We start from the raw sequence: 144,179 nt of genomic DNA, 5'->3' as shown, positions 1-144,179 counted from the left end.
TACAATAGGGTGTGGAGCTTCCGGTACTATCTGTCTCTTATACATTTCCCATTGAGAGCAAATTTTCCTGAGCAGGGGACATCCTGTGTAACAGCGGTTTTGTTTTCCTCCCACCAAGCCACGACCAGGTCAGGGTACAGTGCCACAGGGGAACCTCCAGGAAAATACACTGTGACGTTGGCTTCATGTTCACAGGGAAAATCCTGAAGGGCTCTGTGGTGATTCCATCAGTAGCATAGTTGGCAAGAACACATGAACATGCCAGGTCCACCACAAACGCAAAATCATGCACCGGAAAAGCTTTTCACACTCTCTCCCCCCAACACACACTAATACCCACAACATACATAATCCACACAAAATCATGCATCAGAAAAGCTTTCACACTCTCTCCCCCCACAACACACACTAATACCCACAACATACATAATCCACACAAAATCATGCATCAGAAAAGCTTTCACACTCTCTCCCCCCACAACACACACACTAATACCCACAACATACATAATCCACACAAAATCATGCATCAGAAAAGCTTTCACACTCACTCCCCCCACAACACACATTAATACCCACAATATACATAATCCACACAAAATCATGCATCAGAAAAGCTTTTCATGCTCTCTTCCCCGCCACAACACACACACTAATACCCACAACATACATCAAACATGTTCAATCACAACACACATAATATACATGTATTCACAACTCACATACACAATAAAAGAGACCTACAGCAGAAATACACAATCAAAATATACATACAGTGTAACCAAGTCATGCTGGGTAAAATACGTACACAGTGTTCTCAATACGCGGAGGTAATAAACCCAACACACACACACACACACACACACACACACACACACACATCCCTGTTCTAAGGATGATGTTGGTCTTGGTTAGGAAAAGCATATTGTACCACATGGACCTTCTAAACCTTGGAGTTCTGTCTCATTTATTTCTACCCCCTGGACCTACCAGTGAGCTTCAATATATGTTTGCTAAACTGCATTAAACTTAAGTTTAACTGCTTAAAGTGTTAAATTGCAGGATTGACTGTTGTTAACAATTCATCTTGTAACACAAAATCCGGGGGGTTCTTCCTTCCCTGACCCGACCCCATCCACACACCTGTAACACTCCAGGAGCTCGGCATCTCTAAAGCCATAGCTGTCCAGCTCTGAAGCTTGATCTATTACAAACACTGAGGACAAGTGTGATTTCTTTTCTGTTGTTCATGCTTTTCTTTTTACTTCTCCCTGTTCCCCACCCCACCCCAAGGCAGCTACTCAGTTTTCTTAACACACTTATTATTGGGATTATTGATATATTTTATTTACGTTCAGCATACTTAAGTCAAGCAGGCATTTTTCAAGTGCCTACTACGTGCAAATTTTTTGGTTAGAGGGGTAGACATCTTTGGTTAGAGGGGTAGACATTTTTCATTAGAGGGGTAGACATCTCAGTGAAGTTACAAAAAATATTCAAATTATAAAATATTAGCTGTTTCAATAATGTTTATTTTTTTCCCAAATGATTTTCTTACTACATCCAGTAAATTTTTCATAACTGTTCTTCTCCACATAAATTACTTATGTGAAGATTGTAAAAATTACCACCAATATTCAATACAGGATTTTGTGCAATGGTGAAAAATTTAAAACATGCTAAATGTCTATTAACAGAGGAACTGATAAATGAATACAAATGTACATTCTTATGATGAAATATTACAAAGCATATAAAGAGAAATTAGTTATATATATATAATTAGTATGTATATATATTAAAACCTATCATCTCTCTTTTTCTTTTTTCTACCTATCTATTTACTTGGATAGAGTCCAAACATAAAGTAAAAAAAAAGCAAAAAAAATTGCAAAATATAGTGTGAAACTATTTACACAATCTTTTAAAAACATATACAAAAGAATAATAATGCTTCTAACAACATATACATGCATGTAAAACTATAAATAATGGAAGATATGCACACTAGATTTTTAACAGTGCCTGTCTCCAGGGAGAGACTGAGAAAGGAAATAATAACTAAAATTTGTTGAATTCTTATTATGCGCCAAGCATTGTTTTGAGTATGTAATAAGTATCACCTTTTTAACTTCTCATAATAGTGCATGGAAGTAAGAACTCTCCTTATGCCTATTTTACAGGAGTGAGGCACAGAGATTTTAAGCTGGTTGTTCAAAGAGTCCTTAACTATTTGTAAAGTTTAATTATTTTATATCTGAAATTGATTGATCAAGTGAAATAAGCTCATTTTATTTTTTTAACAGTTCTTTCTTCTGTTCCATCTGACTGACTTCCCACCCAGTACTAACAAAGAAAACATTAATGTTAAAGACAATAAAACAGGATGATCATTTCATTCCATTTCTTATTAGATTAACCTCAAATCAGATGGCAAGGCAGTTTGCCAAACTTTGTATTAACACAATGGTTTGTTTTAAAATGTGACCCACTAAAAAGGAAATAAATAAACAAAAATGTTTAAAAAAAAACTTATCACCAACAATAACTAAAAACAATTGATTTTTTTTGCAAGACAGATCCTATCATGATTTCTGGTATAGACAACATTCTCCCTCTCAGATAGGATCCCTTGAATTTCATGATCACCTTTCTTATCCTATTATTTGGAGTACTCATTTAAGCGTCACCTACAGTTAAATACTTATAAATACAAGACATCTTTTAGACATCTTGACCATAAACCTGTGAGGGCAGCTTTTCATTTGCTAAAATAAACAACAGGGCAGTGTCGTTGCATGCGTTCCATATTTTTTGATGGCCAGGAAGAGTCCTGGAGCCTACAAGAGATTTATGAGGAACAGATGAGCACTGTCTGACTTAAGGACATATCCTCAAAGATGCTGTGGAGTGGGTGAGCACGATTCTTACTGAGACACCCCAGATGGACTGTGTTGGGGGTTTTCATGATTTTTTTCTACTGTTGTTTAGTGAAACAGGAATGGATTTACGAAAATGCCATCATGGATAGCATAAGAGGTTTTAAAAGTCCTTTATTCTTTTTCTTTTTCTTCATAGGCTCAAGTTTTAAAGATGGTGTTTGGGGATTTAAATAAGTAGGGATGATCTTTTTTTTTTCTATGACACAATTGACTTACTTCAACCTGGGGAAACACTAAATTTCAGTTCATGGCCTTGGCCTCCATGTGTCTATACTAGATTGTGGAAGTTCATTTATGTGAGTCTGTGCTGTTAAGCATTAAATATTATGAGAAGCAACAAAGCATAGTGTCTGAGAGCTTGGACTCTGATAGGCGGGCCTGGGCTTCGGTATCCTATCTAAAAGCTTGTCGTCATCTTAGTCAAGCTTCTTGAAATTTCCAAAACTTATGTTTCCATTTATATTCAATTGGCCAATAATCATAGCCAGCTTACGGGATGTCTCAGGGAGAGATTGCATATAAACAACGTGAATGTAGCCAGTGCTTGGTAAATGTTAGATACAAGCTTAGTCCTTCTGCCTTATTTGTTATATAGGTCAAGAAATGGTAACCATTAAGGCTATGACAGTTAGTGTCATGTTCATCATTAGCACCATCATCATTTTTATCACATTCACCCATGGATCACCGGTACTACATAGAAAGGGCTTGGAAGTCTGATTCAGGAAAGGAAATCAGGAAAGAAAAAAGGAAATCAAGGAAGAATAAAAAAGAAGAGAAATCATTGAAAAAGTATGAAAAAAATATGAAACAGATAACAAGAAAGTAGAGGAGATTCCAAAAAATACAACCCAGGTTTTCTGCCCTCATTCTATAGAGTCTTGAGAATTGTAGGGTGTAAGAAATAAAGAATCAAGTCTGAGAGATCCTTTTTGCTTCTTTCTTGTCTCACTGATCTGGAACCCAGGTTGCCAGCTGGCTCCCAAGCAGACAAAGCCCTCTTAAATTATTTTCTGGATTGCTTGTCTTTCTCCTTCTTAATTGAAGACTTTTCTGGGCTCTGTTTCATTTGAGACCAGGTAGACAAATGCATAAATGCACGCATTTCCTCGCTGTAATACAATAGAGAGCCTTCTTGTATTTTTTTCTGTTCACTAAAAGCCACAAGTGAAAATGGACCCCTCAAACAACTTTGAAACAACTTTTAAAATATAAGTGCTTTGGCATTTTGCAGGTAGGGGAGAGAGAGAGAGAGGTGAGAGAAGAGAGAGAGAGAGGTGAGAGAAGAGAGAGAGAGGAAAGAGAGAGAGAGAGGAGAGGAGAGAGAGAGAGAGGAGAGGAGAGAGAGAGAGGAGAGGAGACAGAGAGAGAGGGAAAGAGAGAGAGAGGAGAAAGAGTAGAAAAAAGGGAACTTATATAAATTTTATGTACTTTTTCCTGTTATCCTGTAATTCAAATGGATTAATGGATATCTAATGTACAGATTCCTAGATTCATGGGCCTCATTCCCCTTCTACGGAATCAGAATCTCTAGGCTGTAGGTCTGGAATCTGCAAATTTGCATTTTAGCAACTTCTCCAAGTGATGAGTATACCAAATAAAGGTTGAGAACCACTCATCTATTCTGGATGCAAAACCAGGAAATCATTCCCATTCCCTCCATATTTGCAAAATTTTGGGGGTGAGTAAAGACTTTCCTGAGTTTCCCGCTGATATTCTGGGAGAGGAGATTCCTTCAGATTTCCAAAGTTTTTGGAAGTTTTAATGAAAGCCTTTATCTTCTGGGGGTTTCTTGACAGCCCTTACTCACAGCTTCTTCCTGCACCTTGCCCTGCCCTGGCATTGCAGTGTCCTCACATCATTCTACGCCCTCTTCACAGCTTGTGCAACATCTTCCCCTACATACACACACACACAAAACACACACACACCACACACACACAATTGATTTTTTAATATTTCTTTAAAACCATTCCTTCTTTTTTCTTGCTGTAATTTTATTTTAAAACAAAAATTTATGTCATAGTCAATGAAAAACCCATATCATTTGCCATACATTGATGGTAATCAGACAACAAAAGTCTAAGATTATTATTATTTTTTTTTTGAGACGGAGTTTCACTCTGTTGCCCAGGCTGGAGTGCGGTGGCGAGATCTCGGCTCACTGCAATCTCTGCCTCCTGGGTTCAAGTGAGTCTCCTGGCTCAGCTTCTGGAGTAGCTGGGATTACAGGAATGCTCCACCACGCCTGGCTAATTTTTGTATTTTTAGTAGAGACGGGGTTTCATCATCTTGGCCAGGCTGGTCTCAAACCCCTGACCTCAGGTGATCTGCCACCTCTGCTTCCCAGAGTGCTAGGATTACAGGCGTGAGCCACCATGCCCTGCCCTAAGATTATTATTTCATTTCTTTCTTTCTTTCTTTTTTTTTTTTTTTTTGATGGATTCTTGCTCCATTGCCCAGGCTGGAGTGCAGTGGCATAATCTCGGCTCTCACTGCAACCTCCACCTCCCGGGTTCAAGCGATTCTCCTGCTTCAGCCTCCTGAGTAGCTGGGATTACAGGTGTGTGCCACCACCACGCCCAGCTAATTTTTTTTTTTTTTTGTATTTTTAGTAGAGACGGGGGTTTCACCGTGTTGTACAGGCTGGTCTTGAACTCCTGACCTCGTGATCCGCCTGCCTAGGACTCCCAAAATGCTGGGATTACAGGCGTGAGCCACCGTGCCCGGCCATTATTTCATTTCTTTACTGGATACCTTTGCTTGCTAAAGTCTCTGAATCTGAGGTCTGCTCTTTCTGACAAACAAGGGTGAGAGAGGTGTTAAAAACAGGCTATTATCAAAGACTTTCTTTTGACTTACCAGAGGCATTGAAATGGCATTAAAGAAGGAACATTACTTTCACTACATGACTCAGTGCTACTTAATCTACCACTCATGGTAGGAAAATGCTTATTGGGATAACTCTGGCTTAAGTAATGTTCAAGGATGGGCTTGCTTCCTCATTAAAACTGCATAATTGGAGATGATGCTTTGAGTCAGTGCTCTCTAACCTTTCCCCCTAGAGACATGCTTTTGGCTCCTTGGGTTTTCTCATTTTAACTCGTAAGAACCATGTCACCATCATTCACTCCTTCAAATAATATTTATTGAGCATCATCTATGTGCCAGGTCTTGTGGACATGAAAGCAATGAGACACAACATCTACCCTTCAAAGTCCATAAGGTCAGAATCGTGGTGATGATTTTAAGAATTTAACATTTGTTGAGCACTCACTGTATGCAAAGCACCATTTCAAGTGCTTCACTGGTATTAATACTTGACTTCTCCCAACTACCCAGAAGGGGATTTTATTATCCCCATTCTACCAATAAGGAAATCAAGGCATGGAGAGGATTATTAACTTGTTAATAGAATAACTAAAATGTATCGACCACTTACCATGTATGCACCATTCACCATTTTCTTCATTGCAAGCACCACGGTGTTAAGCGTATTATCTGGTTTATCTCAATTAATCCTCATAAAAAACCCTATGAAATGAGTCCTTTTATTAGGTCTGTTTTGCTAATGAGAAAACAAAGTCTGGGAAAGCAAAGATGCCTGAGGTCACACCGAGATGAAATAATCGTTGGAGAGAAATCGAACCCATGCCTGTCTGTCAGAATCCAAGATCCATCCTCTTGCCCAGGGACTGAGTTGTCTAATGGGGGTGGAGAAATATGTGAAGAAGCCATTCGAGGACTCCAGGAAATGTGCGTGGAAAAGTGTGGCCTCTTTCCCTGTACGGTCAGTTCTAGAATGTAGGCAGCTCCCAACACTTTTGTTGGTTTCCACTTTGGCTCAGAGAACGATAGACTGACAATTTGCAGTAAGACCCTTACATATAACTGGAGGAGAAAAATAGAAGACAGAATTAGAGAAAATATTCATGGCTAACCTAGTCTGATTTCTCCTGGACAGCTTTCAGTAGACGCCTTTTTTTTCACTAGCACCCTGCGTGCAAACTTGTGGTCTCTCGCCGGACCGCTGCCATGGCTCCTCCGCCATCGATCTGGTCCAAGTCAGCGTAGCCTTTGACTGCATTAACGTAGACGCCTCTTGAGTGGTTGGCCTGCTCGCAACCTGGGTCCCTGATAAATCGCAGGGCAGCCAGAGGACCCTATCAAACCTAAGTCAGATCCTGACTCTGCTCCTGCACCCTCCGAGGCACCCCACCTCGGTGACAGCCCCAGCCCCTTGCTTGTTTATCCTTACCCTCCCTGCTCACCCTCCCCGTCTGCTCCGGCCACCCAGCTTCCCAGCTGCTCCTCCTGTTCCTCCCAGTAGCTCTAGCCCCGGATTTTCAGCTGTGCCTGGCACTGTCTTCCTCCAGAGAGGTGCAGTTTTCTTCCAACCGCTTCACTCCAGACCCACTGTCAGTATCACTTCCGCAGACGGGGACCTTTCCTGATCGTCTTATCCAAAACAGCCACTTCCTGTCATGCTCTACCCCTGCAAACACCCTCTGCAAACACCAGATCCTGACACATGGGACTGTCTGCTGGCTAGTCCCTGGTCTGTCCTCCGCACTCAATGTAAGCTCCAGGAAGGCAGGCACTTTGTCATTCGGATGCAAGGCTCCAGTTCCAGCGCCTCCTACAGCACCTGGTACACAGCCACAGCGGCCCTCCCATCATCACGCTTGTTCATAAAGGTCCTAAGGCAGGCAGCAGAATCTCCCCGGTGCTCTCCAGGATCCCAAATCTCTTTGTCCTAAGATACATCTTAACAGGCAGCCAGCCAGCTTCCCTTCTTCCTGCTCTCAGGCACTTATCTGGAGGTGACAATTAAAAAGTGAAGAAGGCGTTACCAGGAAACAGCCCGTAGCCTATTCCCATTAGCTTAACAACCCCTAAGCTTCGCCGCCTGGGGCCTGAGGGGATGAGCGCAGGTTCCCCGTGGGGGAGGGGCAGAGTTGCCAGGTCCTGGGGGGCTGGGAGCACCTGGAGAGCGCGCAGGGAGAGGCTGAACCTCAGGGTCAGAAATGAGGACCCTCCACCCCTTCCCCTCCATCCATGTTCTCAGCAAGCACTGTCTAGAAGATGAATGAACAATATTTACCGCACAAAGGGATATCACTGCTCTTCAATCGAAGGCACGTGATGTCACGATGCGCAAAATACAAGATTCAGACGAAAATCATCGTCTTTTGGTCATTAATATTTTCTCATTTGAAACATATTCTAAGAACAGCTAGGATTTGCAATTGGTCCAGAGGTCTGCTAAAAGTTTTAGACCTATGAAAGAGATCCTTATACTTGAAAGTAATTAATTAGTATACAAAGCAATATATGAATGAAAGTATTCATTTCTTTACAGTTTCATTTATTCATTCATCAGGAAATATTTGGTTAGTGCCTAATAGATGCCAAGGACTAACTCAGGTGCCTAGATTTCTCTCAGAATTCCTGCAGAAAAGAAAACACAATTAAGTGCAAGAATAAAAAACATTCATTTGTGAGGAAGATCCCATGTAAATACTGGGCCCGCACCAAGAGTTTTATATGCGTCACATAATCTAATTATCACAAGTAAAATGTGAGGTGAGCAAAATCCTTATCCCCATCTGACAGATGAAAACGCTGAGGTGCAATGAGGTGAGGAAACTTGCTTCTGAGTGCACAGCTGGCTGCAGTTGGACCCCAGGTCGGCTTGGCTCTTAACGATGCCTTTCCACAGCCTTGCCATGTCATCCATCACAGCACCAATCTCTCTATGAAGGCTGGGAATGTGTGTTTATCTCCAGCTGCCACCTCTATCATCCTAAACATCCTACTCACCATCACTAGGGGCTGGGTAAGTAGACGGAGAGAGCAAACATGCCCAAGTCCATCATCACTTTTGAAATACAAACAGGACCTATGTTCAACTAATAACCGAATCAGATCACATCACCTCCTTAGGCCTTTGGCATTTCCTCCTTCCTCTGCCTGGACTGCTTCTCCCAGCCCTGTGCTTGGCTAGTCTCTCACTTTTTTTCAGGTCTGATCAAATCACCACTGGAGAAATAGCTCCCCTGACCACTCTATATAACATGGCAACCCTCCATCATTCTCTTCCCCATGAAGCCAGATTTATTCTTATGAAATGCAATTAGGACTATTCAATATTGTGTTATATATTTATTTGTTTGTTAGCTTTTTAGGCTAGCCCACAAGAATATTAGCTGTGTGAGGGCAGGGGCATCTCTATTCTTCTCTACTGTTATTTTTGCAGCACCTAGAACAATACCTGGCACATAATAGATGCACAGCCAATATTTGTTGAACAAATGAATGCACGTACGGACGTATGAAAGAACATCCCATAAAGAGACAACTTCAGATGACAGGAGTTGGCCTGAAGATTCTATCTGGAGATGCCGCTAAAGGCAGCATCCTCCGTCTAGGCTCTCAATTTACCCCCATAGCTTTAGACATCACAATAGACGCAGGGGGAGAATAATAAGACTGAGGGTTCTTCCTTGGGTCCTTCCTGGCAATTCGCTATGACTATTCTAGATAAACGATCACAATAAATTAAATGCATGGGCCTTGGAAGCAGGAAGAGCTGAGTTTAAAACTCAGCTTGGCCACTGCACGACCTTGAATGAGTTATCCTGCAACTTACTCAGATTCTCATCAGTAAAACAGGGATTGTACTAGAAAGTTATAAGGAACAAGACTCAGCCCAGATGTCTCCTCCTCTGAGAGGTCTCCCCTGACCATCCACATCTCTGTTGTCCCAACTCCTGCTCGCATAATTTTGCTTTTATAAAGCTATTGTCATCATGAAGCTTTTTTTCTATACTGAAATTATCTTTTCCTTTATAAATTTATTTGCATATTCTCTACCTTCCCCCAGTTGGAGGGCAAGATCCCCAGGGATCATCCCCATCCTATTCACCTCCAGGTCCAGATAGTAGAACAGCATCTGACACATAGTAGGAACTCAAGAAATAACTGCCGTGTAAACGAATAAATGTAAACATATAAAGCACGTGGTATGTAAAAAGCACTTGTTTAGTGGCAGATATCATTGTTACCATTGTTATCGTTGTTGGTGGTGCTATAAATTCTACATCTTGGGAAAGAAACTTTTTTTTGAGCTGGTGCTGGACTCCAAACAGCCCAGAATGAGTCTGCCTCAGGAGAAGAGGCTAAAACACTGCTTAGCCATTGTGTTTCCAGGCTTACAAATCAAAATGTATCCATATCTGGTTTCTTTCAAGCCATGGACCCCTTGTTCTATGACAATTGGTAAGTTGCTTGTTTCCCAGTTAATATAAATTTTCCATAGTCTGGTTATTCAGGGTAAAGACACACTATTCCCTTGTATCCCTGTGGTGCCTAACAGTTTCAGCACACTTTCTCAGCCCTCCTCTGATACAATCCTTTCCACACACCTGGAACATATGATTGCCCCCATTTTATAGATTAGAAAGTGGAAGGCAGAGATTTGAGCAGCCTGCCCAAGTTTACGCAGCTGAACAAGAATTAGACCTAGAGACTTGAACTTCAATCAGTCTGACTCCAAAAACTCACATTCTTATCCAGAGAGTAAGGTTTATCTCTAGAGCTTGCCTGGGGCTAAATAACCAGCATGGGGCAAGGCTGCAACCAGAACCCAACTCACTTGCCCTTATTCCGCTGTTCCATCCACAGTCTCAAATCTAATCCCAAGGGGGAAAACAAGAAGAAGCACTCAGCAGTGTACCCAACTTTCTAATAAAGGAAAATAGCCAAAGGCAATTGATATAAAACGCATTTATGGCTTTTCATTTTGGCATTTCTTCTGTACCAAATGGTACCATATGCATAGAATAGATTTGACTCTTCTCTATAGCATCATCTTGGCCCAGAAGCTATTCATATCTCTCTGGGGTATAAAAGAGAGGCTCCTAAGTACATAAAAAAATTCCAAGGATCTGATAAATTGAAGTGATTTAAAGTAAGCCCTATGCAGTTTATATAGAGATATTTATATGCCCCTGTTTCACTTACACAAGCCATTTTTCCCCTATAGAAGACCTTGACCCTCTGTCTCATTTTTGTATCTCCCACGTCACCAGGTTTCATGGATTTTTCATGATCCAGTAAAGCATTACGGAAGTTTCTTTCAAATTCATTACAAATAGAATGGCTGCTGCCAACTCTGTTTTTATCTCATTCTGCCCTTCGTAACTATTTTCATTAAAAACAATAACTGTATTCTACCCACCTTAATATCTAAACTATATAATTTCCATAGAAATGGCTTACATGTGGCTTTAAGAAGAAAGCTCAGGGGTGATTTTAGAGTATTCCTTCAGTTCTGAAAGCACTCAAGTAATTAAGACCAGTGATCTTAATTTTTGTAATAACAGAAACTGCAGAATGCTGGCCTTTTTTTTTTTTTTAAACCCACCTTAGTGTCTAGCAGTGTTGCAGAAACATGAGGCCTTTCCTTAATCATAAATGGACACTACAGCTTTTCAATTAAATTAGTCTTTGGAGAGAGATGCAAAAGAGCTAAAAAGCTCCTTAAAAAAATCTTCCCTGCTTCACCGCTTCTCATTTGCCAAGAAGAGATGTTTAGCTAAAATGCAATGCTGTTGTCTTCTTATCCTGCCGCAACAAAGTTCCCTCGATCTTGAACCCTGAGCTAGCTATCTTACAAAGATCCTTGAGGTTTTTCTTTTGGTTTGCATGCCCACATTTGGTTCTCTGAAACAATTTTTTAAAAAGGGTTGTGTAATAAAGTGTCTTACATCTGTGTGTCCAGAGAGAGTTTCATTAGTCCCTGCTTCAGGCTGGGGTAGCAGGTAGGAGGATATTGAAATTGTTTTTTAAATGACACAGGTAGAAAGAGAGTTCTCATTTAGATGAGCAGAATTCAAGACAAATGCTTTCAAATATGATCCAGGTATTTCGTCCCCCCATGTAATTTCTCTAAGCTCATTATCTCTAAAACTTTTGCATTGTGTGTTTTCCTGTTGTTATGCGTAGCTAAATAATACTGATATATTAATAATAGGATTATCTTGCTGTGCCTCCTAAATTTTAATTTCTAAAATTTTAAATAATTTTAGGCATGACTTCAGCATCCCAGAATATTTGAGGGTGCCCAGAGGATGTCTTTTTCTACAGGGGAAACATAAAAAATTGAGGGAGGCAACAACTGAAAATTCCAAATGGCCATTTTAATGACTTTCAAATGCCTCCAAATTATTGAATCATTTCATTCATAGAGTTTGCTTTGGAAACAAATATATCAGCAATTCCCACTCGCATCTCAGATTTCTCTTCTGTGTGTCTGTGTATGTACATAATGTCTTTGAACGGACCTCAGTCTGATACCCTCGGACAAAATAATTTCTCGGACAAAATGAGCAGTATGAATACGGCCACACTGCTGGAGATGCTCCCCATTCATGTGCAAGTTAAAGTTGAAACTGTGTGTTTGCAGAGGTGCTTTCTCATTAGTTGCAGACCTAGACTAGCAGTGAACCGTTGGGCTCTGAAGTCTGTAATTCTTATTACAATGTCTTAAAAATCTGATGTATCTTGAAATCCACTTTAAATGCTATCTCTAAACGTTCTTCTCAGAAAAAGTTCCCAAAACAAGTGAATGAAAGGTCAGTAGGAGGAAAAAAAAAAGAAATTATAAATCCAGTGAAATAGTGTTACATGTTAGAGGCATGTAAATAGATGGTGTTTTTTTCTTACTGTAATATTCAGGTAAGCAAGCAAGCACCCTCCACTTTCTTATGTAGTTAGAATGACTAAATTCCTCCTATAATCGAAGAGCTGCTTGCCAAAGATCACCCTAAGGAATGTGAGAATTTCTAACTTTAAATAGAACTTGTAAAACTTAAAAAAAATTTTAAAAATACCAATTGTTACAAATTACTGAAAAATGAATGTAAAAACCTATTCTGGGGTAAGCAGACTCTATAAAGATAGAAGGATAAGCTCTCCCTGACTACAGACTACAGTAAAAGATAGTCTGTATTTATCACAACATTAGAAAATTAAAATAAATTTCTCCCAAAGAAATAAAAATATAAAAGCATTCTCAACTTGTGAAGCAATAAAATTATTTGTGTGCCAGGCTTCTTTTAATACCACTGTGATTTTTTTAATAAAAGTCGTTCAGTTTGATTGTAATTAAATATGTAATGAAAAACCACTGCTTCAGGGAAGCAGTGAAGACACTCTCTAACTGTTAGTTTAATGTATTTCCAACTGACTTTGCATCAAACGAAAATGATACTCTGTGTATGCCTGGTCTTGATATAGAATTTGTTCGGCAATTTCTGTGTTTTTTAAAGGGGACCTGGGTAGAAGCAGGCATTGCCTTGAAATAGTGGCTGAGTCTTCCCAGACCATGACATTCCCAAATAAAATTGATAGTATAAATACAGTGATGGAAGGGAAGGTCGACTTTGGACATTTACCTCGTGTCAGCTAATTAGAGGCACAGCACAAACGTGACCAGGGCCTAGGTTTTCTTCTTGGTTGACTTGATAAGCTCAGCTGCAGTGATGAACAGTGAGGCATCATTTCAATGGCTTTAAAAAATGCCAGGCTCAGTCTGTGCCCCCACCCCCACGACCAAAACCCGTTCAATGGACAGCACAATTCCCAAGGCCCTGGGAAGAGAAACAGATCAACTCAGGTATTATCTTTTGGAGAAATTCTGTCAAATGCATGAGAAATCAGCTGGGATGAAATGAAAGCATAAACCTCCGTTGGAGACTATGACAAAGGTCAAGCTGCTTCAGGGACAGACCTCCTAAAAATACTTGGGAGGTATTTCTTGGGTGTTAAGCATTCCCAAAGTGTAGCAATAGAATGGGCAACTGGGAGATAAAGAAATGTAAAGTGGAAGAAAAAAATGTAGACTGTTTCTGAGGAATGTTTCTCCCCTCTCCAAAAGTAACCTTCAACATCCAAACTCTTAAGCCTCAGAGAAGATTTTCGTTGTCAAAAAGTTTCCTGGAGCCCCTGCTCCCTTACATAGTTTCCACTAGAACTCTCTGTCACTTGTAATCTGCTGATTAGGGTTAACATATTGTGTCCTGATATGGCAGATTAAAAATGAAATCAATAAATGCCTAAAACAAATGGGCCTTTGAGATGTTCTATTCAGTCTGAGTCTTTAAGGGTGAGGTGAGAGGTGGAAGAAGGAAATCAGGACGGGGGTGGGAAAAGGACCACTTAAGCAATCAATTTCTGTCCAAAATGTTGTGTGGACCAAGCGATTTCAAGGTATCTATCCTTCCTTTTTCAGAGATCTGCCTTAAGTAACAAGAATGGCCAAAAGAGTTTGTGCTGCTGAGACCCTTTGGGCTTTATTGTGTCCATGCATGTGTGTGTGTGTGTGTGTGTGTGTGTATTTTTCCATTCATTTGTTAAAATCATGCTTTTGGGCAAGTGAAGGAATCCATCGTGTGAGATATTTAAATATTCAAGATGTGAACTTGTCTTTCTGAAGGATGTTTAAACAAAGTGAGGGAGGCAGGGTACCAAATCTACTCTATTCCTAGTCTCTTGAAATCTGTCCCACTTGACAGTAAATTAAAGGTAAACTTTGCCCTGAGCTGCCTGCCCCCTCCCTCCATCCTATTGGTTGAGATTTCTGGGACCTCACCAGTTAATTCAGAATCATCACTATCAAGAGGTGGAAAAGAGATCTCTGAGGTCATTTCTGCTCTGTTGCAGTGTTCAGAGTTGTCCCTGTTGACTATGTTTCCCATGTAAATAACCTGTGTTATTAAGGTGCAAATTGCAACTTTTAAGTAATGATTGCTAATAGTCTGATGTTTACTGCCACACAAGGACATTCATGAAAACAAAATCTGCATTATTCATCTCCATATTAAATAAACAAAATAAATTGAGGGAGCTGTTCTTTCTTGCAAGACTCTCTTCAGATCTGGGTGATCAGAAAGCCTCTAAGAGTCAGCAAGAGGGAAACATCTAATTGCTTTGGGTAGGCAGGGGCAGAATCCTATAACTTACATATATATTAGATATATTCACAAGATGTGCTCACAAAAGATTTTGTGTTCTATTGCAATTAGCTGTCATTAATATAAAAACAGTTCAGGATGGTGAAATAAAATACGTATTATTTATGTGTGCGCACAGAGGCTGAGATAGGCTGTAGAAAATCAAGAGTTAGATTAGAAGTCTACAATTTTAAATTTTTAACCACTCTGCATCCTGCAAAATGCAAACAAATCAAAACACCGTTCTGTTTTACTTTCCTGCCATTTTATCTATCTCCCTTGAAATGCATAGAAGGGAAAAATGCTGGTACTGAATCCTGCAATATTTTCAGGTAATAGTGGATGCATTTTAATGGTGAGTGAAATATACATCCAAGGAAGGAAGCATGCACACACAACACAGACCCCTGGGGTACTGTAGGCTGCTTTCTCAACTTTTTTTTTTCTCACCCTAAGTAATAGTATGGTGGAATAGCATAGCTTAAGAAAGCCGGGAAGAATGACATCTCAGAGGGAAATACTCTGATTTAGCTGTTTCTTTAAAGAGAATTGTCCCCTCACATCCCTTCTCCCTGAAGAGGGAGGAACATAACAAATAAAGACTAAAATTCCTCATCACTTACAATATCATCCTGTTTATTCTGTTTAGATACCTGCTTTAGTAGAAAGTTCTGTAATTGATTCCTTGAAACATGGAACTTAAAACTAATAATACAAACGAATCAAATTGCTTGGAACAGTTCTTGGGGAAAAAGAGCGCTCCGGGAGAGCCTCAGCTCTGATCCACTCACAGGCTTTTTCTATCTCCCATTATTCATTAATCAAGCTAGAAATCAAGCTTTCAACATCAGTCCTTGGGTGTAATTACTTACAGTTGTGCATTGTGTTTAATTTTAAGCAGTGATAAAAGTTAGTATGGCCATAATCTTAGAACTCACCTTCTCCCCTTCCCTGGATGTTAACTGACTACAGAACCCCAAAGTGGCTAACTTTACTTGTGAATAACCACTTCATCTGAAATAGAGTAGGGCATTGATGACCTCAGATGAACAGAAGAAACACTGCATGAAAAACTGTCTCCTCTATTAATATGTGAGCAAATAAATAAGGTAAGAGGGCCCTCACTGTGTATGAAATGAATTATCCTTTTTCAGCTTAAAAAGGGTTTCCACTTCTGGTGAAAATAATAAGAATCATACAAAACAAACATACAAAGACAGTAGGAATATAATAGGCCAGAAAACTGAAACTATAGTTACAAGTTTCTAACACACACACACACACCAATAAACTAGCCAGCACCAACAGATACAGCTTAATGAAAAGGACCTAATTTAAATAATGTGATACAGTGTTATGTTATGTACACCTGGATCCTTATCGATCGGAGGATAATTATAATCAAAGTCGAGCAATTCTGAGCAATGCACTTTTTGTAATGAGCTTACTAAAGGAGACATATCCAGTCATTCTGGTAATTTAAATTACTGCCTAGTTGTTGATAGTCTTTACCGGAACAACAAGAAAAAAAAAAAGTAATTTTCAGGGCAGTATCACTTCTTGCTGGACCGTAGCCCAGTGTTCTCTTTCGGGACAACAATAAGGACGTTATCTCTAATAATGTAGCTACACTTAAACTTATGTTGCCAGAACTAGATGCAGCAGGCTCACTATTCCTGGGTCTCAAAGGCCATTGAACACATCCACACGCTGCCAGATTGCAAAGCAGCCTAAGTTTTAGGAAATCAGTGAGTTAAATGCAGAAAGAGACAACAGTAGGAAAGAGACATTGTTTTCCAAAGAAGTAACTAGAGTTGAAAAAAGAAAACTTCACTAATGAGGCAAGTTCCAAATACATATCTCACCAAAAATATTTTAATTATTTTGCTTTTAGGGAAACGATCAGAAAATATATGAATCCACGCTTTATCAATATTTCTGCATGCCACTCGAACCAACTTACAAATAGGGAAGCAATTTTGTGCTCAGAAGGAATGATAATTGTGGATACTTTGAAACACTCAGGCGAGGAAGGAGGATGAGCTTGGTGGTTCAACACATTCAGACAAGGGATGCCCACTCTCCTCAGATTCCTAAATAACTTTGGATTTGTTCTAAGGGTGACTTTGCAAAGTTTATGAAAGTGTTCCACCAAACTTCTCCTTATGTTTTGCTGGAGTTGGAACAGAATGAAATGTGGAGGTGGGTCTGCAGAAGACCAGTCTTACCTAATGTTGCCTAAATCAAGAGGGCAAAGACAGAGAGAGGAAAAAACAACTAAACTTAAGCTTTTTGCGAAAGCCCTGATTCAACTAAAGGACACAAAGAAATAAAAACGCCCACATTAAAAGCCAAACAAGATAATAATTGTGCATGTCTGGCTCTGAATATAGAGGGCAAGGTTTGCGTCACTGGCACTCTGAGTTACCATGGTGAGTGATTTATTGATATATATCAAGAATGAATAGATCAAAGGCAGCGAGATGACAGGTGATCAATCAAATGTCAAATCAAAACTAGCAATCAAGTGGAAAGCTGATTTTTCAGTGGGTGGGTCTGGCAGAAGAAAAATGAACTTTCATATTACATTTCCGAGAAACAAAACCCCAGCATACTATTAAAAAAGCAATTAAGCAACCCAAAAGAAAAAAAAAAAAAACTTTAGAATGTCTATTGTACTGATCCATTAACCTGTTCTTATGTTTTTTAGGGGGCAGTAAGTAAGGATTCAGATGGGATAGTTCTTACAGTACGAATCATTTCACAAAGTTTGCAACTCTCTAGGCAAAGAAAATACAGAGCTGTTTAAATTTCTATGGGGAATTTCCCCCCTACCACCCTTTTTGTTTTTTTAAGAGTAGGGAAATTGTTAATTAGATTTCCAAATATGGATCCTTTTAGAAAATATATGCAAAGAGTCATCCATTTCCTGGGGGCATTTTGTCCACCTTGGTGATCAACGCTAAACTCCTATTGCTGGCCCCAAAGCCTGCCTGCAGCCCAAGTGTTAGGTATGCCTCACACTTCAGCGCCCCAAGCCCCAGTGAGAGGAGACGCTATCCCTGGAGGCCAGAAGCCACTGGCACTGACCACGCAGAGGGATGCAGGGGTGGAGAGACTGTCTCCCTACTCCGCACCCCAAATCCTCAATCCGACTTTGGCCCGAGAGGCAAGAAACAGACTGGGAGAAAGTTAGGGGTGGGGTAGAGGGTGGAGGAAAGAAAGTTTAAGGAGGAAAGGCTTGGTGGGATAGCTCCCCCCAACCCAACCGGAGCTTGGAAGGCGAGGATTTGGGAGACCAGAGAAGGCGAGAGACGACGGGGTTATTAGAGGGGCACCCGGCGCAAACTCCCCCGAAAGCTTAAGTGGGTGGTGCCCCCGGGCACCCAGGGGCAAGGAGGGCGGGCGAGGAGCTCGGCGCACAGGGCAGCCCCGAAGCGGAGCCGTTTCTCTTACCTGCCGCCCGCTTGGGTGCCTGCTGTTTTCTCCTCGGCATCCTCTACTTCGCTCCAGTCCCACTTCTGGCGCCCCAGCCCCGAGCCGCGCGCCGGGGCCCGCTGTCTCTCTGGCCTCTCTGGGTCTCCTCCGCCTCTTGCCCGGTGGCTCCTAGGACGTCACTCGGCCTCTGTCCCCCTGACGATCCCCCCTGCAACTCCTCCACCACGGGCCAGAGACCCCCCTCTCTGGGTGGCAGACACGGGTGGCTTGTGCCGGCTGCTTTGAAGTAGAGGTTGGTTCTGCCTTGTTTGTTTGTTTGTTTATTTTGGATTTTTTTTTCCTCTCTCTTTTTTGTTTTTGCTTTTGGAATTTTTTTGTTTTTGTTTTTGCGTTTTTTTTTTGGTGACTGTTGAGACACTTGATTTCTTTATTAAACATCCAAGACCGGGTTCGGATGGAAGGGACGAGGGGCGCACACGCGCCACACGCACACTCGCGCGTAAAGATAAGGAAAAAAAAGGCAATCCTGGGAAGGTAGTGGGTTTCTTCTTCTTTTTCTTCTTCCTTCTCCTCTTTCCCTCCTCCTCCTCCTCCTCCACCTCCTCCTCCACCTCCTCCTTCTTCTCTTCCTCCTCCTCCTCCTCGCCGATCTCTATGGCGGATTCGTGCCGGGGGGAGAGCGATCACTCACTGTAGGTTTGTGGCTGCTGTCAGATCCCCGTCTGTGAGTGATATGCGAGAGGACAGGAGCGGGTTTTGGAAAGACAGAAAATCTGGAATTCACTCACTCACACACACACACAGACACACACACAGACACACTCACGCACTCACACGCGCACGCACCCCCGCTTCCTCGCACACACACACTCACACCCCCCACATATGCACACACACACACAAACACACACACACACCCTCGCACACACACACAAGACAGGGCGAGGCGATGCCAGCAAACATCGATCCCGCTGAACAAACTGAACATTAACAAACTCCTCCTTCTCCTCCTCTCCCCTCGACCTGATGACAGGGAGAAATTTACTCCCCAGCCGCAGAGCGCCAGGCAGCGGGAGCCTATTAAAGGGACAGCGTCCCGCAGGGTAGAGGGGCTGGGGGCGGGGGCCCCGGCGCTCCGGCCCAGGCCCCTCCGTGCGCCCTCTCCGCCGGGGCGAGGGCGTGCCCACTGGGCGCGGGGACACCCCTCCGGGAGGAGGAAGGGGCGGGGGCGGGAGGAAAGGAGGTGAGGAGGGAAGGGGTGCGGGAGAAAAGGAGGCAGGGTGATGATGGCTGAACTCTGAAGCTGGGAGGCTGTGGAGGGAGATTCAGGGGCCAGGTTGGCTGACCAGCAGGGACCTTGCACAATATTAGCAGAGGGAGAACTTAGGTTTGCTCGGGGCTGGGAAGGGGGAGGAAACCTTATCCAGTGAGGATCTCCATCCTGTAAGTCTTAACCTGCCCCCCCAAAATGTCCTCCCCACGCCCCCTTCAATTTAGTGCCCCTGTCCCTCCCACCTTCTCACTAATCAATGGGTGGTCACAAAAACAAAAATCTCCCTTCTGTCTACTTTAAGGTCTAATCACATACTCCTCTTTTTGTTTCCTTTGAAGAATGTTTATTGAGCATCTACTATGTGCCTATTCTGGAAACACAGAGGCCACAGACAAAGGGAAGGTGGTGGCCATGTTGGTATTTATATTCTAATGGGGGAGTGCAGACAAGTGCCTCCCAGCTATCCAATCTTTGCTTAAATGTCCCCTTTTTCCAAAGGTCTACCTCACTTAAAATAACACACACACACACACACACACACACACACACACTCCCTGCCCCATTTCTCCATTTTATTATTCCCCGGTGAGCTGATCAGTGTCACACAGGTTATAGACAGTTTTCTATTCTGTTGATTGTACAAGTTCCCCTCTTGAATGTAAGCTCCAGTGGGAGGAAGGATTTTTGCCTCTTTGTTCTCTTATATCCCCAAGTGCTGGCAAAGCACAAGACATATAATAAGTGCCCAATAAAATATTTGTTGAATGAATGAAAAGTAAGCAAGCAAATAAACAGGATACTTTGAGTGATTCCCTCCATGAAGATGTTAAGCTGAGTGCTGTAACAGTGTCTAAAAGGGGGTGGATGGCTCTAGATTTAATGTAGGAGACGGCATTTGAGCACAGAGAAATTGAAACGAACATGTGATTATTGAGTTCTGCTATCAGCCAGGCACCTTTTGAGGTGTTGGGGATGGGTCTGTGAACAGGGTGAAACTAGACCATGCCCTCAAGGAGTGCTCCTTCCAGTGAGAGGGAAAAGCAACTGAGGGCATTTGATGCAGGCTGGGACTTGAGGTGTTCTTTTTTGCTTTATTTTTTTATTTCAATAGCTTTAGGGGTAAAAGTGGTTTTTGGTTACATGGATGAATTGCATAGTGGTGAAGTCTGGGATTTCAGTGCACCCGTCACCCGAGTAGTGTACATTGTACCCAATAGGTAGTTTTTCAGTCCTCACCCCTTTCCCATACTCCTCGCTTCTGAGTTGCCAATGTCCATGATATCTTTCTGTATGCCTTTGCATACCCACGCGTTAGCTCCCACTTATAACCAAGAACGTGTGGTATTTGGTTTTTGATCTTGAGTTACTTCACCTAGAATAATGGCCTCCAGCTCTATCCAAATAATGTCTGCAAAAGACATTATTTTGTTATTTCCTATGGCTGAGTAGTATTCCAGGGTGTATATATATGTGTGTTGTGTGTATATACCTACACATACATACACATATATGTGTATATACCTACACATACATACACATATGTGTATATACCTACACATACATACACATATGTGTATATACCTACACATATATACACACATATGTGTGTATATACCTACACATATATACACACATATGTGTGTATATACCTACACATATATACACACATATGTGTGTATATACCTACACATATATACACACATATGTGTGTATATACCTACACATATATACACACATATGTGTGTATATACCTACACATATATACACACATATGTGTATATACACACATACACACGTGTATATACACACATACATACACACATGTGTATATACATACATATATACACATGTGTATGTACATACACATATATACACATGTGTATGTACATACACATATATACACACATATGTGTATGTACATACACATATATACGTATATATGTGTATGTACATACACATGTATATACGTATATGTGTATGTACATACACATATATACGTATATACATGTGTATGTACGTATATACGTATATACATGTGTATGTACGTATATACGTATATACATATATACGTATATACGTACATACACATATATGTATATACATGTGTATGTACATACACATGTATATACACACAAAACACACACATATATATATACATATATACCACATTTTCTTTATACACTAATCAGCTGATGGGCACTTATGTTGATTTCATATCTTTGCAATTGTGCTGCAATGAATATACGCGTGCAGGTGTCTTTTTGACATAATGACTTCTTTTCCTTTGGGTAGATACCCAGTAGTGGGATTGCTGGATCAAATGGTAGATCTACTTTTAGTTCCTTGAGAAATCTCCATACTGTTTTCCATAAAGATTGTACTAATTTACATTCACACCAGCAGTGGGTATAAGAGTTCCCTTTTCCCCACATCCACACCAATATCTGTTGTTTTGTGACTTTTTAATAATGGCCATTCTGGCTAGGGTAAGGCGGTATCTCACTGCAGTTTTAATTTGCATTTACCCTATGATTATTGATGTTGAGCATTTTTTCATTATGTTTGTTGGCCATTTGTCTGTCTTCTTTTGAGAAATGTCTATCCACTTCATTTGTCTACTTTTTAATGAGATTATTTGTTTTTTTTTTCTTGCTGATTTGTTTGAGTTCCTTGTAGATTCTGGATATTAGTCCTTTGTCAGATGCACAGTTTGCAAATATTTTCACCCATTCTGTTGGTTGTCTGTTTACTCTGATGATTGTTTCTTTTACTGGGTAGAAGTTTTTTAGTTTAATTAGGCTCCATTTATTTATTTATTTTTGTTGCATTTGCTTTTGAGGGCTTAGTCAGGAATTCTTTGCCTAAGCCAATGTCCAGAAGAGTTTTTCCTAGGTTTTTCTAGAATATTTATGGTGTCAGGTCTTATTTTTAAAGTCTTTAATCCATCTTGAGTTAATTTTTTCATATGGTCAGAGACAGGGATAGTTTCATTTTCTACATGTGGCTATCCAATTTTCCCAGCACAATTTATTGAATAGGGCAGGGGTCCCGAACCCCTGAACCATGGACTAGTACCTGTCCATGGCCTGTTAGGTGAGCAGGTGGGGGGAAGCAAGCATTACCACTTGAGCTCTGTCACTTCACCAGGGGCATTAGACTCTCGTGGGAGCTGGAACTCTACTGTAAACTGTGAATGCAAGGGATCTAGGTTGCACACTCCTTATGAGAATCTAATGCCTAATGATCTGAGGTCAAACAGTTTTATCCCAAAACTATCCACCCTGCCCTGGTCCATGGAAAAATTGTCTTCCATGAAACCAGTCCCTGGTGACAAAAACGCTGGAGACCACTGGAATAGACCTTTCCCCAACTTATGTTTTTGTATGCTTTGTCAAAGATCAGTTGGTTATAAGTATGTGGTGAAGGTGTTCTTAGGAGGAGCGATTACCCTGAAATTGGCGAAAGGAAGGATGATTACCAGGTGAGGCTTCAAGGGAAGAGGTAAGTCAAAGCTGAATCCTAAACATAACAAAGGGGTAGGCAAAAAGGGAACTCTGATACTGAAGCCCTTGTATCAAAAAGACACTGTGTAAGGCTTCGGCTTCCGCATTAAAATCTCCTGAGGCCTTTGTTAAGATACACATACCTGGTCCTTGCCCTAGAGCAAGATTTTCTAACCCAGGCCCTATTGACATTGAGGGTCTGATAATTCTTTGTTAGGAGGGGCTGTCCTGTTCAATGTAGGATGTTTAGGAACATCCCAGGCTTCAGCTGTGACAATGCAAACTGTCTCCAGATACTGCCCAATGTCCCTTGGTGGGCAAAATTGCCCTTGGCTTAGCATCACTACCCTAGATCTTCTGAATCAGAAAATTCTGGATGAAGGCTTAGAGATCTGCATTTTGAACATGTAACCCATCCATCCCTACAAGTGAAACTTCTGCTCACACCAGTTAGAGAACATCTGCCCTCAGAATGTTTGTTCTTTTGGAATCAGACATACTCAATGTTGTTAACTATAAAGCCAAGTCAGGCTTAGATATTGATGTAACTTAAGGGTTCAAAGGGTGACGTTGTAATGGTGGCCGTCGTGATGGGGTTTCACCTGTGCCCACTCCCCAATACTTCTCCTTCCGCCATGATCACCCCCACCCCACCACACCAGCAAGGCCTGCCCAGTCTGATCTGGGACACTTCCCACTACAACCCACCCACCTGCTTATGGGGAACTACCAGGTCTGACTAGTTCCATAAATATTTTTCTTAACAGTTCTTTGGGCTGTATGACACTCAACTTTCCCTATCCTACTTGTCAGCCACAAAGTGTTGTTGTGATTGTTTGCAAAGTGCTGTTTAATCATTTTTAACATCCCCCACGCACTTCTCCATCTCACACGTGTGGTACAAGTTGTTAACTCACTTGCCCTAAATCACCCGAGAGGCCTCCACCCATGACCAACTCCACCCAGTCCCAGCCTAGTCCTTAGGCAACTGAGGCAGAAAAAACCTGATTTCATAGTTGGAAACGTCAACAAAAAAGGTATTAATTCTAATTACCCAATACATTTTTACAGAGCACTGTGCGGGACCATAACCTGTTGAATAAAACCTCACAGCCTTGCAGCCAAGGAACCACTGTTGTGGGATTAGAGGGTACTGGTTTATAAGATCAGGAGGCCTGAACAGAAGAGGAGTGAAGCTGCAGCAACCTCACCATGAAGCCGCCATGCTCTGTGCAAGCTCCATGCCTGCTGGTGTGGTGTTTGCGTTACATTCAGCCAGTTATTTCACAGACATCTACTGCGCCTGTTAGGTCTACCAGGCCTTGCCCCAAGCACAGCAGATTTTGGAATGCATAAGGTAGGATCCTCACCTTCAAAAAGCTTTTGGATGTTATAATAACATCCCAAAGACTGGGAACTAAAAAAGAGGGAATTTGGAAGCTGGGTCCAGCCTTGGAAACAATCAGGAAGGAAATGGGCAGGAGAAGATTACTTTGGATGACAGAATTTCCCTGAGGTTCCATCCAATATTCTTCTCAGAACTTTACATCTGCTCTCTCCTGGTTCTCAATAGCTGGTTATATAACATGGGGGACTTGTAACAATTCTGCAGTACCTACTTTCTGGCTGGCTATTAACACATTGTTGGATCCACATTTCTGAAATGTTCTTTTATTAATTTGTATTTTTTCATACTGTTACTAATAGTTAGCTTAGTTATCCACAAAAATGGTTTTGGCTTACACCAGTGGGATGTATAACACAATGGTACCCAGTGCTGTAGACAAGATGTTAAATAATATTGAATCACATAGTGAGAAAGTTATTCCCTTTCAATTCTCTTTCAATCTGATAAAATATCCATTTTGTGCTCATGTCTCTTTTATACCTAGTACTTGCTAACTTCTATTTTTCAACAAAGATACCACAGATCTTAGGCTCAGAAGCTTGGGAGGGACAAGAGTATCTAGCCAGACTTTTAAAAATGTTTTGTTTTCAAGCATATGAAAAAAAGCTCATCATCACTGATCATGAGAGAAATGCAAATCAAAACCACAATGAGATACCATCTCGTGCCAGAATAGTGATTATTAAAAAGTCAAGAAACAATAGATGCTGGCAAGGCTGTGGAGAAATAGGTACACTTTTATGCTGTTGGTGGAAGTGTAAATTAGTTCAACCATTGTGGAAGACAGTGTGGTGATTCCTCGAGGATCTAGAATCAGAAATACCATTTGACTCAGCAATCCCATTACTGGGTATATTCCCAAAGGATTATAAATCATTCTACAATAAAGACACATGCACATGTATGTTTATTGCAGCAACATTTATAATAGCAAAGACTTGGAATTAACCCAAAAGACCATCAATGATAGACTGGATAAAGAAAATGTGGCACGTATACACCAAGGAATACTATGCAGCCATAAAAAAGAATGAGATCATGTCCTTTTCCAGGACACGGATTAAGCTGGGAGCCATAATTCTCAGCAAACTAACACAGGAACAGAAAAACCAAACACTGCGTGTTCTCACTTATAAGACTCATAAGTGGGAGTTGAACAATGAGAACACATGGACACAAGGAGAGGAACAACACACACCATGGCCTGTTGGGGTGGGGAGCAAGGGGAGGGAGAGCATTAGGACAAATACCTAATGCATGAGGGGCTTAAAAACCTAGACGACGGGTTGATAGGTGCAGCAAACCAACATGGCACATGTATACTTTGTAACAAACCTGCACATTCTGCACGTGTATCCCGGAACTTAAAGTAAAAGAAAAAAAAAAAGAATTAAAAAATGTTTCGTTTTTAATGCTTTCGATTTAGAGTTACCTTCTATTTTAGTAAAAGATCCTGCTCTCCTTGCATAAGAACAATCTAATGTTTAAACCCATTTAGTGGAATTTTAAAAATAAGTATATTTAATGAACAATAGAGAGTAAAACGTGATTCAGGTGGGATGTGGAAATGGCAAAATGTGAAAAAGATGGTGTGGGCATTGCTAGAATTGGAAAATACTGTGCTAAACCATAGACTCTGGCACTTGGGGAAACTTCTTATAAGAGCTGGTGTCTTGGGATGAGGCTATGTTTAAGACTCCAGGGAACCTCGCTTCCTAGGATCTAGCACTCGAACTTTGGGATGTGTAAGGGCATGAACTGATTGGAATGACTCAACCCTGTCTTCCAGAACAGTTGTTCACATGCTGGCTGAACATCAGAATCACCTGGGGATTTTTTATTTTTCAAGATAAAGAACCCCAGGCCACACCCTAGACTTACTAAATTAGATTCCAGGGTGGTGTCAGAAAAATCTGAAAATCTTAAAGCTCCCAGGTGATTCTGGTAAGGCGCTAGGCATAGGAAACTTTTCCGTACAAAAGTTGAATTTTATAACAAGTGAATAGAGTTTGCAGAGTTTCTTGCATGCAAGGAACAGAAAAGGCATTTGTTCTTGGATTCACTCAAGTCTTCTAATCACACTGTAGAATCCTATCAATCCTCCCCCTCAAGGCACACAACATATCGAATTTGTTGTTAGTTCACCTGTTTTACCACTGATGCAATTAAACAAATATTTGCCAAGCACCTACTTTGTGCAGGACAGTGCTCTAATTACTGGGCTTTGGGGTAGCCTTGAGATACTTGAGCACAGAGAGAATGTCTCAGTCACCATAGTGCCTCCTGTATAGGTTTCAGGACCTTTACTCTTATTCTTTCCTTCTACAAAGTTCCTCCTCCAGATCTATCTTTCCTCTTCAATCTAAACTCAAATGTGCCTTTGTTACCTACCCTATCTGTCCCACTCTTTCTCTGTATTTTCTTCATGTATTTGTGTGTTTTTCCTGTCTTCCCAAATTCACGTTTATATCCTCAGGTCGAGCACCGTATTGGTGCTTATTAAAAATCTGTGGAAGGATTGAACATGAAGCTAAGGATACATGAAAGGAAGTTCTTTTAAAAATACCTTTGGTGCAATAGGGTTTTCTTTTATTTTCTTTTGTGTTTAGAGACAAGATCTTGTTTGCTCTGTCACCCAGGCTGGAGTGCAGTGGCTCGATCATAGCTCGCTGCAGCCTCAAGCTTCTGGGCTCAATCAGTCCTCCCTCCTCAGCATCCCAAGTAGCATGGATATCAGGTTCGAGCCACCACACTCTACTAATTTTATTTTTGTAGAGACAGGGTCTCTCTGTGTTACCCAGGCTAGTCTCAAACTCCTTGGCTCAAGCAATCCTCCCGCTCGGCTTCCCAAGGTGCTGGGATTACTGTGTGAGTCACTGCGCCCAACTCCAATAGGGTTTTCATTAGATATGGAGATAACAACATTTTAGCCTATGTGTCTCTTTCTCAGTTGATGCTGTCTTCCTCTCACCAACTTCCCTCCCTTTTCCCCCTTTCCTCTTGTCTATTGCCTCCTTCAGATCCTCTCTTAAATATCACCTCTTCCAAGAAGCCTTCCTGGGTGGATCTTTTGAAATTCACACTTCTCTAGTCCGTATCTTTTCAAAACAAAGAGTCTCAAGGTAGACTATGATCCCAAATGTATTAGTACACAAGCAGAGAGAACTAATTTATGCTTGCCTATCACAATGATGGTTACTTTGGAGAGTGGGTCTAAGGAGGCTTCTGAGAGGCTGGGATTGCTCTTAACCAGGGTGCCAGTTACTCCAGTGTGTTCAATAAGAGAACATTAATTCACCTGCACACTTAGAATTTGTGCTCTTCTGTATATGCGCATAATGCTTCAAGTATAAAAAGAAGTGCTCTCAAACATATTTCAGCCAGCTGGGGTGATTTAAAAAATCCCAGTGTCCAGGCCTTACCCCAGACCCATTACATCAGTCTGTGGGGGTGATATCCAGTTGACAGTATTTTTTAAAGCTCCCAGGAGATTCCAATGTGCGGCCAAGTTTGAGAGCCAGTGTACCGTACGATGTTGCCCTTGAGGATGTAAGTCATGCCTTCCTTTTATGTCATTTATCTCATTCAATTTAACCCTCTTCCCAGCAAGTATTTTGTGAAAACTTATAGGTAGCAATCTCTCGGTATTTTCTACTTTCCCAGGAAACCCCCACCATCATGTTGGGGAGAGCAAAACAAGAGGAAGTCCCAGATCATGGAGAATGACAGGAAGAAAATAAAGCAGGGTGTTGAGAGTGTTGAGATAGACAGCACGGGGGTGGGGCAGAGCCCACGTTAGGGTTGGGGTCAGGGAAAGGCTCTGGGAGGAGGTGACTTTTAAACTGAGATCTGGAAGCACCCAATCAGGATCCCAGCCCTGAAATTGGAAGAGACGCCTGAGCTTCAGGAATAGAAAGATGCAACTGTTAGAACTGAGATCGAGAGAACCAGCCAGAGAGAGGGAAGCAGAAATGAGGCAGGAGAGATGGACTGGGAATAGACCACTGAGGAGGTCAGTCATCATACCAAGTTTGGATTTTATTCTTCCAGCTATTGATCAATGCAATTCATTTACTTACAACCAACCCAGGAGAAACTACGTCTGATTCAACTGGGTGCAAATTTGCTTTCTAAAAACAGGTGAGGTTGATGACAATAAAGTTCGGGAATGCCCAAGCATTGGCAAGCTTGCTTCTAAGAGTAAATCCTTCAAAAGTTACTAGGCACTCGTTTTTAAAATTATTTTGATTTGGTTAGGTGTAGAATTTTGCAACAGCAATTAAGCATTATGTATATTTTAAACGGAATGATTGCTGACTGGGCAGATTGGGGCCATGGGAGCTGTTGGATTTAACATATATCACATTTCTCCCTTGGAGTTGGATACTTACAGTCAGTGACAGTGTTTGCTGCTGCTGAAAAATCCAAACCAAGTCGCTGGCCCAGTAATCCATTGCTCAACTTCATTAACTACAGGAAGACATTAAGTGAATGTAAGGACGGGAGCAGCCTGGAAACCATGTGATGAGCAGCCTTTAAGTTCTGGTATATTTTATGCCATCTCAACTGTGCATCAAGCTCTATTTCCTGGACTCATTAGAACTGTGTGCCCAAAGGTGCCCCTCAACTTTCAGAAGCAAATAGAGAATGATATAATTCGCTCTGAGAACACCTTTCTGTCTTATCCAGAGCATGTCTTATCTATTATGTTTGGGCATTAAGCATCCTATTGTCCTTAAAATTTCATGAGATTCTACCCCTGCTTGCTAGGATTATGTCAAAGCATGTTGTCTTGAAGGCAACAATACAGCTTGTCCTTTTTCCTTAACCATTACTGGGCACTCCCAGGAGGCTAAGGAACCCATGGGCTTAACATGGTTGAATAGTCTAGGGCTGTTGCAAACTCTCTTTCTAGAAAGATTGTGTCTTGCTTTTGCTTCCCCAAGAAGCAGACTCTGAGATAAAGATTTGTGTGCAAGTAGTTTGTTTGGGAGTTGATTCTAGAAAACTCCAGGAGGGGAGTAGCAAAGTGAGTAAAGAAAGGGAAGGTGGCTGGTACAGGTGTGTTAACAAGCAAGTTATCACTGTGGGCTGCTGGAGCTTAATCTTGCTAAGAATGCTGGGAGGTAGTGTAGATTCTGCACTTTCGAGATATCTCTCCTAAAGGGTGAGAGAGCTGGGGTATTCATCCACCTACTCCTGCCAGCCATTGGGTGAGGGCCACTTCTGGCCTTCCCTGGAGGCAAAAGAGATGGGTGCTGGCAGTTCCTAGTTGAGCTGGTGTGTGAAGAAATGGGCAAGCAGGCAACGTCTGTTGGAGTAGAATACCCTACACTGTGAGCTTTCTGAGGGTAAAAGGAACAAGACGGTCCTGATCCTGCAGCACCTCTACTTTTTGGCATAATGCCAGGCACACAGTAGACCTTCAATAAATATCTACCAAGTGCACCAGTGAATTCAAAATCTTAGCTCCATGCCTCTTTTAGTTGCTCTCTCCTGTCCAGTCCTATTGTTTATAATCTGTAATTTGCACTTGCTTACAAGTCTTTTGTATTCCCTGATTTGGTCAATCTTCACTTTCCCCACAAGTGAGCTCCTTCAGGAGCAGGGGCCTCTTTCCTCTTCCCGGTTGTATCTCTAGTAGGGCCGCAGAGCTCTCATTATCATCACAGTTTGAGCTTTTAAACAAAATAAAAGACATGCGGTCTGACATTTATGAGTGTGTTAAGCATAAAATGGGGGCAGAAGGTTAGAAATTAGGATTGTCCCAGAAGTCTTAGGACATATGGTCACTGTGTACAGATCAGGTAGACTTCATGACAAAAGGTAAGTTTGGGTTTGGAATCAGAGAAAGCAGCACTTAAAAAAAAAATTCACCGTTTACTAAGACCTCAGGCAAATTGTTTAGCCGCTCTGGGCTTCCGTTTTTCCATCTGTGAAACGGGAATAATTATATCACTGACTATTACCAGCAGAGAGAGACTCACATGAGCAAATATAAAATACTGAGCATTATACTTGATACATAGAAAGTACTCCCCAATTTTTAGTTTTTTCATTATTTTATAAACATTTGTTGATTGTTGTTTACAGAGTGTTTTCAGATATATCAGAGGTCCAATCTAATCTGAACCGAGGAATAACATTCACTTTGGCTCAATCCCCTACATTTGCAAGGGCGCCAATTTACAAAACTGATCAGGGAAGCTGGTGTCCTCATGCAGGAAGTACAGACAACAGAGTACAAGTTCAAGCCACTGGGGCAGAGAGTTCCTGCTGCAGAGAGTTCCTGCTAGCATCCTCTTCCCTCCACAGGCCGACCCACTGTCTCCACTCATATTCATTAAGCACCTGCTCCGTGCCAGGTGCATGACTGGGTATTGGGGACGTGGCAGAAAAGAAAGCACCTGCGTGGCTCTTAGGGAACTTACACATTGAGGGAAAGACAGGCAAATGATGGTCCTGATCACAATAGCAACTGGCATTTACAAAGCACTTGGTACCAAGCGCTGTTCTAAGCACTTTACAATATGAACTCCTTAATCCTTAAAACACTTTTGTTGTTGTTGTTTGTTTGTTTTTTGAGATAGGGCTTCACTCCATCGCTCAGGCTGGAGTGCAGTGGCGTAATCCTGGCTCACTGCAACCGCCAGCTCCCGGGTTCAAGCAATTCTCCTGCTTCAGCCTCCCAAGTAGCTGGGACCACAGGTGTGTGCCACCACACCTGGCTAATTTTTTTTGTATTTTTTTGTAGAGACAGGGTTTCCCCATATTGGTCAAGCTGGTCTTGAACTCCTGACCTCAAGTGAGCCATCCGCCTTGGCCTCTGAAAGGGCTGGGATTACAGGTGTGAGCCACCGCACCCAGTCATTAAACCAGTTTTTGATAAAGTGCTTTTGGTGTCCCCATTTTACATATGAGGAAACTGAGGCACAGGAAGGTTAGGTAACTTACCCAAGGTTATGGCGATAGCAAATCAGGAAGCCTGGATTCAAACCTGGCATGCCTCCAGTTGTTTTATTCTTAACAACCATGTATTACTCCCTCTTGACAGTGTTGCAGCTGCAGTGAGTTTTATATCCCCCAAATCCAGTTATTTCTTGCATTGCTTTTCCCTTCTCACATTCAGCAACTGAGAATTTAAGAAGCCTCAGTTCTTAAACATTAGCACCCATATTATCTCCCAGGGCATTAAGACAGATTCATGCATCTCACCTCTAGAGCTCCTGGTTTAGCAAGTCTGGGGTGGGATCTTAGAAGGTGTATTTCCAACAGGCTCCTAGATGACACAGCAGCTGTGAGTACACAGACCACACTTTTGAGTTGCCACAAGGGTGACTTTGCTCTCCCGGGTACACTTGACAAGTCTGGAGACATTTTTGGTTGTCACGACTCAGGGGTTGCTACTGGCATCTAGTGGGTGGAGACCAGGGACGTTGCCAAACTTCCCACAGTGCCCAAGAAAGAGGCCTGCAAAGAAACAATGATCTGGCCCTAAATGCTAACAGTGTCAAGGTGAGAACCTCAATGTAGAGCACAACCTCACAAACCTTCATGTGTATAGGAATCACCTGAGGATGTTGTGGAAAATGTGGGTTCTGATAAAGTAGGACTTGAGTGGCGCCTCAGATGCTGCATTTTTTTTTTTTTTTTTTTGAGACGGAGTCTCACTCTGTTGCCCAGGCTGGAGTGCAGTGGCATGATCTCAGCTCATTGCAACCTTTGCCTCTCAGGTTCAAGTGATTCTCTTGCCTCAGCCTCCCAAGTAGCTGGGATTACAGGTGCCCGCCACCACACCTGGCTAATTTTTGTATTTTCAATACAGACGGGGTTTCACCGTGTTAGCCAGGATGGTCTCGATCTCCTGACCTCGTGATCTGCCCACCTCAGCCTCCCTAAGTGCTGGGATTACAGGCGTGAGCCACCGCGCCCAGCCGGATGCTGCATTTCTGACAGGCTCTAACAGGGGATGCGAATCCAGGGACCCCACTTTGAGTAGCAAAAGCTAGAAAATATCTGTCATAGGTGGAGGTCTTGAATCAATGCTTAGGGCACTGTGGACTTCTAAGAAATAAAACCCAAACATCATCTTTCATTAGTTCAGAACAAAAGTAACTCTGAATTTAAATAATCCTCTTTCGACTCTCCCTGTCATAAGTTTTGCCCTTTGAGAAGTCCTGGAGCAGAGGGGCTTGGACGGACAGAATCCTCCACCCCTCTCCTCCAAGCCGTCAGGGGCCTATTTAAAATGAGGAAGGACAGAGCTTAGTCACAACTGCCTTGCTTCAGTCCTGAAACATCAAGTCGAGTCTATTGTTGCCTGGAATCATGGCTTCTTTCCAAGAGCTGCACATTGACAGTGGGGTTTGCATCTGCCTGACTTTTAGGTCTGCAAATGCGAGATGAAAAAGTGGCTGTTTTTAAAATGGTTGCTCTCTTGGGAAAGGGGTATGGGAGAAAATGGACTCTCTGCGTCCAGCCCTCCAGAGATGGCACCCCAGCCCCTGTGATAAATGGCAGCATTAACAAGGTTTGGTTGAGAGAGAACCTACAGATTTATGACTTCCTGTGTCCGCCAGCAGATGTCATTATGGCTGACAGAACAGAAGGCCTTTCAAGAGTGAGCTGGGTGGAGCTAAGAAGAGGGGGAAAAATAAAATAAAAGGCAGTAGCCAAAACGAGTGTTTGCTTAGTGGTGCTATTGTTGATACTGCCATTTTAGGGACACAGCGAAGTTTTATGCTAAACTGAACATATTGTGATATCGCAGAGGTCTTGCTTCTAAGATTTAGGCAGAAACTCTCAAATGAAAGGCAAAGTTACTGGCTTCACTCAAATAAGAAAGCCTACAGGTTTTTTGTTGCTGGCCTTTTTGTACCCTTAAAACTTCTCTAGGATAAAATGGACACTTTGCACTGAATAAACATATACTTACCCTGAAATACCATTTTTGATGAGTTTTAAAATATATTCATTTTATAAATTCAGCAGCTTGTTCTGAAATTCCTTTGATGTACATATAATCTCACCCATGTTAATAAATTGCTTTATAGGATGTCACTGGTATTTTAGGTGCCAGAAAATTTTGTGGTATTGAAAAATAGTATAAATTTGGCATTCATCATGGGCCCCAAACCCATATTAACAAATACAACTGCTAACACATACTTAGCAGTAATTACAGGTCACATGTTTACGTTTCCTCCTTTTAATCTTTACCTGAAGATTTACCTTCAGTATGTAAAGAAAGCATCTTTTTTTTTCCAGTTGACTCTCATCTAATGGACACTGGAATGTGTCCCTTGGTCTCAGTGATCAGTGCCCCAAACTGCAACCAGAAGGAACAGCTCTGGTTACAGATGTGGGGCTGTCTTTAGATCTGTCATCAACAAATCATCCCCCTCGTGACTGCACAGCCAACGTGACTTGGCAGGAATTGAGTCATGGAGAACTCCTTGGAGGACTTGCAGAGGACGGCAGTAACAGACTCTTTTCTGCCCCTGGTTTCTCAAAAAAATAAATAAATACAATAAAATACACCAACAAAAACTCATTTTAAGCAAAAACTTGATTGAGAGCCTTCTATCATTAATCAATAGCCCTACAGTTAATATATGTGTTGTGGTGAATATCTGATTTCATAGAGACTTTCAAAATAACATGGTGGGTAAAAAAATGGCTACCTCTGTCATGCCTTTTGCAAACCTCTTCGGAGTGGTGGTGTGATTTACTGACGAACCGGGCTCCAGAGTCTTACGCTGAATTCTTTTCCTGGTTCTTCCACTCACGACTTGTATGATTCTGGCCAAGTTACATAAGCTCTTCAAATCTATTTTCTCACCTGTAAAAGATGGACAATAATGGCACCATTCACTTAGTGCTTTTTCTAATGAGGGTTGAACACTTGTTTGTGAGGTAGTGAACCGAGTGCCTGGCACAGAGAGGAGCTCAATATATTAGCTATTGTTATAATGATTAATGTTAAAATATATTCCCTCTTTATTATTTCACAGGTAGACACGCAAAGTTATAGACTGATTCATTGGCCACACAGAAAAGAAATCCAATAATAATAGTAATAACATTAATTGTAGCTGTCATATATTGAACACATACTAAGTGCCGGACACTGTCCTGAATACTTGACATATAAAATCTATTGAATTTAATCCTTACAGCAACTTTATGAGATTAAGTATTATTACTTCCATTTTACATAAGAGGAAACACACTTTGGATGGTTTAAACCAGTGGTTTTCAAAACTGAACAAGCATCAGAATCAACTGCAGAGGTTGTTAAAACACGGATTGCTGGCTCCCCTCCCCAGAGCCTCTGAATTTGTAAATCTGGTCTGGGGTCCCAAGGTGTTCATGTGAACAAGTTCCCAGGTGCTGCTGCTGCTGCTGCTGCTGCTGATCCAGGAACCCCATCTGAGAACCACTGACGTAAGTAACTTGTTCAATGCTACACAATGAGTAAGTGACAGAATGAGTTTTCAAATTAAAAAATTTGAATACGTTAAAAATTTTTTATTTATTTTTCTTATTTATTTATTTATTTATTTTGAGATGGAGTTTGATCTTGGCTCACTGTAACCTCTGCCTCCTGGGTTCAACAGATTCTCCTGCCTTAGCCTTCCAAGTGGCTGCGATTACAGGTGCGCACCAACACGGCCGGCTACTTCTTGTATTTTTAGTAGAGACGGCGTTTCACCATATTGCCCAGGCTGGTCTCAAACTCCTGACCTCAAGTGATCCACCCACCTCGGCCTCCCAAAGTGCTGGGATTACAAGCGTGAGCCACCGTGCCTGACCTGAATACATTTTTTAAAATGTAATTTTAACAAATACCTACATTTCTTCAAATTTCCTAACATTCAACCTTTGAATTAATAGTTGATTGTTGAACTCACAAAGTGCAATGGTTTGGGTAGCTGCTCGTTTGCATGAAATTCCCTGTTCCATAATGTTCTTCATGGCCCAAAACAGTTTGGGATTTCCTAGAAGGGGAGAATTTTGGGATTTCAGAGCAGCATCAAATCCTTAAATCAACCCTACTTGACCACTCTTGAGGTCAGAAGTCCCACTGGGTTGTAAGAGAACGCCAGGGCTATGACCCACCCAAGCTGGAAAATTCATTAGGAGTTCCAAGGTGGAGCCCAGTTGAGCCGGCCACACCTGGGCACCATCTGTGCCTGAGAGGCATGGCGTTTCCTTGGTCCCCAGCCAGGAAGGAGTCTCAAAACATAGCCCATCTGGACATCAGAGGTCTCTGGAGATGCCTCCATTGACTGTCTAAGATCCAGATGCCTCCACTACCCAGGTGAGCCACTTGCAACCAGTCAGCCCAGGGGACTATTGGTACAAAGTGCTGTCTGGAGTCAGACTGAGATGTGCTTTGACTCATATCAGAGAGTTTGGGAATGTAGGAGAGAGACCTCCAGAAGCCCTTGAAGAGAGACGTGAATGGAGACAAAAGATGCAGGCATAGAGCCCGGGTAAAGCCCTTAGTGGATAAAGTAATCCAGCAAAAGGTCATTGGTGTCTTCCTTTTCAGTTGTAAATGAAAATAATCAGAATTCAAATATACAGGCAGGAAGAAGTGTGAACACAGAAGGACTCGATGAAAACAGATAAACTGAAGAAAACAGGTGATGCCTTGGACAGAGCAGATGCTGGCTGGTGGAAGACTGGGAATTCCTATTGCTGTGATGGAAGATGGAGGAATGGGGAACACACTGGGTTTACTATCAGGAGCCTGGGTTTCCAGTGCAGTCTCTGTAGAGTGGGTCAGATGATTTTTGAGGCCTCTTCCTCTTCTGACATACATAGATGTTACTTATTTATACACTCATTCATTCATTCATTCATTCATTCAGCAAATATTAACTGAGCACATTGTTTGGGGCAGGTATTTTTATAGACACCGGGATAAAAGCACAGAGCCCAATCTCTTCTCTCATAGAGCTTACTCTCCAGTGAGAAGAGGAAGAGAATATATAAAATAAATTATCTAGTATATTAGGATGTGAAAAGTGCCATGGAGAAAATGAAGGGAAGTAGACTTGGGTTGCAATGGCCTATATGGTGGTGTGCTTGAGAAATGGCTGACTTCCATTCCCAGTGACAGCATTTATCACCATCAATAACTACCCTTTAGTTACAAAGGAGAGAAAGTTAAGTCAAATTGGCCTAAGGACAAAAGGAAAAATTTGGCTGCCTATAACCCAGAAGTCCAGCAGTTGATAGTTTTAGTGGACACTGCTGTTTTTCCTCCCAGCATTCCGGCCATCAATCCTTTCTGACATAACTCAGATTTTCCTGTGGGTATCTAATGCTTTCCCATTTGACTTACGTACTTCCAGGGAAGGAGACCCCACCCCCAGCTCCAGGGCTAAAGCCAATCAGTGCATTCCCTTCCGTCACTGATCCCAGTGATTGGTTCATGAGTAAGAAAGGGCCCAGTGGAGCAGAATCTCAGAAATGTGGCTTGGGAGCTTTTATTTACTGATCTAGGAGGGAAAAAATTGTTACTGGCAGCTATCTCATAACTATGAAGAGGCCTGGAAATAAAAACCTAGGATCTTGATGGCACCATTGATCCGCTGAATAAACACACTCGAGTACATCTATCTTATGAATAGACGTATAAATGAGCCAAAAAACGTAGAACTCTTCGAGTTGGGCTTTCTGTTATTTATAATAGATAAAATATCAAGTTCAGGCACAGCTACATCTAGGTGCTCATCAATGACGTCATAGAGCTCCAGTTTTCTTCTGTGAGGGCTTCACTCTCAGCCTGGCTGCCCCCACAGTGATCACCAGCAGCCTCATTCCCGGCAGCACCCGCCAAAGCTCTGCACTCCTCCTCCCTGGGTTACCTTGGTTAATCTGCCCATCTCTGAATGCAGCCCTGAGGTCAGGGGGATAGAATGGTGATGATTCAGGGACAGATGCTCTCTCCCGGGGCCAGGTCTGCCACCTGCTTCATTTGAATTACATCGTTGGAGAAAGTGAGTTGTTCAGATTTTTTTTTTTTTGTTAGATGCCCAGAAACTTTTATTGGGAGCTTGGGCCAGATACAGATATTTTGAGCTGTATGCAGCCTACAGATTCTGAGTGAGCTGTGGGCTGGTAGGTTGTTGGAAAAGGATTATATTATACAGTACACAGAAATCTTAGTGGCTTGCTAAAAGCTGTCAGTGACCCACTGGTGTCAGAAGTTCAGGTCCTCATCCCCTAAAGTAGTGCCTTATGATTGGTGTTGGACGTGTATCTTATCTACTGTGTTTGCACAAATATCCCAGTTCCTTCTACCTTACTAGGGAGGGTAATGAACTGGCTCTTTTTTTTTCTTTTATTATTATTATTATTATTATTATTATTATTATACTTTAGGTTTTATGGTACAGATTAAAGAGATGCTACCAGAAAGGTGGTTCATGGATGCTGGAAAATCAGAAATCATAAAAATTCACTATAATACCTCACTTCCAACTTTGGGGTCTTACCTTCCTTATGTGTAAAATAAAAACGTTGAGATAAAGTGATGTTCCCCAATAATTTTGCTATCAAGGATCTCCTCTCTTGCCTTCCTTCGTTGCTCATTGTGGAAACCTAATTAAACTAAACTTGAAAGATTTTTGTCTACAATTCATCCATTCTTCCATGTACCATTCAACACACTGTTATGGATTGTCCACTACCTTCCAGTTTAGTGCTAGCTCTGTGATTACAGCAGTGAAAAAGGTTGGAAGTAATGTGATCCTTTCTGTTAAATGAAATATAATGGGAAGTCTGCTGGTGGTTTTCTTCCTAGGTTAAAATATCAGAGCTTTAGAAGAAAAAAGCTTCCTGTTCATGCCCCTTCTTCTCTGCTTGGTATGTTGGTATGAGGATGTGATGCCTGGAGCCGGAACAAAAAATTTGCAACCATGAGGTGGACGTGCATGAAGACAAAGAATTAGCATGAGCACTGAGGAGCAGGAGGGACAATCAAAGCCTGGGGCCATGATGGTTTGCACAATCCTTGGCCTTCTGTGTTGAACCTAGACTTATTCATCCAGGCTTTTTATAAGGTGAGATATGGCAAGTCTTCATTGTTTAAGGCTCAGTTAAAAGTATGTTGTTACTTGCTGTCAAAAGCATTCTTGATTGATACAGTTAGATTCAGTAGAAGTCCCCAAGCAACTTATAATCTGAAGATGTCCAGTGAATAGAGAATTACAAATGTCGCGAGTGTCCTGAAGAGGAAGTACAGGAGCTTATATCATGGGCATCTAAACATTCAAATAAATTATATTTAAAAAGTAATAAATTTTTCTACTACTTTAGAGAACTAGATCAGAGATAGAATTTTTCTTTAAGGACCACATAGTAAATATTTTGCCATTGCAGGCCATACTGGCCTCTGTTGCAACTACTGAACTCTGCTGGTGTAGTATGAAAGAAGCCATAAGCAATATGTAAATTAATCAACATGACTGTGTTCCATTAAAACTTTATTAACAAAATAGGCATCTGGCTGGATTGGGCCATAAACCATAGTTTGCTGACTCCTGAATTAAATACATGCAACTGAGTATGCAATAAAAACAGACAATCAAGTTTAGCTTGTAATACTTAATAAAATATGGAAATACTTTTAAAATTTTGCTTTGCAAATCTCTGAGTGCCAGGTCTTTAAGCTCACACATTCTGTGAGTCAGTGATTCCTCTTTCATGCCTTCGCCTTCTCCCACAGATGTGGATTGAGAAGTGGGTCGGCTGGGCAGCTACCCAGGGTACCAGTCTCTAATGAACTTAGGAACACTAATGGAAGGAGTTGAGAAATCTATGTTGGTTCTTCTGTAATGAAAACATATACCACTGTAATATGAACCAGGCAAAGATACAAAAACATCACATTTATTAGCCCTGAAATGCTTCTGCTAAGATTTTGTAACTAACATACACTGCATTTACAATCGGCTCAAAGATGGCAGTTGTGGTCAGCGGAAATACCAGAACCACATAATGAGTGGTGTGCTGTAACCTACAAAGGATGTGATTTATATTGTGAATATTAAACCTTTTAATATACCTCCCAAGAAGCTGCTTGGTTCAGAAAAACTTACAAAAGAATTCCAAAGAGAAACCCAAACTGCAGAAATGTTGGAAATATTTTAATTTACTTTTTTTAAAAAGAATATTGACTCCTTTTCAACCAATGGAAGTAAAATTGTAATTCTGATTCTGAAAAAAAAATTTAAAGAAAATCATATTCCACCCTCAGTAGCTGATATGGTTTGGCTGTGTCCCCACCCAAATCTCATCTTGAATTATAGTTCCCATAATCCCCAAGTGTCATGGGAGGGACCGGGTGGGAAGTAACTAAATTATGGGGGCACTTACCCCCAGCTGCTGTTCTCATGATAGTGAGTGAGTTTTCACAGATCTGATAGTTTTATAAAGGGCTTTTCCCCTTTTTGCTCAGCACTTTTTGCTGCCGCCATGTGAAGAATTAGCTGCCCCTTCTGCCATGATTGTGTTTCCTGAGGCCTCCACAGCCATGCTGAACTATGAATCAATTAAGTCTCTTTCCTTTATAAATTACCCAGTCTCAGGTATGTCTTTATTAGCAGTGTGAGAACAGACTAAAACACTAATGGTATGTGGGACAAATGCTTGAAGGGTATTGGATTGAAGAGTCACCAGACTATTAGTCTAGGTGGCTCTGGTTAGATAAAAGCCCAGGCACTCGAGTCCATGTTGAGACTAAGAAGGTAACACAAATGGAATGCATTGGATCCGAGGCAACAGGGAAGGGTGGAGACTGAGGCCGACTTGAGATCGTATGCCCTGCCCTATCTATTTTTCTCTCTCTCCCTCTCTGTCTCTCTGTCTTTCTCTCTCTTTCACACACACACACACACCCACGCACGCACACACATACATGCATGCACACATCAGCTCTCTCTTCTACACAAGAAACACACATTCCTTCCACTAATGTAGTCGAGATGTGCTGGACAATGCTGAAATCTAACTGTGCATCTTAATGGTTCAGGTTGCTTAATTCTTCCTTTCACTGACAAGATGAATTGTTGTAGAAGATGACACCCCTATCAGCATCTCACGCTCTGGATCTATTAGTATCTCTATCTATGGAGAAGAGAGAAGAGAGTGATAATTTATACATACATTTGTTTTGTAAAAATTATACTCCTATCCTCTGATTGGTTAGAGTCCCCCAGAATATCACTCCTCTGTGATAGAGAATGTAGCTAGAAGGGGAAATGTTGAATCGTTCAAGAATTTCCAATTTTTATATTGCCACTTGTAGAAAACTGCGTCATCCACTAAGCCGTGCAGTTTTTCCTATGCCCAAAATGTCACAAAAAGAAAAGCAGATCACAGCAGTTTACATATGCCAAATGCATTTGTCAAATAAACAACACAGAAAGAATTGCAATTGAAATACCATCCCTGTAAAGAAACACAGTATGTAATCTGACTTTAATTGAAATGGTGCATGTTGATACCATCATTTATGCAAGATATGAAGCTGATAGAAAGGAAAATAATGACAATAATTCCACTTGAGACATTATGAAAGTTGGGACTTCTGAAGCACTTTGATAGGAAAAAAAAATGAAACATATACTCATGCCTGTGAAGAAACATTGTTGCATTTGGTTTATAAAATGCTTCCATGTGGTAATGAATAAGGTAAAATTTCCAATTTAGTAGAGTGCTAAATTGAGCTGTTATACGCTTCAGGAAGATATGTTTAGTCACTCAATAATTAAGCAAAAAATCCAGAATTGTTTGGTGTAGTGGACTCAAGTGTCCTTTGCTGCCTAACTTCTATTCATCTTCCCCTGTAAGAGAATAGCACGTGGAGTTTGCTTTGGGGCGGTTCATTCTTTCCCATGCTCAGCCATTCTTGTGGTATTGACCCTTTCCCCAGCTCTCAGGACTGGCTAAAGTCAATAATCTCATCTCATCTCACCCTTCTGGCAACCATAATTTGATCCATGATGGGCAGAAACTTAGAAGCAATGAAATCTGTAGAAAAGTTTGTTAAAGCTTCTTGGGGAAATAGAGGGAGGTTGCTCCTCCTTGACAGCCATAGGAGGAGAGCCATTCCTTCTGTGATCTGTGTGGTGTGAACCTATGAAGACTTGAATAGCTTCATTGCTACCAAATGGAAGACTTTGGAATTGGCAATGGGAACCTATCTGAGACCTGAAGAATACGCTGACTCTGTGGAAAATAGAGAGAAAAAAATGGAAGGGAACAAAGCTAGTCCTGATGTCACCAGATCAAGATGTACCTGAAGCTGGTCCTGCCCTTCACCTTTATAGTGATAGAAGTCCATATGTCCTCTTATTCTTCAAGCTTTCTTGAGTTGGATTTCCTATCCCTTTCAAAGGAAAGATTTGTAACTCATCATTTGGCTTTGGCAAATGGGTATATTATTAATAATACTTTTTTTGATGAGTTATGCCAGGAAAATGGGGCCATTCTGTGGGTTTGTGCTTTGTTGTTTTGTGTACTACATTGTTTTCAATTGGAATGAATACCTCCTTAAGTCATTTTATTACTAGTCTCCTGTTTCATACTTTATAACACAGTTTAAGTACCACCTTCCCTATGAATTCATTATTAGATAAGATTATAAAGACTCTAGTTTTAGATGTGCTGAGCCTGCCCCATGTGGTTAAGAACATGTGTGTTAGGTTAGAAACATAAGATTTTGAAGCCTGGGCTCCCTATTTGCTAAGTGACTTTGAACAGTTTACCTAAATTCTCTAAGATACTTCTCCCAACCTAGAAAAATACTGTAATAACAGCATCTTATCTCAGATGACTTTTGTGAAGACAAAATGTTATAATGCATGTACAACACTCATCACAGCACTGGACACAGAGTAACTGCTCAATAAATGTTGATGCTGTTTATCTTATTGTTATCATACATATCAAAGAACTCATCATATACAAAGAGTCCAATAAATTCAAGCTGCAGTAATTAGCTCAATAAATAGTTTCTATATGAATAATTTTAAAAATGATGAGCAGACGGTTGAATTAATATATGAGTAAATTAAAACATGACTCATTGAAAAAATGAATGAATGAATGGGAGCTAGAAACTGAGAGTGATACCATAAATTGAGGGGCAAGGCTAAGGGATGAGAAGGAGGAGAAAATGATGGAAAGGCACCCTGTGCTTTATGGGAATGCCCTTCTTGTGATCTGCGTCTCCATCAGGTGGAATGTTCTGCAATGCTGCTCTCTTCATACTCTCATTACTGCAGGTCATCTGTCTGGAGCTTGTTGACGGGCAGCTTCATAGAGAGCTATAAAGCAGCACTTATGGCCAAAGTCATCATAGTTTGTTGAATTCTGTGCTTACGGTGCCCACATCATTTTCTCTCCTTTCTCTAGGTCATAGTCATTCAGTACACACATGGAGTTTAGCATAGATGGCTTAATTCCTCATACTGCCTCCCCATAGCCCCTGAAATAAAATTCAAGAGACCTCAAGACCCAAAAGATAAGTAAGAATAAGTAGGATAATGTGGACGTTTATTGAGTACTTATTTTAGTCCAGACCCAAAGAGTTAGCCAGGCCAAGATAGCTCACAATCTTGAATGAACCATCTCATCCAACCTTCACAACCATATGTGTCAGGTACACTCATTAGCTCAACTTTGCTGATGAGGATATAGATACACAAGGTTATATTACTTGTTCAATGTCACAGGGCTAGGGAGTGGCACTGACAGGATTTGAACCTAGGCTTCTGCCCCTGGAGATTCTTCTCCAGGGGGCTTTAGCCTTCATCGCTCTCTACCTTGCCTTAACCTCTAATGCACTTGAAGTTACAAACACAGCTGTCCCTCCACTTCCTTTAGACTCTTCAAAATGAACTCAACAGAGTGAGTTTTCCAAAATAAAATTCCTTAAATGTACACACATTAGAGACACTTTGAGATTATTTTAAAAATTCATATTTATAGATCTATTTGATTTTTTTTTTACCTATTTCCTACTCATATTCCATTGATCCATATTAGCCAGTAGACAGACACTTGGAATTATAGCCCAGGTACAGTGTTGTAGTCCAGGTACTTCAAATACCATTTCAAGGTACCATAGACCATTCTTAGTGTAGGTATCTGGACCGCCAACCTTGCTCTCACAGCCAAGCTTGGACAGGATGGCATCAGCTAAAATGCTGTTTTAGACAACCTTTTATGCCTACCTATCCAAGAGCTGTGCAATTTGTAGCATCCCAGCCTCCAGATTCACAGAACAGAGTATAGAAGAGGGATTGAGAGCTGAGAAGTCATTGCTTAATAACTATCACACTGGCAACTTACATAACTCTAGGAGTTATATGTTCTCTTAACTCTGAGAATGGGCTGCAATCCACAGGGATGGATCCTTGGTAGCCATGTTTGTATCATGTGACCTTGCTCACTTCCTCAAACTGGATTGGGCAAGAACACTTGCATAAATCACATTCTGTCTCCTGAGGACTGGGACTGACAGGTAGTTAGTTTCTGTCACTGAACCTGACTCATGTAAATCTGGGATCACCATATTTCACCAAACAGACTAAGCATGGAGGAAATCTGTCTATAGTGATCAAAGTCTAGAGTAAAGAAAGTGGAGTAGAAGTGAAAAGGGAGGTGAGGGAGGGAGAGAAAGTGCCTCAGTGGTTTTCTAGTTTTTGAGTCCAGTTTCTTCCTAAAGGCTGGCTGTATCCCAGTCTTGTGTGTTCTTTGAGACATTCCTACCTTTATAAAACGTGACAACATTTTATATCAGTCAAGTAAGTTGGTTTCTGTTGCTTACATCCAAAAAGCACAGATTAATAAGACAACCCACTTTTTATTTTTTTCTTGTTCAGAGCAGACTCAAATACTTTGTGAGACAAGGTAGCTTACAAATAACACATAAACATTTTATTGGCCAGAAAGACGGTTGGTCAACTTCATTTAAAAAAGACAAGAAATGGGCAGAGCTATTTATTCAATATTTTTAGCAACAAGTGACAATAAAATTTCCAAGTTGTTCCTCAGCTTCTAATTTCTCTGTAAGATTTTATAAATGTCTAAGATTTAAATAATTTAAAAATAATTAAAAATTTCTAAATAATTCTTTTAAATTACTTTTTAAAATGGGTGGCTTGAAAGGAAAGTATTAATTGTTAGCTTTCAGAAAAATAGCAGTGGAGGTCAATAAGGTTAGAGAAGGATGAAGAAAGTTTGGAATCACCAGAAAAACTGTTTGTAATTCAAGAAGATAAATGACCATTTTGATGGCAGTCAGACACATTTCCAGAAAATAGCTTACCTTGTATTGGATAAAATAATGCTGCCTCCAATTAGAATATAACCCAGTAACTAAAGTGAGGAGAAAAAGTGTGAAGTAGAAGGAGCTCTCTGGTTGCCAGGGAGCAACCAAACTCAGTAACTCAAGTGAGTTTAGTAAAACAGTGTTTTTTGTGTGTGTGTGTGTGTGCGTGTGCGTGTGCGTGCGTGTGTGTGCTGCTTGAATCTGAGAGGAGCATGATTAGAGTAAGCTCTGGGCATAGCTGGATCCAGGTGTGCAAAGGACAACACCAGGAATCTGTCTCTTGCCACCTCTTGTCTCCAGTTTTCCCTGTATGGGCTTCATGCCTAAGCAGGTTTATTGCACATACAGTTGCCAGATTTAGCTAATAAAAATACAGGATGCCTAGATACATTTGAATTTAGATAAACAATGACTTTTTTTAAGTTTCAGTATATCCAATGCAATATTTGGGACACATAATAAAATTATTCATTCTTTATTTGAAATTCATTTTAATGGGCCATCCTGTATTTGATCTGGCAACCCTATTCACATGAGGTGGCAAAGATGGCTGCCACCACCTCTAGACTTATATTCTATTAATGTGACAGCCTCTGTAAAAAAGGGGCTTATTTGCTAAAACTTTAACATATATAAGATTCAACTTGAACACCTGTCTTTTGACTCCTCACTGTCCAGGTCTCTCTGTGCATCCCGTGGCCACCATCGCTCCGATATCCATGGGAGAAATCAATTAACACTTATGAGGGCTTCCCCTCTCTCTCTTCTCTGTATACAAAATGAACAGGTAAAAAGGAAATGCTTGTCAAAACAAATCTCTATTTAGTTTTCTCCATCTATGGGACAATCTCTGTAATGTGTCAATCACTTTGTTGCAAAATAGCCCCTCCAAGACACAATCCACATTTTCAGATGACACCCGCCTGTCAGTCACTCACTAATTCAAAGCCAAATTTCATGCCAAGCAAAGACCAGTTTGTCAATCACTTTGCCTGCCACACATCCACCAGTATCACCTGACAGCTACAACTTTCTACTCTCCAATAAAGTAGGTCTAGTTAAGGCTGTTTGTCTCCTCTAATTGAATTCCTTTTAGGACTGGTAGCTTAGCAACTGATAAGTTATTTTCTGTGACAACTGGCCTAAATTTCATAGCTTTCTTGACCATTGCCACTTGTTAGAAAACTGTTTCCCCTCAAGTGGCTAAACAGCAGATGTAAGATTTATTTAATACTAAATTGTTCTATTGTTTCTATTATAAGCACTCTTCCACTGCTTAAAAGTAAACACAGGATATGTTGTTAAATAGACACAATTTTGAATAATTAAGAAATGACTTGAAATTTTGTTCCAAAGACTCAAATTCTTCATTATAGGTCGCACTAAATGCTGGAAAAGGGGCCAATAGGATTAATTCCCAGCATTTATTAGGCTATAAATTACTTCATAAGTACCTACTGTGAGTGAGTCACCATGAAGTCTTGCACAAAGTATTATATAATACCTGTTGTTGGCCTGAAGAGACTTGGTTGGGGGAGATAGCGGGCAACAAACTCTATATCTGTTTAGAGAATAAACAGTGCAAAGGTTAAAAAAGGCAATGATAATAATTTTCTAAAAGGATCACAATATAGTCATGATTGGTAGAGGGAACGATGATGGTTAATTTTACATGTCAACTTGACTGGGCTAAGGGATGTCCAGATAGCTGGTAAAACATTATTTCCATATATACCTGTGAGGATATCTCTGGAGGAGATTAACATTAGAATCATTAGACTGAGTAAAGATCACTCTTACCAGTGCAGGTGGGCATCAGCCAATCTGTCAAGAGCCTGAGCAGAATAAAGGAAGAAGAAGGGTGAATTTGCTCTCTCTGCTTGGGCAGGGACATCCATCTTCTACCCTTGGACATTGGTGTTCCTGGTTCTCAAGCCTTTGGATTAGGACTTACATCATTGACTCTCCTGGTTTTTAGGCCTCAGGCTTGAACTGGAATGAAACCACCAGCTTTCCTGGGCCTCTAGCTTGCAGACAGAAGGTTGCTTTATTTCTTAGCCTCCATAGCCATGTGAGCCAATTTCTCATAATAAATCTCTATCATCTATCTATCTATCTATCTATCTATCTATCTATCTATCTATCTATCTATCTATATCTATCTATTTTTCTATCTATCTATCTATCTATCTATCTATCTATCTATCTATCTATCTATCTATCATCTATCTATCTACCCTGTTGGCTCTGTTTCTCTGACAAAGACCTTGTCATTTCTTTGTCATTTCCATTTCTCTTTCCAGTGTTAGAGAAACTCTCATTGCATGCAGAGTAAGTGAGAGATTGTGCCTTTACCTTCCATTGTAAAAAGTTGAAAGACTGGACTTTACCATCCCTCTGGCAGCCACGAAATCAAAACTTGGCTAGTTGGATGTGCCTGCTCTGGACTTTTGAATCTATAGCTGTGAGAACATTTGAATTCACTCACAGTAGTTTCCCCAGTGTCCAGGAGCAGTGGCATCAGCAGCATATAGGACTGCGGTATTATTTTGCACCCAAAATAACTGGGTGATTGATTGTTCCTGCTAAAAGGAGAATGTTGTGATCCTTGTCTCCTGTCTACTCTTGAATTGCCATGGTTCTAACCTGGTTTTCCAATTGCTCATTAATTTGGGGAATCCCTCATATACTTCAAATATATGCAATTGACTCTTGAACAACACAAATTTGAATTAGGGGGTCCATTTATACACAGATGTTTTTCCATCTTTCCCACTCCTGAGATAGCAAGACCAACCTTCCCTCTTCCTTCTCCTCCTCAGCCTAGTCCATCTGAAGACTATGAGGATGAAGACCTCTATGATGACCTACTTCCACTTAATGAATAGTAAATATATTTTCTCTTCCTTATGTTTCTCTTCATAATGTTTTCTTTTCTCTAATTTACTTTATTGTAAGAATACAGTATATCATACATATAACATAAGAAATATGTCTCAATCAACTGTTTATGCTATCAGTAAGGCTTCCAGTCAACAGTAGGCTATTAGTAGTTAAGTTTGGGGGGGAGTCAAAAATTATATGTGGATTTTTGACTCTGTTGGGGCAGTTGATGCCCCTAACTTCTGCATTGTTCAAGGGCCAACTGTACACGTGTGTGTGTGTGTGTGTGTGTGTATAGATATATACATAATTATATATGAGATATATAATTAAATTCTTATATATAAGAACAATGAATGAATATATGTACATATATATGTATGTATAATTTAAGACATTCAGAATCGTTTTTTGTTGTACGTAACCTATAACTCCTCAAATTTTTAATTGATTTAGAAAATGTGTGTGAGATAAGAAAGGTTCTCTCCTCACTCTGGGCTGCAATAATTTGGGAAGCTTCCATGGAGAATAAAAACTTTAAATACTCTTTGCATAGGCAAAGAACAAGGGAGCAGCTGTTCTGGATAGAATCACTGGTACAGAGAAGCAGAAAAAGTCTAGTACGTTGAGAGCAAATTTGAGGCTTAATAAAGAAAAGATCTTATTTATCTTCCCCATTATTTTATCTTTGTAAAAATAGCACAGTGGCTAGCAAAAGATAAGCATTAATTAAAAATGTGCAACTATGCCGGGTGTGGTAGTTCACACCTGTAATCTTAGCACTTTGGAAGGCTGAGGCAGGAGGATTTCTTGAGCCCAGGAGTTTGAGACTAGCCTGGGAAACATAGGAAGACCACGTCTCTACAAAAAAAATAAATAAATTAGCTGGGCTTTGTGGCATACAGCTCTAGTCCCAGCTACCTCAGGAGGCGGAGATGGGAGAATAGGTTTAGCCCAGGAGGTTGAGGCTGCAGTGATCCTTGATTATACCACTGCACTCCAGCCTGGGCAAGAGAGCAAGACCCTGTGGTAAAAAAAACAAAAAACAAACAAACAAAAAAAACAGTGTGTAGAAAAATGAATGAATAAATAAATGACAACAAAAGAGAAAGAATACCCACATGAATTTGGTTAAACTAGAGACTCCTAGTGGGGAGGTAAAAAATGAGTCTCTAACATTAGTTGAGAAATTATGGTGAAGAAGCTAAAATTTGACAGAAATGATTTCTGCCTTTTAATATCAATTTTCAGCATATTATAATGTACCATTCATCCTATAATGAATAAAATGTTAAATTATAAGACTCCAGAGTTCTAGAGACAGGGAACACATTGAGTACATCATCAGATGAGTCATGCTTGTGGTATTGCCCAATGGGAAACAATCTCAATCTGGAAATTTCCATACACTAAAAGGAGCTGGCTTCAAAACTCCTACTGGCCGCCTTAGAAGATGCAATTGAGCAGAGAGAGAAAATGTTCAGGGAGAGGAAACCATGATGGTATGGCTAACATAAAGAGACAGAAGCCATTCCTGTACAATAAAGAACTACTGGTAGGCAATTTGCAGAGCACAGCATGGGATGTCTACTTCTTTAGCTCCACAGCTGTTCTAGACTTTAGTTTAGGGCATGTCCTTTGAGCAATTGCAGTCAGGGAATTCCCTGATATTAGTAATTGGCCTTTCGATGTTTCAGTGAAGACTGTTCTGGCATGGAAGAATGAATAATGAAGAATTTAAGCCAAAGAACATAGATAATTCCATTAGACACATTTGTATAATGGCTTGACCCATTTCTTAGTGGGGAGGGATTGGAAGCTAAACTCAGAACCAACTCTATGTTGTTTGTGGAGGAGCCAACTTTTAATTTAGCATTTACTGTGCATTATGATTGGTTCTAAGAACTTTGCATGTATCACCTCATTAAATCCTTGCAACAGTTTGCAAATGTAGATGTTGAATAAGAGGTATCAGAGGAGAAAATCTATTGTTTTGGAGAAGGGGAAGGTATTAAGTCTTATCTGGAAAAGTGGAATGTGTGAGGTCACTAAGACCTTACAGAGAGAAAGACAAAACAAGGGACAGAAACTCTACAATATTTACATTCCAGTGATTGCAAAATGGTTTGGGCCAAGGAAAAGGTGTGATAGAAAGGAGGCTGTAGTTCAGCTAAAGCAGTGCTCTGTTGCTCTGTTTCCATGGCCATTGACACAGGGCTCTTTCCCTGTGTTAATGACATTACAATAATACTAAGAAGAAAAAAAGACATATACAAATGAAGAAAACAATAAGAAGAGAGAGAGTCACACGTGGGCTAGTTATTTCCTCAGTGGACAAAGGTCCACCAGTGTTTGGCAAGGTTTTGTGCAAGAGAAAAAGGAATGATCTCACAAAGAAAATAACTTTACTTACAAAAACTTGGAGCCTGTGTGCTCAAGAAAGCTTCCCATAACAGAACTGTTGTTTTCCTCACTGACCTTGATTTAAATCAGTGTCAGTAATAAAATCATGGTGTGGCCAGTTCTCTTTTGATATCACTAATCAGAATCGAGAAATGGGCAGTGTTGAACACTCGGTGCCCTTGGATAACTTAGCCTGGATTTGGAACCATGGGTGGATTTGACTGTTCAGATTTCTCTCCCTAGTGAGGATGATTGGGAGATAGGGAGACTTATAAAATGAGGAGCTGAGAGGTTGTTATTATCATTCTCATTTTACCGATGAGGAACCTGAGGTTCAAAAAGGCTAAATGGTCCTTAATAATACATAACTAGTAAGCAGTGGAGCCAAAATTGATCAGTCTGACTCCATAGTTTAAAGTCTTTTCCATTATGGTGTATGCAAAAGACTGCTAGTGTTTTCTCCTCTCTCTTACCTCTTTTATTACAACAATGTAACACCCATATTTTAGTGGAGCAGATGGTTGCCCAGCTTGAGACTACATTTCCCAACTTCCCTCGTAGCTGGGTTGTGGCCATGTGAGTAAATTATGGTTAATGAGATATGAGCAGAAGTGGTGTGTGATGCTCCCCAGAAGAACTGGGTGTGACTTCCCATGCCTCTTTCCCAATTCCTAATGGTTACAGCTGGAGATGATTGACACCACCCTCTTGGACAAGCCAGAGATAGACACCATGTGTTGAGTATGGTTGGAGAGAGAGAGAAATACACTTCTATCATGTAAAACCACTATAATTTTTTTTTAAACAGCATCTTAGGCAATATCCTAACTTACACATGATATAACAGCTCTCCAAGGGTTTTACCATTTCTTTATGAGGAACTACAGGTTCTTATCACAGATTATGTAATACTTTTTAGTTTGATATAAATATACATGCATATATTAAATATAGTAACTTCTAAGTGAAAGAGTTTAGATATTTCTATACAATTTTGACTTTACTCTTGATTAATTCTTTATGTTGTTTTTATGAAGACTTGAATTAAAGAATCATTCAGAGGCCGGGCGCAGTGGCTCACGCCTGTAATCCCAGCACTTTGAGCGGCCCAGGTAAGCAGATCACGAGGTCAGGAGATCGAGACTATCCTGGCTTACACGGTGAAACCCCGTCTCTACTAAAAATAGAAAAATTAGCCGGGCGTGCTGGCAGGTGGCTGCAATCCCAGCTACTCAGGAGGCTGAGGCAGGAGAATGGCGTGAAACCGGGAGGTGGAGCTTCCAGTGAGCAGAGATGGCGCCACTGCACTCCAACCTGGACGACAAAGCAAGACTCCGTCTCAAAAAAAAAAAAAAAAAAGTAAAAGAAAAAAAAAAAAGAATCATTCAGAAATATTTACCTCTTTCTGGGTAGACCTAATATACCAGAGTTCAGCAAACTATACTTGCCAACAGAGGTCTAAAAGACCAGGAATCAGCAAACAAATCTGGCCTACAACCTATTTTTATAGATAAAGTTTTATTGAAATACAACCATGCCCATTTGTTTACATATTGTCTATGGCTGCTTGTATGCTCCAAGGCAGAATTGAGTACTTGAGACAGAGAAGTCCAGGTAAGCAGTGCGTTTGCAGAAAGATATTTTCCCATCTGGATGCGATGCACATTTCAACAGTATTACTATATTCGTTGCTTAAATGCAAAAATCCATCAGGGTTTTTATAAGTGGGTTACCTCTCCTCATTATTTTTTCTAGGTAAAATATCTTTGGGAGGAATTTGTCATTTTTGACCTTGTGAGAATGAACAAAGGGGCAAAAGTGAGGTAAGCTGTAACATCAAGTGCGGACAGTCTTCTCTCCCTCCCAGACATGACTCTGGCATTGGGATTTCAGATGGAAAAGCCAAATGAGTTTTATGTAGCTGCCCTGGTCTTTGCTTCTTGCATCTGTAGCATAAAGAACGTCTTGTTCTTGTTGGGAGGAAAGGCATGATGGAATCAGATTCTGCAGAAGTTTGCAAGCGCCAAGGGTGTTCATGACTCCAAACTGCTTCCCCGATGCGCACAGATTGAAGCATATGAGGGGACTTGGGTGTGGAATGGATGCTGTTCACACTCCCAGGGGAGGAGCCCTCTGAAGCCTAAGGCTTCGGTCAGGGAGACCGAAGTGTGGGGGAAGCAGTCCCTTTGCCTCAGCACCTGGACTGTGAGTCCATGAAGACCTCGGGGCAGAGGAAGCAAGAAGCAAAAGACTGTAAATATTATTCAAATAAAGAAAGCACAAGGTCAGAAAGCAACAGAACGCTGGAAATGTTTTTCTTTTTTCCCCTTCTTTGAGGCAGTGAAGGCGAAGGGGGTTGTTATTTCATAGGCCCGTGCTGGCTGTTGTGCTCAAAGCGCTACACTCTCTCTGTGTTTGAAAGGCCAGTTTATGAGGCAGCAAGGGATGATGCCACCGTCTTGGTGGCTATGACAAAGGTCAAGCTCCTGCTCCTGCTATAAGATCTGTCATAGATCAGCTGCAGCCCTGTTCCATGTTCCCTTCACTCTGGCACCCGTGCTGATGGAGAAACAAAGGGAAAAAAGAGTCAGCTCTTAAACGATGTTGCCCAAGTGACAATTGTCATTTTTGCTCATGTTTGATTGGCTGAAGCAAGTCACATGAAGCAAGCCTGATGGGTATGTATAATCTTCCCCCAGTAAAGGACAATGCATATCTTGTCCACTGCATCCTCTCCACAAACCTATAGGGTAATAATTATATAAGTCATTGTATAGGAACAAAACTGGCACTCAAATAGATGTTGCCCATTCTGACACAAATACCAAGTTAGTGACCCGGGATTTGAAATCACATTGTACACCAATTCTCTCCTCACTATTTTTTTTAACTGCACCACCCTATCTTTTCAGTTACCTATGAAAAATGGAATTAAAATGTTTACACACGTTATCACAAGAATAAAGATTGTCTCTCTTCATTAAGCTAAGCTTGAATGGCGTTAGTTCTCTGCGTCCCATACCCTAGCCTGTTTTTAGGAGGCTTGATAATATATAAAAAGAGTTGACATTTTTGAATAGTAATTCTAGGTATGCCAGGCACTGGGCTCAGTGTTTTATATGCTTAATAACATATTCACAAAACTTTTCTCACACACACACACACACACACACACACATACACGTTACAAGAAAGATATTGCTACCTCAAGTTTGTAGGTGGAAGTTGCAGCTCAGAGAGGTTACGTAGCTTGCCAAATACTGCCTAGCCAATAAGACTGCCACGATGTAAGCCCATCTGCCTGTCTTTAAAGTTTATTCCCTTCTTTCTGTGTATTCTGGCAGAAATACCTGCTGGCTCCTGGTGTAAAGGAAAAGATGGGAAAATATAGAAGAGATTGTGAATGTCTAGAGTGTAACTCTTATTTTTTCTGTCAATTACTCCTGTCATATTTATAAGCACTGATGTGTCCTGCTGTAACACTGTGTGCCATAGCATTAAAAAATGCTAAGCAACCCAAACATAATTAGAAAGGTATATTTCCTGGGAGAGGTGAGTGGCAATACCGTGGAAAGTACTCCCAAGCCTAAGATAAGCAAGTTTTGGTTTAAAAATAACTTTAGATGCTCTGTGCTGCTGCTCGTTTCAATTAGGAAACATAATAAAATAAAACTGCACACTCGACTACATGTACTATGTGAAGAATATAATTATATCTAAGTAGATAACCTATATGTAACCTACTTGAATTTATACAAATATGGATCTAGATTTACCTGCCTGGAAATGCAGGCTGGCATTTAAATCTCGTTAATCTATCTTTTGCTCAGGTTGTTGTACCAGTTTTGTAAATAAGGCCATGCTGTCTTCCATGGCCTCAACTGGAAAATGGGCATAATTAAATCTATCACGTGGTTGTCAGAAAATGTGAATCAGACACACTGCTGATGATTGTGAAGGTACTGCTTGTAAAGAACAAGTGCTGGTCACATCTTTTGATAAAGGTGTAACACGGAGAGGGCAGTTAAAAATGAAAACACCTTCTCTGGATGTTTGTCTTCCAACCACCTACTCCTCCAAGCCAGAAATCTGATGGCTGTTTTGGAAATTCAGAGTCTCTTAACTGTACCACAGCTCTCCTCCCAGCCTTTACATCTACTGATCCCTGTCTCTTCCAGTCTCTCTTCATCCCTTTCACCCCTGTGTCCTGCTGTATCTTGTAACTATGTCACGTCATTAACAAGACAAAGGCGACAGCCATGGTGTAAGGGTTAAGCCCTTCAAGGTGGTCTTAGAACAAAACAGAGAAAGGCTGGTATCTCAAGAGCCCCATAAATCCCTGTTTTTCTTGATTCTTCTCCTTGGTGACTAGGTTCTTGGCGAGGCACACGGCATGCTGACCCTTTCATCTGTTCACCCCCATCTCTCCTCCAGGTATTCTCTTTGGACAGAGTTTCACAGTTGTGGTACTATTGACTTACTGAGCCACATAACTCTCATTATCTTGTTGTGGGGGCTGTCCTGTGCATTGGATGTTTAGAAGCATCCCCAGCCTCTACCCGCTAGATGCCAGTAGCACTTCTCCTCCCAGTTGTGACAGCCAAAAAACATCTCCAGACATTGCCAAATGTCCCCTAGTGGTGGTGATGGTGGTGGGAAAATTACTTCTGGCTGAAAACCACTGACTTAGTAGCCTCACCCTTGATTGTAAGTCGTGTTTCATTGGCTCCACCATGACCTGTAAGCTCTCTGCACGCAGGGAACCTGCAGCTTTGCTCCCAGCTCCACCTCAGAAGTGGACACAGTGCCTAGAGTCCAGCAGGCTCTCAGATAGATAGATTGAGTGAGTAAGGGAATGAAGCACCTGGAAATTTCCTCTGGCTTGGAAAGTGAGGTTAACTTTGCTTTGCTGAATGACCTAGAAAAATTCCTTTATGCCCTTACTTTACAAGAAATGTGATTCTCACAGTGCACATCCCTCTGGTCGGATATGTGAAATCACCCGTTAGAGAATGCTGGCAATTCTGCTGTTAGGACTCTTGGGTTTTCCAGGAGGAAGCCATGAGTCTTGATTTTCTTTCCCCCTAAGGTTTGGCTTAACACTGAGTCACTGGAGCGAGAGCAGCTGCAGTCCAAAGATTCATATCCCCCCTGTTTCACTGCATATGGCCTTAGAAAAATTATTTTTTGAAAAATGACCTAAAGCTTTCCTAAACTCCTCAGGAATGACACCTGAGGGGAACATCTGAAAGACTTCACATTCATTAGCTAAACCTTCTTGTTAGGTTATGTTCCCTGAAATGCATTTGACAGTTAATGAAGTAGAAAAGATGGCAGTCGGAGAAAAAATAAAATTCTGTCAGATTCTGGCGATAGAACAGGGAGGTTAAAAAAAAAAAAGCAGGAACCTGGGGAGGCATCGATAGATCAGCACCTCACACTGTGAGGATTTTATCGTTGGGCACATTGCCTCGGATCAGAGCCGGCGGCAAAGTTAAATTCATGCATGGAACTCTGCTCAGATCCTAAGACCATACAGAACTCAGGCAACCTAGTCAGGGCAAAAGCAGCAGGAATACAGGGCTGACTGGCAGATATGTGAAACAGTGATCAGAGAAGAGAAAGAGAAAGGAAAGACATGTTCAAAAATATTTGGACTGCTTTAGACACCTTTCCCCATTTCAGTTGGATTACAATTTAGTCCAAACCTGCTTGAATACTCAGAAGGTAAAACCAGTTTGCAGGCAGTCGAGTGAGCAGGCACAGACTTTCTCTGCAAACATTCGGTTTTAAATGACCTCGTGGGATGTGATTCATTTCCCGATCCCTTTTCATCTTCCGTGCCTTCTATTGAGGTTCAGAAAAGGGATCTGCGGGAAGAAGAGTGGCACACTGGTGTACACCCCTGCAGTTGCCAAAATTATTATTTGGTTAATTCAGCTCTGTCCAGTCTTCCTGAAGTTGGGCAAACCTGTTTTCTTCTCTGTGATGTATCACTTAGAAACACCAACTGCAAGGATTTCTTATGTTCACAAAAAAGGGAAGGAAACAGCTGGTAAATGTTTCACAGATGGCAAAGCTCTTGGCATCTCTCTCAAGAGAGGGCCACCCATGCAGATGGCTCATTATTTTAACATTTGGATTTTCATCTTATTAAAACATCTTTTTTTTTCTCCTGGTTTTATTTAGCATCATAAATTCTCTTACACTTTAGCTAGCGACTAAGCGATTTGAGGACGTGTGCTCTAAGGAACATCCTTTGACTAAAACATAGATTGGTAACATCATTATTCCCAGCTTTGATCTCAACATGATGGGCTTCAACCTGATTAAAAATTCCAATGAATAGAAAAGCTCTGAATAGTGAATTTATCAAGTAAAAGTCCATGAAGTCCATATAGTAGCTGAATTATTCAGCAGAATGATAAACCGAGTGAAATTGGGGGAAATAGTTTTATTCAATGCATAAAATCTCTATTACTATGCAATATGCATATATAAAAATAGACAAATGCACAGTGGGTGTAGATTTATAAACACACCCTTTCTACATATGTAAAGGGGTTTCTGCACCATGAAATGCAGCAACCAAAATTTAAACCAAGGAATGCCAACTCTTGGCAAGGTAGATAGGAAAGGGCCAAGATTTCAAAGGTCTCTGCCCACTCAGATGTCAACAGGATTGAACTTGCATCTTCTATCCGACTAGCTGTTTCTAAGTGCAGAAACAGGAAGGCTGTGTGTGGCTGGATGGAAAGAAACAATGAACTCTTGCTGCCCTGACGTTGCAAAAGCAGCCCTCGCCACTCTCCTTTCCAAATATTGCTCCCAAGGATTGGGAAAAGTTGTGGATACCTCAGCATTCCAAACTATTGTGCTGGGGTGTGGGAAATGTTGGAGATGCAAATGCAAGTGACAAAGCAATGTAATAAGAACAAACCAATCTCTTTAATGTGGTGTGAGATGCTGGCCTAAATACAGATCAGTCGCTATGTTCTCACAAATGGGCCTCATGGAGCGGGGCCTGTGCACACCACGTTGTAAATGTTTATTAGCAATGGTACACAATGCACGTTATGGGTCCGTGGAGCTCAGAGCTGGCTCACTTTGGGGGTCAAATGTAAATCCCTGAAATGCTGAGAAAATGTTAATAGTTGCCATCACCAAGAACATATCGGTTGAGAATGTACATAGGTATCATAAATGGAGGCTTTGTTCATCGACTTGAATCACCTCTGGAACATCTAGCCTAAAGCATTAGCTTGTGTAATGCATTCTGTGAGCTGTTGGCTTTTCTATCAGATGGAAAGCAAAACAGGAGTTTCAGAAAGTATGGTTTCACAAACAAGAGGTGGAAAGGGCAAGGCTGATTAGACATGTCTAGGAAGCTATGAGTGGTAGAGGTATGAAAGAAAAAAAATAAACCAACTTCTCACTAAGAAAATTTCTTCTGGGGGGTCTCATGTTGCTTCATGGTTTTTGGCATCTGTAGCATAAATTGTAATCACAAAAGCACAGGTCCTGACAGTCCTCAGATAGTGGACTTTTATGGGTGGAGGATCTTCAAGCTTACCCTCTTTGATCACTCTAAGGTAGTGGTCTTAAAGGTCCCCAGTCTAGTGGCTCAGCATCATGTCGGCCCCATCCCAGACCTACTGAGTCAGAAACTCTGCGGAAGGGGCCCAGCAATCTGTGTTTGAACAAGCCTTCCAGGTAATTCTGATGCATGCTCAAGTTTGAGAGTCACTGCTCTAAGGCATAACAGTTTGTCACTCCACCATTGCCCAAGAATCTTTTTGGTGACAGACATCAAATATGATTCCTGCAAAATCCTGGCAGCAGAATACATTTGTCTATTTAACTGCATGCAAAACGCTTGTCAAGAAGGATTCTGGGGGCTCTTTTTGCAAACGCTTCCTCTCTCCTGCATGTATTCAATCTATCTCTTTGGAGACTGCATATGTCTTCGATCCAAGCTCCAAAGTTGCAAGCCATCTTAAAAGCACCCCTCACCCCCATCATTCTCGCCTCATATTGGCAAATAAGACAGAGGAACACTGCACCTAGTTTTCTGTGTCTGGCTGGAAAAGACTGACAGATTTCATTACATTTGTCACAGGGTCTAAAACTCCACGTGGGAGAAAATAAGCCCATTTAGTAAAAACATCTCACTGTACCTTTGAGTCAGAATGGAGAAGCATAAAAAGTATTGTTCTTAAGAAAATTACAAGGCATTTGGTTGTGTTTTCAAAAGTGTGATGACTATTCACCAGACTGGCTTAGGTGGCTGCAAAGCCCCCCACAAAACTATATAGGTACTAGAAATACATATGCCTCCAGCAAAATGGCATAAGAATCAAAGGAGAAATGAATTTCCTGTGGTGCAGATGAGCTACTTAAAATCACTCCCATCTGAGCACACCTCCTTTTCCTCATGTGCACTGAAAACCATTTGAATAATGCACGTTATTCAGTTGCATTGTGAGCTCTGAAAGCCATTTAATGAAGGTAGACAGGCTTCCAAGAAGGTGCATTCTTTGACTAATGTAGATACTCCTGGAAAAATCTTTCCCCAACATGGAATGCAAGATTTACTGAGTGAGTGGAAGAAGGAATGCTATTATAAACTCTTGTTTCACTCAATCAAATCAAATGGAAGCAAACTTGGGTTAAATTTGATCTATTCTAGGTGAACCTTACTCTATGCAATGTATGTACTGAAAGGCTGTAAATCAATCACATTTTAGCAAATCAAACCAACTTTCTATTGAGTTTTACTGTATTATCAAAGTTGCTTTGTCTCTTTATGATTGATCATCAATTAACAGTGGTTACCAATGCCAATCTTTCTGTTAAATAGTTAGCGATCTATATACATTAATGCTTAAATGAATAAAACACACCCCTAAATAAAAATTTTATGAATATTTAAGAAAGTTATGGGCACTTATTTGTACCTCTAAATATAGTGTATACATATATACATATATTATGTATTGTTTTAATAAATTGGGATAACTGTGTCCAAGAAGATTGATGCTTCATATGTAATTTATTTGGTTAATTGAGCCAAAATTACAGGAAAGGACATTTAGAGCAGGGGATATTTAAAATTTTATTTATCTTGGTACTCTGAATTAAAAGGTGGTATAGAGTCAGGTTCAGCAGTGTGGGCTTTGGAGTCACACCTGAACTCAGACCCGCTCGCCACTTCTTGGCTGTGGACTGGGCCCCCTGATCCCCAGTTTCCTTCTCAGTAACATGAGTCTAGTAATTATTTCTGCCCAACGGGGTTGCAATGAAGAGTAACACACTGCTTATTTTTAGCACAATGCCAGGTACACAGTGAGCACCCGAATAAATGGCAGCTGGTACTGTGCTTATTATGAACTGATGGAGTCACAGGTATCACGTCCATGACAAACAGGGGGTATATATAAATGCCCATCTGGAAAAACCACCCAAATAATTTGACACCATTGTGGTATTTAAAAAAAATTGCTTTGGTTGTATGTCCAAAGAGAGGCTCAGCAGGGTGAGAACAGCTCTAACTAAGTGAAGCAATATGTGGTTATTTTAATATCAGGGGGGAGTCCCATTTTCAAACCCAACTCTTCAGTTTCTGAAATTATTATTAAATAATAATAATGATGATGATCATAATAATGGCACTAACATTTATATAGCACTCACTATGTGCTGGGAACTGCGGTAGATGCATGTATTAATCCATTTAAATATCACAACAATCCATGGAGAGAGATACTGTCATTATTCCTATTTCCCAGAAATAGAAATGAATATGCAGAGAGATTAAATGGCTTGCCCAATATCTCACAGCCAGGAAATGGTCGAGCAGGGGTCTGAACTGAAACATGGGGAGGATAAATTCTCTTGAAAAGGTAAGCGAGAGAAGGCACTGCAGGAATCATCCGGTCTCATCCTCTAATTTTATAGATAGAGAAATTGAGGCCAGTATTTAGAACAGTGCTTATCATTTGTAGTAGATGCTCAATAAATAACACTGGAGTGATGAATGGCATCAACAAACAGGAAAATGACTTATGAGTTACCGGCATAGCCAGGAACTAAAAGTCTGGGTCTTTTACTTTGTGTTTTTTTAATTTTTTTTTTTTTAATTTTACTTCAAGTTCTGGGATACAAGTGCAGAACCTGTAGGTTTGTTACATACGTATACATGTGCCATGGTGGTTTGCTGCACCTATCAACCTGTCAACTAGGTTTTAAGCCCCGCATGCATTAGGTATTTGTCCTCATGCTCTCCCTCCCCTCGCTTTTATTTTTTCATTCCAGCATTTGCTCTCTGGTGACTAGCAACCATACAGCTGAGACACTCCCCCCAAAATACCTGTTGCCAATAATGAGCTTTATAGTCCTTGTAAAATTATTTGTATTTATCATTTCATATCTGACTGTCTGTATGTTTGCTGATATCTCTATTGCAGAATGTGCATCTCTAGAGAACAAGTATCTCAAAATGACCCTTGGGTGAGTAATCTCATTTCTTTTCTCCTTTAGTCTTTTTTTCCCTTTCTTTCAATTTTTGATTCTATTTGGTGGGTGCTCATCCTTCAGCAGGTGTTCTCACTTTCCTGAACTAATCCATACAGTTGTGAGTAGACTTCAGTGGTCAAAAAATGCTTCTTGATTAACAAATCTTTATAGAAGGCACTCAGGCCAAATGAATAAAGAAGATAATAGACTCTGAATTAGATGGGAAACTCCAGGTTGCCAGTAACAGAAACCCCACCCTAAAAGATATGAACAATAACCAGCAAAAGGAATACAATCGGCCCTCTGTATCTGAAGGCCCCACATCCCTGGATTCAACCAACTATGGATTGAAAACATTTGAAAAAAAGAACAATACAGTAATAAAAATTAATGCAAGTCAACAGTATAACAACTATTTACATAGCACTTACATTGTATTAGGTATTATAAACCATCTAGAGATGGTTTAAACTAGGATATGGGGAGATGTGCATAGGACTTACGGAAATACCATACGCCATTTTATATCAGGGACTTGAGTGTTTATGGATTTTGCTATCCATGGAGGGGAGAGGAGTTTCCTAAAACTGATTCCCAATAGATACCAAGGGACAACTATATATTCCTTATGTAACCAAAGCTCCAGGGGCCTCAGGACAAGCCTGCTCCAGAGCCCCAGTCTCTTTCTCTGCATTTATCAGCTCTGCCTCCTTTACATCTCTCCTGTCTTAGATAGGCCTTCCCTCACAGTGATGTCAGATGTGTCCATGGGGTCTGGAGCTTTAGGCTTTCTTATTTCCATCCAGCAAGGGTGAAAAGTCTACTTCAAGATAAATTATCAAAATAAACAAAAATCCCAGGTTTGAATTTTGTTGCCTTTTTTTTTTTTTTTGATGGGGTCTCACTCTGTCACCAGGCTGGAGTGCAGTGGCGCGATCTCGGCTCACTGCAACCTCCACCTCCCTGATTCAAGCAACTCTCCTGCCTCAGCCTCCTGAGTAGCTGGGATTACAGGTGCCCACCACCATGCGCAGCTAATTTTTGTATTTTTTTTTTTAGTAGAGATAGGGTTTCACCATGTTGGCCAGGATGGTCTCGATCTCCTGACCTTGTGATCCACCCACCTCAGCCTCCCAAAGTCCTGTGATTACAGGTGTGAGCCACCACGCCCGGCCGAGTTTTGTTGCCTTTTACTAGCCTGATTTGATTCATGGATCTCTCTCTGAACCAGTTCTTATAGAGAGAAAAAATGCACCACTGGCTTAAAATTTAAGTCAGCCATCAGCAAACTTGTCTGTAAAAGACAAGACAGTAAGTCTTTTAGGCTTTATGGGCCACAGGGTCTCCATCACAGCTACCCAACATGGCCATTATAGGCTGAAAGCAGCCAAAGGCGATACAACGATGAATGAGTGTGTCCAGATTTGGCCTTTAGGCCACAGTTTGCCAATTCTGGCTTAAACAGTCAGGCCCTAACACTGGTCCAGGAGCCACACTTTGAGAATCTTGTATTCTTTTTTTTTTTTTTTTGAGACGGAGCCTCTGTCACTAGGCTGGAGTACAGTGGCAAGATCTCAGCTCACTGCTATCTTTGCCTCCCAGGTTCAAGCGATTCTCCTGCCTCAACCTCCTGAGTAGCTGGGACTATGGGCGTGCACCACCATGCCCAGCTAATTTTTGTATTTTTAGTAGTGATAGGGTTTCTCCATTTTGTCCAGGATGGTCTTGATCTCCTGACCTTGTGATCCACCCGCCTCAGCCTCCCAAAGTGTTGAGATTACAGGTATGAGCCACCACACCTGGCCAAACCTTGTATTCTTTAAGTACCTCTCTGCCAGTGGCATATCTAGTGTAACCCTAATAAATCTTGAGCCTCGAGACCATCCTGACCAATATGGTGAAACTCTATCTCTACTAAAAAAAAAAAAAATACAAAAATTAGCTGGGCATGGTGGCAGTGACCTGTAATCCCAGCTACTCGGGAGGCTGAGTACCTTCACAGAAGTTCATTCAAAGAAACCCAAGCTAGCCATGAAGTAGTGATTTTTAAAATCCAAGTGTTGGCCGGGTGCTGTGGCTCACGTCAGTAATCCCAACACTTTGGGAGGCCAAGGTGGGCAGATCACCTGAGGTCAGGAGTTCAGGAGCAGCCTGGTCAACATGGTGAAACCCTATCTTTACTAAAAATACAAAAATTAGCTGGACATGGTGGCACATGCCTGTAATCCCAGCTGCTTGGGAGGCTGAGGTGAGAGAATCTCTTGAACCCAGGAGGCAGAGGCTGCAGTGAGCTGAGATCACACCACTGCACTCCAGCCTGGGTGACAGAGTAAGACTACACCTCAAAAAAAAAAAAAAAAAAAATCCAGTCTTTCTGCAGGTCTCTCAAAACACATGAAGCAATATTCAAGATACAAACCAGGACAACAGTTCCCAAAACCTATTTCTCTTCTTTCCAATTCTCTTACCTCAAAGTTCCCCATTTAACAAATCCCCTGACTCTAATCATCAGTAGCTGTACATCTTTCCTCCATTTCTCTTCAGACTCCTTTCCTTCCTAGGCCTTCAATATGTAATCAACGTAGGTTTTCTCTCTCTCTCTTTCTCTCAGTCCTCCTCCATTTCCTCTAGGCCTGCAGCTTCCTTTGTCTACTCTTTTCTCAATTCTGAATCACAAAATATTTTAAACCTGGCTGTCAAAGATTGCCTAGTATTGAACAGTGGGAGAAGGGAGTAGAAAACACAACACTGATAGGTCAATGTAGCTTGTTTTTGTCAGACTTGCAAAACTGGAACCCATCATGTATTACAAGTAGATTTCAAGATAGTGGTGATTTCTTTGGAAGAATGGAGTGGGAAAGAAATGGGAGGTGGAATTGCATTTGAACCTGGAAAATTCCATTTGTTTTCCAAAAACTAAAATAATACCTGAAGGAAACATGACAAAGTGATAGCATTCATACTATTTGAAAAATGGGTACACATTGGTGTCTTATTTTCTGTACATTTGAAATATTTCACATTTTGAAATCTGAGTAATTAAATCAGAACATGGGAGAAAATAATGTCTGTGAAAGTACTTGGTTAACTTAAAATCCACCAAAGCAAACATCCACTAGATCTCAAACATTACCAGCAGCCGCATTATGTGAAAGCTTTGCTAAAACACAGATTGCTGGGCATCACCCCAGAATTTCTCATTCAGTTGATTTTGAGTGGGGCATAGGGATCTGCATTCCTAACAAGTTCCCAGGTCATGCAGATGCTGCTGGTCCAGAGACCACTCTTTGAAAAATCATTGTGGTAGACAGCAAGCTCCATGTGGTCAAAGACCATACATATTTACTGATTCTCAGCATCTCCCTTGATTTCTGACACCTGTAAACACTCAGTAAACATTTATGTGTGGATCACAGCCATGGGCTATCATATATGGGGAAAAGTGGATACTGCACACAGTTTAAGGTGTTCTTTCAATCCTTTGGGGAGTAGAAAGGGTCCTCTTTCTTATTATTACAACAGGACTAGTGGGTTTGATTGAGAAAAATAGGAGTCCTCAGGAAGTAAGATTAGGGGTAAGTCAAGGATCAGAGGTGGCTTCCTCTTTAGGAGTGCAAGGAGACAAAAAGGGACTGAAAAGAGAGCTAATGAGTCTGTTCTAACATTCACTTGGCATCCAGAGAGACCCCCACAATCCCAGCCGGCAGCTAACTGCTGGCTGCAATATTTATAAGTCTTGCTCTTCTGACTAGGCACACCCTGCATCTCTGTGCTGCAGCCACCTAGGCTTGCTTTCAATCCTTCTAGGGTGACCAGCAGTCTATTCTCACAGGTCCTCCACACTTGCTGTTTTTTTGTTTGTTTGTTTGTTTGTTTTGCCTTTGCCTTGTTTGCTCCCATTTAACCTTCACACCTCTACTCAAAAGTTACTTCCTCCAGAAAGCCTTCTTTTGTCCCCCTGAACGAAGTCAGAGACTTCAACCATACATTCATGTTAAACATGCTCATTTTTACACAGTTCTTCATAGTTTGCAATCATACTTTCTTTTTTGGTAACTACTGTTCACCTCCCAGTTTGACTGGGAGCCCAAGAGAGCTAGGAGCTTATCTGCTTTGCTTGTATCCCCTACTCATAGCCTAGTATCTGGCCCATAGCTTGCGTTTAATAAATATTTGTTGAATGAATTAGTAAGACATGAATATATATGGGCTCCTGCTATGGTATGAATGCTTATGTTTCCCTAAAATTCATATGTTGAAACCTAATCTCCAATGTGTTAGTATTAAGAAGTGGAGGCTTTTGGGATTTGATTAAGTCATGAGGGTGAAACCCTTATAAATGGGATTAGTGGCCTTATAACAGAGACCTAGCTAGCCCCTTTCACCATGGAGGATGCGGCAAGAAGGTGCCAGAGATGAACCAGAAGTTGGGGCCCTTAGCAGATACCCAATACACCAGCACCTTGATTTCAGACTTCTCAGCCTCCAGAACTGTGAGCAGTAAGTTTCTATTGCTTACCAGCCACCCACTAAGACAGGTCCTGTCCTCATCCATCCTGCTTTGTCGTTACATGATTGAAGTCACAAAGTGCAGGCCCACATGTATGTCTCAATTCCCATAGTCCAGGTTCAATTCCAAAGTATGCTTTTATCATTTGAAGACCCCTATCCTATTTTAGGTTTCTCTGATGCCTTACCTTTTCTGCCCCCAACTCCAGAGGCTGAGAATGAAAGATTAGACAAGAGTCAGCTTCCCACAGGGAAGGAGAGAAGTGAGCAGTGATAATAATACCAGCAACTTGGAAACAGGTAACTGGCACAAGGTCCTACTCGAATCTCCAGTACAAAGGGAGGAAGGCAGACCTGAGAGTATCAGTAAGTCACAGAGGGAAAACCTATGAGTGAAAGAAACTTCTAAAAGTATTATTAAAATGTTGGTTTGGGCCAGGTGCAGTGGCTCACCCCAGCACTTTGGGAGGCCAAGGTGGACGATCACTTGAGGTCAGGAGTTCGAGACCAGCCTGGCCAACATGGTGAAACCCCATCTCCGCTAAACATACAAAAATTAGCCCAGCTTGGTGGCAGGTGCCTGTAGTCTCAGCTACTCGGGAGGCTGAGACAGGAGAATCGCTTGAACCCAGGAGGCAGAGGTTGCAGTAAGCCAAGATGGTGCCACTGCACTCCAGCCTGGGCGACAGAGTGAGACTCCGTCTCAAAAAATAAATAAATAAATAAAAATAAAATAAAACGGTTTGCTCAGTTTTCTTTCTGAAGGGCAGTCTAACATCAGCTTGAAGAAGCACTTTTTTAGCACCAGTTAAGCCACAAAGGCTGTTGTGTAGAGCCAGGGGTTGGATGAGGGATTTGGACTGTCTGATCACAGCCTGTCACACCTTTAAGCCTGGTTTGTTTTTTTTTTTAATCATTGCCGAGTTTATGAATCATTGTTTCTACTTGCTTTAGAAATAGTCATTCTCTACTTTTTCATTTTTAAATTGAACTTGTGCTGGCTTTTTATATATCCCTTTGGTGTCTTACCTGCTTAATGAAAGAAATACACAGTGCTTTTAAACAACCGTAAACATGTGGAATGGAAAATAAAAACATTTCTATTATTCATCTTTCAGGGATAACCAGTTTTTCCCCTAAATTCTTTTACAATGTCAATGCAGATACGAATCTCTTAGTTTATTATTTTTTAAATAACAAATGTTGTAATGCCAAACACGTTGTTCTGGAATTAACTCTTTTTATTTGCACACTCTTAATCACCATTCGTGCCAGTTCTTATGGGTAACCTGATTCTGGTAACAGATTTCTATTCTGTGTTATTTCGGACAATATTGGATGCTTTTCCTAACAAAGGTATTGACATTGTTTCACTTTAATATGAAACGATGATGAACGTTTTTAAACATATAGCTTTGTTAACCTAACAAACCTATCCACTTTCTCGTCCTCCCTCTGGAAAGAAGCATGTCTGCTGAAGACTAGCCAAAGGAAATCCTTTACTTAATAATTACCACTGGCTCTTGGAAAACAGAAACCCAAGACCCATTCATTTCTTCATTCACTTTTGCGTCGAACATTTAGTATACTCCTAAGAAGTGCCAAGTATCATTCTAAACACTGGTGAAATACACAAAAGAAGGCTCTGCTTTTATGGGTGAATATTTATTAGGGAAACAGAAAATAATAAGTAAACAACAACAACAACAAAAGAGGATTTCAGAGACAGAAAGATTAAACCACCCATGGGAAATTAAGGGAAAGAGTTTTCCTAAAGAAGGAACAGCAAGTTAATGACTTTGGAGGGGTGTGAAGAAATAAACATGGTTCCCTGAAGGCGTGGACAGGTGCACAGGGCTGGAGCCTGGGAGTTTGTGGAAATTAGTATGAGGTGGGGCCTAGGAAGGAGCAGCAGGGGCCATATCAGGTAGGACTGTATAGGTCATGGGAAGGACTTGGTATTTTATTAAGAATTATGGGAAGCCACAGGCTGGGTGTGGTTGCTCATGCCTGTTATCCCAGCACTTTGGGAGGCCAAGGTGGGAGGATCACTGGAGGTCAAGAGTTCGAGACCAGCCTGGCCAATATGGTGAAACCCTCTGTCTACTAAAAATACAAAAATTAACTGGGTGTGGTGACACGCACCTGCAGTCCCAGCTACTAGGGAGGCTGAGGCAGAGGAATCGCTTGAACCCAGGAGGCAGAGGTTGCAGTGAGCCAAGATCATGCCACTACACTCCAGCCTGGGTGATAGAGCGAGACTCTGTCTCAAAAAAAAAAAAAAGAATTATGAGGAAGCCGAGGAGTGATTAAAATCTAACATGTATTTTAGAAATCATCATCCTGCTGCTGGGTTGAAATTGTCTGGCATGGAATGGATCGTCAGAGAGCAGGTTATTGCTGGTGTCCAGGAAACAGACAGTCGAGACAGTCTCCATCCAAGAACAGGGAATCCCAACAGCTGCACAAATCCAGGCAGTATAGCTCTGAGTCTCAGAAATGAACACCCGATGTACTCAAAAGATCAGTCAGCTGCAATCCCAGATAGACTAGCATGAGCCAGGTAAAAGAGAACTAGGAGATCAAGACAGATGACATTAAACACCCAAGAACCAACATCACATCAGTCTGAGGAGCATGGGATCCCCAGGGAGCTGAGTCATTGAAGATCAGAGTACCAGAGAGCTATCACTGTGTAGGATATTGACTTAACAGAGGTCTTTGACCTTCACAGGCCTTTCATCTCCAGGCAGCAAAGACCCTTGAGGTCAGCACCACCCCTTCAACATATCTCTCTGGGCTTGATGAAACAAACCAGAGCTTCACAGTGATCTCTGACCTTTTTGAGGCAGGAAGTCATATTCATAAATTTGAGATATCTATGTTCTGGTCAGAGGGAAGGTCACTGCTGGGGTTACCTCTTCAAAAGTCTTTCTGGGTCCACCCCCTTTCCATCCGGCATCCATACCTCATTGGCTCAAATGACTTGTCATTCCCTCTATGAACCTAGCACCTGGAAATTTGAATGACTGATGCAAGGAGAGCAGAATTTTAAGAACTGCCATGCCCTGAGGGAAAGTTTATGATTTAGCATTCTGCTTCCAGATAGCCAGCCTCCAGAAATAGTCACACATGTGCACAAAAATATCTGTGCATTGTTGTCCAAGGAATGTTTTTGAGCGTATTTTCCCAGTCTTGTAAACAACACAATACAAAATTATGGACATCTGTCTAGGAGTGCCATTGTAGGTGTGTGCACTGGAAAGTTCTAGAAATACACATTTTTGGACAGCAGGAGGAAGAATTCCATACTTTCTATAATTTTGCGTTAGGTTGAATCACGTGAAATTGCCACTTTTTGTAAATAGAAGATGACCCAAGACTGGCAATTTCATATGGTTAATTCTAAAAAGACTTAAATTGTGGAGAGGCAGGAGAGCGAGGTTGTTAAAGTAATGGGTTCTGGAGCAAGGCAGAATGACCTCCAGGGCTAACTCTGCTTCTTCCTACCTGTTTAACTTTGGGCAAGTGGCTTCACATCCCTGCCTCAGTTTTATTGCTTGAAAGATGGGAATAATAATAGTACTTAGTTCAGAGTGCTGCTGTGTGAATTAAATGAGTAAAAGGGCTTTTAACTGTGCCAATGCAAGCCTTCAATCAGGGTAGCTATTCATTTATCAAAACACCTATTATTACTTTTGAATTTTTTTTTGGAAAAAAAAAAAAGGAAAGGATTTGCCTAGAATATGCTTGAAAAGTTCTTTCCTTGTGGTGATGAGAGAAAACTCCAGGTGGATTCCTTCGTTATAATGTCCCGTTGTCTAGGAAATATGCCTTGGACACTTGGCAGTGCTTGGGAACAGCATGACACTCACAGCCAAGCAGCCTTATTGCTCTTCAGGAAGCCCCATATTTCCTGAATTTCCTCGGTCTTCTCTCACTCAGCTCTTCCCTTCCCCCCATTACTATTTATTTACATGGCATCTTCCTGCCCTTTTAATTATATCACCAACATATTTGTAAACTCATTCATTTCCCACCCCCTTTCCCTTCTCTGTGCACTGCTCTAAATATAACCACAGAAACAAAACAATGCAGTTCCACAAACAAAGGCGCCTCAGCAGGGCAAGCAGAACCCTCCAGTAGGTCTTGAGTCAACTGCTATTTCTCGTCTTCATGTTTTATAAACCAGGCCCCAGCTCTCACAATAGAAAGGGTGGGAACCCTGATTAAATGGTAAGCATTACTTCAGAGGGAATTAAAAGCGATGCAAAGATTTTCACTAAACCACATTAGGCAAGGGTACTCAAGAACAAAGTTGCCTGGGTGGTTTCCAGTGTGAATGCCTAGTTTCTGAATCTGCAATGACTCACTTGCTCAAGAAATAATTGCTTGCCTGGCTAATTGCTTAGTCAGCCAGCCACATGCCTTTCCCCCACCTTGCATGGAAAGCAGGACTATGTGTGAAGGATTGAGAATGGGGTGGGGTAGAAAGGTAATTACAGGTATTGAGAAATGAGCATCCAGTGAAAATGAAAATTTATAAAGATGTGTGAAGCGCTAAAGTTTTGGCTGATTTTCTCTGGAATCACTGAAAACACTAACATATTTATTTTACTTAGAATGACTGAAAAGGGTAACAATAAAAATATTTACTGAGCACCTAGTAAGTGCCAAGCACTGTCTGAGGCATGGGTATACCATGTTAAAAAAGACAGCCAGAGCCGTGTCCTCATGGTCTTGTGTTTCAGTGGTGGGAGTAGGGAAAAAGCAAGTAAAGGAATAATTGCAATAATTTCAGCTTCTGGAAACCCTGTAGGGGAAGTAATGGGGTGGTAGCAATGGAGGTTAACTTGAGGTCAGAGATGTTCTCTCTGGGAGGTGGCATTTGGGTTGAGACCTGAAGGGTAAGCCACATGGGAGAAGTGGGAAAGAAGTGTCCAGGCAGAGGGTGACAAACGCCAAATCCCTGAGCTGTCAAAGGCTTGTAGCTGAGAAACAGGAAGGGTCCACTAGCTACTGCAGGTTGTCGCATAACTTATTAGAAGCATATCAAGTCTCAGAACCAGAATGGAATTTTTAAGAAAACCGAAACCAAAAAGGAAAAATTACTTACCTCGGATCACCCAACTCATGGGTAGCGAAGCCACAGTGAGAACTCAAACTATCTAAATTACAGGAGAAGGACTTTATCTATTGCAAAATGGAGCGTATTGAATACAAACAGTTTACATCAGCAGCCTGCTTCCAGTGTGTCTGTATAGTTTTTCCAGTATGCTAACTTTGGGGTAATTTGGGGTTCAAGATTTGATGCTGGCTCTTACTAACCTCTAACCTTTGCTCCTCAGTTTGTCCCTTAACTTTCCTGAAGCTCATCTATAGAGTTTCATGCAGAGTTACATAAGGTGTATACCAGTACCTGGCACAGAGCACATATGCAAAATGTAAACTATCATCGCTATTACTATTATTCTTTTGTCAATATTCTCTCTGTTCTATCTTTTTTTTTTTTTTTTTGAGACGGAGTCTTGCTCTGTTGCCCAGGCTCAAGTGCAGTGGCACGATCTTGGCTCACTGCAAGCTCCACCTCCCGTGTTCATGCCATTCTCCTGCCTCAGCCTCCCAAGTAGCTGGGACTACAGGCGAGCGCCACCATGCCTGGCTAATTTTTTTTTTGTATTTTTAGTAGAAACAGGGTTTCACCATGTTAGCCAGGATGGTCTCGATCTCCTGACCTCGTGATCTGCCCGCCTCGGCCTCCCAAAGTGTTGGGATTACAGGCATGAGCACTGTGCCTGGCCCTCTCTGTTCTATCTTAATAGTCTCCATTATAGAAGACTGTATTATACATCATTTTACATTCCATCTCCCAATGTAGAATGGGCTATATAGCATGACAAACGGCTTTATAATCCAAACATTTGCTCATTTATCACAGCACCAACTATATATCAAGTGCTGCAGGAGAAGTGAGGAAAACAAAAAATTTTACTGTGGTGATAAATCAATTGTGTCATACCTGGTGTCAGCTTCAGGGGATTGAGTCCTGGATCTGTGACTTATTAAGTATGTGATACCAGGCAAGTTGCTTAACTTCTCAGAGTCTCAGGATTCACATCTGAACAATGGGGATAGTAGCCCATATAGCATTGCTTTGACATGGAGTAAATGGCTTGATGCCTTGATCACTGACTCCAGGATTTGGAATATAGTAATAGCTCCTAACGGCTAGTTCCAACTGGCCTCACCATTCAAGAAGCAAAAATTTGAGGGGGTAGAAACAAGAGGTAAGCAATTTGAAGAGGTTCATTATAATTTAAACATACTGGGGGTGCTTCTCCAGGAAGCAGAGATCTCATAAAGATTCTGGAGCTGATTCTGAAAGAACGGATAGGAATTTTCTCAAAAGATGGGGAAAGCAATTCAAATAGCAAAAACAGCGTGTGCAAAGGCACGGAAGCTTGAAACAAAACGGCTTATTGGGGAAATGCGAGGTCACCTGGGATGGCTGTTTAGTGCACTGGAGGATGGGAAATAGATATTGAGCAGTAAGGCAGAAAAGGTCGAAATTCCTTCCTAAAGAATGTGTGCTCATTATGCTTATGGTCCCCAGATTGTCCCGTAGAAGCATCTAGGTCACTGTCCAAAAAGATTTTCGATCTTAAGCAAACTCTTTTTCTTTTCTTCCCAACAGCTGAGAATGAAACAAAACTGTTGCATCAAAAACTGAATATAGGGACAACCTTGTAGATATAAGATGCTAAATGCCAAAGTGCTATGTGAGATTTGACATTCATACTTACTTAGGGAGTCCCAGCTTTGGCCAGACTCCCCATCCCCATCAGTAACGTGGTGATATTCAAGGGCATTAAGTAATGCTTGATGCCTGAAATGTTATTTTGAGAAAATCCCATGAAAATAAAACTACAGCCAAAGTAGAAGGCATAATAATGCCTTTGGAAAGTAAACTGGAAGATGTTTATCCTCAGGTAGAGAAAGGAGAGTTCATCAGGGTTACCACAATTACCCAGACATGTCAGAATAAAACAGGAGCAAAGAAGCTCCCCTGAATAGTTACGAGATGAGGACTAACACATCCTCACCATGACACAGGCAGCCCTTACATTGACATGACCAGGATCCATATACAACACCCTTCTTGAATTTAATGATCTAATTTAAGGCCTGACAAACATACTGTTTTTTCAAGGGGCTAGGAATGGCCCTCCCTTTTCCTCGAGCAAAGTAATTATCCCCCCAACTTGAAGCAATAGTAGTGAAAGCACTTTTTGTTTCTCCAATCCTCTAGTTGAACCCCCAGGCTAAGATTTTTTTTTTTTTTTGTAAGGCATTGTTCATGCACAGTGACATAGAATCTCATTTGCCGGGTTTCAAGTATTAAGAGCACAACACAAAATCTAAGCAATTTTAGACATGTGTCAATCTCAAATGAAAAAAAGCTTTGTGCTGGCACAGAATGTCAATGCTTGAATTAAAGAGATGGAGAATTTCCCTGAGCGAGAGCTGTACATGCTGACATAATACATTGTTAAGGCTCTGTGTTACGATACAACCAATATGTTTTAATAATTTATTGGTATTTATTTAACACACAATACTGTCATACCAAATCTAAACCAAGAGGTCTAGGTTCCTCCTTGATTCATGTGCATGGTTCTTATCAGCATCATTAGATGTTTCCTTAGAAAATTCTCTTGCTCATGACAAGATTATAGAAGGGTGTTTCAGAAACCTCATGCAGGCTGCATTCTGGTGTCACCTTCTGGGGACCCTCAGTGGGATATTGCTGAAAAGATTTAATGTGGTTTTGTATTTTTTCTTCTTTACTTATCAGACTTTATCTCCCGATGAAATCACTGCTCTAAGAGTTAATGTCATTCGAACACTTACTCAAAATCTAACCAGCTAAGAGAATGCCACAGGCTGATGCGGAAGCCTGCTGGATACAGAATCTAGGTTGAATTCTTCTGGACTGCCTTAATCATTAATTCATCAGCTTGAGGATTCATTCATCTTTATTTCACTATTACCTAATGAGGATAATGGAGGCTATCAAAATCTAAAGGCTAATCATTTTTTAAAGTGAGTATTTGATAATTATTAATTAATAATAATGTCAACAATAACCTTAATTTTCCAGGTATTCCCCCTAGAGATTTATATTTTAATTATACTTGCCATGAGGACAAATGAACTCTCCTAGAATTAAGCTTTGGTTTACAATTTTCAAATCACAGGAGCAGGGAGAAGCTATCTTCATGTAAAAATAATCAGACTTCTTTTTTTGAAGAGCCTCAAATGGCAGAGATGAAGAGAGAATAAATACAGCTGATGAGATTTAGTGTGACATCAGTAATTCTCAAAGGGACTCCACACTATAGAGTTTGCTGGTATGGATGTTCATTGCTTTTATGGAGGTGACAGGCCTGACCTGTCAGGTACTAATAACACCCAGGACAGACTAGAAATGTCACAAACTACTAACAGTTACTACACAAGATATAAAAGGATGTGTCTAAAAAGGGGTGGCTCTTCAAAACTGGCTTAAACCTGTTTTAAAGTTCCTATTTCTTTAACAAACCCATCCTTTTCTCCTATGGATCCTAGAATTTATTTATAAAAATTTTAAAATTTCTAAGTGGCTTAAGATTTTATTTTTGACTGGACTATTTTATTTCAATGTTATGGAAATCCAACTCTAACTAATGTCAGCTTTAAAAAAATGAGGGAGTTATTGGCTCCTGTACCTGAAAAGTTCAGGGATCAAACTTTAGGCATAGCTGGATCCAGGTGCTCAGATGATGACAGTGGGAACCTGTTTTCTTGTCTCTCAGTTCTCATTTCCTCTGAGTTGGCTTTATTCCCAGGGAGGGTATTTCTCCCCCATCTAGAATCCCCAGAAGCATCAGACTTATCTATTATCAACTTTAAATCCTGTGTAATGAGAACCTCTCTGTTATGGGTTACATTGTGGTTCTCCCCAGATTCCTGAGTCCTCACACCCAATATCCCAGAATGTGTTGTTATATGAAAATGGAGTCATTGCAGATGTGAGTGGTTAAGATGCAGTCATACTGGAGTATACTGGAGTATGCTGAGTCTATGATCCAACATGACTGATGTCCTTATAAAAAGGAGAAATTTGGACTCAGTCATGTCCGGGGACCCTAGGAGAAAGCCATGTAAAGATAGAGTTATGCTGCCACAAGCCAGTGAACTCCAACTAGCTAGGTGAGTGGCCTGGAATAGAGCTTTCTCCAGTGCCTTCAGGGAAAACATGGCCTGCCAACATCTTGATTTTGGACTTGTGGCCTCCGAAACAGTGAGATAATAATTTTTTGTTAAGTTGCTCTTAACAAAAAGAAGTGTTTGTGGTACTTCTTACAGCAGCCCTAGGAAACCGATAGCACTCTTCTTTCTATAGGTTCCATACAGGGTCCTGAGATTCACTTTGACTGGTTCAATTTTGACCACACTCATCTCCACAGCCAGGTGGATGGTTGCACAGATCTGACTCACATGCCCAATCAGGAGTTGGGAGTGGATTCAGTCCTACCCTATCTATGTGTGCCAAGAGTGAGCAAAGAATAGCTATCCAAGGAAAGATCAAAGTGCAATCACTGGAGGAAAGGGGGAAGCAAAACCAAAAGATGTCCACTAATTGAGTGCATCAGAGAAGAGAAAAAATGAGGTGATTTTAGCTTAGTGTCCTCTGCCTGAATGACCACCATCTCCTGCTTCATAGGCTGGATAAACTCCTACTCATCAGTCACGTATATGGGCATCTCCTCTGTGAAGCCTCTTCTGGGTCCCTCTGATAGAATTGAGAATCACCCTGCATAGAACCCCCCTTCCATAACTTGGCATACTGCAATACTAATAATAATAGCTAACCTTTTTATTATGCTAATGATGTGCTAGCCACAACTCTAAGCTATTCAATTAATTTAATCCTGACAATCACCCAAAGAGTTAAATACTACGTTATTCCCATTTTACAGGTGAGGAAATTGAGGCTCAAAAATGTTTCCTGAAGTTACATAACTAATAAGTGCTAGGTGCCAGAACTAAAATTTGAATCAAATGTCTTCAGCTTTAGGTTCCATGTTCTTTACCAGTTTAACATATTGCATCAAGTAGCCATTCATTTTCCTACTTTGTCCTCATACCTACCTCCTTCTACGAGGCCAGTAAATGTGGCATATGCATCACTAGAGAAGTTCACAATGATTTTATTTTTTTAAACACTTAATCTCAAAAAACTAGTTATAGTAGTTATATTTTTGTATTGGTTTATATGAAAGTTTTCTCTTTATGGCAAGGGATAACTCCTTTTAATTTTCAGAGGTGCTATATACTTTCTTAAGTAAATTTAAATAAAAGAAGATGATTAAAGCTACAGTGAGAATATTGTAGTACCTACAGTATGTGAATATGCCAACAATGTTGAAAGTAGTATGGAAATTATTGAAGTTTAAGATCCATGTACTTAGACTGTAAGCTCCTTAAGGAAAGTGTTGCTTCTGCTGTGTTCTTAATGCTAGTGCCTATCACAGTGTCCAGCATATGGTCAACACTCACTGAACACTTACTGCATCATTTTGTATTGACTGGATTACTGGCAATATAAAATACAGAACCCACACCACCTCAACTGAATGCAGTACATTTTGTTATGTGAAATAGCAGGAATATTGATTCTCCCATCATTACTGAAATTCAGCCAAGCATGGTCACAATGGACAGTCATCTGCCAGCTGTTATTTGGATGAAGTAAAATAAAACTTGGGGTCTTAGTTTAATGCCAAGTCACTACACAACTTTATATCCCAGAAACACATTACGCCTATGATGTATGTGTTTTCCAAGAATGAGGAATGTTATGGACTCTGTTGATTGTTTGTAATATACTTCTTTAAATGACTAGCTTCTCTTCCCCTCTCAGAATTACTTCAGATGAGATTTTTCAGTGAATATGAGTTCATGTACAATAGCAGAAAACCTTTGCCATCTTTAAAAGACTCAAATTTTAGGCTGACAGGACTTAAAAAGCAAAGGGATTATTCTGAAACTTCTCTTACAAATATGTCTCTTTTAGAGCCATATTCAAACCCAATCTGGTAAAGTGTAATGGATAAGCATATGAACTTGAGGAAGTTAATTAACTCCCTTGTGCTTCCTTTACTTTTCTGTAAAATGTAGATTATAATAGACTTGTTGAAAGGATGAAATGAGTTAATGTATGTAAAGCACTTAGTTTACTATTGAGTAAGCACTTAGTAATAGTAGGTGTTGTTATTTTTACCATTTTTAGTGCTGTTGCTTGAAACTCATGTTTTCTTAGGTATATTATGAGATCAAACCCACATAAGATCCTTTTTAATGTCTGGCACTTTAGGGACATCATTTCATTTAATCATGTTTCAGATCAGGTTCCCGAGGAAGCCAACTTTGTAACTGAGATTAGTATGAAAATCTATTAGAGAGCGCTCTTGGTTTTAACATCTGTGGGGGAAGGGAAGGAATAGACAGACAGAGAATTGGAGCTGCTTGCAGTAACACTAATAGCCCCAGCTAATCCCATAAAAAGCTTTGAACTGAGATGACCTATTAGGGTTGTCTTGAGTTGGGGCAAGAGGGGCTTCCTCTTTTATCCCCTCATCAAAAAGCTATGGGATTCAGGGATTTCTGACTTTATCTCTTCCATTTCCAGAGAGAACTCACAGCTATAATGCATCAAAACTTTTTTCACCTGGTGAAATTGGACCTTTAGTCCTAACTGGAGGTTCAGGGCAGTGCAACACAGCGTCCACTACAGTCCACCCCTTTAGTTCAGATCCTCTTCTTTCTATAAGTTCTATATAGGCAGCTCTAGGTTTCTGAGAGGACTCTTTGTTTTGGAAAAACTTACAAGAAGAAGACAGTATAATGAACTAGTTGCCATTGTAGCTGCTTTTCAGGCGACAACTTGTCCTCATGGTCTTTTGTCTAGTCTTAGATTCCCTCACACTCAGTAACTGCCAGTCTGGGTCATTCCGCCTTTCATGTTTAAGGGTCTAAGCTTATGATAATCATGACTTTTCAACCAGGATGGTGACTACTTTTCTTGCCTGTCATGCCTTTGACCACAAGAAACTCAAAGTGTCCAAGTGGCAGTCTTAATTCAAGAGTTTCTTGCTGTGTCCTCTGGTGTGATCATGTATTAGTAGATCAAACACTATATAAGCACTCAGTTAGTGTGTCTGGCTGAGGGTCTGTGGGTAGGAAAGGCAAACTCATAACTGGAATATCTGCTGTGGCAACTCTGGAATTTATGCTTGCCTTAGTGTGGTAAAAAATATATCCTACCAATGTGTTAGTTCCAACTCTATGGTCACTGATAGTGTGTCAAATGCTATATTCTGGAGGAATGCTCCCATATTGGTAAACTCTTTCTTACCTAACTGGATTTTTCACTTCCTTGATTAACAATATCCTCAGAGTCTGGTTTCATATGTACTCTCCCAGCTCCTGCCAATTTTTTTGGCTAAGTCATCTGGCATATTTATATAGTCCCTTTTCTCCCTTAGTGGGCCAAGTGCTTCTCTGAGCAGGACAGGGTGTAACTTAATCCTAATTTTTGGTGTGCTGTGTTGGCCAGGAAGGGAGGTAAGGACAGATGCTGGGGGAAGGAGAAGAGAATGAAGCAGGGATATGCAGACAAAGAAATTAAGCTGCAATACAATCACAACAATGCCCTCAATCTACCCCACAGGGAGTTTTTAAGCTGGGATGAACTTTCTTAGTTGTGTAAGATGGTGGGCAAAGAGTCTGCATTTTTTTTTTTTTTTTTTTTTTTTTTGAGACAGAGTTTCACTCTTGTTGTCCCGGCTGGAGTGCAATAGCGCTGATCTCAGCTCATCGCAACCCCCGCCACCTGGGTTCAAGCCATTATCCTGCTTCAGCCTCCAGAGTAGCTGGGATTACAGGCATGCACCACCACGCCCAGCTAATTTTGTTTTTTTGTTTTTTTGTTTTTTTGAGACGGAGTCTCGCTCTTTTGCCCAGGCCGGACTGCAGTGGCACTATGTCGGCTCACTGCAAGCTCTACCTCCCGTGTTCATGCCATTCTCCTGCCTCAGCCTCCCGAGTAGCTGGGATTACAGGCATGCACCACCATGCCCAGCTAATTTTGTATTTTTAGTAGAGACAGAGTTTCTCCATGTTGGCCAGGCTGGTCTCAAACTCCTGACCTCAGGTGATCTGCCTGCATAGGCCTCCCAAAGTGTTGGGATTACAGGCATGAGCCACTGCACCTGACCAAGAGTCTGCTTTTTAATCTCATGTTTCCACATTAAACAGACATTAGTTTCAATTTGTCCTTGCAAAGGGAATGTGACCTTGGGCGAATTGACTTCTTGTGATTGACTGATAAATGTTTAACAACTGTCAATCTGAAGGTGAAAAAAACTTGTTTGTAATGTTTACTAATTTTCATGATGTAAAGAAACCATTGACAAGCCACAGCCTGCTGGTCTACCACCTGATTTTGTAAATAAAGTTTTATTGGAAGTCAGCTACACCTATTTGTTCACGTTATCCATGGTTGCTATAATGGTGGAGTTGAGTAATTGCAGCAGATAATATTGCAAAGCCATAAATTTTTACTATCTGGTCCTTTCAGAAAAAAAATGCTGACTTTTTGCATAAATGCTCCCACCATGGCTGATTTCTAGCTGCCAACTGAACACAGAATTGGAAACAGATGGCCACAATTGACCCCTACAAGACAATAGGAGCCAGTTGTAGCATAGTACATTGACTGAGGCCATTTCCCAGATTACATTGAGAGCTGAAGCTGTCCGCCAGTGGCACTTCCAGCAGAAATCAGGGTAACATACTGTCTTAGTCCATTTGTGCTGCTAAAACAGAATACCACAATAGACTAAGTAATTTATAATGAGCAGAAATTTATCTCTCACAGTTCTGGAGGCTGAGAAGTCAAAGACCGAGGTTCTAACATCCGGAGAGGGCCTTCTTGCTGTGTTATCCCATGGTGCAAAGGAGGCTGAGAGAGAGAGAGAGATAGAGAGAGCGGCTGAACTCATCCTTATTAAAGGAACCCATTCCCATGATAGTGAATCCACTCCTGTAATAATGGCATTAATCCATTCATAAGGGTGGTGCTCCCATGACCCAAACACCTCCCATTAGGCTGTACCTCTCAATACCACTGCACTGGGGATCTAGTTTCAACACATGCTTTTTAGAGGACACATTTGAACCACAGCACACAGCATGGCACCCACAAAAACTTTTTATCATTCTTATGAAGATACTCCCACTATGTCATTTTTTTCAGATCAGAAACATAAGACTAAGAGCATTAAGTCCACTTTGTCCTAAGTCATAAAGTTATTAAACAGTGAAGCTAGAGTTCAAATGCAGCTCTGTTATGCTCCAATGACATTGTGTTTCTACTACATTTCAGCTACATTCATTCTATACATTTCAGCTATAGAATGTGTTTCAGCTACATTCTATTCAGCTAGCTGATTTGACGTTACCATCCAATACCATTCATTCAACTACTATTGAGTGAGTGTCAGCTATGTGCTAGACATTGTGATACAATAAGAAGTAAGATACAAGGGATCCCTTCCCTTAGCCAATGACAGTGAATTTCTGGTATGCTTACTTATCTGAATGTCTAAATCTGTCATTATGTTAAAGCTTAGCTCAAAGTTCTGGACCACAACAGTTTTCACTAATTTGTTTTCTGATTGAGTCCCTATTGCACTAATGGTCAATATCAATATGATATGGCACTTCCTAGTCTATTATTGTTTCATATTAAAGTCTGTTTTCCAGCCAGTTCATGTTCTATTGACAATGGTGCTGTTTAAGGGGGCCAATGAATCACATCCATCTCCCACCAAACTCACAACCAATTAAGAAACTGACAATAGATTCAGAGACATGAAGATTGAGGTAAGACAAAGTGAGTAGAAGAATTTGGCCTGGTCCTGAAACAACAGATAATTTATTCAGTTGATAAAATTTCTGAGCATCAACTATTTGACAGGCCTTGTTTTAGCTCTTGAAATTTTAGGGGTGATAAGAACACGATTCCTGCCATCATGGAGTTTATGTTCTAAGGTAATCTGGATTCTCAATACCTCCCCAGTCCGTAGCTCAGAACCCACATACAGTAGGAAAATGGGGGTCTTACCCAATAGTAAACTAAGTATTTTACTTATGTTAATTCATTTTATCCTTTCAACAAATCTATTACAGTCTACATTTTATGGAGTCTTCAGGGTCACTCATCCAGCTATCTGAAAGAAAAGACTGCCTCACACTTGTTGGGTACCAATACTGGGGCAAGAGAGTTTCTAGGTTGGACTTTTGCTCCCAAGGCCTAGGGACCCACCAAAGAACAAAAAACTACATGGAAAAAAAAGAAAGAAGAGAATGTATCCACCATGTGGGCCGGATGGCCTAGAATAAAGAAGGGATTCTAGGCCAGGCTTATGAAGATGCAACACCTCTCATCAGTTTAGGCATTGTTGTCATTGAGGGCATAGAATGATATTCTTGAAGCCTTACTCTAATACTCTTTCAAGGAACAGAAACTCCCTTATGGAGACATGAGGAGGGGGAATAAGGTTTCTATTCTCTATCACATGGCAGAAACAGTGTCTAATATGTAAATCAATTGAATTACCTGGAACTGGCTAGAAACATAGTGGGTATTCACTGAAGTCTTATGGATTGCTTAATTTAAATAATTACACTTACATTTTGGTAAATTTCAGGGCCAAAGGATCATCATAAAGGTTGGGCAAGCATCCATCTATTCTGGATCAATCATAAGTCTCAGCCTTCTTTTTTGATAATTATAGTATAAATAATATCAATAAATATTTTGAGGTGAATGCTTTGTACTTGGCTGGATAATACCCACTGTGTACCTTGTTAAAATTACATGGTTTCTTTCTGAATAGAAAGCACTCTTTATAAAATGTCCTATTATCACGCTTCATGATGAATGAGGTGTGTTTATTTGTTTCTTTCCTGGCTGTCTTTAGGAGATGATCTAAGGCTAATGGTGGAAATGCTACCAAAATAAATGGTTTCATGTAGTCAAATATTTCATCTGAGCACTTTGTTTCAGGAAACTTGAGAAGAAAAAAAAATGAATGTTTTTGGAGCATTTGAATTCATTCCTTAACTTTAGTGCTGCAAAGTTTTCTGAGATATGTTAAAAAATATATATTTTCCATGTTGCCCATGAAGTCTACGATGCTTCCACTGATATGTCAATTGGAATATTACACATATTTTCTCCTGGAAAATCCTCAAAAGGATGTAGAAGGTGATTTCAGATGCTTGCATAAAATTGGGCATTTTCCACGTGAAATGATTCCATAGAATCATACTCTTTCATGAGACTGATATTCACCAGTGCTGGCTTAAAACATTTTCCTAAATTGACATCTTGTTCTGAAAATAAACAGATGTAACATTTGCCACCAATCATTACAAGTTCGGGTGCTTTTGAAAAAAAACGTATGGTCGTATAGGTAATAGAACTTTCCTTTGCTGTCACAGATTCTGACTTAGCTTTGTAGGTTTAGTTAACACTTGCTCTAGGCTTACATGGGAGTCTCTCACTTTTGGTCAAAGTTCTCAGATAAATTGCTGCTCCTAAGTGACGTGGCCAGGATGAAGTCATCATTTTTTACTTTTGGGCTTTGGAATTCTTTTAAGAGTCTCCTTTAGGTCCTCTTAAGTACAGATGACTATTTGTCAGCTATCTTCTTCCCACAAGGACTTACACACTCAAAAATATTTGAAAATTCCAAAGTCGTCCTGTGTCTTGCAGTCAATATTATTTTGGAGATAAACAGAGATTTAAATTTAAACAGGTCTTAAAACTACAGCCTAATAGAGAAAGAGTTTATACTAGAAGACATTTCTTTAAGACCAATATTTTTTAGTTCTTTTCTTTTTTAAAGTTAATATAGCCCAACCCTGGCAAGACAAAGAGAATAAATTTACCTTCCAAGTCCTTGGGACTTAAAACAACAGCTCAATAAAGGAGTCTATACTAGAAGACATTTCTTTAAGACCAAGATCTTTTAGTTTTTTTTTTTTTAAGTTAATATAACCCAACCCTGGCAAAACAAAAAGCCTGAATTTACCTTCCAAGTCTTTCTGGTAAACTCCAGCATAAGAAATTATGCATCTGACTCTTTTAAACTTGACTTTTTTGTCTTTTTCTAGACTGGGTAACAATAGCTTCAAAGAAAGGTGTCCAAAATTGACTCAAAAGGAAAAGAAAGACCCATTACCAATTGAGATGTCATTGGAAAAGTGGGCTATGAGAGGTTCTTACTGGCTCCTTGAAGGGTGATATTCTATTTTGGCTCCTTTATTTATTATTTATTTAAGATAAGAGAAATTGCTTTTCAAAATTACAAAATTAACTTTTGCTCTTTCGAGATCAGAAAAAGCAGACCATAAAACAAAAGAATAAGACATCTACAATTCTACCTGCCTGTGTATATCCACTATTAATAAAGGGTATGTGACCCTACAAATTTATTTCTTTATTTAATAAAATATTTATTGAGTTTCTATGGCAGGTGATTTTTCAGGTACTGGGAATGGAGACATCTGTAACATGCACCTTCCTGGAGCTTACATTCTGGAGAGAAGACAAAACATAAACACGTAAATAGAATTACATGTAAGATAAAGACAGGAGTGGTAAGATAGTCATAAAGGAAAAAAAATGGCTCATGGAATGGAAAACGATGGTGGCATGGTGGGCGGGTGATTTTAACCACTAAAGGACTCTCTCAGAAGGTGGCATTTGGAGAGACACCCCCCCCCCCAAATCCCGTACAGAGAAACAGCCAGTGAAAGGCTGAAGGATAGAAATGACATTGGTACTTCAAGGATCAGCAAGACAGCCAATGTCGGGGTGGAGTGTAGGATGAGATGACTCTAAGTGACAGGCAGGGGCCAGCATAGATAGAGCTTTGCAGACCACAGGAAGTGGTTTGGATGCTATCCTGCTCTGGTTTGTGTTTTTACAGGCTCAGTTTTGTTGTTGTGTGAAGACTTTTATGCTAGAGGAGCAATCAAGAAAGAGGAGGAAGAGAGAGGGACGCTTCCACATGGAGGTAAACACGCGATGGCCGTCGTGACACGTGGTCACTCGGGGGGTTGCTGAGGGGATGTGGCTGACCGCATGTCATGATGTTTTGGACGTGGGGAGTCAAGGAACACCCCTTTTTCATTTCATAGATTGTTGGCAATCCAGCAATAGGAATCTCCCCAACCTTCTTCATGGTCAGATAGTATTTAATAAATGATTGTTCTATTGTTTATTTCTCCAGTGCCCAAATGAGCATAACTTAGATTGTTTTCAGTTAGGAACACTGAAATGAACATTCCTTTTTTCTTTCTTTCTTTTTCTTTTTCTTTCTGTTTTCTTTTCTTTCTTTCTTTTTTTTTTTTTTTTTGAAACAGGGTCTCTCTCTGTTGCCCAGGAAGGAGTGCAATGGCGTGATCATGGCTCTCCTCAGCCTCCAGCTCCCAGGCTCAGGTGACCCTCCCACCTCATCCTCCAGAGTAGCTGAGACCACAGGTGCACTCCACTATGCCTGGCTAATTAAAAAAAAATTTTTTTAAGAGATGGGATATCACTATGTTGCCCAGGCTGGTCTCAAACTTCTGGGCTCAAGCAGTCCTCCCTCCTCAGTCTCCCAAAGTGCTGGGATTACAGGAGTGAGTCACCGCACCCAGCTGACAGTCTTGTTCATGTAACTGTATACTTGTCTGATTATTTCCAAAAGGTATTTCTAAAAGTTGAATTGTTGGATCAAAGAGTTATTCGCCTTTAAAATTTGTTACATATCTTCCTTTCCCCTCTATTCTTTAATTTAGGGCAATCGTGTGATGCTGGGACTTAGTTTCAGAATTTTTAGCAGCAGATTTGGGCTTGTTCATTGTCTTAAGCAATGATAACATGATGAATTTGTGGACAGCATGTAGAGTGGACAACACTTTCTGAGTGATTTTGAAGAGAAGATGATCTTTGGATTAGAAGATTTTATTGCTTAGATTGGGAGGCCAGGATTTTCCCACCAACTGACTTAGGGGCACTCTTGGTTGTCATGTTGCTATTCACAGCCCTGGAGCAGGGCCAGTTTGTGCAGTGGGTCTTTGAGGTAGCATGGTGTCTCCAGACTTAGCATCAGATCATTTTTTTAAAGGACGGGTAGGGTGTTTCTGGAGAAAAAAAGGGAGTCAAGTATCCTAAAAAAAAAAAAACAAAAACACCTTTTAAGTGGTTATCTGGAATAAATGGCACAGCTAAGTAGAAAGAATAGAAGCTTGCAGAAATGTGTGCATTCTGATCCAAGCACCACCCCTTATTACCTCTGTGTTCTCATCTAGGTTATTTCACCATGCTGGGCCTCAGTTTCGTCACCTATAAAATGAGAATTTAATTCCTATTGTGTGTGGTTGTTTAAGGAATATATGACATAATTCTTGTAGAAGCTGTTTACTGAGCACTTACTATGTACTACACTGTGCACCTAGCTTGGTGTCTATGGTCTCATTTATTCCTTCCAATAATGCCAAGGTGGGTAGTATTTTTATTTTGTATTTCAGTTGGGAAAAGTGAGGTTTGAGATATTGTGTGAATTGATGAGTCACAGAGCTAACAAGTGGCCAATATGGAATTTGAACACAGGGATTCTGATTGTCTGATTGTAAAGGGCCAACCTGTCTCTACACATACTCTGTGCTACATCTCCATTTCAGCCTTCATGGAACCTGGCAGAGGCTAGAGTGGAGACTTATCTTTCATCCAGAACTTGGCGGAAACAGAAAGAACAGATTGCCATTTTCCTTGAATTCACATATCTCTTCCCTACTCAGACGTTCCTGGCTCATGGAATTCAAGTTGAACATGATCAAGTAGAGTTTATCAAACATCCATGGCAGAGATCCTGAATCTAGTGGGAGCTTTGAGATAATCCTCTGAGATGTTTCCTCTTCTTCAGCCTTCTCACCTTGATGCATGGGAAAGGAACTCTGGGCCTTTCAGAAAAGTCAAGAGGGAACTCCTGGCCTTTCCTCCATCTCATGTGCAAGGGGAGCTGCTTTGCTGTGATTAGGAGAAGTACTCACACACATGGCTCACACATCTTCTGCGTCAGTTTGGACCTTAACAGATGTTTTCTCTCATATGTGGCCACGTTTTCTGTGTAGAATGCAAATCTGGGCTGGGCCAGGGCCAGACCTCAAGGCTTGTCCACCTCTTTCGTGGTTCCTTGAACCCTTGCTCAGATGGGCAAAGCACATATCAGAACTTGGAACTGACCCTGTCAGTTTTACATCAAAGCTCAGGGACCTCTTCACATATTGTTTAACTGGGGTATGTGTGGCAGAGAGTAACAGCAGCCCGACACCCTCCTTTTCATATTGATTAGGTCCCTTTGTGGAACATGGTCAGCTCTGTCCACTCTCATTCTTTTTATCATTAAGTTTTTTTTCTTTCTTTTTTTTTTTTTTGGAGACAGAGCCTCACTCTGTCACCCAGGCTAAAGTGCAGTGGCATGATCTCAGCTCAATGCAAGCTCCGCCTCCCAGGCTCAAGTGATTCTCATGCCTCAGCCTCTCAGCCTCCTGAGCAGCTGGAACTACAGGTGCACACCACCATGCTTACCTAATTTTTTTGTAATTTTAATAGAGACAGGTTTCACCATGTTGGCCAGGCTGGTCATGATCTCCTGGCCTCAGGTGATCCACCTGCTTCAGCCTCCCAAAGTCCTGGGATTACAGGTGTGAGTCACCTTGACTGGCCTTTTTATCATTAGCTTCTAGTTGGCCAGATGGATCAGTTTTCTTTAGAAACAAGAGACAGAGACACAAGCCAACAGAGACATTCCAGAAAAGTATCTCTCCCAGGATCATAGACCAAGATGCTTGATCAGAGATGCTTAGTCTTCGAGATCCAAGAGTGGGAATTAAATGATACTCATAGTATTTATAGGGACATTTAAAGAATGTTCTAGAGCAGGGTTCAGCAAATGCTGGGCTGTGGGACAAATATAGTCTGACATTTGTTTTTTTAAATAAAGCTGTATTGGAACACAATCATGCACATTCACTTAGGTATTGTCTATAGCTGCTTTGTCACAACAATGCCAGAGTTGAGTAGTTGCAACAGAGACTGTATGGCCCACAAAGCCCAAAATATTTACTACTGGGCTCTTTGCAGAAAGTTCTCTGACTCCTATTTCAAATATTAGTGTGCAAATGCATTACTTGGGGAGCTTGTTACTAGGTCTGGGGGTGGGGAACTAGAGACTGTGTTTCTGAACAAAACTGCACCTCATGCCAGTGCTGCTGGTCTTTGGGCCACATTTCTAGAATCCAGGTTCTAGAGCAGTGCCATCCAGTAGGACTTTCTTTTCTGCAACACTGGATGTGGTCTGCAGCTGCACGGTTCAATATGGTAGCCCTGCACCACTTGTGGCTATTGAACACTTGCAAAGAAGCTAGTTAGTGCAACAGAGGAATCGAATACTGTATTTAATTTCAATTACGTTAAATATAAATAGTTATAATTGACCAGTGGCTACTGTATGTGATGGCATAGTTTAGAGAATAAATCCTAGATTGGATTGCTTGTTTCTAAGAAAAAAGTCAAACCATGCCAAAGTTTCCCTCCTATAAAAAATAAAATACAGTATACACATATATATGTGTGTGTGTACATGTATATGTGTGTATGTATATTATATATGTATATAGTATTTTTAGTAGAGACGAGGTTTTGCCATTTTGTGGAGTGACAGAGGGAGACTCTATCTCAAAAAAAAAGATAGGTATTAGCATTGCAGACAAGTTGGGAGGATATGAAGTCTTGGCTTGCTCACAGGGAGGGGGGCTCAGAGATACTGCAATCTGGCCTGAGTATAATAAACCCCTTTGTTACATTTAAATACCATCATACTATCTTATACACAGAAAAGCCTCAGGATGTTTTATAGTAACAATGCAATGGCATGAAAACCCCAGACAACTCTAAAAAGGCGCTAATTATTATTATTAGTGTTTTGCGCTAACAATAAATGTCAAATGGAATCCTGAAAACAAATAACTACCTGTCACCAAGTGAATGAAAGGCAATTTTAGTAAAGTGAATTAAAACCCCAAACATCACCAAGCCCAACCAGCAAGCAACGCCAAGGCAGCTTAGCGGATTCCTTGGCGAATGCGTTCCTGGAGCAGCAGGCATAGGATGTCCTTGGGGGAAAGTCCTGAAGATTGCCTGCTCGTTAACATCCAGAGGACCTGGAGGGGGAGGTGGTCAGAGCTGAAGTGTAAGGGGCAAGTGCATCTTTGGGAGAGGCCCTCCATCACAGCAGATGGCAACTGGAGAACATTAAGGTGGAGCATCTTTATTTATCGGCTGGGCTGCAGCCTGTTCGAGTGTTATCAGTGAAAAATTAAAGTTGGACAGCAGAGTGTGGATTTGTTTTCATGACACATTTCCCTTAGATTTTTCAAAGTGCATTCTGGGTGTCTCCCAAAGACTATTTTTTAAAAATAAATTGTACATTTTATTTTTTCAAACTTCATTTATCTTTGATATCTGATTGACATATTCAGGACAGTTCAATCCTTTCTGCTGAAGTGAGCTGTGACAGCTGCTGCTACAGCAATCGACATCACAGAGCCCTCCCCAGGAACAGGGACTGTGTCTTCAGACAGGCCAGGAAGGAGAGCCTGGTGAGTTTCTTTCTAGATTGCTAGGGATGTGGTGGGATCCATCTCTTGGGTCACCAGATAGATGAGATTTAGAAGCATGCATCCAACTCTTGCTAATTATTGCAGAATCATCAGAGAAACCAGGAGACTCACAAAAGGGGTGAGAGGCTGAGATTTGCCTCTCTGATTTTTCTACTTTGTTATAACTACTGAGGAAGAAAGGGAACATGAAGTGGCAGATGCTTAACCTTGTTACCATGAGCAACTTAGTTTGTTCTACCTGGTTTAGGACTGACCTTTGGAGCATACTCCTTCTCTCTTTCTCTTCCCTTCCCCCTCTCGCTCTCTTCCTCCTTCCCTTTCTTTCTCTTCTGTCCCTCCTCCCTCTCCCAATGTTTGAATTCATAATAGAGTCACACAATTCTAAATTACAAATCATTAAAAATTATTAAGTAAAAAGCCTTCCTCCCACCTTTCCTCTTAGCTGCACCCCTTCTCTCAAATTTCTTATTAATCAGGTATTTTATGCTTACACAAATATGTACGTATATATTTAAGCACATGCACACCCACACACCCCTTTTCTCCTGTTTTTACGCAAATGGTAATATATTATACACATAGCATAGGTTTTTTTGCCTTTTTTTTTTTGTAAAACCTGAAGTCTTTTATCTTAGAGATCATTCCACATACATTAATAAAGATCATTGTCTTTAAAAAAAACTGTAATACACTCCAATATGTGGCTGTAGCATAAATTATTCATGAAGTGCCCTGAATCTAGAGGCATTTAGGGAGCTTCCAAAGTTTTGCTCTTATCAACAACCCTGCAGTCAGTAACCTTGAATGCATGTCACGCCACACATGTAAGAGGGTCTCTGCAGAATAAATACCTAGAAGTGGACTAGCTGGGGCCAAGGGTAAGTGCATTTGTAAGTTTGATAAATATTGTCAAAGTGTCCTATGTAGAGGTTGTTGAATTTACATTCCCGTCGTTCATAAGCGAGAAGACCTGTTTTCCCATTTGATTACTCAGGGAGGGTATTATCAAACCTTTTGATTTTTGCAATTTGGAAAAGAAAATGCAGTCTCCCAGTAGAATATTAATTCACATCTGTCTTGAGTCAGGTATTAAGCAGCTTGTCATATATGTATTTATGAAGTATATTCTTTTTTTGTCAATTGTCTATGATATGCCTCTATTCTGTTTCTTTTTCAATGATCTCTTGGAAGGTTTTGTATGTTGGGGAAATTAGTTCTTACTATTGTTTAATGAATAACACATACCTTCTTCTCAGTGTTTGATATGGCTTGGTTTTGTGTCCTCACCCAAATCTCATCTTGAATTGTAATTCCTGTAATCCCCATAATCTCCATGTGTCAAGGAGAGAGCAGGTGGAGGTAAGTGGATCATGGGGGCGGTTCCCCCATGCTGTTCTCATGATAGTGCATGAGTTCTCATGAGATCTGATGGTTTTATAAGGGGATCTTTCCCCTTTACTCAGCACTTCTCCTTCCTGCTGCCTTGTGAAGAAGGTACCTTATTTCCTCTTCGCCTTCCACCATGATTGTAAGTTCCCTGAGTCCTCTCCAGCCGTGCTGAACTGTCAATTAAACTGCTTTCCTTTATAAATTATCCAGTGCCAGACAGTTCTTTATAGCAGTATGAAAATGGACTAATACGCTGTTAAAAATATGGGTTAATGTTATGGAAATAGGGTAATGATTCTTCAATGTTTAACCATTCGTTTAATTTATTAATTATTTATTTATTTATTTTGAGACAGAGTCTTGCTCTGTCTCCTAGGCTGGAGTGCAATTGTGCCATCTCAGCTCACTGCAACCTCCGCCTCCCAGGTTCAAGCAATTCTCCTGCCTCAGCCTCCCGAGTAGCTGGGATTACAGGCATGCACCATCATGCCTGGCTACTTTTTGTATTTTTAATAGGGACGGGGTTTCACCATATTAGTCAGGCTGGTCTTGAACTCCTGACCTCAGATGATCTGCCTGCCTCAACCTCCCAAAATGCTGAGATTTCAGGCGTGAGCCACCACGCCCAGCCTAACCATTCATTTATTAAAAATACATCACTGAGCACCGACTACCTGCCAGCCACTGCGCTGGGAACTGTGCTGTTCTGGCTGGGGAGACAGACAACTCAGCAGGCAAGAATAGCCATTAGAGGTGAAAGAAATGATGAGAAGTGTGCTGGGCACAGGGGAGTTCAACAGAGGCAACTGTCTACCCTGGGCGTGGAGAATGATCAGGGAAGGATTCCTGCTGGGTGTAATCTAGAAGCTGAAACCTAAAGAACAGCTAAGAGGTGGTCAGCCAAGAAGTGGGGGAGTGCAAATGGGGAGAATGAAAAGATGTTTTAGGTGAAGAAATGGATTATGTGAAAAAGAGAAGAAAAAGATATCTGTGTGTCAAGAAAATGACCAGAATTTAGTAGAATGAAGGGAGAGATAATAGTTGAGAGGGAGTGGGGGTCAGTCTTAATGAGGAACAAAATAGTGAGTAATTTGAAAGTCAAGACAAGTAATTGTTCACACCAATGCTGTACAAGTGCGGGGGACATTGATGAATGAGATAGACAAGACCTTTCCTTTGTGGAGCTTATATTACAATGGGGGTGGGCATAGACTGTAAACAAATCAATGGATTAACCAAAGAAATAATCTATATTTTTAGTGCTCTGAAAGACATACACCGGGCTGTTTTGGGAAATAGCGGCAAGGTCCCCTGCAGACAGGATGTTTAGGGAAAGCATTCCTGGGGGCATGCTGTTCAAGCTAGGACAAACTAAATGATCAGACATGGGAATGCAGGGAGCAGGGCTGAAGTGCTTGGTCCATCTCTGTACCCCCAACCTTCCCAGTAGAGGCCAGGTGCTCACTGCCCACCTAAGAGATATTCATTTTAATGCTTTTACTTTTTAAAAGAAAGAATGAGCTTAAATGATGCTCAGAGAGAGCTTTATTTAGACACAGCAAGATCTGCCTCAAGTTTATGAAAGAGATTTGTGTATAGTCTCTGACTTACAATGGTTCAACTTTGGATTTTTTGACTTTGGGATGGTGCAAAAGTGATCCACATTCAACAGAAACTGTACTTTGAGCACCCATACAATCATTCTGTTTTTCACTTTCAGTGCAGTATTCAATAAATTACATGAGATGTTCAACACTTTCTTAGAAAATAGGCTTTGGGTTAGATGATTTTGTCCAAATATAAGCTAATGGAAGTAAAACAACACATTTAAGTCAGACTAGACTAAGCTATGATGCTCTATGGGTTAGACGGATTAAACTCATTTTTGATTTACCATATTTTCAATTTAAGATGGGCTTATCAGGAAACAGCCTCATCATAAGTCGAAGAGCATCTGTGCATTCCTAGAGAGAACACCTCTTTGGGTTTTTCCATGTCCACAAACTGCCCAGTCCAGGGATATATGCAGAACAGCAAATAAGGACGACTATCTTAAATGATAAGCTGTAATATTCAGTGCATGGCTGTGAACTGACGTTTTCCGGCATTGGAATGGGGATGGGTCATATGCCTTCTAGACTAGACAGTCTTTTAACCCTAACTCTTGAGGAAAGTTGGCATCTTCAGTGAGGCCAGCTACCTCCCATAATGCACCAGCTATAGCTTCCCCATTCTTTTGAGACCTGAAAGTAAATTATTCTAACATGCCTTATCTATGAATAAGTAAGTGAAGAGGCAATTGAATCACAGAAGAGAAAAAAAATAATGATATATGGTTTTTCTTATTCCATTTAAGAAGACTTCTCAAACTATAAATTTTATTTTGATAATATTGGCACCATCTGTTCTGGAACAAAAAATTATTCAAGGATAAGAAAGAATAACAGAATAAATTAAAATTCCAGGATTAGAGATATTTGAACAAGTTTTAAGTTAAATTTCCAGAAGTGAAGAGCAAATAGTAACAACAGTTTTTTGCTATGCACTAGGCACTTATGGTAAACACTTTTTACTCCTCCCTTTACTTGATCCTGGTGATAACATTGGTTGTCAATAGTATGTATTATTCTTTCCTTTCTGCGGTTGAGGATGTTTTAGCAAAAGACTTTTAACAATGAGTCTAAGGTCCCACAGTTAGTAAGTCACAAAGCTGGAATTTGAACCCAGGAGACCTGTTGAGTATCACACTCTTAACTGCTGCTATGATGTTCTCCTGGGACAGTTGCTGGTCTCCAGTGAAAGCTAGAAATGTTATTGTCACTAGCCCAGGAGTCCACACACTTTTTCTACAGAGATCAGATAGTAAATATTTCTTACTTTATGAGCAATATAGACATTATCTGTCCCAGCTTCTCAACTCTGCTGTTGCAGGGTGAAAGCACCACAGACAATATGTAAAGAAATAGAGTGACTATGTTTAAGTGAAACTTATTGATGGACACTGAAATTTAAAGTCTATGTAATTGTGTGTATCACAACATATTACTCTTCTTTTGATTTTTTTCAACCATTTAAAAATAAAAACACTATTCTTAGCTTATGGGCCTAACAAAAATTGATGGTGGGCCTGATTGGCCCATGGGCCACAGTTTCCAACGCCTGCCCTCATCTGTAAGTTCCCTGCAAAATAAACTGCTTCAACAATCGCAGTTACTGACTAGTGAAGACAGAAAGAGGCAGAGGAAGAGGAACGGGGAAAAAAAGAAATGAAGAAGAGAGAAAGAAAGAAAGAAAAAAGCAAATTGCGTCATTTTAGCTTTGACTTTAGATAATTATTGGTACAACTTAACAAAATAATAATTTAGTAATATGTATACAAATTCCTCATCTTACGACAAAACACCTTGAGAAATATGTCAGAAGCCAGCAAGTACAAAAAGGTATATGTGCAAAGATGTTCATGTTTTATTATTTGCAAAAAGAAAAAAATTCAGAGTCCTAAACATTCAGTAATAGTGGATTGATTAACTAATATTACCATGGAAGATTAAGCCTCCATTAAAATGATTATGTAAATGCCTACTTTTTGACATAGAAAGAAGCTCATGATATAAGAAACGAAAATTGCAGAACACAAAACATTAGGTATTATCTGAGCCCATTTTTGCAGGACGTATAGTTCTATGTACACATACAAGAGGGAAACTGGAAAACTGTGTAACAAGATATTTACATTGGTTACTCCTGGATGGAATGAGTATGAATTTTTATGCATTTTACTATATTTGCAAAAATTTGCATTATTAGAAGGTGTTGCTTTTATGATCACAAAACTATTGGTTACAAAAATAGAATAAACAAAGTTAATTTGGAGGATCTTGGCTTTGTGTCGTGTATAAAATATTTCATCCAAAAATATCTAGAAAATACAACTCCCTTCAGATTCTTAGAGTGTCATGCTGCTTTCTTCCATCTTCTCTCGAGCTACATATTAAATCTGTGTTTTCTTCTCATTGACGGTTGAATTCATAACCTCCTCCCCTCCTGCTTCGGTAACCCACCATCTGTCTTCCTTCTGACCTGTTGGGGACTCACAAAAACATTAGTTCTCTCGAAAGCATGGCACTTGGGAACAATGTCGGGGGAGACACGGTATTTTTATTGCTTTTCTTCTGTTTTCCTTTCTCTGGGTCCTCCTTTTTCTCTCAAACTTTGCACCAGCTGGACCCATGCATGTGCTTGTCCCCACACTCTGTCAGCCCCCAGGGTCACATTCTCAACTGGACAGTGACAGCAGCCATCCTGGTTGTGATTTATCTTCACAAGTTGCCAAATCACTCTTGGTAGCATGTCTGTGCTTGGTGAATAATGAGAGAGACCTACCATCCATCTAAGGACAAAACAATGTGAGCAGTTACGTTTAAATTTAGCTATTTTTCTCCCTCAGCTTATTACTTATTTTCTGATCGAAAGGGGCCCATTTAAGGGCGTTTGTGGTAAATACACAAATAATTGTGTCACATAGACAGAGGATCATTTTTCACTGGAGTCAACGATCGCTGTGGATCAGCCACCATCCTGAAGTTGCCAACACTGCTCAAACTCTGATCTCTTAACAGCAATTTCCCTGGACCCTCAGAAAAGACTCATCTCAATGGCTTCCTATTAACTACTGAGGAACAGGTTATTGAACCAGTCATGTGGGCTGAAAATTGCAAGAAGATGCAATCTCTATATAAGATAACATTTGGTATCTGGGTATGTCTCCCTGATAAGCAATAAAAGCAGGATGAAATACATAAATATAATATCCACCTGATGTGATGGCAGTGAGGGGTGGGGAGAGGAGGCTTTGGGGACACACAGACCTGAGTTTGAATCCTTGCTCAGCCACTTGCCATCGAGTAATTTGACTTTAGAAAAATAAAGTATTCCTGCACCTGCTCTCTCATCTATAAAATGGATTATTCACCTATTTGCAGAAGAGGATTGTTATGAAGATGTGGCAGATTATGTTTTCTAAAGATGGCAGTAAAAAGATCTCCTGGCCTATTCTTTTCTAGAACATATCCATTGCCTCCATCCAGAAGAAGAGTTTAATTTTTCTTTCCTTGAATTTGGACAGGGTTTTGACTTACTTATAACCAATGGGATGTAGCGGAGGTTATTCTGTATGCCTTTTGAATATAGAGCATAAAAGTCCTACACCTTCTGCCTTGTTAGATGAGGTATTCACATTTGGAATCTGGTGTTACTATGTAAGAAGTTCAAGCACCCTGAGGTTGCCATGTTAAGGGGAAGCTCAAGCAGCCTCATGGAGAAGCCACATGTGGGTGTTAGTGCCAACAGACCCAACTGAGGTTCCTACTAATGGTCAGCATTAACCATCAGCTACATGAAAGAAGACATTCCAGATAATTCCAGCTGTCAACCATCAAGTCACTTCCAGTATTCTAGTTTTCCTAGCAGAAACCCCAGACATTGTGAAGCAGAGACTAGCTAACCCTTTGTGCTCTTTTCAGTATCCTCACCCTCACAGTCTGAGAATACATGAAAATGGTTGATTTAAGCCACTAATTTTTGGGGTGATCTTTTATTTATGCAGCAATAGTAACAGGCAAATAATATTAGGAAAGTAAAATTCTTTAAAGCCAGCGGCATATAGAAAGATCTTCAATAAGTGGCAATTCTAATTATTTGCATGATTTTCTTCTCTGAACTAGATTTCAGATATGACAAAGAGGTGGTAAAACAGTAATTCAGGAGCCTCCACCTCTAAATGATGGAGGGGAAAAGTATCCATTCAGCTTTTGTTCATTCATCCATGCCTGTAAGTGATATTTATTGGACACGTACATAGGGTATTGTATCATACAAAAATTCCATGTGCCTATAATGTATATTTGATATATAAAAGCAAACATGGATTGGGGAACTATTATGTAATATTAACTCCTTGAATTTTTACAGAGTATTTTTTATATCAGCTAAAATATTGATTTGTCATTAAGCAATAATAAATGTATAAAATAATAAAATAAACTGTCATATAAAAATAAGACATTACAAATAAACTGAAGGTGCTTGTGCTACATTCCCCTACCATGCTCCTCCCCAGCTGTGGTATTGTATTAATTTGTTGACTTTTCTTCCAAACAATTTTCTAATAATTTTTTTCTTAGCACACATCTGTAACAGCCAGAATTTCCTTTGTATTTTTATGCATGTGTATGTACCTATAGAAAATACAAATATTGTTTTGTGTTTTCAGAACCTTTTGGTTGTTTAAAAAAAGCTTCATGTGGTACAAGATGTTTGTGCAACTTGTCTTTTTCTCCCAAAAATATGTGTTGAAGATTTGTTTATGTAGGTGATATGTCTTGGCTGGGTCCCCACCCAAATCTTGTCTTGAATTGTAGCTCCCATAATTCCCACATGTTGTGGGAAGGACCTGGTGGAAGGTAATTGAATCATGGGAGCAGTTTTCTCCATACTATTCTCGTGGTAGTGAATAAGTTTCACGAGAGCTGATGGTTTTATAAGGGGTCTCCCTTTTGCTTGGTTCTCATTTCTCTCTTGTCTGCTGCCATGTAAGACGTGCCTTTTGCCGTCCACCATGATTGTGAGGCCTCCCCAGCCACGTGGGACTGTGAGTCCATTAAACCTCTTTTTCTTTACAAATTACTCAGCCTTGGGTATGTCTTTATCAGCAGTGTGAAAACAGACTAATACAGTAGGTACATAGAGGTTTATTTTCTTCTTCTTCACCACCACATCCCGTTTCACTCTTGCACACTTACTTAGCAGTCCCCTTGCTGATAGACATGTAGGTTGCTTCCTGTTGTTCCACTTCCCCCAAAGAATGTGATGTACTTCCTTGCACATGTCTCTGTGTCCATGTATGAAGGTTTCTCTAAGGCACAAGCAGAGAACAAATGACGTGGCCCAGATGATGGGTACTTTCATTTTAAAGAGACATCATCATTCTATTCAGTGACATACAGCAGTATTCACTTCTCTGTACTTTGCCATCAGTTAAACATGTGGTTAATGAAAACAATAAATGAATGAATGATGAATAAATGAATGATCAACACTCCAGAAAATCTAACACTTAGAATGTGCATGACTCCTGGCATGGACTGCAGGTGACCTTTGTCAGAAGCGGGTTTCCCCTTTTTCTCTAATAACCTGGGAGACAGGATGGACACATAGAATCCTTGCCTCGTGGATAGAAGTATTTCAGAGAGCCAGATGAACATTCGAAAAAAGTAAAAATATTGGTTTTCAGGCTGCTGTCCTGTGGTGCTAAGGACAGGGAGGGGGTTGGGGGAAAAGCATAAGGCAGAAAAACATGACACAGAAGCAGAATTGTTTCCTAATAAAAAACCTCTCAAAGTTTTCCGCAAGGCCCTGTCAGCAGCTCTTCAAGCAACACGGCTTATTTTAAATTTTATTTAAATCAACAAATTGTACACACTTGAATACGGAAACAGAATACAGGGAAAACACAAGCTGCCCTAACAGAGTAACGTCTAATAAACATTATGCTACTCGGAGATATTTGCTGTTTAATCACCCCATGAAAGGACGCATTCAGCCAAAAGATGTCAGATAACATCTTGCTAAAGGCAATGGTGCCAGTTTTCCTGGCTTCGAAGTTCATGCAGCTAGTTTTTCTTCCCCCCCTTCTTCTCCATTTGCTTTAAAACAAATTTTTTTTTTCTTTAAAAATATGAAGCTTTGAGATGCTCTGTCTCTTGGATTACTCAGGAGATAAGGCATTTGTGCTTTGAGTAATGACAGCAATAACTGTTTACTGAATAATTTTTGTGTCAAGACTGATTGACTGTATACTTTGTGGGGCCCCATGCAAATGGGAATGTGGTGCCCACTGTCTGACAATTATTGAGAACTTCAAGATAGTGACAGGAGAGCATTACGCAAAGTACAGGTCCGTTCTCCGTGGAACTGTGCAGAAGGCATGTCCATGAAGCTGGCTCTGACTGGGTTAATTCTTCACATCTGTGGCCATCTGAAGAAGATCTTATCTTCCCAGCAGCAAAGGCTTTCCTTCTTTTCCTGCTCCAAGAAAAGACAAAGTGACTGGGTTGATGGGACTCCATGGAACTAACAATGGTTGGCCCCTGAACTGCTTTCTAAGGATGGAATCAGAGAAAACTGCCTGGCTTTTGTTTTGCTGACCAGATTATGCAAGCTGTGAGCTGAATTACTAAGGAAAAGAGAAAAATAGTTGAGAGGTAGTGTTGGGAATTTTAGGCTGAAGGAAAAACAAAGATAACTAGAAGACATCGGGGCCCATAGTGGAACTTTGAGAAATGAACAGACGCGTTTAACAGGTAATTTTTTAAATGATGTTTTGGTGCATGGTGTGTGATATAAGTCCTCTTCCTCTCTCCCCTCAATAACTTCAGTAAAATCTACTTTCATCACTACAGCAATGAGTAAGAAGGTGATAATATGCTGTGTATGTTCTAAATGTGGCTAAAAGGAAAGCTCAAAGACTACCCATTAGATAATCATCATATTTGGGTTACACACAAATTATTTCTTTTAATTGTCTCAACAAAGCTATGAAAACATCATACAACTTCATGTATTCAGTTTCTATTAAGTGGTTGGATATTTTTTAAATACTGATTTACAGAAACTCATTACATATTAAGAAAACAAGTTCTTTCTTATATGAGTTACAAAGATTTTTGCCATTTGTTCTTTAGTTTTGTGTAATTTTTCCCGTGTAAATTCTTTTTTAAAATAATCATATTAGTTTCTTAAGGTTATTGTGTTAAACTACCACCAATAGAGTGGCTGAAAACAACAGAAATGTATTATTTTACAGTTCTGAAAGCTAGAAGTCCAAAATCAAGGTGTTGGCAAGGCCATGTTCCTTCCAAAGGCTCTAGGGAAAATCCTTCCTTGCCTCTTCTAGCTTCTGTTGGTTTCTGGCAATCCCTGGCCTTCCTTGGTTTGTGGCAGCATCACTCCAATCTCTACCTCTGTCTCCACGAGGTATTCTTCTCTGAGTAACTGCATACACAAATTCCCCCCATCTTTTAGGGACAGTAGTCATTGGATTAGGATGCATCCCAATCCACCATTACCTCAACTTAACTTGATTATATCTGCCAAAACCCTTTGTCCAAATAGCTCACATTCATAAGTCCTGATGACTGGGTTTTGAGCATACCTTTTTTGAGGGACAACAAAGTTTATATAGTCCACAACAATATATAGTTAAATGTATTCATCTTTTCTTTCATGGCTACTTGGTGTAGTGTTGTTTTTGTAGAGGAGCCTTTTTGTCCTGTGATAATGATAAAAGTTCTTCCATTTCATTTTTTAGTAAATAATAGCTCATTGTAATGGTTTACATTTAAAGGCTTGAACATTTGGCATAAGTTTTAGTGTAACGAGCAGGGTAGGAATTCATTTTGTTTTTAATCAGGCAGCTATTCAGATACCTTAACGTCATATATTTAATAATCAGTGTTTTCCAAACTGATTTTAAATATCACTATTGTCACATAATACATTTCTATATTTATTTGTGCCATATTTCTAGACTTGATTCTATTCCATTGATCTGTTTTATTCTGCTCTAGTACCACCATATTTTAATTATTTTACTTTTAGAGTATGTTTTAGAATTTTCCTAACTGTTCCTATCGACATATTTTTAATTGAACTTTAGAATTAGATTTTCTAGTTCAAAAAAGTGATAGCATTTCTCCTGAAATAATATTAATATATAGATTTACTTATCAAAAGGTGATGTCACACAGTTATTCTTTTTTCCCCAAGTCTTCTAAGTCCCTTAGCAGCGATTTAAAGTCTTCTTAAAAGTCTCTCTCATTGCTTTTTAAACTTAATGTTAGAAGCGACTATCTATCAAGAAAAGATATTGACTTTCATCAAAAGTCTTTCAGCGTTTATGATGACACTGTCATTTTTCTTTTGATCTATTGATATAGGTTTTTAAAATGCTAAATTGTTCCTGGATGTTTGGAAGCCATGATTTAAATTCTTATTCTCACGCTTAATAGTTTTGTTTCCCTGTGAAAATTGCTTCGTCTTACTGAGACAATTTCCTGTAAAATGGGAATAATTGTAGAGCTGTCATTTTTGCCTGCTTGGATCATTCTCCTTCATAGTGAAACACCATCCCCATTTGTCTCTGGGGGAGTCAGTCTTCCTCACTCTTGGTTCATGTGGTGTGAGAGGAGTTGACTCTTCCCCAGTTCCAGGGGGACAATTAACACAGGGCTGCTGATCAGGGCACCTCACTTCTCCCACCACTGCAACAGTGATTTAAGAATAACACAAGCTGGGCCAGTTACTGCTGCATCTTACTGCTTATGCTAAGCTTCTGGGATGTGAATGTAGAGTTTTGATTCATGGAATTGTCAACACCTGGGAAGGGTCTGCCTGAGAATGAAACTGCAGAGGAAATCAAAGCCGAGAACGAGAGAGAGACAGAGAGATTTGATGAAATGCTTTGAAAACTTGGAACCAGCACTCTCTGTTTACTGCCTGAGTATTTAGTCAAACAACAACAACAACAAACACAACAACAAAAGTAATAATAGCTACAATAACTAACTTTTTGAATGTTTGCTATAGATCAGATACCATTCTGAGTACCTTTCGTGCATCAGCCCTTTTAATCTTCATAATAATATAATGAGGTGAGTGTTATTATTATTATCCCATTTTCAGATGAGAAAACCAAGGCCCAAGGAGTTTTAACAACTTTCTCAATATCACAGGGATGGTAAATGGCAGGGTCAGGACTCATGTCCAGGTCACCTTGCTCTAGCATCTAAGTAGTCTGCTTGTGCCAGTCAAGGAGCTTTCTGTCTACAGGCTACTGGAGAAGGGTTTCTGCCAACAGCAATAATGCAATTTTAATCATAAAATCATAATACCTACCTTGTAAAGTTGATGAAAGACTTAAATGGTTTGTAGATATGAATTCACTTAGTGCCCTGTCTACCACATAACAAGTGTACAGATGTTAGATGTTGCTGTCGCAATGGAATCATTGAGTCTTACTGTCCCAACTGCTCAGAGAAGCAGAGACGAGTAGAGACAGTAGGCTTTTTGGAAGTACTTATATAGTTATTAGTCTTGCCTGAGTTCTGAGAAATGGACTTCATCTGGAATTACAACCTCACTTGCTTAAGGGGCCAAGAAGTTTGTGTAAATCACTATTTCTGAACTTTGGTACTGTTGGCATTTTGCAACCAAAAATTCTTGGCTGCGCGGGCTGCAGTGTGCACTTTAGGATGTTAGCAATATCCTCAGCATCTACCTGCTAGATGTGGGTAGCACCTCCCCACCCATCATGTGATGATCAAAAATGTCGAAAATCAAAAATTGAGACATTGCCAAATGCCCCTTGAAGGACAAAATTATCCCCAGTGGGGAACCACTGGTGTAAATGAATGAAGCCCATGCTTATATTGCATGAGTCCCAGTGCTTGTGTCATTGTGAAGGATGGCCCTGTCTGTCTAGAGAGGCAGCCACTGCTTGGCTCCAGCTGGCTGCTGCAGAAGGGGAAAATAGACCCATTATTGTCAGATCATCTAGATTTTCAAGAGAAATCCAGGGTCTAGTCATATATATATATATATTTAGTCATATATATATATTTATCTAGTCATATATATATTTATGTACCCCATATATATATATATATTTATGGACCCCATATATATATATATATATATATATATATATTTATGGACCCCATATATATATATATATCTATATATATATATATTTATGGACCCCATATATATATGGGGTACATGAAATGTTTTGTTACAGGCGTGCAATGCAAAATAAGCACATCATGGGGAATGGGGTATCTATCTCCTCAAGCATTTATCCTTTGAGTTACAAACAATCCAATTATATACTTTAAGTTACTTTAAAATGTACAATTAAGTTATTATTGACTATAGTCACCCTATTATGCTATCAAATAGTAGGTCTTATTCATTCTTTTATTTCTTTTTGTACCATTAATCATCCCCACCTCCCCACAACAGCCGCCTACTAACCTTCCCAGCTTCTGGTAACCATCCTTCTATCTCTATATTCATGAGTTCAATTATTTTTGATTTTTAGATCCCACAAATAAGTGAGAAGATGTGACATATGTCTTTCAGTGCCTGGCTTATTTAACTTAACATAATGATCTCTGGTTCCATGCAAATTGTTGCAAATGTCTAGATCTCATTCTTTTTTATGGCTGAATAGTACTCCATTGTATATATGTACCACGTTTTCTTTTTCCATTCAACTGTCGATGGACATTTAGGTTGCTTCCAAATCTTCGCTATTGTGAACAGTGCTGCAACAAACATGGGAGTGCAGATAGCTCTTTAATGCTCTGATTTCCTTTCTCTTGGATATACACCTAGCGATGAGATTGCTGGATCATATGGTAACTCAGTTTTTAGTTTTTAGAGGAACCTCAAAACTGTACTCCATAGTGGCTGTGCTAATTTACATTCCCACCAACAGTGTACAAGAGCTCCCCTTTTTTTAGGTTTTTAAATGTTGGTCCCCATGTATTTAACTTGATGTAAGCCAAATGAAAGACAAGACCTCTGTGGCCATGTTTGTCCTCCTGGCTGCACGTGTGCAAGATTTGGCCTGGAGGATTTCCCAAGGTGCTATTCCAGATGTCTCTGCGATGCTGGACAGGGTTCCCTTTTCTTATGTACCATTGTCCCCAAGAATGCCGCCTTTCAAAACAGTTGGGTATTTAATTCTCTTAATTGGTTAGGTTTGTGTTGCTCCCTTAAACAGAAACATATTTTTAAGTTGTCCATTGGTAACGTGAATTCTAGAGTGAGTAAAATGAAAAGGATTATTTAGAAGATGCTCTCCCTGTGGAGATTTCAATTGGAGACCTCTATCTTTTTACCTATTTCAATTTCTGGTGTCTGTGGATGTTTTCATTACTTGTAAATGTTGGAACTTCAAGAACTCCTTTAAGTTAGTTCACCAATATGGGCAATTTATTATAAAGATATAGGGGAATTTCTTGGAACCTATAGATGACATGTGTAATCAAACCTCAGAAGGGATCAGAAATGCATTTTTCTTTTTCTGTGAAGCTTTTATTTTGGGCAGACAGCAGGGCAGGGGGCTCAGTCCTCCTTGGCAGCTGCTTTCCTCCTGGCGGTCATGCTCAGCTCTTCCCACTTCCTCTTTGTGCAGATGTGCATCCTCACCCTTTTCTTGATGAACTTGAGGGCCCATTTGTCCTTGGAGACCTGGGCTAACTCCATGGCATGCCACTCACATGGAGCAAAGCCATTCACCTCTCAGATCATGTCCCGCATGAACTTGGTATGTTTGGTCAGGTGCTGTCTTGTGTCAAGTGACATTATTCTCTTGTTTTCTTAGATGTATCTTTTATTCATTTTTCTTCCTCCAGAGAATAGCATTTTCTCTTTTCTTAAGCACATGGCTGCCCCCTTCCTGGAGTTATATACTGCTCAGGCTTCAATATGAATTTTCTATGAGAGAATGTGATTAAATCAGTTGGAGATAGACCTCAACCCATGAGTCCACCATGCTATGACAATATCATAAAGCCAGATGATCCACTCTATGGTATGAAATACTTGCTTTGCTTGTGCTGAATCTCCAAAACCTAGAATCATGCCTGGCACATAGGGGTACTTATGGTCTCTTCCATCTTCATACGTCCTCCTTGTGTGACCTCATCCAGGCTCGAGACTTAAAACATAACCTACATTCTGCTGATGCTGAAACTGTCATCCCTAGGGTCAAATTGAACTCCCTTGACATCTTCACCCAGATTAAGGCATCTAACGTTTAGGCATTTAGACTAAACTTGTATAAAACCAAACTCTTTCTCCAAAATATGCGCTCTTCACCTCTAGGAATGAGTCTTTTTCGTCTCAGTAAATGGTACCCCCATGCTGCTACTGCTCAGAGCTGCAGCTTTGCAGGCATCTTTGGCACCTGCCCTTCTGTCACTCTCCACTTCCAAGTTATCCTTAAATCCTATTGGCTACAGAACCTGACCAGTTCTCACTGCATCACAACTATGATTCTGGTCAGAGTCACAGTTATCTCTCAGCTGGATTGCATCAATAAATAGTCGGCTAACCAGTTTCACTGCCCCCTGGAATCTGGAATGTTGTTGTAAAAATATTAGTCAGATCACGTCATGCCTTGGCTTTCTTTTTATTTTTTATTTTTTTGAGACAGAGTTTCACTCTTGTTGCCCAGGCTGGAGTGCAATGGCATGATCTCGGCTCACTACAACTTCCACCTCCTGGGTTCAAGCGATTCTCCTGCCTCAGCCTCCCGAGTAGCTGAGATTACAGGCACCCACCACCATGCCAAGCTGATTTTTGTATTTTTAGTAGAGATGGGGTTTCACCATGTTGGCCAGGCTGGTCTCGAACTCCTGACCTGAGCTGATCCACCCGCCTCAGCCTCCCAAAATGCTGGGATTACAGGCATGAGCTACCGTGCCCAGCTGGCTTTCAAAACCCTCTAATGGCTTCCAATATCCTTCAGAGTGGGAGCCTAAATATGGTAAGATTCCAGAAGGTCTGCATCGTCTGCTCTCCTTCCTTCCCCTTTCTGTCTCTCTGCTTTTCACTGTCCTGTTTATTCACCTTTCTTCTCCAGCCACAGGGGCCTCCTTGCTATTTCTCAGATAAGGATGCTCCATCCCAGGGACTTTGCATCTCCTTCTCCCCATGTCTAGCAAGACCAGATATGGGCATAGTTTCCCTCTGCCTTTTTTCATATTACTTCTTCAGCATCTTGGTGAGGTCTTCCCCTGCTCCCTATATAAAGCAGCATGCCCATCACCCCCGGCACACTCCAGTCCCTTCCCTTTCCTCCCTGCCCTCAGAGTGTTTGTCACTATCTTTTGGTTATTGTCAATTTCTCCCACTAAAATACAAGTTTATAAGATCATAGACAGTATCTGTTTTTTTATTTATTTTTATTTTAGGGTAATTTTAGCTTTATTAAATAGTTGCAAAGACAGTACAGAGAATTCCCATGTACCCCTCACCCAGTTTTCCCGTTTGTTAACATCATACATGACAGTAGAATGTTGTATTTGTTACCTTTGATGAATCAACATTGATGCATTACTGTGCATTCAAGTTTATAGTTTATTAAAATGTTCTTAGTTTTTACCTGATTTTTTTTCTGTTCCAGGCTCCCGTTCTGGTTCCCACATTACACTGAGTCATCATGTCTCCATAGGCTCCTCCTGGCTGTGACTGTTTCTCAGATTTTTCTTGTTTTTGATGGCCTTGAGAGTTGTCAGCGGTAATGGTCAGGTATTTCATAAAATATCCCTGAATTGGGTTTGACTGATGTTTTTCATGATTAGACTGAAGTTATGGGTTTGGGGAAAAAAACCACAGAGGTAAAGTGTCATTTTCATCACATCATATCAAAGGCACATGCCATCAACATGATTTACCACTGTGATACTGACCTTGAGCACCTGGCTGAAGTTGTGTTTTGTTAGGTTTCTTCTCTGTTAAGTTACCATTCTAAACCCCTACCCTGCCTTTATACTGTGGTTTTTGGAGGGAAGTCACTATGCACAACTCATGCTTATGGAGGGGCAGTTATGCTGCACCTAAGTGAAAGCAAAATATCTATATAACTTTGGAATTCTTCTGCACAGAAGATTGTCTTTTGTGCCCCATTTATTTATTTGTTCAGTCATTTATTTATGTCAGTATGTATCATAGATACTGATTTTAGACTTTGTCTATAATCTAATACCACCTAATTTAGTTGCTCACATTGTTTCAGCCTTGCTTCCTGGGAGCTCTTTTGGTTTGCTTCCATATCCTTCAGCATACTGTTATTATTGTGGGCTTCTTTTTAAAGCATTTTCTTACTTTTTCATAATGCAAGATGCTCCAGGCTCATCTTGTATATTCCGGTCCCAGTCCTAGAATCAAACATTTCTCCACAGAATCCTGGCTCCTTGTACTAGAAAATGGCATTTAGAAACCAAGATCTAGGTTCTAGGTGTGCTCATTGCTACTGAATGTTATTTCATTTAGGTTCTATAGTTGACAGAGCAAGGAAATGTATGTGTGTATATTAACGTATTTATATACATGTATCTATAAATATTTATATGTGTAACCATCTATTTGTAACCATTTCTATAGTGTAACCAACTATATCAAGCTAAACATGAATTTATATTGACGTCTACAACTCTAATTAATTACTGAATGGATCATTCTCATCTTCTCCTCTTGCTTGTTTGTAACAGTGTCTTTTTTTTTTTTTTAGTGTCTATTTTACAGAATAGTGCCCAGACAAAGTAGATAATCAATATTTGTTGAATGAATTTGTTGAGTAAATTTGAGAAGGAATGAATCAATGTAGTCTGCCCCTCCCTACTAAGCAGAGAAGACTTTAAAAGAGAGAGTGTGGAAAGTACTTTGGCGTGGTGGTGCATGCCTGTAGTCCCAGCTACACAGGAGACTGAGGCAAGAGAATTGCTTGAACCTGCGAGGCAGAGGTTGCAGTGAGCTAAGATTGCACCACTGCACTTCAGCCTGGGTGACAGAGAGAGACTCCATCTCAAAATAAATAAATAAATAAATAAATAAAAGGTGCTCTAAGGATCAAAGGAATAAAAAGTATTTGCTTCTCTGTAATAATAGTGTCAGCAGTACTTTTTCAATTTCAGCCCTTATTGCTTTGACTATGGCCAGATGTTACACTGAGAGTATTTATTAATGTAAAAACATTAATTTTTAAAAAGTTATTTCAGGCCAACTCCAATCTGACTATACAAAAATGAGAAAACTGGCCAATCTTTTCAGTTTTCTCAAAACATGCACCTCAAATTTCCACTCCTAGCCATGATGAAGGACCTAATATCAGATTGGTCTCCTTTCATGAACAACTAGAAAACTGAACAAAATATATGAAACAATTATTTTCAGACATTACATGATGAGTAGCACAGGACTGTGATCTTTGAGAGGAAAAAAACAATCGAGATGAGCCACATGATCACTCTGGACTTCTGCTCGCCACGTTCCAGACTACAGTTAGGAGGGTCAACCCAAGCAGATTATAATGGTCTTGCTGAATTGAGGGAAAAGACATCATATTTTGGGGAGGAAGAATGGATGGAATTTGTGGGGCGGAATGCTAAAATAAAAGAGCTCCAGAAATCTGCAGAGCACCTTCTTGAGACTTGAACTAATATTAAGTTAGCTGTGCACTGACTGAAACAACACAAGGGTGAAAAAAGAATGATTACCAAATAGAAAATAAATAAGCCAGAATTCAGTGTTAGGAGATATTTGAGTTCCAACACAACAGAGAGGTGAGATCGAGTTGAATACACAGGGTCTACACAATGACCCCCCAAAGTGTGTTACAATAGCAGTAGGGCTAAACTAGCCTGAAGGTAGAAGGTAATCACGGCCAACCAATCCATTTTGGGCTGGGTAATTCTTGTGTGTGTGTAGCTGTTATGTGCATTGTTTACTAGCATTCCTGACTTCTACCAACTGGATGCAGTAGTACTCTCCATGTAGCTGTGATAACCAAAAGGGCCTCCATATATTGCCAAATGTCCTATGGGGAGAGAAGTGAAAAATTACCATCAGCTGAGAAGTACTGATTTAGACCAATCCGAATAAACTTAAAAACAAGCCTCCAAAGAATCAAACTGATATGCAAGTAATTTAACCAACTTCCAAACACTCTTTAAGGAAGACCACAAAATACAGGCACTCAACAATGTAAAATAATGTTCAGCATCAAGTAAAAGTCACTTGGGAAACAAAAAAAGCCAGAATAATATGGAGTTTCAGAAATAACCAAGGTGATGTAATTAGTAGACAAGGACTCTAAAAAAGCTATTATAATTATACTCAAGCATTTAAAAAACATGTATGAGAAAAGAAATTAAATATATTAAAAGTGGAAAACCGAATGGAATTTTGATGGCTAGAAATATAATACTTGAAATTAAATGTATGTAATTTCAATACTTAAAATTAAATATATACTACATATATATTACACATAAACAAAAGATTAGATGCTGAAGAACAAAAGTGTGTTGAATTTGGAGACATATCTATAGAAAATATCTAAATTAAATCACAGAGAACCCCCACAACAAAAGATGAGATTCTCAGTGACATGTGGGACAATAGCAGGTGGTCTAATTTACTTATTATTGGGGTCCCAGAAAATGAAAGAAGAGAAAAGAAAATATATTTAAGAAAAATAATTGCCAAAAACTTTCCAAAATTGCTGGAAATTATGAATCCTGACATTTAAATATCCCAATAAACTCAGAGCAAGGTAAACATGAGTAAAGCCACACAAAGTTATATCATAATCAAATTGCTAAAAACCAGTAATGAAAAGGAAATCTTAACAGTATACAGAGGGGAAAAAAAAGACACACAAAATAAACACGGCAAAGATAAGCACACTTCTGATTTCTCATCATAAATACAAGCCACAAAACAATGAAGCAATCCCATTTACTGGTAAAAGAAAAAAAGAAAAGATTAACCTAGAATTCTATAACCAGTGAAAATATTCTTCAAAAATAAAGAGAAAAAAGGCACTTCATTCTAATTCAACATGAGAGAATTTGTCCCCAGCAGACCCTCACCCCAAGAAATTTTTGTTTATTTTTTTCCTAGAGAAACTTTTTCAGGCTGATAGGAAATAATACTAGATGAAATTGAATCTTCAGTGCCAAAATTGAAAGACAGGTAGGTAAATATAAAAGGCATTTTTCTCATTTAAAACATTTCTTTTATATAGTTTCAATTACAAAATAACTGACTTTAAAGCAAATAATAGCGTGTATTTTGAGTTTGTTACAAATGTGAAAGTTAAGTGTGTAACAACATTAGTACAGAAGACAGAGTGGAAGAAATGGAAGAATATACTATTTTAAGATTCTTATTTCATGTTAAGTAGTATATTATTATTTGAAGTTTGTGATAATTTAAAGGTACATATTATAAACCTAGAAATACCACTAAAAGGAAAACAGGTATAGATAATAAGCCAATAGAGGATATATAAAATAGTTTAAAAATCCAATTAATCCAAAGGAGGTAGGAAAAGAGAAAAAAGGAAGGGAAGAAAGGTGGGGCCAATAGAAATATAAAGAGCAAGATGGTAGACTTAAACTCAGATCAATAATTTTATTAAATGTAAATGTCTAAACACCCTAATACAATTTTAGAGATAAAAAGTAAAACTCTCTGTGTCTATCTACAAGATTAGCTCTTAAAATCTACAGATTCAGATAAGTTAAAAGAAAGGATAAATAAAGATCTGCCATGCAAATGGTAATAAGAAAATTGGAGTGAGTTCATTAATATCATTTGAGGTAGACTTCAAGGATAAAGAAGTGCCATTTTTAATGATAAAATGTTCGGTTCATTAAGAAGGCAACACAATTCTAAATATGTATGTACCTAATAAGCAGAGTTGCAAAATACATGAAAAAAAATTGCCAGAAGCAAAAGGAAAAACAAATCCACAACTAGTGTTGGAGACTTCAATACTTCTCCGTTTCTGTGAAAAGATTAAAAAAATTGAAATCTGTTGCTAGATTTATCAGGAAAAACAGACAGCAGAACTGAATTACCAGCATTAGTATTTTAAAGAAAGGAATTCCTACAGATCCTTCAGACATTAAGTTGATAATAAGTGACTATGATGAATGACATTGTGACAATCAATTTGACAATTTAGAGTGAGTGGACAAATTCCTTGAAAGACACAAATTACCTAAAGAGGCACAAAAAGAAATAGAAAAATCTGAATAACCCTGGTTATTGAAGAACTTGAATTTGTAATTTAAGACTTTATAAAGAGAGCTTCAGGCCCAGATTATTTCACTCATAAATTCTATACAATATTTAGGAAATAAATACTACTGGTAGACACAATTAGAAAATAGAGGAGAGAACACATGCCAATCCATTTTTTGAGAATATCAATACTATGATGCCAAGAGCAGACTAAGATATAAGACAAAAGAATAACCCCACAGATTAATATCTCATTAATATAAATATAAAAATTCTTAATAATATTTTAAAATGGAATTCATCATTATATATAAAAATGATAAATTATTTTAAAATGGAATCCATCATCATATATAAAAATATCATGACCAAGTAGGGTTTAATTTTAGAAATGCAATGTTGGGTTTTTCATTTGAAAATTAATCAATGTAATTTACCATATAAAAGAATAAAGGAAAAAAATACCATCAGCCAAAGAGAAGCAGAAAAAGCATTTGGCTAAAATCAGGAATCATTCATGGTAAAAACTCTCAGCAGAATTGAAATAGAAGCAACTTTCTCAACCTGAAAAGAGGGACCTAAGAAACATCTAAAATTTCCACTATTCATGCTCAATGGTGAAGAACTGAATAGTCTTCTTCAAGATCAAGGATAGATCAATGATGTTTTAGCTCACCATTTATATTCAAATTGCCCTGGGGTTCTAGACACTGCAATAAGTCAAGGAAAAGTAATAAAAGCCATACAGACTAGAAAGAAAACGTTTTCAACTGTCTTTATTTGTAGATGGTATTATCATGAACATAAAATTTCTGAGAAATCTGTAAAAAGCTTCAAAAACTAATAAATTTATTAAAGTCAAGGCAACAAAGTTAAAAAAATCAATTGCATTTTAATATACTATCAACAAACAATTGGTAAATTATATTTAAAAGTATGATTTACAATAGCACCAAAACCCACGATAAATGTAAGAATAAATTTAATATAATATGTTCAGGAACTGTACATTGCAAATCAAAATGCTGAAGAGAGATAGTAAAGGAGATGTAAATAAATTGAAAGATATTCATGACTGTAGATTAGAAGACTTGATGTTAAGGTATCAGTTCTCCCTAAAATTGTCTATAGATTCAATGCAAACCCATTATACATCCCATCAGTCTTTTGTGGAAATTAACAAGCTGATTTATAATTTATATGGAAATGCAAAGGATCTCGATAGCCCAAACAATCTTGAAAATAAAAAAACAAACTTGGGTGTCTTATGCTATCTGCTTTCAATACTTACTGTGAGTCTATTTTAATTAAAACAGTGTGACATTAACATAAAGTAGAAATACAGATTAATGGAATAAATAAGAAAGCCCAGAAATAGGCCCACTCATATATGGTCAGTTCATTTTTGACAAAAGTGCCAAGATAATTCAGTGGGGGAAACAATAGTCTTTTTAAAAATTTGTGCTGAAACAACTTGATAGTCATATGGAATATATGATAAATTTTGACCCCTACCTCACACCATAGACAAAATTAGCTTGCAATGGATCATAGACTTATATGCAAATAAAAAACAGAATTATATCCTACTGCATCACCGCTAGAATGGCTACAATTAAAGTGACTTACAGCATCAAGGGCTGATGAGAATGTAGAATAACTTGAACTTCAAACTTTAATGCTAGGAGCTTAAAATGGTACAACTTTGAAGAACTTTTTGACAATTTCTTATAAAGTTAAATATAAAGTTAACATGTGATCTAGCAATTCCACTTTTAAGTATTTACTTAAGCAAACTGTCTTAGAGCTCTTTGAACTCCCTAAAATTATACATAGAATTCTTTGGTATGTGCATTTTCTTTCAGAGAATAGTCTTTGTTTTCCTCAGATTCTCAAAGTACTCATGACCCCAAAAGAAATATGAAACAGTGTGCCAGTGATAGTTGTCCTTCTATGACAATCATTACTCAGACTAACATAAGGGTCCCTAATAACACTCAAAGTATCATTTATCATCAGCACTAGGAAACCAGCAAGAAAGAATTACCCAAATATGAGGAGCATGCTACAACCACTAATAAAAATTGAAATTGATGAGGGCTTTGTATATACCTTAGAATTGTCAATGATATTTTAACTAACTTGTACTAAAAAATCATCAATATGTTGTAAAATATAGCCACAAGGATATTCATTATTGTGTTTTTTATAATAATGAAAACTGAAATAGCTTTAAAGTTCAACAATAATGAAGTAGTTAAGAAATTATGGTACATCAATGCAATGTCATACCATGCATGGTATCTTTAAAAATGGTGTTGGAAAATATTAACGACATGCAAAAAAAATAACATCCTATATCAGAAGACAGCAAACTATGGCTATGGGACAAACCCTGCCCATCACTTAGTTTTGTAAATGGTTTTGTTGGAACACAGCTACACTCATTCTTTTCTTATTGTCTTTGGCTGGTTTTGTCCTATAGCTGCAGAGTTGAGTGGTTACAACAGAGACCTTATGGTCAGCAAAGCTGAAAATCTGCTCTATCTAGTACTTTACGGAAAAGGCTTGCCAATCTCTGTTCTATATCATTAAGTAATAATATAATATCTCATTTCTGCAAAATACACACACAAAGAGAGAGAGAGAGAGAATTCAAAGTAGATATACCAAAATGATAAGCAGTGGTTTATCTTGGGTTATAGAATAACAGGTAATTTTGATTTTTATCCTTTTGCTTTGTAGTATTTTCTGGAATTTATACAATAACTATGACTTTTACCATCACATATAAAACATTCTTAAAAATTTTATAATATCATTTAAAAGTCCCTTTCTATTTAGCCTTCAGCAGTTTCTCCAGTCTTCCAATCTCTTCTTGTGGTTACAGTGACAGCAGAAGAGTCTCCAGTTATTTTGTTGAGTGGCTGTGAAGCCACCAATTGCCCTGTAAGCAGGTTCTATTCAGTATTGTTCCTGGGAGGATATTAGCAACAGGAAAGGAAGAACAGGGCAACAGTGCTTGGAGGAAATTAAGATCTGCAGACGTGACATTTCCTAGAAATCATCCTGTCTTGGTTTCTCCCATAATTATTCACCATTTTGTTTACAAATGGGACATAGCATACTACTGTTCAGTGTCTTCCAAGAGACCAAAGTTAATTTGAAATAATCCTCCAGCAAAAGCACCAATAAAAGCATCTGGAATGCCCTGTTGCCATACCCTCTGGCTACTGACACGACATTATTGATACACAAATCAAAGTTGACTGCTCTGGTAACAATGAGTACCCTGGCAGCAAGCGCTTTCAACAGAGAAGGTGTTTCTTACTTAAGACAGGACCAACTTAATACAATATCTCATTGTAACAGGCTTAGTTAAGACATTAAAGGGATCCCAAACTGAAATTTATTTATTTTTCCTTTTTTCCCCCTTTGGATAGAATGGGCCAACAAAAACATAATAATAAATAAATAAAATAAGAAAAAATTCAAGCTAAGCTTAAAAATAGACTCATGAGACATAAAGGAGGTTACAAATGTAATGTGATTTGAGGGCTGTCACACGATTTCACCTGTCAGAAACCTGTAACAGGAAACTTACGCCTGCCTGATGTTTTCACCATTAGAGTCATTCTTTTGAGACACAGTATTTCTTAAAAGGCTTCTCTCAGATATAGAATTATAGAACTTCTGGGTGTAAAGGACCCTTAGAGGTCATTAATCCATTCGTGAACTGATATGCAAATCCATTCTTTATTATCTCTTCTAAAATGTTGCCCAGCTTTGGTATGAATGTCTGCCACAATAGGGGACTTATTGCCTCAAAAAAAAAGCAACTTATTTCATGTTGAGTGGGCTCTAGTTATATAAAAGGTGTCCTCCTGGTAAACTAAAATCTGTTGCCCTGTAGTTTTCACTGTTTGATCATAGTTTATTTCATTCATTCAAACAAGTGTTTATTATGCATCATTTTGGGCATTATCAACATAGTGGCATTCCAGGTAAGCAAAGTTCTTGCTCTCATGGAGTTTACATTCAGTGAGGAAGACAGCCAACCCACAACTAAACTCATAAATAAGCAAGATTGCTTCAGATAAGGTGAAATGATCATGACCAGTGAGAGTGGGGTGGGGCTACTTTAGACACAGGGTGTTATGGGTTAAATTGTGCCCCACCCCAACAAAAATATATGTTGAAGCCTAAGCCCCAGTACCTGTGAATGTGGCCTTATTTGTATATAAGGACTTTGTAGATGTAATGAAGATAAAATGATGTTATTAGGATAGATCCTAACCAAACATGACCAGTGTCTTTACAAGAAGAGATGGGCTGTGTGTGATGGCTCATGCCTGTAATTCCAACACTTCTGAGGCCTAGGCGGGCCAATTGCTTGAGATCAGGTTTGAGACCAGCTTGGCCAGCAAGGTGAAACTCTGTCTCTACAAAAGATAATGGGAGGCCGAGGCGGGCAGATCACCTGAGGTCAGGAGTTTGAGAGCAGCTTGGCCAACATGGCGAGACCCCATCTTTACTGAAAATACAAAAAAAAAAAAAAATTGCTGAGCATGGTGGCAGGTGTCTGTAATCCCAGCTACTTGGGAGGCTGAGGCAAGAGAATCACTTGAACCTGGGAGGTGGAGTTTGCAGTGAGCCGAGATTGTGCCACTGCACTCCAGCCTGGGCGACAAAGTGAGACTTTGGCTCAAAAAGGAAAAAAATAGCCAGGTGTGTTGGCAGGTGCCTGTGGTCCCAGCTACTCAGCAGGCTGAGGTGAGAGGATCACCTGAGATTGAGCTTGGAAGGTGGAGGTTGCAGTGAGCCAAGATCATACCACTGCACTCCAGCCTGGGCGACAAAGTGAGACCCTGTCTCAAAGAATGAGAGAGAGAGAGAGAAAAGACTATGCAAGGAGGGAAGATAATATGAAGAGACACAGAGAAAATGCCATGTGGTGACGGAAGCAGAGACTGGAGTGAGTATCTCCAAGCCAAGGAAGGCCCAGGATTGCTGGCAACACCAGAAGCTAAAGGAAAGGCATGAAGCAGGAACTCCTCTAGAGTCTTCAGAGGGAGCATGGCCCTGCCAGCACCTTGATTGTGGACTTCTAGACCCCAGAACAGGGAGACAAGAAATGTCTGTTGTCCTAAGCCATCCAGTGTGTGATACTTTGTTACAGCAGGCCTAGGAAACTAATCCAGAGGGTCAGGCATCTCCTGACCTAGAGATGACTCTTTGAGCTGACCTGACGCGCCAGCTTTAATCAGAAAGAAGACTATTCCAAGCACAGCAACCCAGAAGAGCCAAAGCCCTGGAGTTGGGATGTGCCTGGAATGTTCCAGGGACAGAAAGGAGGCAAAGGAGGAAGACCTTTGAACAAAGAGGGAAGTGGTAGGAAATGAGCCTGGAGAAGTAAGCTGGAGTGAGATAATCTGGCAGCAGAGGCTCCCAATCTGCCCTATGCAACAAAATTCAGATGCCCAGGTCCCCATCCCAGGGATTGGCACATGATGGTTCCAGCCATGGACATAATCACTCTTGGGGTGATTCTAATATTCAGCCAATTTCAAGAATCCCATATGTAGAATTTTATAGGTCTGATAAGCTAGTTTTGGATTGTATTCTTTAGACAACGGGAAGCCATCAGGTACTTTAGTTTGTTTGGAAGGTCTAACTTCTTTGCAGTCTGATGCCCTTCAAATATTTGAAAGCAGCCCCTGTATATTGCTCCCATACCCAGTGCCTCCCTCGCCCCTGTCTGCTCTTCTTCAAGCCAGGTCCTTGTATGCAGTTTGATTTAATAAATATTTATTGCAGACCTAGCAGGAAGCCATGAAAGTAGAGTACCTCAATGTGCTTTAACATGATAGCACATATTTGCCTGTTAATCAGCTAGTTTACTAGTTCCCAACCTTTTTTCTGCCCCAGGAATCTGACCTCCTATTCCACCCTTCTTCCACGTGAGAGGCAAAGTTGAACACTGTCCCTTCCCATAGAAGAACTTTTGTTCTACTTTCCCACCAGTCAAAAATCATTGAGTTAACTAGTACCTAGAAAAGACCTAAAAGCTCAAGAAATTTTGAGGTGGGAAGGAAGAGAAAAGATTCCAGGATTCATCCAGGAAAATGCCTTTAGCTTATCTTATGTGCTAGACCTGTTGTGGCAAGGTGTCCTTGTTCTGTAAGCAGGGGCAAGGGAGCTCAAGCAGTGATACCATTTCCAGGGGTGGTTACTGCTAAGGTAAATGGATGTGGCAGTCATTGCAGACAGACTTCCTCATCTTCCTCAGGTTGAGAAGACAATAGACCAGGTAATGTCATTCATGCAGTGATGCTGAAATTTCTGCCCAGAGGATCCTTGCTTTTAGCTCTAAGGTATTGTTGGAAACCTCTTCTTAAATCAAATGAATAAAACAATATTCTGACTATATGATTGTTTATGCTTTTTGTTCTCCAGAGATTGGCAAAAACCCCTGATGAACACAGAAGGTTGACAAGTCACCAGGCAACACATACCAAAAGATCAGAGAAACAAATTGCAAAGTTCTGGCTACATATCTGCCTTTTTACCCATTATTATAGAGACCTCTGTATTCTAATCCTCTCTCATTGCCCAGGTCCATGAAAGAACTCATTTTAGAAGGGGTAATGGTATTGATATTTATTAAAGAAGCCCATACTATCTTTTTTTTCAAATACCTTCCCCTTTTTTTTTAATTATGATACTTTAAGTTTTAGGGTACATGTGCACAACGTGCAGGTTTGTTACATATGTATACATGTGCCATGTTGGTGTGCTGCACCCACTAACTCGTCGTTTAACATTAGGTATATCTCCTAATGCTATCCCTCCCCACTCCCCCCACTCACAACAGGCCCCAGTATGTGATGTTCTCCTTCCTGTGTCCACGTGTTCTCATTGTTCAATTCCCACCTACGAGTGAGAACATGTGGTGTTTGGTTTTTTGTCCTTGTGATAGTTTGCTGAGAATGATGGTTTCCAGCTTCATCCATGTCCCCACAAAGGACATGAACTCATCATTTTTTATGGCTGCATAGTATTGTGGAAGTCAGTGTGGCTATTCCTCAGGGATCTAGAACTAGAAATACCATTTGACCCAGCCATCCCATTACTGGGTATATACCCAAAGGATTATAAATCATGCTGCTATAAAGACACATGCACACGTATGTTTATTGCGACACTATTCACAATAGCAAAGACTTGGAACCAACCCAAATGTCCAACAATGATAGACTGGATTAAGAAAATGTGGCACATATACACCAAGGAGCCCATACTATCTTACTAGGGTATTCACTGGTATGGCTCAGCCACCTGTTTATAACCTGGATTGGTTCTGACTGACTGATGCCTGATGTTAAATATTTTGAATATTACTCCTTTATCTCAGGGCTCATATGGAACCATAATACAGCCATAGCATAGCAGCTCTAAGTATCTGTGAAGGATACTTATTGTACTATCTCTGTTGTGCTTTCAATAGCAGCTGTCCCAGTTACAACCTTGCTCTGATCCACAAGAGTGGACACTTGGAAATTTCTTTATGCGATGACTTTGGCTCCATCCCTACTCCAACCACACTGATTTGTCAAGGGGTAAGAGCTGGTCAGAGTCTCTCCTCCAGGAACTAGGATTAGGCCAAGGAGATAGTCAGTTTTACTGTTTATGCTTTTCCCTGTCACTGTCTGTCTCCATCTCTTATTCTCACTGTTTCTCTCTGTCTCTCTCTCTCTCTTTACAATGTAAAAACTTGGGGATCATCAGCAACCCTACTGTATGATTTAAAACTTGGGAAGAACAAGGAAACCTGCAGTAAGGAAACAAAAAATCAGAGACTGTTAAGTTACATATAATTTACTTCAAATTCCTTTGAACCAGGTGAAATCACCAATATTTGACCAGTTAAAAATTATGATTAATAAAATTGGCACAAATTCTATTTCTAGCTGTGCTATTTGGAATGTATAAAGTTACTGTCCTTTTCAATTTTCTCTGAGAATTGATTTGTTTTTACCATTGTTTATTTTTCTCACAGAAGTAAACAATTTCTGTGTGTTTCATCAAAGAAATTGTGAATCCTTTTGATTTGACTGTCTTCAGGGAGATGGAACACCTAAGGCGGGTAGAAACATCTGGGGAAGGGCATTTTTCACTAAAGGACTGCTCTGTGTTGGTTGAGAATTTTTGATCTGAGTATCTAAACCTCAAAAGTGGGCCTAGATGGAGTCTCATTCTCATTTTAAATGATCAATTAGAAGCCCTGGTAAAAGCTAACCCTCAGCAAACATAAGAATCTCTGCCAAGGCAGCCTCTCAGAACCTGGGTACAATAGAGGAGGTAAGACATTAGACGGTGGGTACCACACCAATGGATACAAGATCAAACACTGAGATGGCTGGAGCAACACTTATTGCTTAAGCCTCAAAATAGCAGAGACATATTTTTGGAGGAGATTATATAACCTGTGGGAAAAAAATGGATACCGACTGACAATCAAAAGAGATTTGGACAATGGCTGGAAGCTGAGGGAGCTTCCAGGCATGTTAGGAAGCCATCATTATGATCAAAGAATGTTCTCGTACCTTCATGGTGGTGTGCAGAAGGTATAATGCAACACTCCTTTTTAGAGCTGTGTGCAAAAATAATAGCAGAATCATCTCATCACAAAATTGTTCCAAGCGTGACTTGTGAGAAGTTTTGTGACTACATGCTGCTTTGGCGGATTCTTGGTCACCTCACTGTCATTAGAAATATGGTGCTAGAGGAGAGGTCAGCAAACTATGGCCCCTGGGCCAATTCTAGCCCACCACCTTCTTTTTTGCACAGTTCACGAGCTAAGAATTTTTTAATATTTGATATAGTTTAAAAAATCAAAAGATTTATATTTTTGACATGTGAATATTCTATGAAATTCCAATTTCTGTCCAAATAATTTATTGAAAGAGATGAATATTGTCAATGGCTGTGTTGGTGTTAAGACAGAGTTGAGTAGTTGTAACAGAGACCATATGGTCTGCAAAACCTTATTTACTATCTGACTCTTTACAGAAAAAGTGTGCCACCTCCTGTGCTAAACTATCATTCCCTTGGCTTCCAGAAGACTCTTCATGCAAAATGTTGTCGAGGTAACTAAAAGGAGAGAGGTAGGTCTTTGTCAAACTTAAAAAAGGGACTATTCCTGTTTTGTGCCAGCTTGTTAATAAGTATCAAAATTTGGCCTGAGACTTGTTTTCTTTGAAACCTGGTTGTGAATTGTTGAAGCAGACAAATAATCGACCCCTTTCTCTAAACTGTTGGAAGTCAATGATATTGGCCAAAAAGAAACTAGTAGTTGTGTAAAGCCCAATTTTCATAGGTCATTTTGCTGCAGATGCCCCAAGAGAGGTAGAAATTAGAGCTGGAACAAAAATCTCATTGGCACTTTAGTCCCTGGTTTCAGATTTCTTCTAAGACTCATTTGCTTTACTTCTCTTTGCATGCCCTAAAACACTGAATATCTTTAAAATAAATCCCTCTTGTTTTACTTAAGCCACATCCAGCAGATATTTATCACATGAAACCAAATAGAGTCCTTATTTATACACTCCTCATGATCAGCAGAAGGGGATATGGACACAGGAGTTGCAGTCATTCATTTTATGGAGCCATAAGATCTTCTTGAATTATTTAGCTAACTGTCCACCAGCAGTCATAGCCTAGTACCTCCCACGCTTAACCCAGAAATCTTAGTTATTAAGGTGACGCTTTATAATCTTTGCATTGGGCAACAACACAGCAAAAATATTGATACTTTTTAGGTAAGATAGGGAAGTGTGTAGTGTGTTGATGGGTAATAAGTAACCTGCAGCAAAGCTCTTTTTAAGAGAGGACAAGACATCACAAACCTAAGACAGCCCAAATGCCTCATCTGTTATTCATAGATAGTTCCAAAGATTCAGCAGGTGATCAAACAGACACTCCAAAGACATAAATAGGGTCAGTGCAAACACCTTGTAAGAACCAGCGCTTCACTTTTTCTGCTATGCTTCATTCTTTTTGTAGAATTTGCCTTCCTTACTGGGAGAGGCTATCCCCCAAAGTTGCCATCGCTGACATTTCCCACCAGTCTCACTGCTAGGTGACAATACCAGTCACTGTTTGAAAGATGTGCAGGGAAGACAGCAAGAGTATGCTCTTTGCAATGACAGATCAATAAACACCTTCATGCAAGATCAATAAACACCTTCATGCAAGCATGTCCCAGTTAGTGGATAAATGAGCCCCTGTTTTAATTATTAAACAAGAATTGGAAAGAGTCAATAGACAGGCACTTTATAAAACAAAAAGTGTTTCTAATACTAAATTGACTTGGTTGTAACTTTCTTCTGACTTAATCGTCTTCATCATAGCATTTATCAACAAATGAGAACTAAAAACAGTCTGCTAACCAATAGACATGTCAGCTTTTAGGGTCACTGCCATGGAAAGAACATTTGTAAATTTTCCATAAAGATGTCCTTTTTGCGATTTTGTACTGACTTCCAACATCGTTCATCTTTTGATGAAGTCCATGGTTCTTCTTGGTAGGAACACCTATGAGCCCGGGGAATTCTTTTTCCAGCCTTTTCTAGTGGTGGGAGCACATTTGTTTCAAAAGGCTGTGCTACATAGAGCACTCACTTTTCCTGTACTAATACTAATAAATCCAGGAAAGAGTGCTTCATGAAATGGATGGACCTACGTCTGCTTCAGTACAATGGGGCTTTTATGCTGACATGCTCCATTAGGGACCACCACACACAGCTTCCTCAATAAACAAGCTTACTGCTCTAATAATAGAGTCACTTATGGAGAGAAGTCAGCCAAAAGACCAGAACTTACGAGAGGTTCTCAGAGAGGAATCACACGGAGTTAGGTTAAAAGATAATCCCATAGATTCAAATCAAAAGACCATCTTTCAGCTGAAAACCTGGTTCCCCTGGCTGGGAGCCCTGGTTCCTCTGGTCCAATTACCATACCTTTTCTTTGTGGTCCAGAGAGAACAGCTCATTTGTACTGTCCTAAATAAGGAAAGGAAATTTAGTGGCTCTAAAGCCAATTAAAGCTCTTTCTGAATATTAGAGTTTCTCTTTTTCCAAAACACAAGAATTTCTGATCAAACAAGAACTTTCCCACTTTTAATTAGCCCCTTGTGTTCCAAGAAGAAAAGCAAGGAAAAAAAGTCACCATTATAGGGATTTTAAATTATTTAATTCTACTGATTATTAAAGGAAGATGTCCCAAAGAAATGGGTGTTTCCTTTTCTCTGGTCTCATATCTTCTGTGGTGGGAGTAACCATGTCTTATCTAGGACTAAACAAATCCAGGAGATTTAGGAAGCATGCTGGCAAGAGGTGGATACAAGATGAAAGCAAGAGCTTCTTGTAAGACATGATTGCCTGAGAAAGTCCCCAATGTGCTTGCTTTACAGCCACCCCCCAATGTATCAGGTGGCCTAATAGAACTCAACATATGCTATCGTTGCTCTGTGTGTGTGTGTGTGTGTGTGTGTGTGCACACGTATGTATAGGATGTAGGATGTAAGATAATATGTACATATGTTGATGTAAGATATCTATGTCTGTCTGTGTGAATATATGTGTGTGTGTGTGTGTGTGTGTGTGTGTACATCTCTCTGTGTATTTGAATATCTAAAGGAGGGTTTAAAGGCCTCTTCCTTAGGCAATTTTATCTATCCCTCTTTTATTAAGATATCATCAACATATAGTAAACTGAACAGAACTTCAGGTGTATACCATAATGAATTTTACAAATGTTTATGCCTGGGTAACCACTATGCAGATTAAGATATAAAACACCCTTAAGAGCTTAGATTTCAAGCCAAATTAGTCATTTCATAAAGGTTCTTTCTTCTGCACCCCCAAAAGAAGAGAGGGTAGTACTATAGCACCAACCAACCTCCAACCACTGGGGATTCCTGTCCTTATGGCTTACAAGGTTGATACTGTTATAAAGAGTCCTAAAGAGGTGAAGAATTCCTGGTGAATGAATTCTGGAGGATGTTTCCCCGGCAGCCAATCCCAGCCTCATGATGGGAGGAGGCTCCTCCCACAGGGAGGAGTCTGAAGACACAAGTCGTGCCCTTTCCCAGCCTCCTCTGCAGCTAGCCCATGTGACTGCACTTCAACCAATGGAGGCTGTGGCAGTACCAGCTGGGACCTTCTGGGAAAGACCATCCCTCCTGAAAGATGAGTGTGGAAGTTCCACTCCCTCTTAAGACAGGGGTATGTAGATGGGATTCTTGGAGCTGGGGCAGCTATCTATGAGGGAAGATGATGCCAGTAGCCCCAGGAGAGCAGCAAGATGGAGGCTAAGTTCTGGAAGACAGGGTTGAATCTCCAAACTAGAGGCCAACAAGCTTGTGTTGTGAGCAGCCAGCTATTAAACATTTTAGGCTTTGTGGGCCACCCGTGGTCTCTATTGCTGCTGTTGCTTTAGCAATCTTTCTTAATTTGGGGGCTGTAGAAAAAAAAAAGAGACAGAGGCTGTGGTGTAGATTTGATCTGCTGGCTATAGTTTGCTGACCCCTTCTGTAAACCAACCCAACAACACTTATCTGCAGAATTTTTGTTAAGGATGATGATTTAAAACAAAAACATAAAGAACTGTCTTTTAAGCTACTCTAGGTCAGAAATTCTGTTCCTTGCAACTGAAATATTCCCCAATGATGTTGCAGTATATCTGCCTTCTCAAACGTGTTTCACGTCTTAAGGAAAATGGAATGATATTGAAAGAAGTACTTGAGATGCCAAGGGGAAATGTGCTACAAGTGTAGTAGGACATTTTCTCAAAATGTAGTGTCTTCTGCTGCCTTGGAGGGACAGGACTGGATGGAGGGACAAATGGCTGTGGAGAGCAAGGACCCAGATCTGGAGGTGTAGAGCACTTTAAAATGCTAAGAGGAAAGCAAAAGGATTCTAAAATTTCTTAAAAGCAGGGTCCAACTAGCAGCATTTTCCACCTGAACAGTTTATATGGTTTACTGCCTGCATTTCTCCTTCCTTTCAATGCCATAATTGATGGTTAGTTTTATGTGTCAGCTTGGCTAGGCTACAGGACCAGTTATTTAATCAAACACTAGGGTTGCTGTGGAGGTATTTTGTAATGTGTTCAACATCTACAATCAGTTGACTTTAAGTAGAAGAGTTTATCTTTGATAATGTGGATGGGCCTCCTCCAAGCAGTGGAAAGTTCCTAAGAACAAAACTGAGGTTTCCCCAAGGAAAGAGAAATTCTTCCCATCACTGTAGCATGGGCTCCTGCCTGGGAGTGTTCAGCCTGCTGCCTGATGGATTTTGGACTTGCCAGCCTTTGCAATGCTGTATAGTCGATCCTCATTATTCATGGATTCCATACTTCTAATTCTACTTACTAAAAGTTATTTGTCACCCAGAAATCAATACTCACAGAGCTTTCACAGTCATTTGCAAACAAGCACAGAGAGGCAAAAGATTTGAGTCACTTGATTCACATGTACCAGGCTGAGATTGAAAAAAAACAAAACAAAACAAAACACTGCTCTGCCTTCTTGTTTTAGTTCTCACACTGTTAACAGGAGTCCTTTTTGTCTTCTGTTTAGTGCCATGTTTTTCACATTTTTGTGCTTTTTGTTCGTGATTTTGCTGTTTAAAATGGCCCCTAAGGGTAGTGCTAAAAAGTGCTGTCTAGTGCTTATGTATTGTAAGCACAAGAAGGCTGTGATGTGCCGTGCAGGGGAAATAGGTATGTCAGGTAAGCTTGTTCAGGCATGAGTAATAGTGCTGTTGGTTGTAAGTTCAGTGTTAAAGAATCAGGAATACATACTGAAGAAGGTGTCTTGGAACATAAACACACATCATACAAGATAATATATTCATCAGTTGGCAAAAATGTGACCAGAGGCTTATAGGAACCTAACTATGTATTTCCCCTAGGAACAATGTAACTGATTTAGTGTCTGTAGGGGGTGTGTGTGTGTGTGTGTGTGTGTGTGTATGTATATATGTGTCTGATTGATACACCAGCTCACCAAGTGTGAGGTTCCTAAGGGCAGGCCAATCAATTGTTCAATGACTCCTAGTACCCTCAAGATAAAGTCTGACTTGTTACCACAGCCCTCAATATTTGCTGTTCTCTGAGCCCTGCAACCTGTGCAACCTCACCTTTTCTCTCTCTGGCACAGCATTTGGCCTTTAGCCAAACTTGACCATGTGCAGTCTCTGAATGCACTGCCTTATTTTCCTTTTCTATGCCTTATGCACCTGCTGTCTGTCTCTACACTGCCAGACCGCTGCCCACCACTCCAGCCTAATTTCACTGACCCACATCAGCCCTCTCCTGGCATCCCTTAACTTTCAGCTCTGTCTCAGCATCCCTGGCTTCCTACAGCCTTGCCCCCTCAAGGCATATTTGCACATGTTGGTTCCCTCTTCTGGAATGTTTTTTCATGCTCCCTTTGTTAGTTAAAACTTACACCTCTCCCATAACCCAAGCCACATTCCCTTGCTTCCCTCACTATTGCCCATTGCATTGCATACTTCCCTTCTATGGCATTGTCAAAATTGTAATTTTTATCAGTTTCAGTTACTTAATCAGTGCAGGGATTCTTAATAATTTTGTTCCATGGCTCCCTATGGCAGTCCAGGAAGGCCAGAATAATGTTATCAAATGCGTAATATAAAATACATAGGGATTACAAAGAAACTTAGATTTGGATATAATTGGTTATCAAAATATTTTTTAAAGAGTAGCACAGTAATAACTGTGCTTCTTTATTACCATATTAAATAACAAGATCTAGTGGAAAATCTAATAACTATTGTAATTTTGAAGTGGCGATGGGCACGAATGATATTTTGAGGCATTTTCAGCAATTGTATTGGGATATAAGAATCTAGAATTTATATTGGTGAGCAAAGTCACAGATATTTCTAATTCTACTGGATTTGTTGCCTAAATTCACAATCGGAGGAAATGCTAAATATTACTTAAAGATTTCTAAAAATAGACTGCACACGGTGGCTCACACCTGTAATCCCAGCACTTTGGGAGGCTGAGGCGGGTGGATCATGAGGTCAGGAGACCGAGACCACCCTGGCTAACATGATGAAACCCTGTCTCTACTAAAAATATGAAAAAGTTAGCCAAGCATGGTGGCAGGTGCCTGTAGTCCCAGCTACTCAGGAGGCTGAGGCAGGAGAATGGCATGAACCTAGGAGGCAGAACTTGCAGTGAGCCGAGATCGAGCCACTGCACTCGAGCCTGGGCGACAGAGCAAGACTCCTTCTCAAAATAAATAAATAAATAAATAAATATATAAAAATAAAAATAAAAACATCATTTGTTTTTTATCCAAGCTCACAGATTCCATGTCCCTTGCTGAGTTCCGTGTACTCTAGATTAGAGAGTTCACATTTATGTTTGAATTCCCCACTGTATCATGAGCTCCAAAGGGCAGAGCCATGTCTAATTTTGGTTACTATTATATTCCCAATACTTAGGACACAATAAATAATCAGTAAATAGCTGTGGAAGGACAAAATGGAAGGAACAAAGGGACTCCATTGTCTGCTTGGCCAAGTGGATTTTTACCCACATGCCTTAAAACTTTGAAACTTAGGTCAGTTTTTATCTCCTTAAGATAGTCTTCCATGTTCATCCTCTATCACCCTTCTGGGTTGGCTGTCCCTCCTGTGAACACATTTTGTGAAATACTTCCTTCTGAAATAGTACTTTCTGAAATTATCAATTTATTTGTCTTCTCACTCATACATTTTTTATTGGAAGACTTTCAAGGGAAAGGGATATGTTTTATTTCTCACTCTGTAACTCTGTATTTATCTCTCTGTATTAGTGTTTGTTAATACAGGGAGCAGGACACAGTTTTGGCTCAATGGAATTTTAAAAAATTGAGCTGAGTGTTATTTTCTCCTTTTTCGCAGAGGTGCTATCTCTGCTGTGACTCTGTTATCACATGGGACCCCTGGCTCCTCTTTGACCTATTCTTTTTGCCTTTCATTCTCTTCCAGCCCCTTCTTGGTAGGCCTATGGGTCAGTGTTCATGCAATTGCCCATTCGTGGTTTGGCTCTAGGACAAACTCCATCAGCATGAATAATGACATGCATTTCATAAATCTTGAAATGTAGCTCTCTTTTGATCAGTCACGGAGAAACAAGGGACACACATGGCCTTTGGAATGTGAACAGTTTTTAAAAGAATCCAAAAGGCAGCACATCCACATACATTTATCCCATCTAACAAGAAAGAGCACAGATTCAGCAGCCCTAAGAGGCTCTCAGCCTGAGTGCCTGGAATAAGAAACATCATGGGAGCCTCTAACCGCTTGCACCTCTTGTCTTTGTTGAGTTTGCCAGAGGGATGGACAATGGATGACTGTGACTTTTGTTTCTTCTATATGTTCATGTATTTATTTGACATGTACCTTGTTGGAAGGTGGAGTGGGAGGAAGTGGGAAGTTCTTTGGAATACACGTGGAATCAAAGCAGTTGCTTTGAATGAAGGGTTGCTTGTATACCCAGTGTTTCCCAATTGAAAACCACTCTTTTGTTACCACATCTGAGTATTAATTATTTAATTTATGACTTACTATTTTATTGTTAAAACAACCTCTTTACATTATACATTAAAAAATATTTTCTAATAGTCATTAAAACAAGAATTTTCATGAACCATCCCAAAGTGTTTTGTATACTATCAATACTAGCAAGTTTATGGACTATGGGTCAGGCTCTGTCTATGTTCCCCATTCTTTTAGCTAAGTCTGCTAATAATCCATTTTTAAAAATTACCACAAAATGTTTTATATGTACACTACAAAGTAGGGGTTTGTTTCATTCATATTAAACATTTTATGCATGGCATCACATCATTCATATCCATCTGCCCAACGTGCTTTGGGTGCTCAACTTTATGTCTTGGAGATTTAGCTGTATTGATAAATTCAAGCCTTGTTCACTCATTCTAACTGCTGTATGAATATACCACTATTTGCTTATCTATTTTCCTATGGATAAGCATTTAGTTTTTTCTGATCTCTCAGTATTAAAAGCAGAGCACATTCATTTTCACAGAGGTCTCCTTAGTTATACTTATGAGAATCTCGCTAATGAATACACCCTAGAGTGGAACTTCTGACTCCAGGAATGAGTACATGCATCTTAAGTGGCATCAGATACATCTCTAACATGCTTGTACCTTTTACATTCCTAGTAGCAATATAGAATTCCATGTCCTCTGACAATATTTGATATTATAAGACTTCTAAATTTTGTTAATTTTAGGGGTGTGAAATGGTAGACCATTGTCATTTTAAGGGGCATGTCTTTGATTGTCACCCTTTGTGCATTGTAGCTACCCTTAAGTGCTTTAGATGTGTTGAGGGCATTGTCGTGTTCAATCTGTCCAACAGTCTTGTAAGGTAAGTATGACTGCCATATTCCACAAATTTGCTCTCAACCACACAGCTAGAATTCAAACCTTCAAATGCCTCCACTTAACTACCCTGTATTACAGCCACTCCCCTCTCTCCGTATCAACATGTATGCAGCCATATATTGCTAAAGAGTGAAACTTAGTATTTGCAGACATCAGTTGCTACTTACAACTTTCCCTTATTATTCCATCTCATTAGCTAACTTGTAAACCTAAGAATGAGACTTCTCTTACCCCCAGTGCAAGGCACAGGTTTATATGTGTAGTAGGTTTGTACATATTATGTTTTTTAATTAACAAAGAGAATATGGTAATAATAAAAACCTTACAGAGTTTCACATGGATTGTAAGGCTATGTGACTTAAACACACACTCTCTCTTTACGGAATTAAGCTCCACGCATTCTTCTGGAGTCTCCTTTGCATCTTAGGACATTCTTTCTCTTTCCTTTCTTTTCCCACTCCCTGCTTCCCTTTTTCTCCCTCTCTCTCTTTCTCTCTCTCTTTCAATCTCTGTCTCTCTGAGGGAACTCTAGTTTTTTGCTGTTTTACTTTTTGTTCTCTTTTGTTTTACCTTCAGGGATAACTTTGCTTTGGACATGGCTGGTGAGAGGATGGGAGGAGTGATTTGGGAGTGTTTCTGATAGAGTCAAAGCAATAACTAGATAGAGTTCCTTGGGGGTGGATGATTTTTGTCAACAGCGTTGACTCATTTTTATTTTAAACTGGACACATCTGCTGAGGGAACTGGAGAGGGGGATGTCTCTTTATCATTCAAAACTACCCACAAGACTGTCTTGCATGGAGCGAGCTGGACTTGATTTAGAACTGTGTCCCAGATGCCTGAATGAGGTCTAGGGAATCAGACTTTCCATAATACACCCCGGATTAGTCATTCGGTGAGCAGGTGAATATTTGCTTTTGCAATTGTGCCTCACTAAATAATCTCGATAGATATAAAAACAGTGAATTCAGTTGCTTGTGAATAGTATGGATATTTGAGCTTTTGTGCAGTACCAATCCCCAGCAATATTTTTTGTATTAAATACCATGAATCCACTTCACCTGTCAGCACTATTCAAAACACGAACTGCTGTATGAATAGAAAGGGTGTTCTGGGATCTTTCAGATGATTACTGTTGCTAGGAAAACCACTTCCTGATATCTTTGTGCTTGCTGTATGTGTCTCTCTTTGTGTACAGCTTACAGTGACAAGCAAATTCATAGCATGGTGTTGGGGAGGAACTGGGAAAGTTTAGAAATGTTTAAAGAACACTGCTTAAAGTTAAAAAGGGGATGTCATCTAAAATAATAGTTAAGAGTTATGCCTGCTTTCATGTGGAGGATTATAGCTATCAGAAGGAGAGCAATGAGGCTGCATTTTTGTTATGGTGGTGCAGACTTCAGGGTCATTCCAGCCATCATTTTCTGGAACCTCAGAACTAGGTTATGCTTTTTTGGTGCCTGAGGAAATGACCATCTTTTGCTCTTTGTGAATATCTTGCCAATTATTGTTTCTATAGTGTCAGGTCTGCTTAAAGTTGCAATTCTACAAGACTGATGGGAGGGGATTGTGTGAACTCTCTTGAGGACATAGTTGGGAATGAAAGCAGAAACAGGTAAGACAGACTCATGCATTCACTCAGAAGAAGGCATTCTTCCCAACTGTTGCTGCAGAGGTGAGACACGGATCTCTTATCCTGGAAACGTCCTGAAAGGATCAAAAGCCAGTGTGGCCTCAGTAGCAGTGACTAGCACAGAGGCTTCCACCACCATCACTTCTGCATGATCTCATGCAAAAGTGATGGTAGTAACATCGCAGCAAGCCCGGTGCTGTGCAGGAGCCACACATCATCTCCGTAGAATTTCTGCAACAGTTTTAGTTGCTGAGGAAACTAGGGCCGGGTATTTCACATCTCTGGACCTCTCTGTCCTCATCTGTAAGATGGGGATAATGTGTTTATCTACTTAATAAGGCTGATGTGAAGGCTTAATGGTGTAATGCATGCAAATAAGTCATTATAGCACCTGGCACATATTAAGGATTTCAATGAGTGTTTCTTTAAAGACTCAGGAAAGAACTGGCCTGCCCTAACATCCAGATTCCTTCACGTCATCCTCACTTGTTCTTACATTGTGCAGCTCACTGGTTCCTCACAGTATTATGTGCTAGATGTTGATTTGCCAATGTTTTCTTGAAATAGGTCAAAGAAACTTGCTGGCATGGATTACTGTTTTGTTTTTGTGTTTGTTTCACCAAAGATGTAATAATAATAGCAATAATGAAAATAATAAAACTAAGACTTCTTTTTTACAAACTTTTATTTTAGGTTTGGGGTACATGTGAGGGTTCATTACTTAGATAAAATTGCATCATGGGGTTTTGTTGTACAGATTATTTCATCACCCAGATATTAAGCCCAATACCCAACAGTTATTTTTTCTGCTCCTCTTCCTTCTATCACCCTCCAACCTCAAGTAGACCCCAGTGTCTGTTATTTCCTTCTTTGTGTTCATGAGTTCCCATAATTTAGCTCCAACTTAGAAGTGAGAACATGTGGTATTTGGTTTTCTATTCCTGTGTTAGTTTTCTGAGGATAATGGTCTCTAGCTCCATCCATGTTCCTGCGAAAGACACTATCTCATTCTTTTTTATGGCTGTATAGTATTTCATGGTGTATATGTACCACACTTTCTTTTTCCAATCTGCCATTGATGGATGCATTTAAGTTGATTTGATGTCTTTACTATTGTGAATAAGCTAACACTTCTTAATCAATTTATATTAACCAAGCTACTTTCAGATTGATTCTCTCATTTGAACCAACTCCCAGATACCATTGACCAAACAAGAGTAGGAAAGAGGAAATTGGGGCTCAAATAAATGTGAATGACTTGCTTAAAGCCACCAATGAAAATGGGATAGAGGTAGCACCTCCTTCTAGTTTTCTGACTTCCATTCTTTTACTTATTCCACTACATAATATTGTTAGAGAGGTCTCCAATTGGGAAATGGGGATGGACACAAGAATGGTCAAAGATTATTGCAATCATCAAGACCCTTATTCTTGTCTGAGAGTCTATCCTGAGTTTCTCACTAAGATTAATTTCATATCTTGAGTCCAGGTAAGGTTTGGGAGAAATTGTGTCTAAAATTATAACAGGAAACTGGAGTATTAGCAAGAGGCTTCAATTCAGGGGCCTTTTAGTCTACATTTAAATCCCCCAGAGAATGTAGAGCACTCTCGTTCCAGGGCCACTGGGCACAGAGACAGATTGCAACATCATATAGAATGTATGATTTTACGATATCAAAAAATGTACTCTTTTTCTAAATATTGCTCCTCAGCCAGCCCAGCTACAAAGCCTGGTATTTCCTCTTTTAAGAAATTGAGAGCAAGTACATTTTACCTGGGAAGGGGAAACTCATCAAATGCTATCTGCTCTTGGGACCCAGTCCTGCGTTACTTTATCAGATTAACCTGATCGTCACCAGAACTCCATTCAAACAGAACACAGGTGTCTGGGCTGCAGGTGCTGTGGTATCATTGGAAGCAAAGATGGAAAACAAAGCAGGAGATGAAGAGTTCATAGATAAACTTCTTCCTATTTTGCCTAGGGTAAGAGTTGACTCTACTCCTTGCATCTGAAATAATGGGGTATAAAGCACTTGAGAACAGCCTTGGATGGCACATGGGAGATGCCATTACTTCATAAATGCTGCATTTGGAGTATTTGCCTGATGATTGCTGGGAAAATCAAGACAAATGTATTCCAAGCTTCTAGTCTCTCCCCACACACACAGATGTACAACTCAGGGCTTCTCATCCAGAGACTCTGCCCGTTGCTGCTGCCATCCTGGCACTGAAGATAAACTCTGCATGGCACGTGATGGATGTGTCTGTTTGGGGGTGGGGATGGGTACACAGAGGCAGCGGCAGCTCCTGGGCAGGGGTGGGGCTGTGATCGATGGGATCCAGTTTATCTCATGGCTTCTGTTGAGCCAGACTGTCTGGGTAAATCCTCCCCAAAAGTCAATCTGCAGTAAAGAGAACAAGGGGTCCCATCACATTCTGACATGGTTTGTTTGTATTTACAACTAACATTTTTTGAGGGCTTCCTGTATCCTAGGCACTATGCTAGGCATTTTCTGTACATTATCTCTGATTTGGAAACTGATTTTTTTCACAGTTTATTAGGATTTAAATGCTTTAAGCAAGGGTTCATGGTTTATCATGTTACTCTGCCACATAAAGGTAGATATTTAATTTTTAAAATATTAAAATTACTAAAATGCAACTTTATAATTCTACTCCCTGGAACTTTTCCTAAGGGGATAATTAAACAATTGTAAAGTGATATATGTACAGGATGAATTTTGTAGCAAAGGTTATAACATAGAATATTTAAAAAAGATCTATATGCTCATCAATTGGGAATGTGTGTATACTTGTATGTATATGCAGTATATGTGTCGGTGTGAGTAGGTGTCTGTGTATGTGTTCATAAACACATATGCATATGTGCACACATATAAGCACATATGCATATATATACACACTTGTATACGTATAAATGTATATGTATATATTATATAGGAGGTATATCTAAGATGCTCAAGAGAAATTTTAAATGGAAAGAGTAGGCTTGTTAAAATGTTATTTCCATATCCTTATAGTACACATTAATAAAAAAGCTGAGAAGGATACATATGAGTTGCTCAAAGTTATTTTTTTCAGAGGGGCTAGGGAAGGGAATTTACGGGTGAAGATGTTATCTTTCTACTTCATTCACTTCTGTATATTTTTAAAAATATACAGAATATTCTGTATATTTTTAAAAATAATAAGCATGTATTGACTTTGTAATCAACTCCCTCAGTAAAGCTCTTTACACTTGAGGGGGAAGGGGATTAAAAGGCATACTGTACACGAGTTGCACTGCCGTAATATATCACCCATTTAATTACCGCCAATAGTGATGAAATTAGCCAGTTTCACAGATATCGACACTTCTGGTCCTTAACTCATTTTACTTTCTTCGTTTGCCTGATTAACTATTTTCATTCAGGGCACTGAGCACATCAAGGTGGTTATTTAAAATATAAAAGAAGTCTTGGAAATAAAAGGGCAAGTAACTCAGGTAAAATTAAGCACTTTGTGAGGTCAATATACTTATTTTTGGAGGCTAACAGTCTATAAAGAAGGCAGCAGCCCTTGGGTTAATACATAATCCATTTTGATGAAAACAGGTGTCAATAAAGAGCCTCTTCCAAATGGAGATGTGCAGGGTATCATTACCCTTCTTGCAATCTTTCCTTCCTTTAAACATCCAAAGACCCGAACGGCATCAGGGACCAGAAAGCCTCAGAAATGCTTGTATGAGTATTCTGTGCAAAGCCCTCATTGAGCTAGCATGGCATAGTGGGAATATGTGGATTAGGGGGTTTCAGTGCTAAAACTGATCCTAAGTCCACTAAATTCAAGTTTTAAAACACAAGGCAAATGCCTTCATCTCTCTACACCTCCGTTTCCTTATTTTTAGGATGAGAGCAGTACTCATCATTCTTGCAACTATGAACTACACCATGTTTCACATAATAGTCCGTGAATAGTGTTGAACACTTCAGTTGAATTCATATCAGTTCAATAAACATTTATTAAGTAGTTATGTTGTACTAGGGACTCTACCAGGCTCGGGGGGATGGAAGAGTAATAAAAATCCACCTCAGGCCTCAAGACCTTACCACATGGAAAGCAGTTATTTATTTTCTTTCTTTATTTATAGTTCTTTGTTTTTCTGAGACATTCTACCACATCACAATCAGTTATGAGATTTGTTGCAAATAATGTGTTAATGCAACTAAAGAACTAAATAAATGTGTATATGGTTTTCAAGTTTTCGAGATGTGAGGAGTTTAAAGGTTATGTCTATGGTACTGTCACTCTTCTTTTATCTCTAGCTCTGTCGTTTTCTTTACTTCCGCTTTATTGAGGCAAATTTACATATAATACAATTAAACTGATATACTTTCTTCAGTGGTAGAAAAAGGCAAGGAGTTAGAGTTATCCCAGGGAAATGATCTAGAACCCAGAGTCTTCCTTACCCGAGCTATACCCTTACTTGTTATAATGCACTTTTATAAATACCATGTTAAAAATTACCTTCTTTATTCAGCTGCAAATTATCTTTTTCTGTGGGTGTTGGGAGAATGAGCATCAAAATCAGAGTGTATCATCGCAAATGTACACAATCCATCAGCAGTGTCGGGATAAGAAAAATGAGGATGCAATCCGCTTATCTAATGGAGTGCTATACAGACAGAGTTTACGAATATACTTCTCTCTAGGAGCTTTCAAGATGGAGACAAATACGAAGATCTAATTTATTTGGTAGATAAGAGAATTAATTGCTATTATCTAGTGGCTGGTGGACTGCAAAGGGCAATTGGCTGCTATTGCTTTTCCTCTTTGCCTGGGGAGGTCTTCCTGGAAGAGGAGGGGCCTCAGGAACACTGTGACTGATTAAAGGTGGAAGGGCTTGCCAAGTCCCGGGTCATAGGGAATTCCAGGCCTGGGAGGGAGGAGGCTTTAGCCCTCCTGCTTTAATGTGCCCTGTTACAGAGAGACGGAGAGACAGGGCGATGGAGAGACGCACTTAGCGATGACAGCTAGTAAAGCAACGTTTTCTTTCTGTTCCATGAACCATTTTAATCGAACCATGGAGAACTCAGAAACATAAACACATGTGCATCTGCCCCTCTCTCTTTGCTATTTTATCTTTCTCCTTTTCCTGTAAGAGTGACTCATGGTGGACAATTACTCTTTGCCTCAGATCTGTCTAAGGGAGTGAGCCAATGTAAGAAAAATTAAAATGCAGAAAGAGGAGGATAACAATTAAATCAAAGAGCTGGAGCTTCTTTGGGCATCTGGTGGTGGGTGTGAGCAAGTGGCTACATGCCAGTGCTTAGGGGCTAGTGGGGCCACATGTTATCATGAGGCGTGACCCCTCTTTAACAACCAGTTGCTCAGCCTTACAAACAGATTTCCTGGCTAGTGTGAAAGTTACCAATAGAAGCCGGATGCAGAGGAATAAAGCCAACAGTTTAATTCATTTGGGCTCTCGATCATTCTCAGAAGAAAATAGGTCTCTATTTTAAGGCGCTAGAGGGGATTCCCAAACCAAGTGTGAAAGAAATGTTATTTTCCAATAAGAAAATAATTTTTATAGCAAGTTTTTTTTTTCTGCTTTTTTAGTTTATTTTATTTTTTTATTTTTTATTTTTTCTTTTATTATTATTATTATTATTATTATTATTATTATACCTAATGCTAGATGACGAGTTAGTGGGTGCAGTGCACCAGCATGGCACATGTATACATATGTAACTTACCTGCACATTGCACACATGTACCATAAAACCTAAAATATAGCAAGTTTTTATGCTGTTGGCTGGAAGAAACAATTCTCGTCAATTCATGCTTCTTCAGTCAATTCACAGTTATGTGTCTAAGTTCTGGGGCATTTGTAGAGCAAATTCATGGGGATGGGGAGGAATGTAGTCTAGACCTGTGCAGTCTAAGATGTTAGCCACTAGCTACACATGGCTATTTAAATATATCAAAATTCACTAAAATTAAAAATTCAATTCCTTAGTTGCACTAGCCACTTTTCAAGTGCCCGATGGGCACATATGGTGAGTGACTGTGAAGATACAGAATATTTCTACCATCAACAAAAGTTATATCTATCAGAGCTGGTCTACACTATCATCATCTAGCACCTTAAGAATTTCCTGACATGTTTTCATTCTCAGTTTTACAGCTAAGGAAACTGAAACCCAGAGAGCTTACATAACTTGTTGATTGTCATTCAGATTCTACGTAGCAGAACTGGAGCTCAGACCTCTTTTGGGGGGATCCTAAGCAATACTTTTGGGGATCCCTTCTGGTCCACATCACAAGTCTGGAGAATCTAAAACAAGCTGGGCAATGGGAAAATCCAACTCTTCATCTGTTATTCCCAATAAATCAGTTACGACATAAACTTTATGCTCTCTCATTGGGGTTTTCAAATACTCACATGTCCAGAATTTTGAAACACAAAAATGCATATTCTCCACATTTTTGCCATTTTGACTCTTCTCTAAGGAACAATGGACTCCTGGCTTAGTTTGAATGAAGATGAAAAGGCAAGTCCAAGAATACAATGCACATCAATTAATATAAACAAATATTATCCAGCCTCAATAGGTTTAGCTGAGGAGGTCTAGATAGATGAACTTATGATCAGAGACAACCTAATTGCCTCCAATGAATTCAATCCTTCCAATATAGATAATGGGCCATCTCCAAGTCTCAGTGACTTTGTGTATAAAGTTTATGGTCACACAAAGTCCTCTGAAGGTCGGACAGCTCTGCAGAGCAACCCCAGGCCATGACTGGGTGATCCAAGTTGCTCCATCCCTGTGACTAGCAGCTGAGCCCATGGCCCTTATCCTTGGCTGTCAGAGAAAACGTGGAAGATTACATGGGGCTCTGCATTCCTCAGTCCAGAAGTGACATATGTTACATCCCTCAAAGAGCCCTAGTCACATCACCAGCCTTACTGCAAACAAACTGGGAAAGGAGAGGAGGCTACAGACTATTGGCTGGACATTCTCATTTTTGCCACACTGGTAATTTAAAATGATTGACAGTAGCAAAAATAGCAATATGTTATTCAGCACTCGACTCTGACTGGACACTTTGTGTGCAATATCTCATTTAATCTTCACAACAGCCCTATGAGGCAAGTACTACTATTATCTCTCTCTTAAAGCTTCACACAGTAGAACTTAGATGGGTTAAGCAATATAACTAAGGTCAAACAGAAAACAGAGAGCAGAGCCAGAGCTTAAACTCGAGTCTGACATCAAAGACCACAATCTTAACTTCTGTGCAGTACTCCCTCCCTCCATCCATCACTATATGTATTTGAGAAATTTTAGGGAAAGCTGAAGATGTCAGAAGATTAGGGTTGGTTAAACATTATTATTTTAAATAAAGTTGCACTCTAGAATAGTGCTATTCAATAGAACTTTTTGTAAAGGTGGAGATGTTACTGTGTCTGTATGGTCTAATCTGATAGCCACTGGCCACATGCAGATAATGAGTACTTGAAATGTGGCCAGTATGACTAGGTACTAATTTTTAAATTTTATTTAATTTTCATTAAATTTAAATAGCCAAATGTGGCTAGTGGCTACCATATTGGACAGTGCCATTTTAGCAACTACATAGTAGTGACTTTAACTTTCATCCTGAATTAGTCTGTTCTCATGCTGCTAATAAAGACATATCCAAGACTGGGTAATTTATAAAGGAAAGGGTTAATGGACTCACAGTTCCACATGGCTGGGGAGGTCTCACAATCATGGCAGAAGATGAAGGAGGAGCAAAGGAACATCTTACATGGTGACAGACAAGAGAGGGTGTGTAGGGGAACTCACCTTTATAAAAACCATCAGCTCTCATGAGACTTATTCACTATCACAAGAACAGCATGGGAAAGACCTGCTCCCATAATTCAATTACCTCCCACCGGGTCCCTCTCACAACATGTGGAAATTATGGGAGCTACTATTCAAGATGAGATTTGGGTGGGGACAGCCAAACCATATCACATCCCCAATTGTATTACAGAAAACATAGGCAATGATGTTGATCAACCATACAAAAAAATCAGTGACCATTGGAAGCCAACGTAGGGTCAAGGAGAGTACAATGTATCAAATTAACCTCATTCTCTTGTTGGTAAGAGTGACCAACCTGGTAGAGTAAGACGCTGTTATGTTTCTAAACTTTTGAAGTCCTCATAGCATTGTAAAGATTTTGTTTTGTTTTGTTTTTTGTTTTTTGAGAAGTCTCACTCTGTCACCCAGGCTGGAGTGCAATGGCATGATCTCAGCTTACTGCAACCTCCGCCTCCTGGGTTCAAGCAATTCTCTTGCTTCAGCCTCCCGAGTAGCTGGAATTATAGGTGCCCACCACCATGCCCAGCTAATGTATATATTTTTATTTTTATTTTTATTTTTTGAGACAGAGTCTCACTCTGTTGCCCAGGCTGGAGTGCAGTGGTGCGATCTTGGCTCACTGCAAGCTCTGCCTCCCAGGTTCACGCCATTCTCCTGCCTCAGCTTCCCGAGCAGCTGGGACTACAGGTGCCCGCCACCACGCCTGGTTAATTTTTTTGTATTTTTAGTAGAGACGGGGTTTCACCATGTTAGCCAGGATGGTCTCCATCTCCTGACCTCGTGATCCACTCGCCTCGGCCTCCCAAAGTGCTGGGATTACAGGCTTGAGCCACCACACCTGGCCTAATGTATGTATTTTTAGTAGAGACAAGGTTTCACCATGTTGGCCAGGCTGGTCTCAAACTCCTGACCTCAGGTGATCCACCAGCCTCAGCCTCCAAAAGTGCTGGGATTACAGGCCTGAGTCATCACGCCCAGCCAAGATTTTAAGATTCTTATCAACAAAATTGAGAAATAAGAACTTTATTATAATACATGTAAAGTGTATTTATCAAGCTTCTTCTGAAGTTAGCACTATTCTTCCCACCAGCCTCAATGTCTCTCTTAGTAACATTGCCTCTTGCTTTGTTCTGGATAGACGTAGATCGTTGTAGCAAACCAGAAGGACTCAAGGCATGTTTTGCCAAATTTGGAAGTAGCCTAATCTAACCAATGCAGGTGGATAGTCAGAAACCACACAGCTTGAAATAGAAAGTTACAATAAGGTCAAATGTCAAATATCTCAGTATAGTCCAGTTTGAAAGCTTTCATTCAAACTGTGAAGAAAAACAATGAGGAAGGTAAAATAATGAAGTGTTAATATTCAAAGTCAATTCATGTGACTATTCAAAGCTCAAAATCTTATTTTTGTGAGAAGTGTTGGTGCACAGCTTGGAAACAACACACACTTTGGGAACAGAGATCTGGGTTTGAATCCCACCTCTACTGTATGCTGGATATTTGACCTGATGGATGACACACTGCTTTTCTAAGCATCAATGTCCTCAACTGTGAAATGGATTTAGAACACTTATCTCACAGAGTTGTACTTACTAAGCTAATGTCTATATAGCTTTCCCTGTACACATGCTACATAGGAAATATTTTGAAATAATAGCCATTTTTATTGGGATTCATAGTATTTCCGTGAATCAGTTCATATCATGCATTCTCTCATAAGCCTTTCTTGACTACCTTTAGCTCAACTCCGACAAACTTATCTTATCCAGGGAAGAAGCAACAGCTGAGGAAACAGGATGTCAAAATACAGAAAAGGTCACAAAATATTAATATCTGGAAAATTAGTCAAAATCTCTGGGGGAGGCCTTGGATGTCCATTGGAATCATAAGTTTTAAAACAATTTATGGGGCAAGAAAGGATTTCTCTCACATTTGCGTTAAAATTATTTCTTTAAAAAGCACTTTGATGTAAACATTTGCAAAATGTTTTTTGAAAAACCTGCTGCTTTTCAAAAATCCAGCTACTGAGTCAATCAAGTGAAAGTGCAGATACTAAGTTTACTGACTTGTTATTAGGCACATCCGAGTTCGTGTCCCAGTTCTTCCGCTTATGAGCTGGAAGCTTGGATAATTTGCTTGACAGCCTCATCATTCAGTTTCCTCATCCGTAAAACTTGACTTTAAGAGAAAGAACTATCTCTACTGGGAAAAATATATATATTTTAAGGACCAGCAGTCAAAGGTGGGCCTCAGGAGGCTTTGCAGATAGGCCATGACCAAAGTCAAAAAGGAGGCAATCTATGCTCCACCCAAGAGAGAAAAGGGAATTGGAGGCTGCCGGGATGATGGAGAAGGGAAGGAATGGAGAACTCCTGTGTATTTATGTTTTTATAAAGCCCTCACAGACTGGGTCTTGATCAGCCTCAGTTAAGTTGTTTCCCTCGCCAAGCCTGATACCATTTTTCCTGACTGGACCTTCACCCAACAGCAGCAGGTGACTGATAGCAAAGTGGGTTTACTAAGTTGGTTAGTAATTGCAAAATACATGTGCTACTTCTTGATTCAGGTGGCCTCACTGGATTATTCTTCAATCATGATTCCACCTTGATGTCAGCGAAGGACCTGGGAAACATACACATCTACAGAACATATTTCAGGTCCTCACCCGTTTCACCTCTTGGCTCAAATGCCTCCTTCTCTGAGAGGCCTTCACCAACCACAAAATAGAGGCCTCCACCTCACACCAATTCCTAGTCCTTTACTCTTGTTTTATCTTTATTCACAGCACTTAGCATTTCCTGATAGTTTATAATATATTTATTTGTTTATCCATATGACCCTTTGCAATGTACGTTTCATAGGAACAGGGACTTTGTTTAGTTTTCAGTGTACCCAGTGGTGTGCTGGTACATTTAACAACCAACTCTCTAGAAAAGAGAGAAAAAAAGCCATGACGGTTTCCATGGTGTAAAGACTTCAACTATGCCCAATTTCAAGCCACCAATATGATGTCACAAAATGTAGGCTTGGAAAGAGATGCAGAAATTCACTCTTGCAAGATGGTGCAAGCCAGCTCTAGAAAAGTTCCAGCTTCTAGGACAGTGCCTTCCTTACGGTAAGAACCCAGCAAATATTTATGAATGGCTGAATGTGGAGCAGTTCAGAAGCATGCAGCAGCTGAAAAGTGGATGCCAGCCTCAGGGAAACTGACATCTACCACTCAATGAGTAGAGTTTTATGTATTTTCTTGGTCACTCAGCAATGCTCCTAACCCCAAAATTGTCTGTGCAAGATCTCAAAATCAAACATTGAGTGGGAAGGCTTTAACTGTTTTACTCTGAAAGTTGTGTATATATATTTTAAGCAATTCATTTCTTTTGCTGAAAAAGGTAATTTAATTGCACTGAGATAGAACATTTAATTAATAATACTGTAATTTCACTATCTATGTGTAAATGCTCCTTCAAAAATAGAGTGAAGTTCTTTGAGATCAGAGACCATGATGTACTCATTTTAAGAAATCTCTTTTAGCTTAGGCAGAGCACATTGCAGATAAAAGTTGCTCAGTAAATATTTATACATTATTATTTAATACTAATTCGTTGCAGGGCTTTTTCTGGCTTATTAAGAATATGGATTTTCAATGACCAACTCTACTTGCCTGGACAGGGTCAAAACGACCTTAAAATTCTATTTAAGTATCAGTTTCCCTGTTTTTTTCCATTCTACCTATAAGATTGAGATACAGTAACAAGTCATGTTGCGTGTTTTCAGAAGTTTCTTCCGAGGCTTTAAAAAAATTTACTTTTCTTTTTTTGTTTTCTTGGCAGCAGAGTGGAGGGGGAGGGGGTGTCAAGTCCCCTATTTTCCATACTGATTTTTTAAAAGGAAAATGAAGATCTAGTTTAAAGTGCTTTCACCAAACAGGAGCAGAATGAAATGGAGAAACTTAATGGATCTCTTTCTGTGAATAAAATGACAGATAAAATATCTATTTTGCTCACATATTTTTCATTCACAGACAGTTCATTTCAGTAAATATCTTACCACCTGCACTTGCCTATTTTCCAAGGTTTTTGGGAAATTTCCAATAAGTTCAGTTGGACTCTATAGTTGGTATTTATGAGGCTGTGCTTAAAGGAAAATTGCATCAAGGATATCATCAGCTCAATTTTTTCTGTGTTTTTCTTGAACATGAAGTTGGCAAAAGCTCTCAAAACCCTTATCAGGTCATAACTCCAAGATACATGTGGCCTCCGCAGCTGGGTTAATATTTACAAAGCACTCTCTGCCCCCAGCCTTTTTCTAATGTGTCTCTGTCCCATGGTTCCTGCCTTTTTGGAGACTGTTAATACCAAAGATTAGAAGAAGCCAAATCTACACCAGCAGAAAATGCCTACTGTGGAATCCCTTCAGAAACATTCCTGCAAAACAGGCTCTATTGGTCTCTTCGAGTGAGTTGGGAGATTTCTGAATGCCCTAAACCAGCGTTTCTCACCCTGAGCAATGTTACATTTTGGGCTAAATCATTCTTTGTGATGGGGCCATCCTGAATATTGCAAGATAGTTAACAGCATGCCTGGCCTCCAGGCTCTGGATTCCAGCAGCAACCTCCACACAGTTATGACAACCACAAATGTCTTCAGACACTGCCAAATATTCCCTGGGGGTGAAGGAGCAAAATCACCCCCGTTAATGACCGGTGCCCTGGCTTCTCACCCTGATGCATGTAGTAAGTACACAGTGAAGGATTTTCACAAAGCAACTTTAAGAATTGCCTTATATTTTGGGGGTTCAGAAATACTGATAACTTATCCCTTCCCATCACACACTAAGAGCCAACAGTACCTGTGCATTCTTAAAGTCCACTTTTCCCTGATGTGAAGTTTTTAATAACAAAGCATGGGGTTAAGATGGCCAGAAACGTTCTTGAACAAAATTAGGAAGGAAGTATCATGACCTCAATGTCCCTGCATGATGGAGGAATCCATTATCAGTTTAGAATTTTTCTGCAAACCATATTTTCTCTTTAGAGAAATAAGACTAGAAAGCACAATAGCAAGAGTGGGGTCCAAATGATGTGGGTAAAACACTGGATTCTCGGGCCGGGCACAGTGGCTCACGCCTGTAATCACAGCACTTTGGGAGGCCGAGGAGGGTGGATCACGATGTCAGGAGATTGAAACCATCCTGGCTAACACGGTGAAACCCCGTCTCTACTAAAAATACAAAAAAAAAAATTAGCCGGGTGCAGTGGCGGGCACCTGTAGTCCCAGCTGCCCAGGAGGCTGAGGCAGGAGAATGGCATGAACCCGGGAGGCGGAGCTTGCAGTGAGCTGAGATCACGCCACTGCACTCCAGCCTGGGCAACAGAGCGAGACTCCATCTCAAAAAACAAAACAAAACAAAACAAACAAAACACTGGATCCTCTACTGATTTATTCCTTTGACAAATAGTTCATATATGTTGGCTGACTGAATGAGTGACAGCTATGTGCTGGGTTCTCTGCTAAAGTTGGAAAAATAATAATGAGCAAAAATATTTGGTCCCTGTCATAGAAGGTACAGTCTAATGGGAAGATTTTACATCAATGATCCTGAATCTACAAACAGATTATATGCTTCCAGGGTCCTAAGAGAGTGACAATCAAGAAACATGACCCATCCCATTTCCTTCTTAGGATGACACAAGCCTTGAAAGATGAGTTCAAGTCAAAGGTGAACTGTGGAGAGAGTATTTCAGACAAACGGGTCAGCAGGTACAAAAGCCTATAGTAGAGAGGGGATAAAACGAGTAAGAGAAATGAAAAAATTAGTAAAGGCAGTGGCTCTGGAACACAGGAAACATGGGGTGAGGTTGTGCACAGAAGGCCAAGTTGCTAAAGCTGACACGCTGTATGCAGGTCCCACGAAGCAAGCTGTTCTTTGCCCCATCAATGGACGTGCATTGAAGGGCTTCAAGCGGTTGCAGTAAAGATCATATCTGAATCTTTCAGAGCTCTCTAATTGCAGTATGGAGAATGATAATGGGGATGGAGGGGTGTTGGATGACATACAATGGAAAAGAGTGAGTTTTACTGGTTCTTCAGGTGAGACAGGAGGATTGCTTAGACTCAGAGAGTCCAATAAAAGAGAGAGGTAGAAGAATGAGTGTCATTTGGAAGGTAAACCAACAGGAGGTGGTGCGGGATTTGACCAGAAGTCTCCAGTTGGGGAAGACTAGTTATTTACACCTGGGGCCCCTTCTGATGGGTTGAAGTCCTCGCTGGACTAGTCTTCATTATGCTTTCTATATTCCTGGAAAGATTGGAGATGAGGTTGGTCAGAGAAATAGATGATTCAGGATACCTCTTAGTTTTTTTGATTATGGAATATCGGCTGGGGTGGTGTGTGTCCAGAAAGTAAACACTAGCTTGTGCTAGAAAATTGTGAGCTTTATAGTAAACATGGTGAATTTAAGGTATTACAGAAAGAGGAGACCAGGTTTCCAGTTCTGTGAGGGAGGAGCTTGGCAAGGATATGAAGAATTAGCTAGGGAGGCCATTTTGCAAAACTCTCTTTAGTAGAGTAAAATTTGAGCAAGTATTAAGCAGGGGCTGACCACTTTTAGCAAATAATAACAGAATTATAAAACAAACAAAAAATGGCGATTGTCAACCACAGTTTTCCCCCTCACCCCATCTCATGTAGGCCTTTAATACGAGAAAGAATCTTGTGCACAACTTTCTGCATGAGTCCCTGGTAGGAAAGGACGTTTACTGTGTTAGGAATGTTCTGTCCATTTCTGGATGGGGATCATTCACTTATCATGTTGCGTCTTACCCAGGACATCTGTAGGAGAGATTCTCCTTTTCTTCACCTTGCATCTGCTCAGTATCTTAATCCCAAATTGTGGGAGTGAAACTCTGGCAACCTTTAAGGATATAATTTGCTTCCTATTACATTATTTCTTCCTGTACAAGGGAGACCAGACCAAGTGTTTGTCATTTACGGGCGTCATGTCATTACATTCCATATTGCAGTGTAATGATGTGAAATGATTAAATGACAAAATGCCAGCTCACTGCCAAAAATTTAAAGTGGCATACTTTTATTTGTAGATTGGAAAGCTATTATTAATTTTTATATTGACTTTGCCGGATGAAATAATGCAAGGAGACTGGTACATACAGAAACAGGGCAATATTAGGTGAGGTTCTGAGCCCCAATTTCAGCATAAATGGGAAGATTCTGGAGCCTTCCTCAGGCCACACATCCAGAGCTAAATGTATTAGTTTAGAACAGTCTTGTCACCTGATGAATGTGGAGTGACAGGCATCAAAATACAACCTGACTGGAGTTTTTATTGAGAAGAAAAAAGGGAATTGAGAACAGGTGGCTAAGAAGCCAAAATGGTCTATACAACTTTTTTCCTTCTCTTTCACCAATTTTTTCCATTAGCACTTATTGGGAGGTTGAATTTTGTATTTTTTTTCTTTTAAGCAAACAAAAGTATGCAAATGACCAGCATAAAAATCACATCATAAAATTACCAAAATCATTTACAATTGGCAAAGTTAGAATTTCTCCTTCGCCTACCTCAGGCTATAAAATCTCATGGTGCAGATCTTTGAAATCAAGTTAAAAATTACATTCTCAGTCATATATATTTTTTAAGCTGTTAAAGTTCAAATATGCGTAACCTCAAGCATTTGAGGATTTGTGACGAAACCTCTTCTCATGTGACAGTTCTCACTTTTGCTTATGGCCCCCAGTCATAGCAACAAATTCATTGCCCAGTTCCATTAAGAGCTGTCTTATAACCATATTT

The 144,179-nt window shown here is 40.0% G+C and overlaps 1 protein-coding gene and 1 long non-coding RNA gene across 18 annotated transcripts in view; one reads left to right on the top strand and one right to left on the bottom strand.

Moving 5' to 3' along the window:
* TSHZ2 (teashirt zinc finger homeobox 2) overlaps positions 1-19,508 on the bottom strand; it is a 519,460-nt gene extending 499,952 nt beyond the window's left edge. For 2 of the 3 annotated variants that reach the window (XM_054541873.2, XM_063720559.1), the window contains exon 1: positions 18,416-19,508. In XM_054541873.2, the coding sequence (XP_054397848.1) occupies positions 18,416-18,455 (40 nt within the window). In that variant the 5' untranslated portion in view covers positions 18,456-19,508. The remainder of the gene's footprint in view (positions 1-18,415) is intronic. The other variant, XM_024238960.3, reaches the window with a different exon arrangement.
* Positions 19,509-37,191: 17,683 nt separating this feature from the next.
* Positions 37,192-108,656, top strand: LOC129052153 (uncharacterized). Of its 15 annotated transcripts, XR_008517008.2 has the most exons (15): positions 37,192-37,594; positions 38,401-38,659; positions 47,760-47,824; positions 51,261-51,335; positions 51,979-52,046; positions 60,690-60,732; positions 65,457-65,547; positions 73,103-73,350; positions 82,537-82,662; positions 82,761-82,836; positions 83,355-83,441; positions 84,721-84,910; positions 87,952-88,071; positions 104,735-104,859; positions 105,842-108,656. It is a non-coding gene; the product is annotated as an uncharacterized LOC129052153 (long non-coding RNA). The 15 variants fall into 15 exon arrangements; XR_008517016.2 differs by lacking the exons at positions 82,537-82,662; positions 82,761-82,836; positions 105,842-108,656 and adding an exon at positions 82,899-82,986 and having other exon boundaries at positions 37,196-37,594; positions 104,735-104,887; XR_008517013.2 differs by lacking the exons at positions 82,537-82,662; positions 82,761-82,836; positions 84,721-84,910 and adding an exon at positions 82,899-82,986 and having other exon boundaries at positions 37,199-37,594.
* The last annotated feature ends 35,523 nt before the right edge of the window (positions 108,657-144,179 follow it).

The sequence above is a fragment of the Pongo abelii genome, chromosome 21 (genome assembly GCF_028885655.2).
Source record: "Pongo abelii isolate AG06213 chromosome 21, NHGRI_mPonAbe1-v2.0_pri, whole genome shotgun sequence".
In the NCBI taxonomy this organism is placed as follows: domain Eukaryota; kingdom Metazoa; phylum Chordata; class Mammalia; order Primates; family Hominidae; genus Pongo; species Pongo abelii.
This window is presented reverse-complemented; position numbering and strand designations above follow the sequence as displayed.